Source organism: Nelumbo nucifera, chromosome 5 (assembly GCF_055504915.1).
Source record: "Nelumbo nucifera cultivar China Antique chromosome 5, China Antique-T2T, whole genome shotgun sequence".
In the NCBI taxonomy this organism is placed as follows: Eukaryota; Viridiplantae; Streptophyta; class Magnoliopsida; order Proteales; family Nelumbonaceae; genus Nelumbo; species Nelumbo nucifera.
Window position 1 is genome coordinate 60,753,821 of NC_142653.1, and position 141,917 is coordinate 60,895,737.

Sequence of the window (141,917 nt, forward strand, 5' to 3'; positions counted from 1 at the left end):
TGATCCCACACTCCGGGCCCCGAGCTGGCGATCATCATGTCGCGATCCGTTGTTCTCCAACCACGAAAGTTAATGCTAATTGTTCCTCTTGGGCTGGCTAGCTTCGAGCCTGTCCTTCTGGTTCCACCTTTGAGAAACTGGGGGAGTGTGCTGCCCGTCCGTCCTGCCCTGAGGTGGGGTTTGGCCCCCGGGAGTGACCGGTACCTACGAGGTTCCCTTACCTCGATGGGGAGATTGGCGGACACTCTGATGGGCCTTGTGCTTTTGATTTTGACCTTGATACTGACCTGTGTGTTGAGGTGGAATCTGCTATTGGCTTGGCTGCAGTGGTGGAAACTACTGTTGGTATTGTTGGTAGAAATAATATTGTTGAAACTGTTGGAATTGGTGGTTCTACTACATTTGGATCTGCATTGTCCTGATACTCTGAACAAGGTCATCGAACTAAGAATTCCTGACCCCAGGAGGACACATAGAAGGCTCTGAGAATGAGGTGTTCACCTGGGGAAATGGGACGTTCACCTGTTGGGTTGTCTGAGGCACTGGCGGAGGGGGTATCCCTGAAGCAGTCAGGGGAATGGTGAATTGCCTGATAGTCACTGAGGGGTCTTGAGGGAGTGACATTTGGTAATCTTGCCCCCTAGTGGCATTCATAACAATGCCCTTACCATTGTTGCTAGATGATGCCATTGAGAAAGAATACGATGGATGGTGAGAAATAGTGCTGACCTTTCAATCGTTTCCCACAGATGACACCAATTGATGGTGCGCGATCTGGAAGCTCCTCGCTAGAAGATGACCTAGAAGCTGGTTGTGTAATGAGCTGGTTCGAACCACAAGAAAACATATTAGAGAACCCGGGGTGAATAACTTGGCAAGGTCACTCCGATACTTAAGTCAGTATTGTGCTATCTTGGTTGCAAGCAAAAAGCTTGAGTGTAGAGAGAGCTAGTAAGCAAATAATCGCGCGTACCTGGGTCCTGGGGGTTGATGCCTTTATATAGATGGGCTGCCGTAGGCTTCACAAGACATTCCCGAGACCTTTGCCCCATGACATTCAGATCCGTTCCGCTTTAGTAAGAGAGTAACGCACCAATCAATGAGGTTTATCTTTTCCCTCCGATCCGGGCAGGATGAGGATAAGGCTTACCGTTATATGGCGTGATCCCCAGATGTTTGGAGATGTCTATTGAGATTCTTAGTTTGGTTACTTGACACCTCAGCACAAGTGGGTACTGAGGTGCATTGGGCTCCGAAGTGACCGAGCACCTGAGGTCCCCCGTTCTGCTGCGTGTCTTCACATGTCGATCTGGCACCTGGCTGGCAGGTCGCTTCCACGTGTCCCTTATACTAGGTCAGGCCAAATCACCCCTCATCAAACCTTACACCCATCTCTGAGGAACACATCACTATTTCAAAAGACGTTAACCCAAAAACTGGAAACCAGTATGAGACAGAGATGACTAACCAGGATGATATCGAAATCCTTTTGAACAAGGTGTACGAGTTTGAAGCCTGTTTTAAGGCTCGGTATGAAAAAAATCGAGTGAATGCAAGATGAAACAAGGATTGCCTTGCAAATCCTCCTCTAGCGGCTAGCTCAGGCCAAACAGTCACCCTTCACTCTAGTCGCTGCTCCCGCTGACATCCTTACCAGCTACCATGCCTCCAACTCGGTCAGCACCACACCCAGAATGACCCCACAAGGTCAACCCTCACCTGTGTAAACAGGGCAACACCCCACCAGTCAACCTAGAACATTCCCTTAAGTAGACCTAGTAACAGAGGCTCCACTCAGCTGGGATGAGCTGAGGGAATATGTTCAAGAGTTGGTAGTGGAAAGTCACAACCGAGCCAAAGACTCGGCCGTCCTATAGAAACCCTACTCTAATAGGATTCTATACAAACCCTACCCTACCCTACAGGAACACATCAGTAAGTTTGAGGATGCTCTGGGGTCCTTCACCCTCGACGACAACCTAAAAGTTTGTGAGTTCTCAAAGTCTTTGATGAGGCCAACATACACGTGGTTTGTCAATCTTACTGTCGGAAGCATAGATTCATGGGCCAAACTAGCCAAAAGGTTTTTGTCTAAATGGTTCACCCTGGAGGGGACGCTGATGATAGCCGACCTAAGGAACATAGAGTAATGTTTGGGAGAAGACCTCTTGGCTTATATCGTGAGGTTTTAGAAGTTGACCAAATCAGTCTTCGATGAACACGCCACAGAAAAGGGGTTTGTCGAATAGTGTATCCAAGGAATGCAAGCTGCCTATAGGATAGGCATTGAGAATATCGAAAAGGATACATTCATCCAGTTGTGGCGATGCGCGAAGAGAACAGTGCGGACAATCAAGAGCATCATAGCCCAGTCCGCACTGATACTGGGACAATTTGGTAGGAATGAGGCCTATGCAATTGACCGCAGGCCCCGCAACAACTCAAGGCCCAGACTAGGGCCTTATTACCGAAACAATAATCAAGGTAGAAGGAATTATTTGCCAATCCCTCCTCCTTTTCCCTGCACTAAGGAGGAAGTAATAATAATAATGAACAAGCTGGTCGAAGATCGAGTGATCAGCTTACCGCCGCCACCGGCAGTAGTAGACCTAGAGAAGGATAGACGCAGGGGGAGGTGGTGCAATTACCCCCAGTCCCTACACCATGACCTAATGGACTGCTTCTACTTGAGAAGGTTATTCGTGCAGAAAGTAAAGTTGGATGAGTTCGTGAAGTGTGACCCTACACGAATAGAGACCGACCCCCTCCCAGCTCACGCCCAAGGAGGGAGTATTAACGTAGTAGGGTCACCGAGCCAATACCAACTAGACATGCTAGTAGCAAAACTAGAGCAAAGCCTAGAGCTCCAGCACTTCTTCAGCAAGCAAGGAGCACGCACGTCAATGAGGAAGCTAGCCATCAGGGCACTAGCGGAAGTCTTTAGAAGTCCCTTGGAACCCTACCAGCCTAATCATACCAGCATAGAATTCACGCCAGAGGACATGTTGGCCATGGACCCCCACCATAATCGACCCTTATACGTTACGGCAAGGGTGGGAGGTTTTGAGATGAGAAGGTCCACGGTGGACCCCAAGAGTTTTGTCAACTTGATCTCCATCCATACGCTAAAGTTGATGAATATACTGTAGGAGACAATCAAAGGCTTACCTATGGAGGTGACCGACTTTAACAGGAATGCATCTATCACGGAGGGATCCATTGAGTTACAAGTAGCAATCAGACCATTTTTCATTGTGCAAGAGTTCCAGGTCATCTCGGGAAGGATTGTGTATCATACTCTACTAGGGCGGTCACTAATACATGGCCTAGCCCTCATCCCATTGACATACCACCAGTGCATCAAGGCCAAACAAAAGGGACGCATGATTAGGATTCTGGTGACTAGAGTTCCCTTCGATAAGTTAGAAGCTCACCTGCAAGACATGATTTACTAAATTGAGCTGGTTAACGAAGGTAAGACAAGGATAGCCAAGGTGGAGGGAGTACAATTGTCGAACCCTACAAGCGATCCCCTGGCTATGTTGGAGAAGAAGAAAAGGACGAGATGCATACGGGTGACTAGCGATGATGGAAAAATCTACTACACCATTATCGCAGACTATGGTGAGTCACCGACAGCCAAAAAGGCCATCCCAAAGGTATGACCTTATGTATAATCGCAAGATATGATATGGCTTCTATAAGTGTGATGTGTTATTCTAAATCAATAGAAATAGTGTTTGTTATCATCAAAAGGCTTTGCTGTCAAAACATTTGTGTAATTATGCATCTGAAATCATGCTCAAGTTGTGTATGTTGTGCCCACACTAATTTGAAATCATGCACCCTAAATGGGATAATTATGGCATTTTTCTTTTAATAAAAATGTGCCTATGAACAATGTTTCAACCAGAACTATTTCACTAAGACATCTCTACGAAAGGACATTGCGATGATTTCATTGCAAGAGGACACCTTACAAGCTGAACAGACATTGCCAACACCAAAGGTACAACATTAAAAAAATGGGGTGTTAATACATAGTCATCAACGAAATTAAAAGATACTAAAATTCACTTACGATAATAGGAACAAAAAGAAGAGATTGTAGAATATTGTGATGAGATTCAAACACCTCCTAAACATATGAGAGATTCCATGGACACAGTGAAGGAACCCTTAGAAGAAGTCAACATGGCTGCAGAGGGAGCAGAGAAAAGGCCATTGTACATATCGACCAAACTAGGAGCCGAGGATAGAGAAAAGTTTATCACACTATTGAAAGATAAGAACATTTCTTTATTGCAAAACGCTAAAGACTATTTAAAAGAGACTAATCTGTGTGCACTCTCACAGAATTCCAAGATGTTTTCACTTGGTCATATGACCAGATGCCAGGACTGGACTTGGCCCTCGCCAAACACACCTTGTGTATAGACCCTAAGGTTAAGCCTGTAAAGCAACCCCAAAGGGTTTTTAAGCTAGAGGTAGCCTTGAAGATCAAAGATGAAATTGAGCGGCTTCTAAAAGTACGGTTCATCAAACCCATAGCGCACCCTCGGTGGCTAGCCAATATAGTGCTAGTAAAGAAGAAGATTGGGCAACTCATGTTAGTACCTCAAGCTTAGTTAACTGACCTTAGCACACCACTGAAAGCTAACCCCTCCCAACCTTATCGTAGGTGTTGTGTTGATTTTAGGGACTTAAATAAAGCCTGCCCCAAGGATGAATTTCCCCTACCAAATATAGAGGTTCTGATGGATTTGATGGTGGGGAACCAACTCTTCTCCTTCCTAGATTCCTATAGTGGGTACAACCAGATCTTCATCGACCCTACAGATGCACCTCACACAGCCTTTAGAACACCTATTGGGAACTTCTATTACAAGATGATGCCCTTCGGCCTGAAGAATGCTGAGGCCACATACTAGAGGGCAATGATGAGTGTCTTCCACAATATGCTACACAAAGAGATTGAGTGTTATGTCGACGACATAGTGGTTAAGGCAAGGAAATAGGAAGATCATCCTGGTGTGTTAAGAAAGGTGTTTAGCCAGTAAAAAACTTTCAACAGAGTGGACCAGGCCAGGATTTGGAGTACAGTCTTGAAGTGTGCATCTGGAGTATAGTCTGGAAAGTTTTTGGGATACAGAGTGGACCAGGCCAGGATTCACCCAGACAAGAGCAAAGTAAAAGCAGTCCTAGATCTCCCACCACCAACCAATGATCCCAGCTAAAGACCTTTCTAGGAAAAGCTTCTTGCCGTAGAAGGTTCATCCCTGGCCTTGCACACACGACCACACCGCTGATGAAATTGGTGAAAAGTATGTGGAGTTCAAATGGATGGAAGAGCATCAGAAGACTTTCAACTAGTTGAAAAGTACCTTAGCTAAAGCCCCAACCCTGTCACCACCCAAAAATGGTCGTGAGTTTAAGGTATACATCGCATCGAACCCGGAAGCAATACGGTGCCTACTGACGCAAGAAGATGATGAAGGAGTCGAGTGCCCAATATATTATGCCAGTAGGACTCTAAAATTGGCTGAAAAGAATTATTCCAGAAAGAATGGTAGGATCCATCTAATGGACGCCAAAAGGTTAAGGAATGGGTGGGCGAATTTCAAAAAATTTTCCTACCTTCTCCCAACTGGGAATCATATTCCCTAAATTTAGAATACTATATTCAATGATCCTAATTGAACCATAATCGAACCAGATCTGAACCAAAAGGAAAAATGGAGGATTATACCTGATCCGGAGAAACAGTATCTCCCAAAGTTGGTGTTCACGCCCAAAGAAGAAACCAAGATCCACTCCTGCTGAAGATGACACAGCTGTGGATGGAACGGAACCAGCAGGGTGCATCCTACATACTGGATCCTTCGCAAGAATCATCTGGAAACTCTGAACACTTAATCTTTCTCAGTCTTTTTCGCAAGACTAATGTCAAGAACTGATTTCTTGACTCCCTATTGCTGCAAAGATCAAATCTTGCAAGAGGGAATGGCGGCGGCTAGAGGAGAACTCCTGGGACGAAGATGGCTGAATTGCCTCTCTTCTCTCTGGAGTCTGTATGAGATCTAATCTCTGTTTGTAGGATAATTTCTTGCACCACAAACCCTTGGTTCGAAATCTGATATATTTCTCTTGGGTTTCTCTTCCTTTCTTGTTGATTAAGAAACCTTCTAATTAGGAGTTATCCCAATCCAAATATGTACTTGGATAGGGGATTATCTTAATCCTATCTGCAGATTAAGTTAGCTTACTCCTGATCTTATCAGGAGGTTACCAGATTCAAATTTAATTTGAATTTGATCTCCTAGAGTGGATAAAGTTAAAGGCCCAATCCTTTTACTAACATTAATCTCGGATTCGCCCCATAGATGGGTGATCATATCAGCCCAGCTCGAAATGGGCTTTTGGCCCATTAAGTGTTCAGTGTTTAACTAGTTTCCAATCTGCTGCCCAGTTGGGCTTCTTTGTATGGCGTGGGACCCAATCTTTAATCTACACACCAGCCACATGGGTTCGGCCCAGCCTTTAATACAAGGCTCAGCCGAATTCCCTGAAAAACTCAGTGAACCCCTGAGTCCATCACATGGACCCTATGGGCCCAACACTTACATTAAGTGGTCCTTGGGCCAAGCCATCTTATAAAAACCCAGGGACTGTGGACAGGTGCAAGATTAGCCCAACAGGTATTATCCTAAATGGTCTTACACTTAACCTCTCAGCCCTTAATGATCAAGCATTGCCCGACAAGAGAGGACCTCTCCCTCGGCTGCAAGGAACAGTGCCGCACTCTCCACTCACATGGATCCCGGGAATTAAAACCATTTGCAAACATTTCGAAACCGTACATATATATATAAATATATTAATTTTGCAAAACAAAATTCCAACGATTGAAATCAACTGCCGGTAGTTTGGTTTCCATCAGAGATAGTGCATTCCCGATCATTACCTTTGTCCGACAAAGGGGCTGATCCTGTCACTATGATCACCCACTCAGATGAATTCTCCGACTGTCCCAACATATACCCAGGTTTTGATCCCCATCTAAGGATCTCACTGATTGGCATATCAAAGACAGCCTGATCCGACACCTAGTGAAGTATCATAATTGAGTCTAGGGGTCAGGTGTAACTTTCCAGTTTTGCCCATCTGTCTCCAAGGTCCAGGGCAATACTGGAAATCTGGTCCGGTTCAAGGATTCGAGTAATCCCATACTGCATATGCCTTGGGTCTTACCTTGGTGTCCGGGACGGGCCATCCCAACACTTGGTGGCACACTAGTATCAGCCTTGGCAGGATAAATCTCCCCAGACTTATCCAATGGTTGTAAACATTTAAAACTAACACGAGTCTCTATAAGTGTCCAGTTTTAGGGTCTTACACAGAATTAAACCAAACAACATGAATCAAACATGCACTTTATTTATTTACACTAAATGTCAAAAGTACATCAAATCAGATTGAAGCAAAGGGCATACAAGACTGTCTAACAACTCCCACTTGCACTTAGGTCCAACCTGGTACAAGCCAGAGTCCCATACTTTCCACGTGTTTCTCAAACACCTTCTGTGTCAGTGGCTTAGTCAATGGGTCTGCCACATTATCTGCTAATGCTACCTTCTGAATTAGGACGTCCCCTCTACCAACGATCTCTCGTAGTACATGGTACTTCCTCTTGATGTGCTTTGACCTCGAGTGGGCCCGAGGCTCTTTAGCCTGTGCGATCGCTTCATTGTCGTCGCACAACAACGGGATGGGTGATGTGCTGGACGAAATCGCTCCCAATTTGTGTATGAATTTCTTCATCCACACGGCTTCCTTGGCAGCTTCACTTGCGGCAATGTACTCGGCCTCGGTTGTGGAATCTGTAGTGGACCCCTGTTTGCTGCTTTTCCAGCAAACAGCACACGATTCTATCATGAAAACATACCTAGATGTAGACTTTCTATCATCTGGATCCGACTGGAAATTGGCATCGGTATACCCTAGAACTTGCAGTGAACTACCATCAAATACCAGACAAAACTCTTTTGTCCTTCGAAGGTATTTGAGTATGTTCTTCACAGCAGTCCAATGCTCCTGCCCTGGGTTGGAGAGATTGACTCCGTGCGAGTGAACAGCATGGCATACATGATGCTCCCTACGGCTGAGGCATAGGGAACGTCTCTCATGCCCTCAATCTCCTCATAAGTCTTGGGAGACATCTTCTTGGAGAGATTGACTCCGTGCCTGAAAGGAACGTTTCCTTTCTTGGAGTTCTCCATGCTGTATCTTTTGACAATTTTGTCAATGTAAGCAGCCTGGGATAATCCAATTATCCGCTTCGATCTATCTCTATAGAGTCAAAGACCCAATATATATGAAGCTTCTCCAAGATCTTTCATGGAGAACTGCTGTGACAGCCATACCTTGACCGAAGTCAACATTCCTACATCATTCCCAATGAGTAGGATATCGTCCACGTACAACACCAAAAATGTGATCTTATCCCCACTGGACTTCTTGTAAACACAGAGCTCATCCGGATTCTGCTCAAAGTCAAACGTTTTGACAGCTGAATCAAAACGGATGTTCCAACTCCTAGAAGCCTGCTTAAGTCCATATATGGATCTATTGAGTTTACATACCATGTGTTCCTAACCAGCAGCAACGAAGCCTTGCGGCTTCTGCATGTAGATATCTTCACTAAGATCTCCATTCAGGAATGCGGTTTTGACATCCATCTGCCAAATCTCGTAGTCATGGTACGCTGCTACAGCTAGCAGGATCCTAATGGATTTAAGCATGGCCACGGGCGAAAAGGTTTCCTCATAATCGATGCCTTCTTTCTGAGTATACCCTTTCGCCACCAAACGGGCTTTGTAGGTCTCAATCCTGCCATCGGGGCCCTTCTTCCTCTTGTAGATCCATTTGCAACCAATTGCTTTTAACCCGGAGGGCGGATCTACTAGAGTCCAGACTCCATTGGTCTCCATCGAGTCCATCTCAACTCTCATGGCCTCCACCCACTTATGGGAATCTATGTCTAACATAGCCTCCGCGTAAGTTACGGGATCCTCCTCACTAGTCAAGGCTTCCACCAGGTAACTATCCTGGTCATAACCATATCGGACTGGTGGTCTTGATACCCGAGTGGACCTTCTAGGTTGGTCACTAACTGAAACTTGTGGGACATCTCCCACTACTCCTGAGCTCTCCTCATCAAGAACTATTTCCTGACGATGGGTGTCCAGGATGTATTCAGTTTCTAAGAATTGGGCATTTCGACTGCAAAACACTTTCTGCTCACTTGGGTCATAGAATAGATAACCCACCGAATCTTTTGGGTAGCCTATAAATAGGCAACGACTGGTTTTGGATTCCAACTTGTCCGCACTTGTTCTTTTAACGTGTGCAGGACAACCCCAAATCTTCAAGTGTCTTACACTTGGCTTCCTTCCGGTCCAAAGTTCATATGAAGTTTTTCGGAACTGATTTGGTTGGAACCCGATTCTGCACGTAGATAGCAGTCTCTAATGCGTATCCCCAAAAGGATGTGGGTAATTCTGAGCGTACGAGAAGTGACCGGACCATGTCCAACAAGGTCCTATTCCTCCTCTCTGAAACACCGTTGAGTTGAGGTGTAGCAGGAGGAGCTAGTTGTGACACTATCCCGTTGACCTTTAAGTAGTCCCTGAATTCGTTAGAGAGATACTCTCCACCTCAATCTGATTGAAGGGCCTTAATTTCTCTCACTAACTGTTTCTCGACTTCCTGTCTGAACTCTTTGAACTTTTCAAAGGATTCAGACTTATGTCTCATTAGGTACACTAACCATATCGTGAAAAATCATCTGTAAAGGTGATGAAATACACGTGTTGATTCCGTGTCCTAACACTCAGGGGACCACATACATCATTATGGATTAGGTCAAGTGTGCCTGCAGATCTTTCAGGCTTACCGTCAAATGGCCGCTTAGTCATCTTACCTTGAAGGCAAGGCTCACAAGTGGGAAGATTTTCTACGGTTAGAAAATCCAAAAGACCATCATTTACCAGCCTTGTGATTCGGTCAACACCGATATGGCCAAGTCGGTAATGCTAGAGGCACGTGGGATTTACTGTATCACGATTCCTTTTCTTGGGATTTTTGACCGACGTAGTTTCGATTAAGTTAATTTCCGGAGAAGGATGTAGAACATAGAGACCGTTCTCCAGTTCCCCGCATGCGATGAATTTGTAATTCCGTTTAACAGAAATCATATTACTAAAATAAACAGTATATCCATCAGCACACAGCTTAGAAACTGAAATTAAATTTCTTTTCAAGTTCTGTACATAAAGACAATCTTTAAGTACAAGCACTCCTTCTCTAAATACTAATTCTATGGTTCCTATTGCCGTAGCTGCAACACTTGCAGTCGTTCCCAAGAATAGTGTCACTTCGCCTTCACTCAATCTTCTGCTAACTTTGAACCATTGTAGTGAGTTACACGCATGAGTTGAAGCCCCAGAGTCAACACACCAGGACACAGAAGTGACTAACATATTAGTTTCTATGACACAAGTTTTGATGTTACCTTTCTTAGATTCCAGGTAGGCAGGACAATTCCTCTTCTAGTGGTCGGTCTGCTTGCAGAAGTGACAAACATCAAATGCCTTGTTCTTCTTCTGCTTCTTGGGTTTGGTAGCTTTCTTCTAAGGCTTCTTTGCCTTTATCTTTTTCTTGCCCGATTTGTTAGCTTCTGCAAGCATAACCACAGGCTCATCCTTCTTGAGTAGATCCTCGGCCCTCTACAACATATTGCTGAGTTCCTGGACACTGACATTCAGCTTATTCATGTTGTAGTTCATTGTGAACGCATTGAAGGAAGAGGGCAAAGAATTTAGGATGGCATCCACTTGCGTGCCAAGATCTAGCCCGGATCCAAGAGCTTCTAGTTCGTTAATGTATCCCATCATCTGAAGACAATGGTCATGAACTTTCTACCCCTTGGACATCTGCGCGGTCATGAACAATTTCAGGACCTTCTGTCGAATAGAACGGTTCTGCTCTTCATACATTGTCTTTAGACTATCCAATATGTCCTTGGATAGTTTGATATGATCGAACTGCCTCTAGATTGAGTTGTCTAGTGAGGCAATGACAAAGTAGCGGGCTAGGGAATTCTTATCTTCCCAATCTTGGTAGTCCCTCCAACGGGCCTCAGAAGCCCTATCACCCGGACGCTCCGAGGCAGGATTTTTCACTACCTTATCTAACTTTTCGGAAGTTAGGACCAGCATAAGATTTCTGCACCAGTCGGCATAGTTTGGGCCCTTAAGTTTGTTATCATCTAGAAGCTTTGCGAATTGACCGTTTGCCATTTTCTGATAAAATAGCAAAGATGTTAGTTCACAACCTTAGATTAATTCATGTTACCTACATAGATATGGTTTTTAATCAATGTTCCATTCCCATTTGTTCATCTCTGAGATTTCCCTCCTTTCTCAGTGATGGAGACGACGAAATATCTCTGGAAATGTGGGAAATCACATGGGGTGCGTGAATCCAACTGTTTCAGCTGCATAACCCCACCACTTTTCTATGACGGATCATATCCACTCATCGAATGAGTTTCCCTTTGGCCTCTATCAGACAAGGTTCAGAGCCGTTTTCAGGTAAACCTTTCTGTCCAGTGAGTGCTCACACATCATATTCAGGTTATGCCAAGGTACCGTGAGAGAGTTCCCATTTTCTGGTGAAGCCCCTCGCACATCGGACTATGACGCCCCTATTATCTTATGAAACACTCTAACAGATCCATCAGCAAATTGATAGCCCAATTTTATGGTGCGTTTCCTCATTACTGAAGGACCCATCATTGTGCTAATGACGGAAGGCCTTTAGAGAGTCCATCATATGGATCTCCCTATCGCATGCACTCATATTTTCTAGAGGGAACGAGATTACGCCCTAGTTCTAATTTAGGTCAAACCAAAGTGGCTCCCACTGACTTTCATAAAGTCAGATTTCTGGTGGGCCTTAATCAGCTAGGGGTTCCGTACGCATCCCTTTTCAGGGTTGTGGGGCCCACCAAGCAAGGAGGGGTCATCCAATAACCTTAAGGGACACCATGGCAATGATGTGCATTCAGCCATGGTGTGCGCAAGAGCCACTAACGAGTCTTCATGGGCCAAGTGCTTATGGCCCATGGTTGCAGCACATCAAACATCCAATCATCACATGTAAAGGAGGAATTGATCCAATCAATCAACTGCTGTAAAGCCCATTTTAATAGCCCATTTAAAAACCTAACATTAACAATTAATGTCGACTAGGTGTATGGGCTGAATCGCAGTTAGCAGTTCGGCCCATACAGCTTTTCTCGCAATAGTGGGCTTTTGCAGTTTTAACCCTTTAAAACTGGGCTTTACAGGTGGGCCGAATTAATCCCTGTAATTGAACATCAAATTTGGAACAACAAGTGTGAGGAAGATGGACTGAAAAACAGTCCCCTTCAAACCCTAGATTTGGTCCAAACAGTTTTGGTCCAATCTGGTCTGAAATGGTCCGAAACTGATTTTCAATTCAAGAATTAATTCATGAAAGATCTGAAATTAATAATCTTGATTTTAAACAATCACAAATCAACTATGGACTGTTCGCACCACCTGCAAAACAGAGGTCAATCATTAGGGTTGCAGTTTCACAAACTGCAAATCGCAGAAATCGATTTCTCCATCTGCAAATCTCCAACGCCACCATCTTCTTCCTTCTTCTTTAATCAAGAAAATAAAATAACAGAAATCCTATTTCTATTAATTAATTACATTCTTGATCAAATCCTATACATTCAGTCTAGAAAATAAAAAAAAATTATTTACAGACCGAATTGAATGAAATAAATGAAAAAGGGTACGCAGACCATCTGCGCGAAATCTGCACTGCGATCTCTAGGTTCGAACAGTACATTAAACCAAAATAAATAAAGAACAGTTCTAAATAAATTTTGGATTTAACATAAATTAATTTCAGATCAATCGCCCATAACAAGAAACAGTTTCTTGAAATAAAAAAGAAAGCAATCTGCGCAAATCTTGGCAGAACATCTTCTATCCATCTGTGCAGGGTCAGATCTGATTTTCTTTTGGTTCAAGATTCGAACCTGTGGCTCTAATACCACTGAAAGAATGGTAGGATCCATCTAATGGATGCCAAAAGGTTGCGGAATGGGTGGGCGAATTTCAAAAAATTTTCCTACCTTCTCCCAACTGGGAATCATATTCCCTAAATTTAGAATACTATATTCAAGGATCCTAATTGAACCATAATCGAACCAGATCTGAACCAAAAAGAAAAATGGAGGGTTATACCTGATCCGGAGAAACAGTATCTCCCAAAGTTGGTGTTCACACCCAAAGAAGAAACCAAGATCCGCTCCTGCTGAAGATGACACAGCTGTGGATGGAACGGAACCAGCAGGGTGCGTCCTACACACTAGATCCTTCGCAAGAATCCTCTGGAAACTCTGAACACTGAATCTTTCTCAGTCTTTTTCGCAAGACTAATGTCAAGAACTGATTTCTTGACTCCCTATTGCTGCAAAGATCAAATCTTGCAAGAGGGAATGGCGGCGGCTGGAGGAGAACTCCTGGGACGAAGATGGCTGAACTGCTTCTCTTCTCTCTGGAGTCTGTATGAGATCTAATCTCTGTTTGCAGGATAATTTCTTGCACCACAAACCCTTGGTTCGAAATCTGATATATTTTTCTTGGGTTTTTCCTCCTTTCTTCTTGATTAAGAAACCTCCTAATTAGGAGTTATCCTAATCCAAATCTGTATTTGGATAGGGGATTATCTTAATCCAATCTGCAGATTAAGTTAGTTTACTGCTGATCTTATCTGGAGGTTACCAGATTCAAATCTAATTTGAATTTGGTCTCCTGGAGTGGATAAGGTTAAAGGCCTAATCCTTTTACTAACATTAATCTCAGATTCGCCCCATAGATGGGTGATCATATCAGCCCAGCTCGAAATGGGCTTTTGGCCCATTAAGTGTTCAGTGTTTAACTAGTTTCCAATCTGCTGCCCAGTTGGGCTTCTTTATATGGCATGGAACCCAAGCATTAATCTACACACCAGCCACATGGGTTCAGCCCAGCCTTTAATACAAGGCCCAGCCGAATTCATTGAAAAACTCAGTGAACCCCTGAGTCCATCACATGGACCCTATGGGCCCAACACTTACATTAAGTGGTCCCTAGGCCATGCCATCTTATAAAAACCCAGGGACTGTGGGCAGGTGCAAGATTAGCCCATCAGGTATTATCCTAAATGGTCTTACACTTAACCTCTCAGCCCTTAATGATCAAGCACTGCCCGACAAGAGAGGACCTCTCCCTCGGTTGCAAGGAACAGTGTCGGACTCTCCACTCACATGGATCTCGGGAATTAAAACCATTTGCAAACATTTCGAAACCGTACATATATATATATATATATATATATAAATATATTAATTTTACAAAACAAAATTCCAACGATTGAAATCAATTGCTGGCAGTTTGGTTTCCATCAGAGAGAGTGCATTCCCGGTCATTACCTTTGTTCGACAAAGGGGCTGATCCTGTCACTATGATCACCTACTCAGATGAATTCTCAGACTGTCCGACACCTAGTGAAGTATCATAATCGAGTCTAGGGGTCAGGTGTAACTTTCCAGTTTTGCCCATCTGTCTCCAAGGTCTAGGGCAATACTGGAAATCTGGTCCGATTCAAGTATTCGAGTAATCCCATACTGCATATGCCTTGGGTCTTACCCTGGTGGCCGAGACAGGCCATCCCAACACTTGGTGGCACACCAGTATCAGCCTTGGCAGGATAAATCTCCCCAGACTTATTCCATGGCTGTGAACATTTAAAACTAACACGAGTCTCGATAAGTGTCCAGTTTTAGGGTCTTACACAGAATTAAACCAAACAACATGAATCGAACATGCACTTTATTTAAAACTAAGGGCACACAAGACTGTCTAACAATTCCCACATGGAACAACAGTGCTTGGCACTAGTGTTTGCCGTGCAGAAGTTCAGGCATTATATCATGGGTCAGAAGGTCAAGTTAACCGCATGCAACGACCCAATAAGGTTCTTCATGGATAGACCCCCTCTTTCTAGGAGATTAGTCAAGTGAATGAAGCAGCTCAACAAATATACAACCGAGTACACACAACCATGGGCCATTAAGTGTCAAGCGGAAGCAGACCTCTCAGCCGCCTTCCCCACCAACGACAACTTCCCTCTATCAAAAGAAGTTCTGAGGGAACTCTCCAGAACTGCAGTAGTTGAAGAAGGTGAATGGATCCTAATTTCTAATAGAAGCAGCACTAGCACTTCAGTCAATGCCGGAGTAATACTGACATCACCTACATGTAACACCTCTGCCTACTCATTCAAACTACAGTTCCCCTGCTCCCATATCATAACCAAATACGAAGCCCTGGTCCTAAGGCTAACTGTAGCGAGAGATTCCGGAGCTAAGAAAGTCAAAGTGACAAACTCTAAATTGGTGATAGGTCAGCTGGATGGAAGCACCACTGTTAAAGAACTGATGATCCTATCATACAGAACCTTGATACTGAGACTAACCCGTGACCTAGAAGTGACCTTTGAACACCAAAACAGAGCCAAAAATAGATTCGCCGATGCGGTAGCGACCTTGGTATAAAAAATTCAACCCATCCCAAACCCAATCGACATCACCATTCAAACCCTTTGTGAACCATCCACCGATAGATTGGGGCACTGGGTACAAAAAGAGGACGAGATCGCAACAGACGATTGGAGGTATAATATAATGCAAAAGTTGAATAACCCAAGGATGGCAACACAGGACAGCGAGGTGATTTTGAAATTTCAATTGGTGAATGGGGTACTATACCATCGGCTGGCAGATGGGGTCAGAACGAGGTGTTTGAGGTTGAAGGAGGTAGAGATAGTCTTGAGCGAGACCCATGTGGCACACTGTGGGGACATAACCAACACGTTATACAGAAGATTACAAAGGCTGGGATACTACTGGCCTGTGATGAAGACAAACGCGGCCAATGTACAGAATGATTGTGAGAGATGCACCTCAGAAGTAGATGGGAGAGAATGCCTTGCAGTGGGAGAGGTAGACTAGAGGAGCATGTACGTTAATTACCTAGAGGACAACACATTGCCACTTGACCTAGTGATGAGGAGAAAACTTTTATCAAAAGTTAAGAGGTTCTACCTTCAAGAAGGGGTACTAGATAGGAAGGCTCACATTGGGAAGCCCTTGCAGTGTCTGGCTAGTGAAGAAATTGATGAAGCACTAGAAGATGCCCATAGCTCCAAACCAACCTCACACCAAGGACAGATAGCCTTATATAATCACATCTAGCATTTGGATTTTTACTGGCCCACTATGGTAGAGGACACTTAGAAACGTGTGTAGATGTCACAAGTGCCAGATCCACGTTGAAAGAATACACCGACCTACTAATGACCTTCATCCCATCATCACCCCTTGGCCTTTTCACACATGAGGAATAGACCTGATAGGAAAAATCCACCCACCTTCCCAGGGATACTGTTTCATCATAGTGACCACGGACTATTTCACCAAGTGGGAAAAAGTTGTACCCTTACGAAGGATCTGCGCAAAAAACATAGCAAACTTCCTCAGACAGCATATAGTTCACCAGTTTGGAGTTCCAATGAGGATCTTGATGGACAATGGCATGTCCATCAAGAATCAAGAAGTCCAAGACCTTTTAGGCAGCACGGGGCGAGACTAGTTACATCAACAACGTACCACCCACAAGGGAACAAGAAAGCAGAAGCCACAAAAAAAACTTTACTAAGGATGTTGAGCAAGACAGTGGCTGACAATCAAAAGGATTGGTCAAAAAAGTTATCGGAAACCCTTTGGGCTTATCGCACCACAATCAGGAAAAGTACGTTGGCAACACCCTATTCTCTAGTATATATGGTCAAGAAGTAGTGCTACTGACAGAGATACAAACAGTCTCCGCTTATGTAGCCTTTGCAATGGGAAAGAAAATTCAAAACAGAGGACATGGGCCAGCTACTTAGCGAAAAGCTAGTGTATCGATGAGGAAAGGGAAAAGGTGTTACAAAAGCAAATCAAGTATAAACAAGGCCTAGCTGCGAACTTTAATAGACTAATAAAGCCTAGAAAATTCAAAGAAGGGGACAAAGTCCTCAAAACGTCACTCCATGTCAGACAAGGCAAATCTACTAGAAAGTTTGCTCCTACCTGGGACGGACCGTACATGATCAAAGAAGCCCATCCATTTGGCTACTATGTGTTAAAAACTGCAGACACTGGGAAGAGGATGAAAGGGTGAATGGAAACTGGTTGAAGCCTTACTTTGAGTGAAAAGAAATTGTACAAAATATGTTATCATTGTTCTATGTATTTGCTCTAAAGATGAATGTATCGAATGTATTACCTACTTCTTCTTGAACGTTTTGCAAGTTCTTATGTATCTATCATACTCTTCCTAAAAATAAAGAGTGATGGAATTCTGATACATGTGCCAATAGTTCATATTGTGTAATGAAGTATCTTTTACAATAAAGTTCTGAGTTTTTGTGATAAAGTCTTAATTTATCCATGTATTCTGAAAATACAATAAAGTTATAACTCTTTGTCAATGCATGCTTTGTTCAATACAATCTGTGCACTAACCCTTGGGTATATCTCTTGTATACGTATACAAGAAGGCCCCAGGTACACTCTTATCTCATGGCAACCCTAGGATTGCACTCATATTCCTTGGCAACCCCAAGAAGGCCCTAGTAACCTCAAGCGCGCTCTCATATTCCTTGGCAACCCAAGGAAGAACCTGGAAACCCCAGGCGCGCTCTCATATTCCATGGCAACCCCATGTGCGCTCACATATTCCCTGACAACCCCATGCACACTCTCATATTCTCTGGCAACCCTAGGAAGGCCTTCGCAACCCCAGGCGTGCTCCCATATTCCCTAGCAACCCCAGGAAGGCCTTGGCAACCGTAGGCACTCTCTCATATTCCCTAGAAACCCTAGGAAGGCCCTGACAACCTTATGCGCGCTCACATATTCCCTAGCATCCCCAGGCGAGCTCACATATTCCCTAGCAACCGCAAGCAGACTCATATCACCTGGCAACCCCAAACTTGCATTCAAATCCCCTGGCAACCCAAGGAAGGCCCTGGCAACCCCAGGCACACTCATATCACTTGGCAGCCCTATGCTTGCACTCAAGTTCCCTAGCAACCCTAGGCGCACTCATGTTCCATGGAAACCCCAGGCATAGTCACACCCCTAGGCAACCATTGGGGGGCTCCGGCAACATCAGGTATGTTTCTTGTCTAACTTACAAACACGGATGCCATGTTGAGCCTATGCATGCGATAGCCATAAACAGAACGAACTCAGCACTCACTCCAACCACAGATAGACTACTTTCGCAAGGGGTTTCAGGAAGTCCCCTCATGTGGCAACCATAAGTCATCACAAAGGAAGCAAAGGCATAAAGTCCAAAAATTGAACCCTTGAGGCAATCTGCTCGCCCTAGTATGGTTGCATTGAAACTCTAACTTATGCAGCTATTTACACTATGACTAAACCTTAATAGTATTGCCCGAGGAGGGCCTTGACTCCTCGGGGCATGGCAACCCTTGGTCCTTGCATAGCTAACAACACTTGGCCGAGAGCGACACTCCCCACGACTTATCGCAAAAGAAACAAGGGGATAAAGTCCGAAACCGACTCTTGTAGCTAACCGCCTTCCTTGGTATGGTTGCAATGTTGTTCTAAATTATGCTACTCGCCTATGCTTTGACTGCACCCCAATCACATCACACACAGGAGGTCTCGCCTTCTCGAGGCGTGGCAGCCCTTCGAGTGAGTAACAAAACCACATTTCCCTGCAAAGTAATTCAACTTCCCTTTCTATGAACACGTTAATTATCTACTTATTTACAAAATAACCCCTTCAAACCTGATGGTATCTCAGATATTGGATTAACACTGTTCATTTTTCTTTAACAATCTACGATAAAGTTTGCTATGCCTATGCCAATGCTTGATTGTGATAAAGTCCAAACAGGTGCCCGACGCTAAAATACTTGAATTCTATCTTTTCCGGTGCTACCTAAACAACGTTCAACACTTGCACAGATGTTAGTTATCTAATCATTGACATAATGTTGTTCGAGGCAACTTCTTCACTTAACGACATTGTAAAGATTGGAAACAACAATCTGTGATAAGGTCATCCTAGCACTTATTGGCGATATAGTTTATGAAGCACCCGATGATTCGCATTTCAATATCATTTCGATGCATCAGCCAACAAAAGTCAAGATGGTTCTCAGTGATTAAAAACTTTCCTCTTCAAACAAGCGATTAAGAGTTATACATGGCATGACTGTGTCTCAAAACGCCTTCCGGTATGGAGTACGACTCTGGACACGAAACTGCCTAGCATACGACGAAGTTATATTAAACAATTACTAGAAGTATTTTGTACAAACGGGAAACGCTTAAAACACAAAGAAAAGTTTTCAAAATGGTTGGCTCCGATATACGCTAGAGATTGATAATACTGGACAGAGGCCAACGGCCAGCGGACGTTGTGATAAAGGCATCTTAGCATAAAATAATCAAAGTAATGAAAACAACAACATAAGGCAAAAATTCACATTCTATTCAGTTCTTGTTCAAAAATTAATCTACAAGAATCAATAGCTATAAGTATTTGTACATTGGCCCAATCTTTCCTTATAGCAACAATATTTTCTAAGGCCTTGCCGCACTCTTCGAAGTTGTCCAGATCTTCCAGCTCCGCTTCGTACTCGGCTATGATCTTTCATTGCCTTCCACACTCGTCCATAAGAGCCTCCAACTTCTCAGTGGCCTTTGCAAGATTAGCCTTGACTACCTTTCGGCGGAGGCGCACGTCTTTCAATGAACGACCAAAGATGGATTACGACACCTTAAGGCCAGCCTTCCAAAATGCATGGGCCAACATAACAACCCGTTTCTCAATCTGACCCATCCAGAAGCCAATAGCAGAAAAAGACCTACAAGCCTCTAGCCATCGAGCAAAGTCCGACCACGAAAGCTCATCAATTGAACGATTCATTATGTGGTCCATCATGGTCACAATTGTATTTAGAGTCGGCCCTACGACCACTGGATGGAAATTTGTAGAGGGTAACCATCCAGCCCGAATAACAATTCAAGCAAACTCCGCCACCGAGCGGGAGACAGAGTACTTGTCATTCATGTGATGACCTTGGATTTGGACAGGGTCTACGGCTTCATAGCCCAAGGGGGTGATATCATTTTTGTCGCAGTACTCCCCGAGCTCCTGCCGGATCAGCGCAAGCTCCTCCTCATACAATAACCCTTCAGTCGGCGACACTACCCTTGATCCTACGCCTTCATCTTCAGGCTGGACCTCTGGGTCTGTGGGAGTCCTGACTCCTTCGATGGGGATCTCTAACTTCCTCCTCGGCCTGGATTTCTGGGTCGACGGGGGCCTTGGTCTCAACAGTGGCAGAAGGAGCGGAGGCCTCTTCGTGATGAACCGCTGGCTCTGGCTCTACTCTCATAGGGCCCTCCTTTTCCTGCGCCACAGCGTCTGGAGCGAAACCACCAACGCTAGCAGTTTCAGCAACCTCATGGACCTGAGTGGGGGCTACGACGGTTGTACCGCTTGTGGCAGTTGCCCAGTGACTAGCAGAACTGGATCAGATGGGTCCACTTCACAAGGCCATAGTCAAGGAGTTCCAAGAACAAGAAACGGGAGGTGACGTACAGAATGAAAGCAGCAAGGTGGCACTGGGTATCTACACCATGCACCATTATGTCCCTTCTACCATGAGACTCGAACCAATATTCCAACCATTACTCCAATGGAATCTTCCCCCGAGCAGTGGACTGGTCTACCTGAGCCTTGTAAGTAGCAATCTCCGCAAGGAACTCATCGTAGAGCTTCGTCAAGTCTGTCGGAATGGATTGATGTGCTGGAGATGTTGAGTAGACAAGGAGCCCCCAACGGGCAATGCCAATAATGCAGCCACATCCTTGGTGGTGACTGTGAATTCACCAAATGCACCCATGAAGGTGTGGGTATGGAAACACCAGTGCTCCAGAAGATGCCTAACATACTTAACCCCTTCCCTACCCGGGAGGTTAATATAGCAGTCCACAAACCTGAGAAGCCCCAAATCTTGCAATATCTGGCAATATATAGGGCTTCGAGGATATACTTCGTCCACCCAGTATAGCTGTTAGAGGATTTTGAGTTATCGGTCCGAGGTTCCTAACACTTGTACGACGTTGACGAATTTGGCTGGTCGCAGAGGCACATCAACTCCATGCCAGCAATGACATCGAAGATCCCTCCTTTGCCCCTAGACACTCGCATTGGGGGCCAAAAACCCCTTCTGCCATCGGCCGCCATGGCCGTTTCCCTCTTCGATAGCAGTTCAGTTGTATCTACTTGCCTGATGAAGTCGACAAAAGGACACTTTTCTTTCTTTTGGTGATGAGCCATGATAAGCATATAACGGGTATGACAGAAAACAAAAAGGGAAACAGAGAGAAGGTTGTAGGGCAAGCGAAAGGCCATAGATAGTAAAACAAAGATGATAGTAAGAAGATAAAGTGGAGGTCCGAAAGAGATACTTGTCCTTTTAAAGATAGCCCTCACATACCTGGAATGACAAACTGCGTCGAAGAAGACAAACAAGTGCGAGTATGAAACCCTAGCCCACGCTTGACGATTAAGCAATCCAAAGAATTAAACAAATATGCCCTTCAAAAAGCAGGACAAAATGACGCATTAATTTAAAAAAAGGGCCACATCATCAACCACCACTTTAAAGTTCGGATATCGCGATCATGCCACACACGCGAATAGAGTGCAATTATAACAGTGAGACAGTTAAGAAAACGCTAATGATTTCTGCCACATCACCATCACTTAATGTCCTCTTCAACTTCCATCCGTCATTGAATATGATACGCCATTGAACCCTGCACCATCAACTGACATCATCCACCCAGCACAGGCTTCACCCTAACACACAGGGAGGGCTTCACGCCCACACTAGTACAACGTTAGTGTCTTTTACTAATTCCCTTCCTGTCAATGATCAAGGGAGCTGAAACTCACAAAGCTGATGCAAAATTGCCCACCGACAGGAAGGAAATCACCAAAAGATAGGGGGGCTAGACCACAGAAGAGTTAAAACTCAATCGAAGCAACAATTTACTCTTGCTCAAAGCCACTAACGCACGAGGACACATGATCACTTGGCCCAGCCTATCAATGGGCAAGGGGCTAACAAAAGCCCAAATCAACTCTCCTCCAATCACACAAAAGCACAAAATATAGCAGATTCCCAGACCCAATACACAATCATTTACTGACCCATCGCAAAACTTCAAAGAAAATGAGAAGGAAAAACAATTATCGATAAGCAGGGGACTAATGTAGGTACATAGTGCTCGCTCAGTCCTTCAGAGCACAAAAAATACTAAACAGATACCATATAGATGCTTGCGATTGGCCTGTAGTTCATCGATCACCTATGATGAACTTATAATGTATCGCACACTCACAATGAATATACGGATCACCGCACGATTGCAACGAATTTGTGCTTGGTACGATCTTAAAACAGGTTTTAGTTAAACTTGTGATGAATGTTATACACGTGCAGTCATGCGATGAACCTTTGTTGCGTGCGACCCTGCGATAAACCTCAGATACATGCAGTTCTGCGACAAACCCAAGAGAAACACGGTCTTACGATAAACCCTGAATAGTTGCAGAATCGCGGTTCACCAAAACCAGGCCCGAATACCAATTGCACGTGTAATTTCAAGTTATATTTGTGATCGGGTGCCACGTAGGTTTAGTAAAAGGCTACCCACTAAGTAATGACGTCACTAATGCCACGTCAGTTAAATGAGATGCGAAAGGTGATAGTACACGTGGATTATTAGGATCCTCGGGTGAAAGAAAAGTCAACCTTCGAGAGATCTCATAAGAACATGTGGCGGAACCCTAGCAATGCTCCTTAATGGCCGACAAAAAATCTAATATTCTCTTTCCTAGTAGAAAACAAACACTTTTGGCTCCTTCCTTTCAAGATCTTGGGATCCTTCCCTATAAATAGGAATCCCCTCATAACAAAATTCATTCATTCAACCATTGATTAACCCCATCATTGGATTCCTTGCTCAAGCCACCTCATCATTCCCTCTACCCTAACCCTTCGGTTGATTCCCTCCTGGTCTTCCTCTGTCCTTCAAGGAGACCATCCCCTAGCCTAACCACCTCCTACTTACAGCAACCAAACTACTTTACCCTATGCCCAAGGAAGAAATAGTAAGGAATTTTATCAAGACTTTGAAAGATCCATACCATACTTTGCTAATTGCACAACCACTTAAAGACTTCAATGAAATAGCGTCACAATTGAAGAATTTATTAGACATGATCGGATTAACTTGTTGATGATTGGAGTAGAAGCATCTACCCTTGGACTAAAGAAGTTTGTGCTTAAATACTAAGGAAAAGTGAAGTGCAATCCATTTCCAATCACCTAGCTAGTTTTATAGCCACAACTTCATCTAACACATTTCCTAGGATACCTACTTCTATGCAACAATAGTCGTACCAATAGTAGTAGACCTCTAATGTACAACAAATTTCCCAAAGGTAAAGAAAGAAATTTACCCCGCTACCTAGTTCATACTCCCTGTTGTTGCTTGTCTTGGTTAAAAATGGATATCTATATTTACCTAACATAAAAACCCTGTCGGAGTATAAACTAAAACATTATGATGAGAATGCCTATGCCTATTGTGGTTATCATCGGAACCTAGGACAAACCACTGACAATAGCCATCAACTCAAGATTGTTGTTTAGAAGTTGATTGATTAGGACCTTATTACATTCCAAGAGCCTCAAGAACCATCTTTTAAATAGGACAACAATTACAAGTGTTAAGGAAACCCTTAGAGTGTGACATTAAGGAGTCATTAGATGGTCATGCATGGGGAACCAATGCAGTTGTCTCCTCAACAGCTATGAATGCCTATTTATCAATTTTTTATGCCAACTTCAATATCGAACCACCTACATGGATTTGAATGTAGTCCTTGAGTTAGGGATTAATGCTCTCTAATCTAACTCTTACCATTGAGAGTGCCTTTTTTGTAGTTTGCTATCCACTTTTTCATGTCATTCCAAGACATTTCAAACAACATATAAGCTTGATCCCTTTCAATTTGGTACATAGAGTAGTCTATCTCATGCATGGGTCTAGCTCCTTCCATCAATAAAATATTATTTTTCTCTATTCCTTTACCTCTTGCTGAAGATGCTTACTTATAAAATAGCAATTAGCTTAGTCAAGTCCAGCTACCCTTAAAGAAAGCTGAATTTGTTCCCTCTTAAAATAGCCACATTCAACTAAGGACTCGTGAAAGTCCTAAGGGGATGCCTTTATAAAATGTTAGTTGTTGATCAAGGACTCTATAGTCAAAAATCCTTTTCAAGAAGAGATGTTTCTTTTAAACCTAAATAACCACCCTTGACCCCTAACCCCTTGTGGTGTGGATGAAAACACACCACACCCCAACAGGGTAGTTGTTCTGCAATGTGGACAAAAATATGTGGACCAATCCAAACCACACCTCTATGAGCGTTCTACAAGGTGTGGTGCATTTCAGTCCACACATCGTGTTTGATTCCATGCATCTCAACTACAACATTTAAGATAACCTATGCCATTAATCATTGAAAAACAATATATTATTTTTTAGTAATATACACAATATAATAATAATAGTAAATTGCTAAGAATTTTAATAATTAATAAAATTAATATTAATAATAATCAATAATATTAAATAACACATAATAATATTAATATTAATAATAAATGAGTAGTAGCATTAATGATATTTGATAATATTAACAACAATGTTAATAACATTTAACAATAAGTAATAATATCAATAACAATTAATATTAATAAAAGTAATATCAAAACTTAATAATTATAAATCAATATTAACATTAATTAATAATATTTTTAATAACAATTAAAAACAATTATTAATATTAACAAAAATAATATTCGAAACTTAATAATTAATAAAATAATAACAATAATAATTAATAATATTTGAAACTTAATTATTAATAAAAATAAGGTGATTGGAGAAGCAACGACAACTGGAGAAGCAATTTGGCGGTGCTCTGTGAGATATTGCAACGGTAAAGAATAGGGTTAGATAGGATAAATATCATATGCAAAACACATGATCAATGCTAAAAAAATAATCAAGGGTTGTGTGGTTTAATCCATGAGAAAAACCCATGAACGAGATTTTGGCCCTTGGTGTGGACCAATCCACGAGATAGCATGGATCGATCCACACCACAGGCGAACCAAACATCTACTTAGATGTTGTGTGTTCCCAAATGGAATATCTCATAGACATTCCATGATGTCGAACACCACCTTAGTGTCCCAAACTAGGGCAACATTGAAACCATCAAAGCATTGCAAATTCCTTGTGAATGTAATTCTTGAGTCAGCAAAAAACAAATGCACCATTTTAATGCTATGAATTTTTGTTTGCTAAAAAATGCTATGAATTTCAAAAAATCACTAATTATCTAGTTGATCGAATGCACTAGAAAATTTTCCTTTGGCAAGCCAGCCACATCCATGGGATGCACCTTAAGGGCTATTAAAGGGTTAAAAAAGAGAATGAGAGAGAAAAGATACGAAAAAAATGAGAAAAAGAGAAAGAGAGGGAGATAGAGAATAATAAGAGTGACAAGGGAATTTACTTTTATCAAAAGGAACCCTAACTATAGTAAGAATGAGAAAATTTTCAACTAACCACATATTGTACTCAACATGTACTTATTCACTATGCACAATGCATTTGATAATGAAATGAAGGGGGGATATTCTTAGCCATTTGTTTTGAGTGTCAAAAAGTAGTTCACTTGGGCAGATTTGGAGTTGCTACACATCAATTAAGTGAAATGAAGGTGATGGTCCCTTCAAGAATTACATCGAAAATAATTTTTTGGTTTATTAGTGACTCCAAGACCCAAAGCACATGCTGAACCAATCTGGCTAAGACTCAGATGGGAGAGGAAAGGGATTAGGCACCCCTCTCTTGAGTCCAATAAGTGGGTCCGACATGGAATATCAAAGAAATACTAGTGTTAAGCAATGCCCCTCTCCCGAGTTCATTGTTTTTTATTGTTTTTATTTATTTATTTTTTGCACATTTTTCTTCTTTTATTTTATTATATATCTTCATCTATTTGTACATTTCTTTATTTTTGTTATTTTCATTATTGTTTTTTATTGCCATTTTCTTATTTTCAATTTTTATTTTTATTTTTATTTTTATTTTCATTTTTATTTTTTTTATGTTTTTACTATTTATCTATTTTTCTACTTTTCCACATATTCTACCACATCATTGCCATTTTAATACCATTTTTGTCAATTCATTCATTTTTGTTTTTCTCTTTGAATGCACATATTATTGTCCACTTTATTCTCTTACTTGTAAATACATGTCATCTTATACTACTTTTATCATTATTATCATTTGTTTTTATTATCACTACTATTAAATAAATGTATTGTGGTTCTGCTTTTATCCATTTATTTCAAGAGAGATGAGGATTGAGATTAAGCCTCTACATGAAATAGGAACAACTACACATCGAATTAAACTTATTAACAATGAACTTGATTTCGTTAACCATGTTTTACTAAAATTTTTCTTCCTAACAAATTTTTCTCACATATATTTATACACATATGAATCCTTTCTATTCTCTCAAAACACAAATGGATCAGTTTCATTTGAACCAACAACACTATCATAAGAAAAATACACCATATAACAAAAAAAACTGATAAAAACAAAAAAGAGAAACTAAAACAAAACCAGGTCTCGCCTGACTAGAGATTTATGTCATCCATTTTATATTGTTATTATCATTTAGATTATCCAGATCATAACTGGAAAGCTAAAACAAACTGAAAGAAAAACCAAGGAATTATAAAATATGAAGATCGGCTCATCGTGAATCAATATGCAAATACCAAACTCGAAAATCACTAGAAAGATACCAGCTGATACCAACAGTTGTATAAAATAGATCTCTAAACCAGTAAATCGGCTTTGAAAAACCTCAATCAATTGAAAAATGATTCTCGAACTAAAATCTCTTGATACTAATATTGCTCATTGGTGTAGCCTATTCAATCTATGGTGAGAAATGTAGTCTAATGTTACTATTTTTGCTCTTTATTCCAAACTAGATGATAGTCAATAGAGGGTTAGGAGAAATTAAATTAGAAGTAGTGGCTGGGGTGGTATTCAATTCTAATTAGAATCAGATGAAGACAAGTCTAGTTAATAGATGTTTGTTGATAGTCCTATGCTATGGCAGACAAGGGAGTCGGGAGGTGAAGGAAGGAAATAAAGAAAGAGAAAAAGATAGAGCTAGGTGAGGGAGAATAAGAAGACAAAAATAGGAGGAAGAATGCCACCATCGCTCTCGGTGGTGTCTAGAAACAAGGGAAGCATTAAGAAGAAAAGAAAGAGATGGGGAAAGGAAAGGAAGGAGAGAGAGAGAGAGAGAGAGAGAGAGAAAGATAGTGTGTTTGTAAGAAAGAGAGAAAGAGAAAAAAAAAAAAAGAAAGAGATTGAGTAAGAGATGGAAAGAATAAGATTGAGTATTCAGAGAAGGGGAGATTTCAGTTCAGTCGTTGTAATGTCGAGAGAAAGAAGGTGTTGAATAGTAAGTTTAGGCCATTAGTTCGAATGGAAAGAAAGGTTAAAATTTATATTAGGGTATAAGGGTGGTTAAGTAAATTTTTATCTTTTGGGGGTCAAACTAAAATTCTGATCTAATGGAGAGGATTTTGTGTAAAAAAATGGAGGGTGGACATGGGTTTGAGTATACATACTGGTTTTATATGTACAGGCCAATGAGATTGCCTGAAATGGAATCTTTTTAGTCAAAGGGGTAAAATAGGGTATTTTTTGTTGAAATTTTGTAGGGTGGATTTTTTGAGCACTCTAGATCAGTTGATGGGGTCAGATTGGCCCAACTAGGCGTGTATCAAGCAAATCTGGAGGGAGTGATTCAGTCAATCTAGAGCTTTGAAATAGAATCTTAGTATGATGGAAGGGCAAACAATGGTATTTTTGGTTAAAATTTGGCAGGTAGGGTTTTTTGGCATTCTGGATCGATTGGTAGGGTCAATTTGGTTTAACTAGTCTTGGGTCAAGCAAATCTGGAAGGGTAATGATTCAGTCAATGAGATGCTTTAAAACCAAATCTTTATGCGATAAAAGGGTAAATGGAGGGATTTTGGATTAGAACTTTATGGGTAGATGTTTTGGTATGCCTAGGGTTCAGTCCAATTAAGTTTAATTGGGTGTTTGGGTTGAATTAGGGGGTTTAGGCAATAGACCGAGCAATAATCAAGTTCTAACACTTGCTCAAAACTAGATATAATGTAGTTAAAACAATCGAGCAAAAGTTATGAAAGATAAAGAATACAAGCAAGGGAGAAAAAAGGAGATAAAGGTAGAAACCTAGTCAAAAAAGAAAAAGAAAAGGAAAACAGAGAACACACGATAGCTTCATTGAAGTGGGAATAACCAAGGAAAGTTGGGTAGTTGTCAAAGAAGGTTGGAGCAATAGTGAATTGACCAAAGGACAAACAAGAATTAGTCAAGAAAAACTAAGGCAGCCAAGATGATTCAATCATTGTGAAGCCTTTCACAATGACATTTACCTACAAATTTCAATCTTCCCCACCTATCTAAATTTTTTCATAAGGTAAAGTCCTCCACAATCAATAAGAAGCCATGACTTATCTTAATGAAATATGAAGATCAATTCCCATCCCTATGGCTATGAAAGGGGCTTGAATTTAAAAAAAAAAAGTATAAATAAAAACAATAGAAGGTAGAAATGTGATGGTAAGAGTGAACCCTAAAATAAGTTTCCTAAATGGTGATTGAAGCATCAAACACCTATATTAAATAATTACTTGGGATTTTTTACCCATCATTTGTAACCTCTATCCTATGTCACGTTTCATTCTAATGAATAAAACCTCCTTGATATTTTAAAAATCAAATCAGCAATGGACAAACTCAATTGGCTAACAATGAACGATTACATTTTGAATTTTCTCCAATGAAACATTTGTTAGAAGGATTAGAAATCAGATTAAACATAGCTTAACCAAGTTAAGTGGCTGGCCGAATTTTTAAAAATTTTCTAACCCCACTTGGGAACCGATTTTCTAGTAATTTTGAAATCTAAAATTTCGAGATCGATCTTACACTGAACTGAATCAAATTTGAATCCAAATTAAAAACTGATTATCCCTAATACGGAGTCTACATTATGCAGCTCCTGGAGTGGTAGTTCACGCCCAATATAAATCCTAAAATTGGCATCCAATTGAAGGTGGCATAGTGTGTATGTGAAGATGATTCAACAACACCATTTTAACAAAAACTGGTCTCCAACTTGCTTATGTCGAAGTGGGTAGGTGAACCTGATATCAATTTGATGTTTTTTCTTGCAAAAACATGGTAAAGGACTAATGGAAATTATCCAATTTTCTTTAATGGTTCATGTCCTAAGTTATTGCATGCCCACTTTGGACCTGAACATTGTATGGCGTAGAACCCACAAAGGTCTCTCACAAGTCCATAGGGGCTTAGCCCCACCTCTGGTAGAAGTTAAGCCAAATTCATTGCTTAGGGTAGTGAACCCTTGACCCAAACAACTTGGGCTCAATTTGGATCCAACATTTACATATAAATGATGCTTAGATTCAGCCATCTTATGAAGACCCAAGGATAATGGATTTATGCAAAAGAAAGCTCATTAGGTAATCAACCCTATAATGGTCTCTTGCACCTAACCTCTCGAACCACAATCATCAAAACATTGCCCATAGGGAAGGACCTCTTCCCTAACTATGAAATACAATGTCATAGTCTCTAATTAGATGGATCCCAGGATTAAGTTTTTTGCAAACTTATTTTCATAAAATAGTAATATAATATATAAATATACTTTGCAAATTAGATTTCAAATATAGTTGAAATCCACTACTAATATTTTAGTTTTCCATCAAAGAGAATGTAAACCCTGATATTCACTTTTTCTGACAAAGGGGTTGGTCCTATCACTATGATCACCCACTCTGGTGATTTCCCAAACTACCCCAACATGCCTAGGTATTTGATCTTTGATGGATCTCATTGGTTGGCATATCAAAACAGTCCAGTCCAAAACTTAGTGTAATATCATAATCAAGTTTTGGGTTAAGGGAAACTTTCTAAACACTTATTGGTTGTGCTTGGGGTCTAACCCTAACAGTTGAGACAAACTACTTCACTACTTCAGCAACTCACTAGTGTCAGCCTTGTTAGGATAAACTCCCCAAGTTTATTCAATGACTAAGAATATTCTAAACTAGCACAAATCTTATTAGTGTCAAATTTATGAAGTAATTCATAGAAAAACACTAATATGAACATGAAACAATAATGTACTTTATTCACTTACCGATAAATGTTTATATACATCAATCTGATTGGAACTAAGGGCATACACTATTTAATAGCTCCCACTAATACTTAGGTCCAATTGGGTATTAGCCTCAATTGCATACTATCCACGTGTCCTTTAAACGCTTTCTATGTTAATGGCTTAGTTAATGGGTCGGCCATATTTTTTGTTGATTAGGCTCTTGTTTCTTTAGCTTGAGCAATGGCTCCAATGTTGTCACACAACAATGGAATGGGTGATATGCTAAATGGTATGACTTCTAATTCCTAGATGAATTTTTTCATCCATATTGCTTCCTTAGCATCCTCACTTGCCACAATGTACTCAACCTTAGTTATAGAGTTTATTAAGGACCCCTGTTTGTCACTTCTCCAACTAACTATACAAGATCCCAACATAAAGATGTATCTAGGTGTAAACTTTATGTCATTTAGGTCAAACTAAAAGTCGGCATCTATATAATTGATCATCTATAGTGAACTACCATTGTTCTTCATTAGTATTTTAGAATGTTCTTCGCAATTGTCCAGTGTTCTTGTCCTGTGTTGGATTGATATCTATTCACAACACTAACGGCCTGAACAATGTCAGGTCAAGTGAACAACATATCATGTTTGATTCTCCCTAAGTAAAGGTAAAGGGAACATTTCTCATGTCCTCTATTTCCTCGGGGATCTTAGGTGGCATACCTTTGGAGAGAGTGACTCAATGTTTGAAAGGAATAAATCATTTCTTGGAATCTTACATGTTGAATCATTTAACAATATTGTCAATGCAAAATCCAATTAACCTCTTTGATCAATCTATATAGAGTCAAAGTTCCCAAATATAAGAAGCTTTGCTAAGATATTTCAAGGAGAATTATTGCAAAAGCCATATCTTCACCATTGTTAACATTGATACATTATTCCCAATGAACAATATGTCATCTACATATAGAATTAAGAGTTCAAACCTTGTCTATCACTATCTTTCTGTAAACACAGGGTTCATATAGATTTTCTCAAAATCAAACTGTTTGACTATTGATCCAAAATGGATTTTCCAACAACTAGAAGTTTGCTTTGATCCATATATGAATCTATTGAACTTACAAACCATGTGTTTTTTACCCTTGGCAACAAAGTCTTCCAGTTGTTGCATATATCTTCGGTAAGATCTCCATTCAATGATATAATTTTAACATCAATTTGCCAGATATCATAGTTGTAGTGTGTTGCTATAGCCAATAGTATCCTCATAGACTTAAGCATGGCCAAGAGCAAAAAGGTTTCCTCACAATCAACTCCTTTCTAAGTGTAACCTTTCATCACAAATCAAGTTTTGTAGATCCCAACATTTCCATCAGGGCTCTTCTTCCTCTTATAAATCCACTTGCAATTAATCACTTTCACCCCATGGGATGGTTCTACCAATGTCATAACTTTGTTCTTATTCGTTGAGTCCACCTGGGCTTCCATGTTATCTACCCACTTTAAGGAGTTTGTGTCTAACATAGCTTTTGTATAAGTCAAGAGTTGTTTCTCATCATCCATGATTTTCATCAAGTAACTTTCTTGATCATTATCGAAATGCACAGGAGATTTAGACACCCGAGGAGAGTTTCTTGTTTAGGTAATGATATTTAGAACATGCGGGTTATCTCTAATAACCCCTGAACCTTCCTCATCAAGAAGTTATTCTTGATGATGATTGCTTAAGATGTAGTCCCCTTCTACAAAGTAGGCATTTCAACTAACAAAAACCTTTTATTCTCTTGGGTATAGAAGATATACATAATGGAGTCCTTATGGGTAGCCTACAAATAAGAAATGACTAGTTTTGGATTACATTTTGTCTATACTTGTCTTTTTGACATATGCTAGAAAATTCCATGCTTTAAATTGTTTGATACTTGGTTTCTTGTCAGCCCATAACTCTTATGGAGTCTTAGGAACTAATTTGGTTAGAACCCAGCTCAACACGTAAATCATATTCTCTAATGTGTGCCCCCAAGGATATGGGTAGTTTTGAGTGGACAAGGAGTAACCAAACCATATCCATTAATGTCTAATTTCTTCTCTCTGACACACCATTTAATTGTAGTGTAGAAGGAGGAAACAGTTATGATATAATCATGTTGTCCCTTAAGTAGTCCCCAAATTCATCAAAGAGATATTCACCTCTTTGATCTGATCGAAAGGCTTTAATTTATCTCCCCAACTATTTCTCAACTCCATGTTTAAATTCTTTGAACATCTCAAAGGAATTAGACTTATATATTATTATGTACACGTAGCTACATCGAAAATAGTCATTGATAAATGTTATAAAATATGAATGTTGGTTACGTGTCCTAACAATCAAGGGACCACATACATCTATATGTATAAGATCAAGTGTGTTTGTACTTATTTCAAGCTTACCTATAAACGTCATCTTTGTCATCTTTCCTTGAAGGCAAAGTTCACAAGTTGGTAAAACTTTTATTGTGAGAAAATCTAGAGGATCATCCTTCACTAGTCTTGTGATTCATTCTATGTTTATGTGGCCAAGTCAGTAATGCCACAACCATATAGGATTAACAATTTCTCATGTTCTTTTCATGAGGATGTATTTCGATGTTATTTTGATCACATTTGTTTCTAGAGAATGGTGGAATACATAGACACCATTCTTAAGTTCTTCAAAAGTAAGGAATTTGTTATTCAACTTAATTGTAATCTTATTACTAAATAAAATAGAATAACCATCCTTAAATAACTTAGAAACTAAAATCAAATTTCTCCTATGTTGCAAAAAAAAAAAGACAATCTTTTAGGGTAAGGTAATATTCCCTTCTCCAAAAACTAAATCTACTAATCCTATAGTAGCAATTGCAACAATTACAGATGTACCCATGTAGAATACGATCACATCATCACTCAACCTTCTACTTTCCTTGAACCCTTGCAAAGTGTTACATGCATGAGTAAAAGCCTCGAACTCAATACACTAGGAAGCAGAAATGGCCAACATATTGATCTCTATGACATGAGTTTCAAAAATACCTTCTTTCTTCTTCTTAAAGGATTCTAGTATTGAGGATAGTTCATCTTCCAGTGATCGGTCTGTTTGTAGAAGTGACACTCATCCATTGACTTATCTCTTTTTTGCTTTTTTTGTTTGTCATCCTTCTTCAAAGACTTCTTCTTTCCCTTACGTTTCTTTCTACCAAATTTTCCTCCTTAAACAAGCATGGCTACTGGCTTGTCCTTTAGGATTAGTTCCTCGGTCCTTTGCAACATATTGTCGAGCTCTTGCAAAAATGTTTTTAGCTTGTTCATATTATAGTGTTGTCCAATGAGGTGATAATGTAACAACAGACAAAAAAGTTCTTCTCTTCCCATTCCTGATATTCCTTTTTTCTAGCCTTAGAAGCTCTTTCACCAGGATGTTTTGGTGCCTTCTCCTTGGGAAGTTTGTCTACTTTCTTAGACGTGAGCACTCGGTTAAAGTTGCAAATCCAATCTACATAGTTAGGTCCTTTAAGTTTGTTATCATCCAACAACTTAGAGAATGGTTTGTGTGCCATTTCTAACAAATTACATGAATAATTAGTTCACGACCTAGTTATTGTTTCATGTTATATACCGTAGAATGGATTTTTATTTACATTCCATTTCTATGTGTTCATCTCTGAGATTTTCCTCTATCTCAATGATGAAGACACTATTCATGTTTTCAATCGATAAGTACCAACTCGTTATATCGGGAGCCCCAATTTAGTCCATTTTCATGGTGTATCTCTGTTCACCAATTCAGTCCATTTTCATGCTAATGACAAAAGGTCTTTAGAGATGTCATCTTATTATATTCCCTATCATCTAGCACTTATATCATTGGTGAGGGAACAATTATATTAGTCCCTAAGTTGGTTTTAGATCCTATACAGTAGTGGTTTCCATTAACTTTCATAAAGTTATATTTAAGTGGGCCCTGAAAGAAAACAAGAGAAGGGCCCATTAGGTGAGAAATCATTCAATGATCCATGGATATCATGGAAATGATGTGCATTCAGCCATGAGGGATGCAAAGAGCCACATAAAGTCTTTGCATGGGACAAGCACTTATGGCCCATGTATGAATCACATTTACATAACACATTACACATAATTGATCAATAATCAACTTAAAGATTGTAAAAACCCAGATCCATTTCGACTAATATACTATCAACCCATTATTGGGCCCATTTATCCAATAAAATTTTACTTTGTATATGAGCCCATTTACAAAAAGCAATTCGACCCATATAGCAGTCCATGCTAAAGTAAGCTTATCTTGCTTTAATCTATACCTAACTAGTTTTCACAAGTGTGGACTAAATTGGTCCATGAAATGGCCCTTCAAACCCCTAATCTAGGCCCAAAATTGATCACTTAATAAGTGATCTAAGGGGTTGTTAACAGTCCCCAAAGAACCTAGGTTCGGACCATGTAAGGTGAACCAAAACTAGGTTAAATCAACCTAGGGTTTAGTGCCCAAAGCAAGCATCAACTCATAAAGATTATGATCTAAACATTCTCAGGTATGATTTACAATCAAAATAGAAAACAATCAGAAAAATAATAGAATGAAATAACAATGGTTGATGGTATAATGTTTTGAATCTTATCTAGACAATCTACAAGAATCCATCGATCTGCTATCTCTACATCAATCCCATTCTCCATCATTCTCCATCTCTAGTGTGTTCTCCAATGTAAACAAACATAGAAAACCCTAATTTATAATTCTTACATCAGGAAAATCCCTAATACATCTTGTCTGAAAAATAAAAATATTAATTAATTACACACCAATAATATCAATATGCATAGTGTGCATTAAACTTGCCACCAATAAAAAAATCGATCTCCATCACACTTTCTGCCCAAGAATTCAAGAATTCACCATAGAACTATTCCAAATAATATCAAAAAATATAAATATTAAATTTCAAATCATTGGCCCCAATGTATTGACGATGTCAAATCAGCTAGACTAGTTCATGTCGATTTGATGTTTGTTTCAAATCTGATTTAGTTTAGTCCAAGAATTGAACCTAGTGCTCTTACACCATTGTTCAATGGATTAGAAATTAGATTAAACATGGCCAAACCAAATTTACTTGCTGGCCAAATTTTTAAAACTTTTCTAACTCCACTCATGAACCGATTTCTTGATAATTTTGAAATCTAAATTTTCATTATCGATCATACACTAAACCGGACCATATTTGAAAACAAATTAAAAAATGATTATATCTAATATGGAGTCCACAATATGCATCTCCCAGAGTGGAGTTCATGCCCAATATCAATACCAAAATCAGCCTCCAACTGAAGATGGCATAGTATGTACATGAAGTTGATTTAGCAACACTATTTCAGAAAAACTAGTCTCCAACTTGTTTGGATCAAAGTGGGTATGGGAACCTGATATCCTCTGATATTTTTCTTGCAAAAACGTAATAGAGGACTTTTGGAAATCAACCCCTATCATAAGTGGGTCGAATTAGGGATTTTGGAGGCAAAGGGAGAAGAAGAAAGAGCAAGATAGTAGAGAGAATTGGTAAATTTCCCCTTCCCCTCTTAGTCCTTTATATAGAGCACTCTCCTAACCTAACTAAGCTTATCCAAATCAAATTTGGATTAGAACTTTGTCTTTAATTGATAAGCATTATCTTCTTAAGAGAATGGGTGCTCAATACCTAAACCCATGCCCATTTTCAACCCAAATCACATAACTTAAGTTGTCATGTGATCTCTTAACTAATCATATTAGTAATGAGCCTTAGGCCCATTTTCCTTAATAGTTCTTATCCCAAGGTGTTGCATGGCCACTTTGGGAAATGTGGTGAAAGGCTTACCTCTCATATGTTGCCTTGTTACTGAGATCCCTACAGCTGAACTGAACGAAGAGAAGGTTTGAATGAGCTTGGAAGAGCTTTTAGATAGTTGGAAGTTTGGATATATTGTGCAAGTTTTAGATCTAAAACATGGTAAGTGGATTCAAAATTTCAGGTTCAAATGCTTGGAGATTTTCTTGCGAATGGGTTACCTGTAGGAGTTGGGCATGCTTCTTTGGCTCTTTCTTTTGTCTTTCCTCTCTCTAGATCCCCCCCCCCCTCCCAAGTCCTCTCTAAATCCCCCTTCAACTCCTCTTGAGCTCGAGTTGGGTTAGTATTTATAGAGAAAGGAAGGGGGAGAGTTCTGAAATTCGTTCAATTGAAGGGCTTGGGCTTCAAGAGAGCTTTCGCAAGAAAAAGGGCAAGGATTTTTTAAAGAAAAAGGTGTTTAGTTAAGCTTTCCTCCTTTATGAAAGATTTTCTTTGATTTTGGATGGTTTTTATATGTTTTGTGCATCTAGTGGGAGATTGGGGCATGCCTATCATGGAAGTCTCATATTTGAGGCTACCAGTGATAGAAAATGTAAATTTGGCCCATTTACAAAAGTTATTTTGTTTTTTCTTAGTTTTAAATGGGGGTATCTTTGGGTCTATTAGGCTCAGTTTCATTGGTCCAGGTGTTTGATCATGTCAAGAATGGGTTTGATATCAGCCATGACCCTTTTGAGGTTTATTTTGAAACAAATAAGATGGGGATTCGATCTGGCACATCAAAATGGCATCTTCCTAGTTTAATGGTCAAAGGGGATATTAGGTCGTGAAATTTGATGTGCTAGGGTTTTTTGGGTCTCTGAACACAGTGGTGAGGTCCGATTGGTCTAACATGGCCAGGATGATGGAGATCTATGGCTAACAAGTTTAGATCAACGAGATCTACTGAAATAGAACCTTTGCTTAATGAAATTTGGTGGGTAGCCACTTTTGAACATCCTGAATTTGATAAAGGTGATGGATCTTTAATCAGAGGTGTAGATTGATAGATTTAGTTTGAGTCTAGGTTTTAGCCAATAGTTTATCAATTAATGAGAAGGTTTAAAATGGAATCACTTTCTTAACGATCTAATGGAAGAGTTTAGTCATGAAATTTTACATGCTGAGGTTTTTAGGGTTTCCAAATACAATGGTGAGTTTTGATTGGACAAATGAAGCTAGGGTAATAGATGATAAGATCTAATCAATGAAATTTGTTGAAATAGGATCTAGGCTTGATGGTGAGTCAAATGAGGGAATTTTGGGATAAAATTTGGTGGATAGGAACGAATTAAGGTGAAGAGTCAAGTGGATGGTTCTGATCTAAAAAGGAAATGGTTAATCTAGGTTTTCTAATTCTAGTTGTACAGGGCCGTCAAAATGGGACCTTGGTGTTTTTATGGTTAATTGTCATAGATTCACGGTGAGATTTGTTAGTTGATTGTATCCTAGTGATCTTAAGGCAATGGATGCATTGGATCAGATTGTTAGAAAAAAAGGAGTTGGCATGATGAATGTTGGATGTGTAACTAATTTATAGTTTTCCAAACTGTGGGCCATACCCGATTGGATGTCAATGTTGATGATCTCAAGGTTTTCATTTTCCCGTGGATTGTGTCAAAAGAGGGAATTTTAGCTTTGGAAAGTCTTAATTTGATCCGGTTTTGTTTCATAGTTTCAGGGTCTAAAAGGAAGGTATGGAGAGTTAAGGTGAAGGGACCAAGCAAAAATTAGGTGTTGATGGTCTTATAGCTTAGTCTCAACACCCGATTTTTGCTCAATATGCCTCTTGAACCCCAAATTCCTAATCAGACCCTTTCAATCCTTCTAAAACACTAAAAAACCCAAGAAACCCAGATTTTACCCAAATAGCCCTCAAATCCACCGTCAAAACTACCTAATACCAATCCGATGGCCCCGATCAATCCCATCTACACTTTTTATCAGACACCACCATCGAACTTGAGACCTCTCAAAATACCTACCCATAAAATTTCATCTCAAGATTCCTTCGTTACCCCTTTATTAAGCAAAGGTTCCTTTCTGATGTCTGCTCAAATTCCCTTGATCTTAACACATTTGAAATGATCAAACCACACCATTAAACTCTGGATACATCAAAATACCTGCCCATAATGTTTTAACCCCAAATTCCCCTATTTTCCCTTCCATCAAACCAAGATTTCATTCTAGAACATCCTATTGACCCAAATTCCTATAATCTTGATCCTCCAAGACTAATCAGACATCACCATTTGATCCCGAACACTTCCAAATACCCACCTGTAAAATTTTAACCCAAAACACCTTTGTTTACCCCTTCGCTGCACCTAAATTACGTTTCGAAACTTCAATTTGACCAAATTCCAAATCCTTCTGATCCGGGCCTAGCTGGCCCAATCTGACCTTACTAATCACCTCAAACTATCCAAAAACCCTACCCTATGAAATTTTACCCAAAACTACCTTTATTTACCTCTTCATCACACCAAGATTTCGTCTTAATGTTCTACATTGACCGAATCATGCCCTTTCCAGATTTGTCCGATCTAAGCCCATTTGGCTCAATCTGAACCCCACCGGTCAACCTTGAACGTCCAAAAACCCCACCCTACCAAATGTCAGCCAAAAATACCCTAATTTACCTCTTCATCCGAAAAGATTCCATTTCGGTTAATGTCGTGGATCCACGTATACAAAACCATTCTCTTCTTCTTTCTTCTTCTTCGTCTTGGCTGCTCTATCACCACTGAACCAAAGATGAAGAGAGTGCCGGCGACGAACCTGTAGTAATCTCCTCCACTTCCGGCCAATCCATCTCTCTCCCTCTCTTCTTTCCTTTCTTCCATTTCTCTCCTGATTCTCACCCCTTCATCCTCTCTTTCTCTCTCCTTTAGATTTAACACCACCACTGCAACGAGTTACAGTGGAAGATCTGAACCAAGCGGCGGCAACCTCCACGAAACCTTTCTTTCTCTCTGTTTCTCCACTTGTTTTAACCTCTCTCTAGGTTATCCCCGATTGCCACCGAAGGCCATTTTTATCTGAGACGGAGGGCTAGAATCCCTTGTTTTCATTTTCTCTGTCAATTAAATAGGAACGATGACTGATCTGTCCTCGTCAGTTTCAATCAAAACCCGCGCCTAGGTTGTCGAATCTCTTCTTCTAGTTTTCGGTTGAAGCCCCCAACTGCCATTGTCGATCGAAGAAAGGAACTCAGGGGGACATCTCGGACTCAGCCAATTCCCAATCCTTTGTTATTTCCGTTGTTAAATGAAAAGTTTACAACAGCTGCTACTGTGACCGTGTTCATTCAAGCTTCCATCACCAACCAAATGCTAAAGCTCGCGGTCTACTAAGATCTCCCTTCATTCGAATGCTCATTCTCAAATATCAATGGACTCAACTTCCCTATTTAGATCGTCCCTAGATCGAGCGTTTCTTCTCATCACCCTCCCGTTCACAGCATTCAATCTTGATATCAGGCCACATTCCAACTAGCTTCCATACTGCTTTCTCTGCATCTGATTTTATTTCTTTTCTTGTTTTGTTCGGCTTTCTCTATATCTATAGTTGGAAGGAGAGAGACATAGCTGATTCAGCTCTTATAAACTCTCGATACCAACCCAGATTAGCTAGTCCTTTTTTTGTAGGATTTAGATGGTTATGTAAATTTTTTAGAAACTAAACCGGTTCTATTTTTTGAATATTGCAGTTTTCTTTCCAGCTAAATGAGATGATGTTATTAATAATGTTAATTCTCCTCTTGATTTTCTCTAGGGATTGAAGCTTAGATTTCTCTGCGATAGGGTGTTCATTGAAAGCTTGAAATCATGATATATCGGTTTATTCTTCTCTCTCGTTCTAATAATTGGATTTGATTTGATTCTGAAATTGAGATTGTTTTATTGTGATACATGTTCATGCCTTCTATTGGATGTCTATATGATTCTGATGTCGTTTATGACCATGAGATAGAATAGTAGATGATTGAGTAGTGTGAGATTTTCAATTTCTGTAGTTTTGAGAAAACTAAAATAATAAATAATAAACATAAATAATGATTAGTTAGGGAGGATTTATTTTTATGCTGATTTATTCTCGTATTTTGTTCTCATTTATGCTTGTTTGTTTGAGACACTATGTGGGCCCCACCTCTCCCATCCGAGTCTTACCTGGACCGGTGTAGTCAATGCCTCGTGCTTTGGAGTCATTATAAGTGAAACGATTTTTGATGTCATTCTTGAAGGTCCTATCATTTCCATTTCCTTAACTGATGGATGGCGATTCCAAATCCAGCCCAAGTGAACCGTTTCCCGATGCTCACACTTAGACAGTAGGAGGTTTAGCTCGATAGATGAAAGTAATGTTGGATGAAAAAAAAAAAAAAAGAAAAAAGGTTAAGTCTTAAGTTGTGTTTCAATTCTGTGAAACTATAACTATCTTCATCCATGGCATATGGGTTGTACGTACTCTTCCAGGGGTCATATTTACTAGCCACAAAGTACATGAGGAATGCATCCTGACCGTGAATTGATGCCAAATTCACGGGCAGGATGTGGTTTATAGGGAGGGAGAGAGCTACTCGTAGGGGGTGGCTGGAATTCAGAATTCTGCATCGTGTGTATTCGTACTTTTCCCTAAAGGCATCTATGAGAGAAACCCCAAGATCAAGAGATGCATGACAGCTGTCAAATCGGAGTGAGATCTAGGTCGTTGGTGATAAGCTACTCTAAATCATTAAGGATCCCAAGGGACCAGGACTTTATCGGTTTCTTTTGGAGATTGGGGAGATAAAAGCAAAGCTAGGTCATGTGGGAGTTCAACCCAATGTTCGATGTCATTCTCTGCTCGGTAAGTTCCTTTTGCTCTTTTGTAATGTCCTTGTCTAGTAGTTCTACTTCAAACTCTAGTTATTCTAGTAGTCGGCTGAGCTTTCCAGTTTGGCAATCACCTTACATCAGTTGAGGAGAGCATTATGGTCTAGGTTAAGGAGACTAAGGCCTATGGACTTTGGTCAAGGATGAGTCTATTCTTGAAATCGAGGTCGAAGAGGTGGAGGGAAGGTATGAGCTTCCCAAGGATAGTATTGGCAAGACATAAGGGTGATACCAAGATGACCATGGCCCCAATACTGAGGAGGCATAATATGTTTCTTTCCTTTCCTATGTGTATATGTTCTGGGCCTTTGTTCCTTCTCTTTTTTATTCCTTTTTCTCATTTATTTGTATTGTAAACTTTGTGCGACTCAGGAAGCCAAGGCCTTTAAATGACATGTAATGAAATTTGGTTTTAAGAACAGAACTATTATTCCTTCAATTTTCTTTTTAAGTTTGTTTGCTAGTCAATACTCAAGTTAGCTTATCCAAGGCCTTTGTAAGAATTAGGGCAGGTCGATAAATGTTGTGGTGTGACCGAAGCTTATGTCAAGTTAGGGCAAATCAGTAGTCATGGTGGAATGACCAAGGTTTGCATGGAGTTGGTGTGGGTATGTTTTTGTAATGAATTGACCAAGGCCTAGGTGTAGAATTTAGTGGTGGCCTAAGTTGTGGGAAGTTAGTGCAACAACTGGGTCGGCACAACAAAGGGAGAAAACCCAATTGTTTGGTTGTATGGCTTAAGTCTTTCAACCATTTAATTCCTCATGTGAACCTTCTAGCCTTCTATACGAGCTAGACTTATACTAGTGATCAGGTTTCGGCCAATCAGCATGACCAGTGAATCGAAAAAAGTCCAGCTCAGTAACTTAACTACTCGGTCATCGTTCCTTGTTGAGCCTATTTAAGCAGGCCACGCTTGATGCTACCTCGATCGATCGATGTGATAGCTCAGTTGGCACGACCAAGAATGATATCCCTATTATTCCATCAAGTGGATTGTATGAGCCTTTTTATTCATTCAATTCCTCAACTAAACCTTCTATCTGGCTGAGTTGGGTTTGTACTAGTGACCGGGCCTTGGTTCATCGGTGCGACCAGTGTATCAGCATAGTTCAGCTCGGTGGATCAACTACTTGGCCTGTTGGCCACCATTCCCTACTGAGCCTATCTTGGTTATGTCCTTAAGTCAGCCACGCTTGGTGGTGGTTCAATTGGTGTAACAACTTGGTTGGCACAACTAGGGGCAATAACCCCATTGTTCCATCAAGTGTCCGTATAAGGTTTTCAGTCATTTAATTCCATGGCTAAACCTCTCAGCCCTTTTGAATAAGTTGGGTTCATACTAGTGATTAGGCCTTGACTTGTCAATATAGCTAGTGTGTCAGCAAAGTTCAACTCAATAATTCAATTGTTGGGTCATCATTCCCTACTAAGCCCAACTCAATTAGGTCTTTAGGGATTGGGGCCCCATTGCCTTTCTTTTCTGTAGAAGTAGATATGATATTTGGAACAAAAACCAAATTCTATTAGAACTCAAATTGTAAGGTACAAAAGGTTTTCTAGAACTGGTCAACATTTTGTTATAAGTACTATTGAGCCAAGGCTTCTTCAAGTTTTCGAGATGTAAACTCCAATGCTCATTGTTGGTCGGTCGTCTTGTTCATATTCTCATTTTCTAGACCTACCTTTCTTGTGTCGTTTACGGGAGATGCAACTTCTGAAGTACCCTCGCCAAATGAGGTATTCAATTGTGTTCTTGAGTTTTAGTTTTCAGTAGTCATCAATGTGATGCCCACAACCTCAGTGGCAATATCTATTCTTATCTTCTCGATCGGATTTAAGCTTGTCACACCTGAGGAAGGGATTATCTCAAACTCGAAGAAAGATCTTCTTTCGCAAAATGTTCAAGGGAGTGTAATAGTTATGGTTTGGAACCTTCGAGATCTGGACAAGGTCATTGTCACGGGATCTTCTATGGCCACAGAATTTATTATTGATTGCGTTATGATTTTGAGTGATGGGCTCGGTTACTTGAGGCTTAAGGATTATGGTTATTCTAGGGAGATCGTCTTGGTTGGATTTTAAGGTAGTTAGTCTAAGAGGTCAAGTAGTTAGGGTCCCGACCCTATTGCTTGTTCTGGTAGTTCAGGCACCAGGACCAGTGAGGGTTATTCTTGGAAGGTTGCTCGGTTCGACTATCAATATGATTGCATTAAATTTGTTTGTTTATCAACCCAATGTTGGAGATTCTTAATTTGTTCTAGTGTCGCAAGTTGGACCTCTCGAGCTGGTTGTTGAGGATTTGATGGGAGAAATTGGTTTTCAAGTCAGTTCACTACGGCTATGGAGACCTATATTGAGGATTTGTTGGTGCTTGTTTTTAGAGGCATGGTTGTACAACTTCTTGGTCGGTTTCCATAAACGGCACCGATTTATTGTAGTCTAAATCCAATAACAAATATAGAGGAAAGAGGATGGACCTAGGTGAGCGAATGAACCAAGTTACTTTCTAAAACCTGCAAAAGAGTAGAGAGTCCTAATGTGTGTCTCCAAGGTGAACTCTCCAATGCTTGAGTCAGTAAGTGAGCAAGAGATCTCAGACCAAGCAAAAAAATGTTAGTTGGCAAAGAAAGCAAAAAAACAAAGAGGTTGGAGGGTGTTGCATTTTCTAAGCATGCCTTGTGCATTGTATGAAACTTAACCAATTTGGATCATCGGAGGGCTCTTTAATTCGTTCTAGGACACATGGCAGCACGGATCCGGGCCACGCATATTGGCCTCATCAAGTAGAACATAAATATAAACATAAAGTATATATAAGGAATTCTATTTTTTATTGACTTATAAATGAATTGAATTTCGACCACCAAAATTGAATTCAAATTTGGATAAACCAATACTATTTACAACCCTATAAGCAAAGCCTTTTGCAAGGACCATTAGGTGCTCATATAGGGAGGGTATGGGGAAAAACTTCAGCTATTTGGAAGAAAACAATCTCGTCGATTTTTCAGCTTGTAGCATGACATAAGACTTTTTGCTGAAGCTCATGATAATGTATTAGGCTCCCAAAATAGTCTGGCTGTTTTCTCTGGACAGCAAAAGGTTTCCCGGGTATGAGTGTGGGGCTAAAAGGGCCTTTTGTCCATGTGTCCCGGGCACATGGTGTGAAGTTTCTTTCTTATACATGGAATGGCATCTTTCAGGCTCTAGCTGTAGGGCAACATAGGTCAAAGTGGAGACACATGCACATGACTTGGATTACATTTCTGCCCTTTTGTACTTTGAGGCTATGTTTGGTTTCTATGAAACCAAGAAACAAATTTCACAAAAATTCTTAAGGCTGCATTTGAAAACAATGCAAATATGTAGAGTGTAAAACGGTTCATATAATTGTAAAGTTGGGTTAGTTTTGTACTAACAAATTTACTTTCATATCAAGCAGACTTTTAGTTGTAATGGATGTAAATATAGATTTCAATAAAGCATATGATTTTTTTATCAAATGTCCACTTGAATGCAAATTTACTTCTTTTTTATTGATGTACTTTTACATCTTATTATCAATGTAAATATGCATTGGTCTATCATTTGTCAATGCATAAATGTAACGTTGCCAAATACAGGCAAAAGTGAATCAGATTGCAAATTTACCCTGAACCGGTTTACACTCCATTTGCATTGTTTCCAAATGCAACATAAAGAACTTTATTTCAATTTCCTTTTTTTTTTTTTTTTGAGTGGGTCATAGGTAGGTTGGGACCTCTTTGTTATTCATGGTTGCGTGAGAAATGCTAGGACAAATAGCTTACATCGTGCCCATTCCGATGGACGTCTGGTAGTTAAAGTTGGTAGGATTTTGGTTCCCATTAACCAAGAATCCCGTGTTCTTTTTTCAGCTTTATGTAGGGACCAAGGAAAGTTTATTTTCTTGGATATCATTTACTCAGGAAAGTGATACCCATCTTCTAGGTGGGTAAGTAGCCTCCCCACATAAGGGGAAAATTACTAACACTTGAATGGGACAAAAATGCCCATTTTAATAATGAATTTCTTTGGCTAAAATGGTTATTGCCTTATTTACTTGGGAAATAAAAGAACATGGGCAAATGCACTTACTCGGGTAAGTGTTTCCCGGGAAAAACTTACCCAGATAATTTCATTTACCTGGTAAGTAATTTACCAAAAAGCGAACGGGGCCTTTACGCTACTTTATGCTTAGACTTTTGGCCTAGGTTCATTCAAATTTTAATAAAATCTCAAATCTAACCTGCCCAAGTTGCACCCTTACTTGTGAGGCCTTCAATTGAGTTGTAACCTGCAACATCATTCTTTCTCAATTTAGTATCGCATGATCCAAGTAAAAATATTTGTGGCACATCTTGGGTTAGCATTGATTTCGATACAAGCTAGGTGATGTCTTTTAAGTGTCCGGCTTCTATATGTAGCTTTGGAATTCAGATTAGCTGAACGCGATGGCTATTCAATGGGTTGTGGAACAAATGATTATTGGAAGGGATTGGTTTGGGTTAGGGGTGTTAATGGACCTGTTTTTTGTAGGACCCCACCCAAATCAAAATCAATTTGGACAGATTGGATGGACCAATAAAACATATTGAATTGGACCAGTCCAAACTTTATGGTCCAAAGTATTTATTGGATTGGAATGGACCTGGTGCATCCATAATGGATTTATAATGGATTGGGTCAGATTGAACCAATATCTGATCCATTGATAGAAGATAATAATACAGGTATACAAATGGACCAGGTTTGGGTTGGAAACTTGGAACCAATCTAAATTAAAACCAATTTGAATAGACTGGACAGTCCAGAAAATTGACCCAAAGTATACATTGGATTAGAGGACCTGGTCCATTGAATTCATATTACACTGGATTGGATTGGACCAAATCTGGTCCAACTAAAACCCCTAGTTTGGACCATTCTGAACCAAACCAACCGGTTCTGTACATTTGCTCATTGGGTTGGGACTGGGTCTACCCTGACCTGGACTAGACCCAACCAATCGATAACTACTGGACCCAGTTGCCGCCTGTATAGATTCAATAGGATACAGTAATTCTTAACACCTATTTGCAAACATGTACCATCCCCTAGGATGGGGATAACTTTGATTGTTAGGGGCTAACAGCCTATACTGTTGAGAGTGTTTCTTGGCTAGACATGTTAAACCCATTCATGTCCATCCTTTTTGTCATAAGAAGAGCAATTTCTATTTTACCCCATTCTCGTGGTAACGTGGCATTACCAAAACTGCTCTCAACAGCATAGGCCGCTGGCCCCCAACAACCAAAGTTATCCCCATGCGCGAAAACTTTGGCTGTTATAGGCCAATAACCTATGCTGTTGAGAACATTAATGGAAATGTCATGTTACCATGAGAGTAGGGTAAACTAGTAATTGCCCCTATTTTCTTTTGACCAGAAGATAAACATGGGCATGAATGGGTTAACCAAAAAACGGTGTTGGCCCCCAACAGCCAAAGTTTTTGGGCATGGACACCAGAATCAGAATCTGGCTTATGTTTGACTGGTAAGATGATAAAAGTGGATTTGTGGACATGGATATGGAAAAGTACATGTTTATAAATACATTGGATACATGTACTTGATAAATCCATCCTTGTTATCTCAAGCCAAACTTTGTTTTAATTCATCTAATCAGTCATGCTGGATTAGGTGCAGCTGTTCTTCCATTTAGTATTATGGTAATATTTGTATTAATTATTAAAAGGGTAAATTGGCGAAACCTCTCCTAAAGTTTCTGACCATTGTATTAATTATAATCACCTCTCATAAACTTTCTGATACAGTTGCAACTTGCAAGTAGACCCCCTGTTAGAATCCTATAACAAGAGGCAATGAAATCCAAAATACCTATGTAGTTATTGACTATTGAGGCTAGTTTCTACCAAAAACCAAAAAAAAAAAAAAAAAAAAAAACAATTCAAACTTTATAGACAAAAGAATAAATGTTTAAAGTTGCAGCTTTACCTTTGAGTGATGAAATATGAAGGACAAATTTGGAATAAGCACTTCAAAGGAGATTGGAAAGGTTGAGATAGCGATTGATATGAAGAAAAAATTTAAAAAATAAACATTTTGATCAAAAGTAACTGCACGAGTATTTTGAACATTTTTCATGCTTATTAAAAGTTTCTAACAAAGAGAATCCACTTGACTCCACTTGCAACTGTGTCAAAAAGTTCGGAAGATGATTACAATTATTAAACTTTTGGGAAGGTTTCAGCAACCATTAAAAACTTTAGGACATTTCAGCAATTTACCCTTATTACAAAACAAGTAATGGTCATCTCGTCGCCAACTTAACCAAGTATTCTTTTACCGGCTCCAGTTCTTTCAGAACTTTTTCATTGAACCAATTTTTATCACTTTTGGAATTCAATTATTTACCAATCCAGTAATCAATCACAGGATAAAAAAGGTTTCCCAGTGACTGGCTGAGGACTGACGGGCTTTTTAGGAGTTAGGTTCCTACCTCCACGGCTCCACCTGCAATTACAAGCGAAGGATTATAAATGGAATTTATAGACTGGAAGACTTTACACTAGTATCCTGAGGGCCCACATTCATCAGTATATATGGTGCCCCCGTATCTTGACCAATACAAATTCAAATTCCAATTTTGAGTCCCAAAATTATACCCAAGGAAAAGCCTCAGTAGATGGACGGCCAGTAGAAGAAGAGGATTAGATTTAACATTATTCATCAACAATATCATTGCACCTTAAAGACACATAGGACATGGGTTAGTGAGGTGTATGATTTGCAATTAAAGAAAAAAAAAGAACTATCCACCACTAGGTCCACGCTGTGTTCAGTGGACTACTCCTTTTGGAATGAAAACATATGAAGATTCTGGATATAAATACTGCTTTGCTGCACCATTACTCCATTAGTAGTTTGAGGCTATCTGGAGAACCCCATGTGACACCAACCTTTTAAATGGATAATCTAATTATCTATGCCGTGGCCAAATCAGCCTTCTCTTCCAGTACAGTGAAAATTCCATCTCAGCTGATGTGCATCTGAATTGAGAGGACTGAACCTCTAATTCTACTCTTTGTGCTCACACTGGACTACTTTTGCTCCATTTGAAACTAAATGATCCTCCAAGGAAATTCTAACATCAGAATTTCCTTGCTCATTTTGGCACAAATTCAGATCCACTGTCTGACCCTCTTGAGAATTGCCAGTTGTATCTGCAACCACCATTTCTTTTTCTCCAGCCTGGACTTCAGCTTCACCTTGCACAACAGAAATATCTTGCTCATTTTGATTAGAATACAAGTTCTTGCTCACTTCAGTATCTGCAACCGGCATTTTTGTTTCTCCAACTTGGACTTCACATTCACTTTGCACTACAGAAGCTTCTTGCTCATTGTGGTTAGAACAAATGTCCCCATGCACTGCATCTCGGAGATTTTTATTCACTTCAATTTTCAACATTTCAGGGTCTTCAACTTGAAACCCAGGTGCATCATTTTGGTTGAATACTAATCCCAAATGTTGCATATTTTGATCATCATTGTTCACATCCAACTTTATCATGCCTACTTGGACTTCAGGCACATGCTCTTCATTTTGGTGAAAATACAAGTCCTCTTTCACCTCCGTATCAACTGCAACCGGAACCTTTATTTCCCCAACTTGGACTTCAGATTCACATTGCAGTACAGACACTTGCTCATCTTGGTTAGAATGCAAGTCCCCATGCCCTGCATCTTGAAGAAAATACAAGTCTTCTTTCATCTCTGTATCAACTGCAAACGGCACTTTTATTTCTCCAACTTGGGCTTCAGATACACATTGCATTACAGACACTTGCTCATCTTGGTTAGAATGCAAGTCCCCATGCCCTGCATCTTGATGAAAATACAAGTCCTCTTTCATCTCTGTATCAACTGCAACCGGCACTTTTATTTCTCCAACTTGGACTCCAGATACACATTGCAGTACAGACACTTGCTCATCTTGGTTAGAATGCAAGTCCCCATGCCCTGTATCTTGGTTAGGTGCATCAATTTTGTTGACTGTTAATCCAGAATGTTGCAAATCTTGATCATCATTATTCACATCTGACATTATGCTACCTACTTTAACTTCAGGAACATACTCTTCATTTTGGTTAGAATACAAGTCCTCAGCCAACTTTTCATGGTCTTCAACTAGAACCATAGGTGCATCATTTTGGTTTAGTGTTCCTCCCAAATGTTTCACATCATGACAATCTTTGTTCACATCTGACATTACAATATCTACTTGGACTTCAGTTATACCATCTACCTTGAGCTCATTTTTTTGATCTATCCCGTTTTGTAGCTTCTCATTGACTTTCACTGCCAATATTTTGAGATCTTCAACTTGAAGCCTGAATGCATTGTTTTGGTTTAGTGTTGATCCCGAATGTTGTAGATCTTGGCCATCCTTGTTGATATCTGACATTATGGTAGTTACTTGGACTTCAGCTGCATTCTCAACTGCCTGTTCAGTTTTCTGATCACTCTTGTTTCTCGGGAATCTCTTTTTCGGCCATTTCTTTTTGAAACGAACCTTCTTTGGTTTTAGAGCCTTTGCAGCTTCATCTTTTGCAGCATCCAACTCAGTCCCTTTCTTTTTGCATGGGACAACTGTGTACTGAGAGTTGCCATTGGATTGGACATCAGTTCCACCTGCAGCCTGGATTGCAAGAAGAGCGGTTCTTGCAGCTTTGATTTCTGCTTCCTTTTTGGTTTTAGCTGCTGCTCCAATGTATTGAATCCCTCCGATCTCAACAGTACAAGAGAATGGCATTTTGCCTGGTGTGTCATCCTTGTGACAGATATATGATGGGATTGCATAGTTCATCTTTTGCGCATATTCCTGGAGTAAATTTTTGCACAAACCTGTCTCATGCTAGAAAATGCACACACCCAAAAAAATAAAAATATAAGCATTTAAGGTAACAAATGATGACAATCTATTAAACCTATTTTGTAAAACAATTCCAGTATGGCAGGTAACACTAGAAGAATGTGAAATATATTGGAATTCTGTATAACATTAGAAGATCAGTACCACAAAATCATAACAGAGTTTGGTTCTATGTTATGTATTATGAAATTCATGAACAAGCAAGCAAGTTACACTAAATGATGGTAACAGAAAATCATAGAAAGAAAGCTTTAAGAAAAACAGATTCAAGACAAATCAGCCTTAGTTCGTGTTAGATGACTAGTCCCTAAAGAATCATGGAACAACAGTAACTTAACTAGTAGAAGGCTCAAGACAATAAACTGAAAAGAGGCAATGTAGAGCAACTCATACTAGAGAGCTCAGATTCCCTCCCCACTAAACTCTGCATGCTTTCTGAAAGCACTGGCATCCACCCGCACATTGGGAATATCTCCCGAACATGTGCATTAAATTCATGGGGAGATTTCCCAAGGTGCAGGTGGATGCGAGTGCTTTAAGGGTGCATGCAGATATTTTGTTGGGAGGAGATCCCATGCAGATAAGTACAAGACACATGATGGAAATATGAAACAATCACGATAGAACATATCATGAACACACAAGTGGCTGTCAATTTTTCTTTGGCTGTTGACACTTAACAGAACTGAAAGAATTTTATTAAAGATAGAAAGGAGAAAGATACAATGGAAAAGAAAAGGAGAACACAAAATAGCAAAAAACACAACACAGAAGTGCAATAAGACAAGTCACATCCACCCATAGGCCATGGTACAGTTGATCCAATGTACTTCTACTAGTATTATTATTTGCTTCTTACAAGGGGCATGCATTTTTTTTATTAGTAAATAGAGTCTTAGGCAAATCTTATGCATGCAATTCTTGGTCCTCTTTAACCAAGTAATTGGAGTTTGTTTGAAGGAACAATAAAGAAAAACAGCTTTTTTTAAATCCAAAACTTCTGGTCTGCAATTTCTTGGTAGGTACCTTTTTACTCTTGCTAGAGCAATGAGAATAGAAACTACTGTCTTGCTTTTCTTGAACAGATAACCATAATTTCAATTACTTGATGCAAAAAAAGGAAAAGTATAAGGCTCCTAAATCAAGCCAAGCCCCATTAAGAGATTAGGTTAGCCCAAAACAACTGTTCCATATGCACTCCTTGCTTTGCCAATGTACCTGCTATTGTATTTGCTTACCTGTTGATCACTTGATCCATTTAAATTTAGTGTCAGCCTCACCTGGTAGCCTTCTTACTTCCTTTATTTGTTCTGTAGAGCCAAGGTCCATCACTGTTGTTAGCCATCCAACCTATCACCAGTGAGGAGTCACCTTCTACTTATAAAAGTCTCGAGCTCAAAAGCTTTGCTATCTTTAATCTTTGCAGAAGGGCAGAGAGTTCTGCTAGTAGTGAATCTGAAACCCCAATTGGGCCAGAACAAAGTGCCACAACCATGCCCCTACAATCTCTGAGGATTCCTATAGCTGAAGGACCTGGGTTTCCAAAGAAGCTGCCATGAAAATTAAGTTTGATTCTGTTTCCTAGGTGGAATAAACTCCTCTTGTACTGTTGCTTTCTAAATCAAATGCCACAACCTACCAGTGTATTTTTTTGTCCACCTTCAAGCTTCCTATCAATGTTGCAAATCAAATTGAGATTTGAGAAGCTTATGAGAGATTTTCTTTGGGAACTGGGAGATTCAAAAGAAGGGCCATCTAGTGAAGTGGGAAGTTGGCAGCGAATGGATGGGATGTGTATTGACCCCAGGGCTTCTCACTATTCCCCTTGGAAAGCCATTGTTGGAGTCATACCTGCTTTTCAACCTTTCATCAGGTATGATGCTTGCTCAAGTAACAAAATTTTGTTTTGGGAGGATATTTGGGTTGGAAACACTCCCCTTAAGGATAGGTTCCCGTTTATGTACTCTCTTTCTTTAAATAAATTCAAGGTTATTTCCTCCTTTCGAGTGTCTGAGGGTTCATGGGATTTGGGCCTAAGGAGAGGGTTGAGGGACTCACAAGTGGCTTTTGCAGATGAGTTGTTCTCAAGTCCTAAATCAGTCTAACCCGGATAATAGAATTTGGTTAGAGTCCTCTTCAAGTTTCTTCTCTTGCTTTTCATTTTTCAATGCTTTATTTCATTCTGCTATTGTGCCTATTTCTTTCCCTGCCAAAGAAGTGCAGTTTACTCCTATTCCACCAAAGGTTAGGGCATTCTGTTAGGAAGTGGTTCTCCAAAAGAACAATACTATGGACGTGCTTCAAAGTAAAAAGGCCACATTGGTTCTTTCCCAACATGTCTATAGCCTTTGCTTGAGTGGTGACACAGTGACTCATCTATTAACCCCATGTCCTTTTGTTTCTTATATTTGGGATTGGTTCTCCTCTCTCTTTGGTTGCAGGTGGATTCCTCCCTCATGTGTAGATAACCTTTTTGACTCTAGCTTCTTCCAACAACCAAAGAAGAGAGGTAGGGTGATGTGGAAAACAACAAGAGCAGTTGTCTTTTGATCAATTTGGGAGGAGAGCAATAATAGGATTATCCAAGGGCAAGAAAGATTTAAGGAAGCACTTGTTGAGGGCATTACCATCAGGGTTATACATTTGCTGAAAGCTTTCGAATTTTACAAGGACTATTCTTATGCTGACTTAATTAGAGGCTGGAGTGCTATAGTTGGTTCCTCTTCCTCTTCTCCTATAGTTTCAGGAAAGTTGGCCCCACTAGACCTGTTCATGAGCCGAGTAGCCCGACGGGCTTGGACAGGATTTCAGGCCTACGAGCTCGGGCTCAAGCCTAAAACACCAGGCCCGACCTTTTTTCAAGCCAATCTCAGGCTTTCTCAAAAAAGCCCGAGCCCAACTTGATAATGTATTATACAATAAAAGTATATTTTATATAATAAAGAATATATATAATATATTTTCTTCTTTATTATTCATCTCTTTTTTAAGTAATAGTGAGATGTTTCATTATTTTTTAGGTTTTGAGGTCTTTTAGTATAAATAAAACAGTTTTTATTGAATAAAAAAAGAAAAAAATCTTTTTCCAATTTTCTAAATGGGCTTGGGCTCGGGTCCGGGCTTCGGGCTTTATATAAGGGTTAGGCTCAGGCTCAAGACCTAGGCCCGATGGTTGGGTCGGGCTTAGTCTCGGAACTGATATATTCTGTTAACACAGAGACAGCCCAGCCCGAACCCAACCCAGACCATGAACAGGTCTAGTCCCCACTGCCACTTTTTAGAGTGAAATTGAACTTTGATGGCAGCTCTCTAGGTAACCCAGACCCCGCAAAAACTAAGAGTCTTTCAAAATGAGGAGAGGAGAGCTGGCCCTTCACTCAGGCCCAATAGGGGTGAGAGATTCTTTAATGGCAAAAGTAAATGCCTTACTCCAAGGTCTCAAACCAGCAAAACAATGAGAAATGCAACAATTAGAAGTGGAAGGAGATTCCATGGTGCTAATACGTTGAATGCAAACAATAAGTTTGGGAATGTGGTTTTTCAGACAACCGCTAAGAAATTTTGAGCTTAGCAAGGGAGCTTGAGGTGCAGTTTAGATGGGCAAGAAGATCAACAAATGGAATGGCTGACGCTCTAGCTAAGCAAGGAGTCAATAAGGAGGCATTGCTTTGGGCTTGTTTGTAAGAATGACTTTGTTTGTGGGCTCCCCATCCAGTTTTTAGGTGGTGACAGTTGTACTCTAACTATTATTATCAATGAAAGTTATTTGTTTCCTATCCAAAAAAAAAAGTGCCACAGCCTGATATGAAACTACACTTCATATCAGATTGCATTTTCTTCAAAACCTCATCTTCTACACCTCCCATATTCAGGCTTCATCAGTCATGACTTGCAAAAGTCGTGCGAATCAGGGCATTTCCAATTCCATCAACTATTTGCTACTATTAGGTTTAGAATTAGATTAAAAAGCTTGGCCAACACTAATTGTGCTGTACAAAACTGCTATGAAGCAGCACCCAATCGAGCAGATAAAATGGAAAAATTGTTATCAAAGATATATTACAAATATGACGACCTATCAGGTTGCTTCAAATGTTTTAAAAGCATAAGAGCCAATTTGCGCCTGAGGCGCAAGGCGAGGTGCACGCCTTTTTAAGCAAGGCAAATTTAAAAAAAAAAAAAAACTAAAAATAAAAAAAAAGTCTGAAAATTAAAAAAAATGCCAAACAAATTTAAAAAATGCAAAATTCAAAAAATATTAAACATAATTTAATAAAAATATAAACTTAAATTTTAAAATAAATGTTTAAAAAAAACTATTATCTAAATTTAAAATACATAAACATAACATGTAAAGCGTATTCAAATGAAAATTTAAAAATAAAAGCATATGAAGCATTTTCAAGCATGTAAAACCCACAATCTCTTTTTTTCCATAATTGCATTGCTTCAAGTAGCAGCTAATGTGATGGAAAACATATTGCATTCTTGATTCTATGAGTCACCTTTGTACTACGCCCCTCAAGGCAAGCCCAAACAAGTAGCTATGTTAGGGTCTGAAATTCGTATTTCTCACATAAAAAATAATGATTTTATAAATTTCATTGCCTTTTAAGAAGATATTTTATTGCAATGAATGAATGAACATTATCAAAAAGCGCAAAATTTTAAGAAGGTGAATGCTTGGGATAAGGCACAAGGCACATCAGGCGTGCGCCTTTTGCGTAGGACCTGGGAAAGGTGCATACCCCAAAATGCACCTCGCCTATGTGCCTAGGCGCGCCTTTTAAAACACTGGTTGCTTCTAGAATTTGGTTGTGCAATCCTTGCAATGAGTTTTCTTCCCAGCCTTTTTCAAGAAAACTACAACCACATGTACGAGGAGAGTTTCCAACCACAGAGATACAGGATCCCCCATGCATCCAAGATATTTTTTAGTCTTGACAATCATGGATGTTTTCCTATGTTGAGAAATAGAGGAAAATGCAAATAACGTTTACATTCAGGCAGGCTTAGGTTGGGCAACTCAAGGCCTCAACTCAAACCCAACCTGTTCAAAAGTTCAGATCGGGCTTGGAATGGGTTCACCAAAGTTTATTAGAATTTTAACATAATAGAAACCAGAAAAGGAAAAATGTAAAGACAGTGACAGTTAATAACAAAACCATAACAATAAATATGAAATAACAATAACAGTATCATTCTCTGTACATAAAATAGTCATTCAAACAGTTTCATCATGACGGGATATCCATGCATTATTTGGCAATGTCCAACAATAGCTAAAATGGCATACCACTGGATGTGCGATGCATTCTTTCATGTGTCCTGACTTTGCCAACTCCATAAGAGCAATTTCAGCAGCTGACTGCTCAGCTGCCTTCCGATTGAAAAATCCAGGTAAAGAATCATATCTGACATTGTCTACAATCACTGTAGACCTAAAACTGGGCTCATGGGAAGGACCTTCCTTTGTAGTCTCATATACAGGAGTAGGAATTCCTGCCTTCTGTGCATATTCTTGTAACCGGCTCTTAAATACATAGCAATTTGATACCCCTGTTAAAACCAATACAAAGAACAAAATACTTTATACAGAAAAACAAAAGGTAATACAAATAAAATTCTTTTAATTTACTTATAATACAAATTTAATTAAATGAGTTAATTATGTGTCAAGTGAGTCCTTTAATGAAAACCTCTAGAAATTAATCTCCATAAAACATGTTTCTAGCTGCTAATTGTGGTAGATGAATGAATTAAAGTGAACTGCAGTCAAAATTAATTGCCTAATTGTTGAAGGCATTTTTTTATAATCCAAATAATATTTAAATAAATTAGAACTCAAATAAGTGGGTTGGCTAGTCTGCTAGCCAAATCATTAAAACTATAAAAAAGTATCCCGTATGGGAGTTCCCTCTCTTTAAGTGGGAGGAACAGGTGTCCTTCACCTAGGAGGAGGAGGTAGTTACATAACTACCCCACTCCCTATTTAAGCTCCTTAAGGAGAAGCTAGAAGCACAGACAGACAGAGAGACTCTTCGGAGAAAATTTTCACAAGAGATTCTTAAGAAAAGCAAAGATAAGTAGAGAAGAAAAGAAGTGCTCAAGGGAAGGCAAGGAAGGAAAAGTCTCACTAATACAGGTAGAAAAAAGAAAGTCCTCTCTGTGAGTACTTCCTATATATGTCTTCTGCTATGTATCCTTCTTCCTCTCTCTTTTATTTTCACTTTTGAGAAAGGAAATAGAGGGAAATTGGTGAGATACCCCTCACCTCGGAAGCCCCTTCGAGGGTGGCTTAACCTCCTGAAACAGAAAATGGGGAGGAAGAAGAGAAGGGAAGGTAGGAAAAGAGGGATGCAGTGAAAGAGAAAAACAGGGGATATTCATTCATTCCTTCTTTAAAAGAGTAGGGCCTTATATATCTGGCCTACAGGTGTAATCATAGAGGGAATATCCTCTGATTGGCAGAATAACTAACTGATAACAAACCCTGGGAAATATCATGGAGGGAATATCTTCTGTCGACAGAATCACCCTCTCTGTGTGTAACTAATTCTGAGGCTCTGTTGCCTGTCCCTGAGGCTCTGTCGCCTGTCCTTTCTGCTTCCTTGAGTACTGCTGATGGGTAGTGGCCTGCTCCACTCCCTGTGTTGGGTTAGGGGAAGGTATTTGGGTCCCAACAATTCCTCCCTCCTTAGCATTGACCTTGTCCTAAAGGTCTAGGTTCGGGAACCTCTCATTCAGCCTGAGATAAGGTTCCCAAGTGGCGTCTTCTGGGGGCAACCCGGCCCATTCTACCTTGGCTTCTGGTACAACCTGCCCACCTCGTCGGACCCATCGAAAATCCACAATTTTGATGGGCTCTGTGTAAATGTCCCCTTCTTCAGTGAATTGGGGTAAGCTAGATGAGGTAGGAGTATAATTTCCCACAGCCTTCTTGAGAAGAGAGATGTGAAACACTGGATGAAGCTTCGAGGTAGTAGGGAGGTCCAATCTATAAGCAACAAGGCCCACTCTTTCGAGCACCTTGTAGGGCCCATAATACTTGGGAGCTAGCTTGTGCCAAGCTCGTCTTACCACTGAGACCTGGCGGTAAGGTTGGAGCTTAAGGTAGACAAAATCACCCACCTGAAACTCTAATGGGCGGTGGTGAGAGTCATAGCTGATCTTCATTCGTTGCTGGGCCTTTGTCAAATTGGCCTTGAGCAGTCTAAGAATCTCGTCTCTTTCCAGTAGGCGAGTCTCTACTTCTGCTACCTTGGACGACCCATATTCATAGGGTAATATGGGAGGGGGTTCTCTGCCATATAGGGCCTTGAAATGTGTCATCCCTGCAGCTGACTGATAAGTTGAGTTGTACCAGTATTCTGCCCACGGAAGCCAGTGAGCCCATTGTCTAGGCTTCTCCCCTATGAAGCATCTAAGGTAGGCTTCTAAGCATCGATTAATGACTTCAGTCTGTCCATCAGTTTGCGGGTGATAGCTGGTGGATGGGTGTAGTCGGGTTCCTTGCAATCTGAAGTACTCCTTCCAAAATGAACTTAGGAAGGCAGGGTCACGGTCCGAGACAATGGATCTTGGTGTTCCATGTAGTTTCACCACGTCCCGTATGAAAATGTCGGCCACCATCGCTGCAGTGTAAGGGTGAGGCAAAGCAGAGAAATGGCTATACTTGGTGAGGCGGTCAACCACTACCATGATGACTTCTTTTCCTATAGAACGAGGGAGTCCTGTGATGAAATCCATGGAGAGGTCTTCCCACACTTGCTCTGGAATCTTGAGGGGTTGTAGAAGGCCCGCGGGTGACTGTGAGGAGTATTTCTGCTGTTGGCAAGTTGGGCATTCTGATACATAGTGCAACACATCCTTGTGCATTCCTACCCAATGGTAGTGGCTGCTGAGTCTTTTTAGGGTCCGTAGCAACCCTGAATGTCCACCCAATGTGGAATCATGAAACAACCTTAGCAGTTCAGTTTTGTGGGTGGAATTTGGAGCAACCACAAACCTACCCTTGAAGAAAAGATCAAGCCCCACAATTTGGTAACCCAGAACCTGAGAAGGGTCACTTTTCCACCTTTCCCTGATGTCTTGCAGCTGTGGATCAGATCTGGCTTCTTGCCGTATAGCTTCAAATAAGGGAAAACTGGGCTGAGAGCAGGTTAGTTGGGTCAGCTCTTCTACCCGTGATAAGGCATCAGCTACTTTGTTGGCAGGCCCAGGTTTATACTCGATGTGGTAGTCAAATCCCATTAGTTTACTAAGCCATTTTTTCTGCTCCGGGGTGTGCACCCTTTGTTCTGCTATGTACTTCAAACTTCTTTGGTCTGTCCTGATGATAAATTGGCATCCCAATAGGTATGCACGCCATTTCTGTACTGCCATTACCACGGCCATCATTTCCTTGACATAGGTGGACTGATTTTGGTGGGCTGCTGAGAGAGCTTTGCTGAAATAAACAATGGGTTGCCCCTTCTGCATCATAACGGCCCCCACTCCGACACCCGATGCATCACACTCTATCTCAAAGGGTTGAGAGAAATCCGGAAGAGTGAGGACTGGAGGGCTAGAGACTGCTGTCTTTAAGTCTTCAAAGGCCCGTTGGGCATCATCAGCCCACCCAAACGAATCCTTCTTTAACAGGCGTGTTAGAGGGGCGGCCATAAGCCCATACCCCTTAATGAAGCGCCTATAATAACCGGTAAGCCCAAGAAAACCCCTGAGAGCCTTTACAGTGGTGGGCTTGGGCCAATTTTGGATGGCACCTATCTTTTCTGGGTCTGCCATGACCCTGGCCTGCAGCAACCACATGGCCTAAGTACCGAATCTGTCTTTGTCCAAAGGAGCACTTTGCCAATTTGGCATGCAACTAGTGCTCTCTCAAAATTGTGAGGGTAAGTTTGAGATGTTTCATATGGGTGCCCCAATCCTAGCTGTAAACCAAGATGTCATCGAAAAATAGCAGAATAAATTGCCTTAAGAAAGGCCTGAAGATGTCATTCATGAGGGCCTGAAAGGTGGAGGGGGCGTTGGTAAGACCAAACGGCATAACCAGAAACTCATAGTGGCCATTGTGGGTCCTAAAGGCTGTCTTGTGGATATCAGCCTAGTGAACCCGGATCTGATGATACCCGGACCGCAGGTCCAGTTTGGAGAACACTTGTGCTTCCCCTAACTCGTCCAGCAGTTCGTCAATGAGAGGTATTGGGAACTTGTCCTTCACTGTAATCTGGTTCAGGGCCCGGTAATCTACGCAAAACCATCAACTACCATCTTTCTTCTTCACTAGGAGTACGGGGGATGAAAACGGGCTGGTGCTGGTCTGTATATGCCCCTTGTCTAGTAGCTCTTTTACTGCCTTCTCAATTTCCAGCTTTTGGAAATAAGGGTATCTATATGGCCTCACATTGGCTGGTTTGGATTCGGGTAAGAGAGGTATCTGATGGTCATGAGCCCGGGGTGGAGGTAACTAGTTCGGTTCCTTGAATATGTCACCAAACTGATCGAGGATCGATCTTAGGCTCTGGTGTTGGGCTTCAGTAGGTTGGTCACAGTCCTGATTGTTTAAAATCGGAACTGTGGGCCAAATGCCCAAATGCATAAAACAAGGGCTGTCCAGTATCCTTGGAGGCCCATATTATAGAGGCTAAGGTATCACCTCGGGGACTAGGGGGCCGCACCCCTTGCAAATGGCAGGTCTGTCCATTTTGGCAAAAATCCATTGTCATTCTGGCCCAATCACACAGTGCAGGACCTAGGCCACGTAACCAATGGATTCCCAAAATGATATCAGCCCCCAAGAATTCCAATGGGTGAAGATCTACCACGAAATTATGGCCCTGTACGAGGACCCTTTCCTTCTTACATACACCATCACATAACATTTGATTCCCATTAGCCGCATGGATTGAAAAGAGAGGAGTGGGGTGTATAGTCATACCTAGTTGCTTTGCCAAACGGCAAGTGATGAAATTCAAAGTAGAGCCATTGTCAATCAAAACCATCACAGATCGGCCACCCAAACTTCCTTCTACTCGCATGGACTGAAGAGGGTTGAGGCCCATGAGAGCGTGTAGAGAGATCTCGACTCCAACCGATTCTGGTTCGCCTGATATCAGCTCACAGTCTTCGAGGTGCTCTGGTTCTGTCCCCTCCGGTTCTCCCTCTGTTTGAAGGAGAAATACTCGCTAGACCCGGCACTTATGGCCCGGCCCAAACTTATCATCACAGTTGTAACAGAGGCCCTTCTCGCGTCGGGCCTGCATCTCAGCCCACGAGAGGCGCTTGAAAGGCACAGTGGGCTTGGGCAAAATGGGCTTCTGTGGATCCCCAACTTGTTTTTGGGGTTGCTGTTCGGCCCGTTGGAGAGCCCTCACATTTGGATAGGATGGCTTGCTAGTCCTGCGCATGCTATCAATCTTCTCTTCTTGAAAGCGAGCCATGCCCACCGCCGCCATGATTGTCGCTGGTCGAAGAGCTCTCACTTCCAGGCGGATGTCTTCTCTAAGACCTCCCACAAAACACCCAACCAAGGCCTTCTCCGGCCATCCGTGTACTCTGGTCGCCATTCTTTCAAACTCGAGCTGGTAGTCTGCTACTGTCCCTGTCTGTTTTAATCGAGTGAGAAGTTCGTCATAATCCACGAACGCCGTCGGCCCAAAACCGATGCACAGAGCTTCTGTGAACTCTGCCCAAGCTACCTGAGGATGGGTTTGTCGATACCACTGAAGCCAGAGAATAGCGTCTCCTTCAAGGTGAATGGAGGCGATGGCGACGCGCTGGTGTGCAGGGGTTTCATGGTACTCGAAGAATCTCTCTGCTCTGAAGATCCAAGGAATGGGATCTCCACCGGAATAGTTGGGAAAATTGATTTTAGTAACCTTTCCGGTGGGGTAACACCCAGTTCCCTGGCTTCCGGAAACAGAGGCGTCGGCCCCTGTTGGCTGACTGGTCTCGCCGGAATGTTGTTGGGAGGCGAGGTTAGAGATGACCACCTTGAGATCCCTAAGTTCGTTCAGTACTTGGTGGAACCCAATCTCAAGTTGGTCGACTCTGTCTTCCATGGTAGAGGATCTTGTCTGCGGCATAGCTGGTCTACAACCTTGCTCTGATACCAACTTGGTGAGATACCGCTCACCTTGGAAGCCCCTTCGAGGGTGGCTTAACCTCCTGAAATAGAAAATGGGGAGGAAGAAGAGAAGGGAAGGTAGGAAAAGAGGGATACAGTGAAGGAGAAAAACAGGGGATATTCATTCATTCCTTCTTTAAAAGTGTAGGGCCTTATATATCTGGCCTACAGGTGTAATCATAGAGGGAATATCCTCTGATTGGCAGAATAACTAACTGATAACAAACTCTGGGAAATATCATGGAGGGAATATCTTCTGTCGACAGAATCACCCTCTCTGTGTGTAACAAATTCTAAGGCTCTGTTGCCTGTCCCTGAGGCTTTGTCGCCTATCCTTTCTGCTTCCTTGAGTACTGCTGATGGGTAGTGGCCTGCTCCACTCCCTATGTTGGGTTAGGGGAAGGTATTTGGGTCCCAACAGAAATAAACCATCTACAACCATGTGCCTCTACTTGGTAGATTATGGTCCCTCTTTCAAGACAAAGTTAGGGAATAAACCATCTAAAGTCTAATTCTCGAAGACTGATTATGGTTCCCTTGAAATGAAAATGAAAAGTAGAGGGGAATAAACCATCTACAACCAGGTGCCTCTACTTGGTTGATTATGGTCCCTCTTTCAAGACAAAGTTAGGGATTAAACCATCTGCAGTCTAATTCTCGAAGGCTGATTATGGTTCCCTTCAAATGAAAATGAACAGAAGAGGGATGAAAATCGTCTACAATCAAATATTCAGTTTGATTGACTACAGTTCCCTTTTTGTATGCAAAATTCCAAGGATTAAGGCTGTCTGCAATCAGAATTTCATCTGATTGACTACAGATTATTGTGAAGAAAGGAGTGAGAAGGAAATTTTCTTTGTATTAAAAAGAAAAGAGAAATGTATTGTTGTATAGTTTCTCAATTGTATTTTCTTTTTGTTTCTTCTCATTCGTGTACACTTGATGTAAAAGAAAAGCAAATGAAAAGTTCTTTTTAAATACCCTATTGTTCTTTTCTTTTGTTCTATGCGTTCATTTCTCCAAGTCAGAATCAAAAGGTGTTCTCTACTTTCTTGTGGAGATGTAATTAAGGGGAACAATCTGTATGATTCCCTGAATGGGCCTTACCCAAAATAATAAAAACTCAATCACTTGATTGAGTGAATTATATTGCATGAGAATTTATTAAAATTTTCACACCAACACTAATGCAGAATGAATGTGCAATTGAGGGCATTGTTCTCTTCTATCTTTAGTTGCAGGTGGACACCTCACACCTCCCCTGGATGTGATAAGCCTTTTTGACCCAAGCTTTTTCAGGAAACTGAAGAGGCATGGAAGAATAATGTGTTGGGCCACAAGAGTAGCTATCATATGGTCGGTCTGGGAAGAAAGAAACAATAGTATGAGCAAAGGAGTGGAGAAAACCAAGGAGGAAAATGTAGAAAGAATAACCATTATGACTATTCAATGGTTGAAAACTTTGGATTTATTTAAAGACTTCTCAACTGAAGACATTTACAAGAATTGGGGAGTGGTGGCAACTACAACCTCCATAAAACCTATTATGCAGGAGTTGTGGTCCCCACCAACACAACAAAGAATGAAACTAAACTTTGATGAGAGCTCTAGAGGTAACCCTGGTCCTTCAGGTATAGGGGGAGTATTCAGAGATGAAAATGGCAGAATTGTAGCTATGTTTTCAGGGCCAATAGGAGTGGGGGACTCAATGAGAACGGAGGTGATGGCCTTGCTTCAAGATGTTAGATATGCCAAACAATTGGGATTACACCAAGTTGAGATAGAGGGAAACTTTAAATTGTTAATTGATTGGCTGCAATCAGGTAAGTTGGGAGCCTGGATTTATAGACAGACCATAAGGGAAATCATTAATATAAGAAGGGAGGTTGGTGTGTGCTTCAAATGGACAAGGAGATCAGCTAATGGCTAAACAAGGGACTGTGAGGGAGAGTATGTTCAGGGCAGTTTTGTAATAAAGATCACTAGGAACTTGATACCTGTTTAGAGGTTGATAGTTGTACTTAATATTGTATTAATGAAGTTAACCGTTTCCAATAAAAATAAATAAATAAATAAAAGTGCAATTGAGAACTTAGGAGTTCCAAGATTGAGTATAACCTAGAACCAAGAGCGACTCCAGAACACCAAAATGTGCATTTTGAATTAGAAAAACAACCAATTGCATTAAACACAAAGACATAGTTCTAATAGAAGTTTAATAGTTACAAAAACAGTTCAAACTGTTTACACTCAAAAGTGACTTCAATCAAGGCATTAATTGTGGATATATAAGTTGATAGAATCCAATCAAGGCATTAATTGTGGGTATCTAAGTCCTTGGGTCTATCTTGCAAGTCCTATTACAATCCAAAAACAATTTTTTTCCTCCTACCATTTTATCTTTCAATATCCTTCATGTAATTTCAAGTTTCAAGCACAAGACCATAGGGAAAGCAAGAGTAGGTGGACTGGCTGGCTTTATGGATACAGTTGATGCACACCATTTTATCATTGAGGGGATACTTTAGTCCTTTACTAAGATGCGAAAGAGAGGCAGCATAGTCCTTTACATTTTTTTTAAGTGTTAAACATACAAATGTGGGGACAAGTGGGAGAAAGAAACTTTTTCTACTCTCAAATGCTCTCCCTTTCTCCCCTTTTCTATTCTTTCCTCTTTTTTCCCTCCCTCACCCTAATGTAGGATCTGCTCAATTCTAGTCCTTAGAGAATGTTGAATGGTCTTCTTTGATCAGAAGCTTATGTTGATGGCTGTAATGGCTTCTTGAAAGAATAAGAAAGAAAATAGGGAGAGAAAGAATAGAGAAAATACCCAGAATCACTCACAAGGTGCCTAGAATCATTCTAAGGTATGGGAAATTGGGAATCACTCACCATAATGAGCATAAGCTGAAGAAAACTAAATAAACTTAGTTGCTCTTTGTGAAAAATGCCCATACATATTTATAGACTCTAAATTCAAAATAATCCTAGGATTAAAACTGTTAGACTCATAATAGTCCTAGGAATCAAATTGTTAGACTCAATAGTCCTAGTAAGATTCAAATTAAGATGTCATATCATATACCTATTTCAATTCAAAGAAGACTCAATAACTCTAACCCTACTTATGCAATGACTATGAACTGATGTAGGACCAGTTCAATACTTCAATTCTAGTCCTTAGAGAATGTTGGTTGGCTTCTTTGATCAGAAATTTATGGCTGTCGATGGCAGTAATGGCTTCTTGAAAGAATAAGAAAGAAAATAAGGAGGAAAAAGAGAAAAAATACCCAGAATCACTCACAGGGTGCCTAGAATCACTCTAGGGTATGGGAATCCTCAACATAATTAGCATAAGCTAAAGAAAACTCAATAAATTTCACTGCTCTCTTATGTAAAACGTTCACACATAATTATAGACTCTAAACTCATAATAATCATAGGAGTCAAACTGTTAGATTCATAATAGTCCTAGGAGTCAAACTGTTAGACTCAATAATCCTAGTAGGACTCAAAATAAGCTGTCATATCCTATTTCAATTCAAAGAAGACTCAATAACTCTAATCCTACTTATGTAATGACACTGAAATTTTACAACACAAGAAAACTATGAACACACAATCAAACCCTATTATTAGACCCTACAAAAGAATTGCAAAAATGGAAAAATTATTTCCAGTGTCCAAAAATACAGAAATACATAAAATTTCACAAAATTCCAATTTTGACACTTCAGCTCCTGCAACACTCCCTCTCTCTATCGGGTTTGACACATCAGATTCTAGGCTAAACGAAGTCTGAGATTCCTTTATTTTCTCCCTTTTTTATGATTGTTGTGTGTTCAGTCTCATAGAATAGAAACTATACATATTTGTATTTGTACTCTTTCCAAACTGAGCCTTAGTGGCAAATCTGGCCCCAGCAATAGAAACAAACAGATAGGGAGGCAGTGGTAGTTACCAGTTCACAAATAGTCAACATGTTGATGGAGGTGCAGGGAAATTGGGACAAAAGATATGTAATTACAGCCAAAGGAAAGGTGAAGAAATGACAGTCTGTACATGACTAGGTGTCTAAATAGATCTAGATCAGAAGCATTACTGCCCTTTTATGAGAACAGAGCTGTTGTAGATACTGGAGAGGAAGAGGTAGGAGTGTTAACGGTGAAAACGGAGGAAGGCCAGGTGATGGTTGAGAGGTGGAACATGTCTTGCAATGAATTAGAGATAGAGAAAGCTGAGTACAGTTGTGAAGGTGATGGGTTTGCCGTTCAATCTCTGGAAGTTATCTTAGAAAAATTGTAGCAGCGCTGGGGGAATTATAGAAGATTATAGCTTCAAAGATTTGTCCACTGTGAAGATTAAGATGTGTGGGATGAAACTAGAGTTGATACCTTGTTCCTGTGATCTGCTGATAGATGGACAGTGGTGGTAACTCTGGCTTGCAATGGGAGTCAAAGCGTCATTGTGCCAGGGCTTTTGAAAGCTTGAAGATGATGGTGAGCTGGAGTTTTGGTTCCCACATGGCAGTAGGAGATTGGGGGAAGAGGAGAGGAAAGAAAATTTAATATTGGAAGGGGAACAGTAGTCTTTTTCAGTTGACCGATAGGAGAAAGATTTGGGACCTAATTGAACAATCTCTGGAAGAGTTGAAGAGGAACGAAATGGAGAGAGATAACGTGACTGATAATGAGGATAGTAAGGAAGATTCAGATCTAGGCTTGAAAGATAGTAGTATGAGCAAAGGGGTAGAAAGAGAGTGCAAAAGAAAAGGAAGAGAACTCGGTGGCAGGTTTTGTGGAGAAACTTGGATGTAAGCTAAAGGATCCAAAAACTGAAAACATCCATAAGGATTAAGAAATCTGAAGGGAAGGTTAGGAAAATAGGAAGCTGAGTGAGGCTGAGAGATTCAAACTGGATGTGGAGGGTGACAGGGAATTCAATGAGATGAAGGGTAGAATAAGAGGGGGCAAAATAATTTGGGTTGATTGAGTGAAGGGGATATAGAAAATGCAGTTCAAAAATGAAGTTGATCAGTTGGAATGTTCAAGGGTTAGGGAGTGCAAAGAAGGGAGTTTTAATAAAGGGTTTACTTAGGAAAGAGAATCCAGATGTTCTTTTTCAAGAATCTAAGAAGTCAATTGATGACAGATGGGCTAAAAGTATTTGGAAGGTTAGGGGTATAAGTTGGGCAATGTCTCCATCATGGGGTTGAGGGATTCCTTGGGAGGATTAGTGGTCATGTGGAAGAAGGATGTGGTGCAAGGAATGGAGGAATTGGTAGAGAAATTCACAATGTTAGTCAAATTTCGACAAGTAGATGATGGCTTTGAATGGGTTTTAACAATCATCTATGGGCCTAATGAAATAGAGTGAGAAATGAGTTTGGGAAGAATTAGAAGATATGTGGGGCTTGTGGGAAGGGTCATGGTGTCGGAGGAGACTTTAATGTAATAAGATTTGTTGAGGAATCCAATAAGGTGAGAAAAAGGATTACCACCAGCATGAGGAATTTTAATGGTTTTATAAATTCTTGTGAGCTGAAGGAGTTGCCCCTATTAAACAACTTTACATGGTCCATTTTGTAGGCAAACCCAATTTGCTTTAAACTTGATAGATTTTTATTTACAATGAATTGGGAGGAACATTGGGGAGTATTAGTCTCGAGGGCTTTACCAAGAATAGCTTATGATCATTGGCCAATCTCTTTATCCAAGGATGATTTAAGGGGAAGGGATCCGACTCTTTTCCAGTTTGAGAATATGTGGCTCTATCACCCAAAATTCAAAGAAAAAATTACGGAGTGGTGGACAGAGAGTAATCCAAAGGTTGATTGGGATGGTATGAAGTTTCATCAGAAGTTAAAAGAGTTGAGAATAAGAATTAAGGATTGGAACATTCAACAATTTGAGAGACTAGAGGGGAAAAAAGCAAGAGGTAATTGATCAAATTGAGTTCATGGACAGTAAAGAAGTTGATGGAACCTTTCGAGAAAGGGATAAATAGGAAAGGACTTTGAGGAAGTTACTAAAAGACATCTTGTTCAAGGAAGAAATAAGTTGGAGACAGAAATCCAGACAGAATTTAGATAAAGGAAGGGGATAGAAATACAAACATCCACGCACTAGCAAACGATAGAAGAAGGAAAGCTTCATTTCTAAATTAGAGATTGAAGGTGAAAAATGGATCAAGAAAGTAAAATTGCTAAAGCTTTTGTGAACCATTTTAAATCGATATTTAAAAAGCCCCTTACTGAGAGGTTTAAATCTGGAAGGGTTGGATTGGCCATAGTTGTCAAGAGATCACAAGACTAGGTTAGAAAGGATGTCTGATCTGGAGGAAATAAAGTGGCTTTCTCAATGGATAGAGCTAAAGCACCAGACGGCACCTTTTCTAATATCATTTATATTGCTTTACCATATTAATGTATGAGTTAATACATTTCATTTATGCAATATATATCAATTATACTTTGTGTTAATGTTTTACCATTGGAATTTAAAAGATCAAAGGGTTTTTAGGAGATAGAAAGAAAGAAAGAAAGAAAGAAAGAAAGAAAGAAAGAGGAAAGAAACAATAGAATTATAAAGAGGTTTTTTTGCTATTATCTCTCTCTAATTAAATAAAATAGAAACTCCATCCTTGATTTTCTATTTTACATTCCATCTTGAATACTTATCATATAAAGTTAATAACCTTCTTTAGCAACTAATTAATATGAAATTGCTCTATTAAATACTTATTATAGTAGTATTATTTTTGAAAATAATGAAATGAATATATGTAAAAGATTTTTATGTTTTAGATGTGATGATTTGCCACATTTTTAGAGGAAAGTTAATGTTCCTAATAAAGAGAATTGCTATTTTTCACTTAATATACATCTTGAATGGTATATGAAACTAGGGAACTAACCAAAAGTTAGCTTTTTATACTATAAAAAGCTATGGATGGGTTTACAATGGCTTTTTACCAAGACTATTGTAGCATCTTAAAAGAGGATATTCTAAGAGTTTTCAATAAGTCTTTTGTAGAGGGTAATAAATCCAAGGCTGAACTCCACATTCATTGCATTGATTTTGAAAAAAGTTGGTCCAAGTCATCCTAAGGATTTTAGACCCATATCAGCTTGGTTAATAACCTGTATAAAATCATTGCTAAGGTGTTGTCACAAAGAATTAAATCAGTACTCCCTTCTATCATCTACCCAAATCAAGTAGATTTTGTTGTGGGTAAGTCAGATCATTAATCATATTCTAATTGCGAATGAAAGTGTGGAGGAAGTGAAAAGAAATGGAACAAACGGTTTAGTTTGTAAGCTTGATTTGGAGAAAGCTTATGAATTGGTGGATTAGGACTTGCTATTGGAGGTAATGAGAAACTACGGGTTTGGAGATAAGTGTGTAAGTATTTATCAAAAAAAAAAAAAGATAAGTGGTGTAAGTGGGTTCAAGGTTGCATAAGTACTTGTCACTATTCAATTTTGGTAAATGGCACAATTGCGGACCACTTTCCAACTATCAGACAAAAAGGGGATCCCCTATCCCCCTTCTTATTCACCTTGGTAGCTGATGAACTTGGTAGCCTAATCCAAAGAGTAGATATCATGGGTCTGGTGAGAGGTTGGAGAGTGGGAAGGGAAAAAGTGCCTATCACTCACCTATAATTTGTTGATGACACCATATTATTTTGTGAGGGAGATAATAGGAGATGGGTGAGAAATTTGAAAGAAATGATCCAAGTGTTTGAGAAGATGTCAAATCTGAAAATTAATTTCAGTAAGAGTTGTGTGGTAGGGATCAATATGAATGAAAGAGAAGCGTCAAAGTTTGCAACTACTTTTCGGTTGTGAAGACTGTGAAGTGTCTCAATGATCATTGAATTACTTGGGATTACCCTTGGGAGGAAACCTGAGAAATGCAAGTTTCTGGTACCCACATTGAATTACTTGGGATTACCCTAGGCACACAAGCAAGGCACATTTTGGGGTATACGCCTCACCCAGGTCCTAGGTGCACCCCTTTCAGAAGGCATGCGCCTGATACACCATATTATTTTCCGAGAACCCCCTATTTGCTGATGTTGTTCATTCATTCATTGCAATAAAATATATTCTTAAAAGGCAATGAAAGTTGTAAAATCATTATTTTTTATGTGAGAAATAAGAATTTCAGAACCTAACATAGACTTGTTCGGGCTTGCCTTGAGGGGCGTGGTACAAAGGCGACTCATAGAATCAAGAATGCAATATGTTTCACATCAATTAGCTACTTAAAGCAATACAATTAAGGGAAAAAAAAAGAGATTGTGGGTTTTACATGCTTGAGAATGCTTTATATGTTTGCTTTTATTTTTAAATTTTCATTTGAATACACTTTACATGTTATGTTTATGTATTTTAATTTTAGATAATAGGTTTTTTAAATCATTTATTTTAAAATTTAAGTTCATATTTTTTATTAACATTATGTATAATATTTTTATTTTTTGCATTTAAAAAAAATGGCATTTTTTGAATTTTTTGACTTTTTTTTATCTTTTAGCTTTTTTTTTGTAATTTTGCACCTTTCTTAAAAAGGCGCACGCCTCACCTTGCGCCTTGCGCCTCAGGCGCAAATTGGCCCTTGCACTTTTTTTGCACCTTGCGCTTTTAAAACACTAGATACCCAATGGTGGACAGATTTATCCAGAGAGCTAAGGAGATAAATATAAGAAAACTCATAATTGAAGGGGACTCGGAGGTGGTGGTAGGGTAGTTGAATAAAGACAACAGTGGGTTATGGAATTACAACAATGAGAGGAGGAAATTTAGGTGGTTGGTTCAAGATATGGAAGTCAAGACCAGTTGGGTGAAAAGATCAGCTAAGTCTTTTGCTGATGGGTTAGCTAAACAAGGGGTGGAGAGGGAGGCAATGTTTTGGGTCCAAGTGTAACTCTTTTTTCTTTTTTTCCTTTCTTGGGGGCTCAAGCTTCAGTTGGAAGATAAGAAAGTTTATCTTCCCCTTTGTAATTATTTTTGTGATTAATTAATGAAATGTGTTATTGATCAAAAGAAAATGGTGGACAGGTTTACAAAACGATTAGCCTCTTGGAAGAGGAATTATCTTTCTTTGGATGGAAGAATTACATTGATCATATCAACTTTGGCCAATTTTCCTATCTACTTCCTTTCTGTGTTCAAGATTCCTGTTGGGATTAGTAGCCAGCTGCCTTGAGAAGTTAATAAAAGATTTCCTGTGGGAACATAGGAAAGAAAGGAAAGATCATAGAGTTAGATGGGAAGTGATAAGCAAAAGGTGGGAGTTTGGTGGCTTAGGGATTGGGAACATCCAAATTAGTAGCATTTGGGTTCCATCCCCCTCAGGTGTCTTTTCTTGTTCTTCCTTTTTCAAAGAGTTAGCCCAGTCCCAACCAGCTTTGGGACATCCTTTCCCAATCTTGAAAATTTGGGGTAGACCAATTCCTCTCAAAGTGGGTGCTTTCTACTGGGAAGCATTCCTAGAAAAGTGTAACACTTGCGACTTACTTCAAAGGAAAAGGCCAAATTGGTGTTTGTCCCCGCATTGGTGCATCCTATGTAAGGAGAATGATGAGAGCTGCTATCACTCATTGGTTTCCTATCCTTTTGTATCAGAAATCTGGTTCTGGTTTTTTTCTCTCTTTGGTTGCAGGCAGTCCTCCCCTCCAAATGTGTAGAGCTTGTCAACATTACATTAGTGAAAGGGTTAAAAAGGAGAGATAAATTTCTATGTTGGACAGTGTGGAAGGAAAGAAATCAAAGAATCTTCCATGAAAAAGAAAGAAACAAGGAAGCCATCACTGAAGAAATTTCTCTTAGGTTGGCTCATTGAAGATTACACAGCAGGAAATATCATTAAGAATTGGAAAGAAGTGGTTTGGTTAGCTCCCTTGAAAACTACCCCTTCTCCAGTTTGGGCTCCTCCAGCCATGGGTTACACTAAATTGAACTTTGATGGAAGAAGTGAAGGAAACCCAGGTCCTTCAGGTATAGGTGGAGCATTCAGGGATGAAGAAGGTCAAATTATTGCCATGTATCCAGGGCCTATTGGATGGGGGGATTCTCTAAAGGCTGAAATACTGGCAGTCTTGGAAGGGATTAAAAGAGCACCGCAGCTGAGTATCAGAAAACTAGTGGTGGAAGGTGACTCTAGGCTGGTTATTAGTTGGCTGCAGAAGGAAGATTTCAGTTTGTGGAAATACTTAAATGAGAAAAAGAAAATTAAGCATCTGCCTCAAAACATGAAAGTTCAGTTTCAATGGACTAAAAGGTGTGCCAATTCTTTGGCAGCCTCTTTGGCCAAGCAAGGGGTGGGAATAGCTATTTTTCTAGGCAGCTTTGTAATATGAAGTAAACTTTCAAGGAGGGTTAAGAGATTTTACCCCTCCCTCCTGTTGTATCCTCCTTTTTAATCTCTTTATTAATAAAAGTTTCCATTATTTATCAAAAAAAAAAATCCAAAAGAGGAATACGGCTTTGCTAGGAAAATGGTTGAGGAAGCTGCCGATGGACAAGGATAAACTGTGGATAAAGGTGATAAATAAGCATCCATGGGCTGGTGGCTGATGGCTAGGATGCGGGAGTTTGGACACAAGAAACTAGTGTGGCGCCTTAGAAAGCATTTCATGCCATCCTTCTGTATTCCCTACCCTTTGTGACGTACAACCTTTGTGTTGGGAATTTAGTAAGATTTTGGGAACATGTGTGGATGGGGGATTCTCTGCTTAAAGATCATTTCCATCTTTATTCTCCCTTTCCAGATACAAAAATGAACATGTTTCCACTTTTCTAGCCTACCCTAGTTTGGGGCCGAAGCTTGATTGGGACTTGGGGTTTAGACAGGGATTAAGAGAATCAAACATGGATACTATCCTGGCCTTGATTCGAATTCTTGAAAAGGTTTTCTTGGACCCCTCTAAATTGGACTCTCAAATTAGGACCCTTTCCTCCTCTAGTTCATTTACTTGTGCATCATTTTTCAAAGCCCTATCTCAACCTTCTTCTAGTCCTAGGCACTCCTTCCCTGTTAAAGAAGTGGGGGAAAGCGGTCCCACCAAGGGTTGGGGCTTTTTGCTAGGAATTATTTTTTGGTACTGGACTCCAAACTGATGTACTCTTTGTAAAGCCAATGGTGAGTCTTGTTACCACTTACTAAATACTAATCTCCTGCCCTTTTGTTTCTTCTATTTAGGATTGGTTTTCTTTCTCTATTTGGTTGCAGGTGGTCCCCTCCAAATCTACAAAGCCTGTTTGACTCTTCTACTGGTAGCTAGACAAAGAAGAGGAGAAGAATATTGTGGAGATGTACCAGAGCAACGGTTTGCTAGACAATTTGGGAGGAAAAATTATGGCATTGATGGAGGGTGTAAAGAGGGCTAAGGAGCTAAATGTCAATAGATTGATAATTGAAGGAGACTCTAAAGTGGTAATAGGCTGGTTAGGAAAGGTAGATGATGGCATCTGGACTTACATGAATGAACAAAGACTTTTAAAGTGGCTGACTCAGGGTTTGGAGGGGAGACTACAGTGGATAAAAAGAAGTGCCAATTCATTTGCAGAGGCACTTGTCAAACAAGGGATGGGAAGGAATCAGTTGCTTTGGGCTACATTGTAATATTATATCTTTCTGGGTGAGAGTTAAGACATTTTACCTCTCCCCTCCCTTGTACTTGATTCATATTTTTAAGGAAAATTTATGTTATTGCAAAAAAAAATGGTTAAAGTACTTGAGATTCGAGAAGAAGAAGAAGAGTTTGTCGAAGAAATCAGATGTGTTACTGTTCACACCTGAAGAGCCTTTCTTAACATTTTAAGAAAGTTACAAATGGGCCCTTGAATAGGCACCCAAATACAAAAAAGGACGAAAGGACATAAATGCTCTTACATTCTCAACGTCATGCCCAGCTTGTTCAAATTGTTGTCAAGCTTTGATTTGGAAACACCTTTAGTTGGACAATCGGCCAATTTATCTTCAGACCTCACAAAAGGTAAACAAATCACTCCACTGGAAACTCTTTCTCTAATGAAATGTCGATCAACCTCTATATGCTTTGTACGGTCATGTTGAACAGGCTTGTGGGCTATGTTTATGGCTGCTTGATTATCACAATATAATATCATTGGAGTATCAATCTACACTCCCATTTCTGTCAACAAGTTCTTTAGCCATAACAATTCGAAAACTCCATGAGCCATAGCTTTGTACTACCTCTACACTAGATCGAGCCACAACTGATTGTTTCTTACTTCTCCAAGATACAACATTACCACCCACCAAGGTACAATAGCCAGAAGTAGACCGCCTATCATCAATAGAACCTACCTAGTCAGCATCAGAATAAGCCTCTACCTTGAGATGCCCATGATTAGAATACAATATCCCTTTTCCTGGACATCCTTTTAAATAGGCTAGTATTCTATTCACTGCTTGCATATGAGATAATTCAGGCTTGTGCATATATTGGCTAACCACACTCACAACAAATGATATATATGGTCTAATCGAACACAAGTAGAGAAGGTGACCGACTTTGTCAGGAAGGACATCTCCATCATCAACTCCCAACTTATGATTGGGATCAGTTGGAGTTTCAACTGGTTTACAATCCAATTTCCCTACTTCCTGAAGCAAATCAAGGACATATTTCCTCTGAGAAATATAAATGCCCCTCTTTGACCTTGCGACCTCAATCCCTAGGAAATACCGAAAATATCTAGGATGTTTAATTTCAAATTCATTAGCAAGAAAAGACTTTAGTTCAGCAATTCTAGAAATATCATTCCTTGTGATAACAATGTCATCAACATATACTATCAACATAGTCACTTTTCCATTCGCTCTCATGATAAACAAGGTATGGTCGACTTGAGATTAAGAAAAGCCAATTTTTAAGATAGCTTTTCTGAATCTATCAAATCAAGCTCTAGGGGACTGCTTAAGGCCATAAAGGGATTTCTTCAAACGACAAACCTTTCCTTCACTTCCAGGGATGTTCACTCCAAGAGGAAGTTCCATGTAAACTTCTTCCTGAAGGTCTCCATTAAGGAATGCATTCTTAACATCCATTTGATACAAGGGAATTCCTTATGTCAAATTTGATGCTTGTGCAAGAAATAAGGTCTTATTTTGGGAAGATGCCTGGGTTCGAGACACTCCCCTTAATGAAAGGTTCCTTTTTATTTATTCACTCTCTAAAAATAAAATAAAAGTGATCTCTTCGGTCTTTACTGATAACTCTTGGAACTTGGGTTTGAGGAGAGGCCTAAGAGAGTCGAAAATGACAATGGTGGATGAATTAATTAAACTTCTAGGGTCAACTTACCTGGATCAATCTTGTGTGGACAATAGAATTTGGAAACCTTCCCTTTCTGGTGTGTTCACTTGCTCTTCATTTTTTGATATCCTCTTTCAATAATCAAACCCTGTAAGGAGCTTTCCTTCAAAGGAGATTTGGTATCAGCCTATACCCCCAAAAGTTCAGGCTTTTTGTTGGGAAGTGGTTATCCAAAAAATCAATACTCTAGATTTGTTGCAAAGAAAAAGGCCAAATGTTTGCCTATCACCCCATGTTTGTAACCTCTACTTGGGATCTGGTGAGATGATCACACACCTATTGATTTCTTGTCCATTTGTATGCTTTATTTGGACTTGGCTCTCTTCTATCTTTGGTTGTAGATGGACACCTCCCCCAGATGTGGCAAGCCTCTTTGACCCAAGCTTTTTCAGGCAACTGAAGAGGCGTGGAAGATTAATGTGGAGAGCCACAAGAGCAGCTATCTTATGGTTAGTTTGTGAAGAAAGGAATAATAGAATCTTTAAAGGCGTGGAGAAGTCCAAGGAGGCAATTGTAGAAAGGATAATTATTATGACTATTCATTGGTTGAAAACTTTGGACTTGTTTAAAGACTTCTCAGCTGAAGACATTTACAGGAATTGGGAAGTGGTGGCTTCTACAACTTCCATGAAACCTATTGTGCAGGAATTGTGGTCCCCACCAACACAACAAAGAGTGAAATTGAATTTTGATGGGAGTTCAAGAGGTAGCCCGGGCCCTTTAGGTATAGGAGGAGTTTTCAGAGATGAAAATGGCAGAATTGTGGCTTTGTTTTCAGGACTAATAGGAGTGGGGGACTCATTGAGAGCGGAGGTGATGGCCTTGCTTCAAGGTGTAAGAGATGCAAAACAATTGGGGTTACTCCAAATTGAGATTGAGGGAGACTCTAAATTGTTGATCAAGTGGCTGCAATCCGGTAAGTTGGGAGCCTAGATTTATAGACAGCCCATAAGGGAAATCCACAATACAACAAGGGAGATCGGTGCATGCTTCAAATGTACAAGGAGATCAGATAATGGTTTAGCTGACACGTTGGCTAAACAAGGGACTATGAGGGAGAGTATGTTTTGGGCAGTTTTGTAAGAAAGATAACTGGGGCTCAACACCTACTTAGGGGTTGACAGTTGTACTTAAATCTGGAAAGTTATTTTAAAGTTATTTAATGAAGTTACCTTTTCCAATCAAAAAAAAGGGCCAAGAATAATGAGCAGCAAGAGATATGACAACTCGAATTGAATTCATCTTGGCTACTGGAGCAAAGGTTTCCTAATAATCAATGTCGTAAGATTGAGTGTACCCTTTTGCCACAAGTCAAGCTTTATACCTTTCAATTGAGCCATCAGCTTTATGCTTCACTATGTAAACCCACTTACATCCAACAGGAACCTTGCCCACTGGAAGAGAAACAATTTCCCATGTCTGATTTTTCTCAAGCGCCTCCATTTCCTAGTTCATAGCATCCATCCAATGAGGGAACTGCACTGCCTCAGTAACATTGTGAGGGATAAAAACATAAGCAATGGAAGAGAAATAGGCACAATAAGAGGGAGATATGGTATTATAAGAGACATAATTTGAGATAGGATATTTAGCACATGTCCTTTTTGCTTTGCGAACCGCAATAGGAAGGTTAAGGTCAGAAACTACACTAGGAGGCTTAGTAACAGGTTCACCGCAAGTATCAGAAACAAGAAGAGGTTCAAAATCCAGATTACCTAAGTCTGGGAAGTCAGATTGTAATGGAGATTCGATCTATGGAGTCCTCTTTTTTCGTCTAACGAACCACTGGTGCCAAGACCAAGGAATAAGAGGAGGCACAGGAGGAGTATTACTACCACCACAAGGAGGAAGAGAAGAAGGAGAAGGATGGACAATACCAGTTACAGCTAGAGCAGGAATCGGCATACAAAAAGGAGTCCAATCTTCACTAGCATTCTCCCCCTAAAGAGAAGGACGAGAAGAGAAAAAGAAGGGAGTAGATTCAAAGAATGTAACATCTTTGGGCACATACCTTTTTCCAGAGCAAGGGTCATCACAACGGTACCCTTTTTGGACTGAAGAATATCCCAAGAAGACACACTTAATAGACTTTGGATCAAATTTCAACCTAGAAGGACTCATATCACGGACAAAACAGACGCACCCAAAGACCTTAGGAGGAAGATGGAAGGTATCCTCATAAGGAAAAAGAGGTTGATGAGGAGACTGGAGGTGAAGGGTCCGCAAAGGAAGTCTATTAATAAGATATATAGCTATTTGTACAGCATCCCCCTAAAACCGAGTTGGGACATGTGTCTGAAATAACAATCCCCTTGCAACTTCAACCACATGTTTGTTTTTCCTCTCTGATACCCCATTTTGTTGGGGGGTATGAGGACATAAACTTTGGTGTATTGCTCCTTTCTCTTTAAGGAAAGTTTGTAGGTGCTTCTCAAAGTATTCCTTGGCATTGTCAAATCTAATAAATTTAATCATCTTTTCAAATTGTGTCTCCACCATATTAAAAAAGCCTTTTATAATTGAAGGAACATCTCGGCTCTTCATCAAATACAGCCAGGTATATTGCGAGTAATCATCAACAAAGAGAATAAAATATTTATAACCACCCATACATAGAATAGAATAAGGTCCCCAAACATCAATATGTATTAAATGGAAAGAAATACTACTTCTCTTGTTACTTGCAAAATACGTGGTTCTACATTGCTTTGATAATTGACAGACTTCACATTGTAGACCAGAACTAGACAATGACTCAAATAGACTAGGAAACAAAAACTTCAATGAACCAAAAGACACATGCCCAAGACGGCGATGCCACAATTTCAATTGACTTAGTTTTTCATCATGACAGGACTCAGACTGACACATTAACCCAAACTTTGGAGACTGATCAAGAAGATAAACTCCATCGGCTTCATGTCCACTGCCAATCATCGTTCCCGTACTCAAATCCTGAGAGACACAATAAAATGGAAAGAATGTTACAGAACAATGTCCTTAGAGAATAGAAGCCAATCATCGGCTTCTAGTCGTGTTCTTCGCTTGAGAATAAGTTGAAGTTAGCCTATCCCAAATGTCCTTAGCTGTTGGAAGGAACATACAGTTGCGGGCAATGTGAGGCTGCATAGAGCATACCAGCCATGACATAACCAGCAAATTATCCTGCTCCCATTTGGAATAATTTGGATCTTCAGGCTTCGGCTTAGCTTCCTTACTGGTAATAAACCCAAGCTTACCTCTTCCTCCAATTGTGAGCTTAGCTAATTGAGACCATTCAAGAAAATTTGTTCTATTAAGTTATACAGTAGTAATTTGCCATCCAACACTGTCATTACTTCCCGGGAGGACATAGGTAGGTACGTACACATCCTTGTGTGAATCCATTGACCACTACCCCTCTAAAAACACTTTTCTCACCAACACCACAATCTCCCAATGCTAGTTGAACACCCAAACACCTTTCCTTGAAGGTTAAACACGAGCTACAACAATAAACAAAAGAAAAGGTGTTGGCAGCAAAATAGAGGAAGAAAAAAAAATCCCAAAAAAAAATTTAAGGCTCCAAAAAATCTGACTGCTTCCTGTAATCTCAGAAAATTACCACACTTCAAACGCAAGTGGGTTTAACAACAACCAGACCACCATACAAGCATGCAAGCCCTAAAGTCCAAATCTATAATTTTCGTCAATTTTCATCTAAAAAATCCAAGAAAAATGTAAAAGAGCTTCAAACCTCCATGAAATGTATATCAAAATTCCTCTAAAAATGAGGCACATCAAGGGGTGTCAAAACCGCAAATGAACGCCACCAATTGTACGAACTTCTGACGTCAACCGGCAGCATGCTAAAGTCAACAGGTTCGTCTATGAGTCATGACCAGCGGCAGATGCTATCCTTGATCTTCCGATGTTCTGATACCAAGTTAAAGTACTTGAGATTCGAGAAGAAGAAGAAGAAGAGTTTGTCGAAGAAATTAGATGTGTTACTGTTCACACCTGAAGAGCCTTTCTTAACATTTTAAGGAAATTACAAATGGGCCCTTGAATAGGCACCCAAATACAAAAAAGGACAAAAGGACATAAATGCCCTTACATTCTCAACGGTTAACGTTAATTGGGTCATTCACTTTGGTGATTTAATTATTTACTTTGTGCTTAATTGAGTAGTACCTTAAGAATCTTCTATGCATTTTGGATTTTTGTCTAGGTCATTTGGATATGAAGGAAGTCAGTCTTTAGCTTGATAGAATTTATGTTATATCTAATTTTTTATTTCATCTGGTTGTATGGAATTAGATTATAAGTAGGTAACAAAAAGAGAAACGAACATTATGTCATTTCTTGTAGCAAGTAGGTGACAACATGATATGCTAACAAACAGATGACAAACAAGTCGAGTAGGTGATACACGCAAGGTATAACTGAAAGACAAAACAAGCAACTGATGGAAGCTATTTGCTTATGCAGGATTTTCTCAGTCAAAGGGATGACTAAAAGACAAAATCCATGGTTTTTACCCAATTAGCCATTTTGATCTTAATGCCTTCTACAATGTCCTCTAAACGCCTGGACTTTTCTTTGAACAATCTTTCATTTCTTTCTTCCCATAGTGTCCAAATAGTTGCTGCCCCGGCTGTCTTCCATAGTAATCTTCCTCTCTTTACGCTTGTCTAAAGAAACTTGGGCTAAACAACATAGTGAAATCTTGTGGTGGGGGGTAGGGGTGATCATTTCAGCCCGGCCCGCACAAGCCCGGCCCGGAAATTTTGGGCTTGGGCCAGGGTTTTGTGCTCAGGCCCAGCCCGGACCTGGGCCCACATCAGACCCGCAAATTTTAGGGCCAGGCTTGGGCTTAATACTTCAAGCCCGGCCCGGCCCGTATATATTTAAACTTACACATTTTGTGTATAATGTATACATATGCATACATGTTATTTTACATTATATTATATATTTTATATATAAATATTATAACATGACATGTATGCTTTATATTATATGTAATATTTTATATTAGATAATGTATAAAATAAGTTTATATGGATGTTACGACATTTAATATATATATATGTAATGTTTTATATATGAGTGACATTGGCCCGGAACCAGGCCCGGCCCGGCCCAGGCCCGTATAGACCTGGGCTAGGGCTTATGTTTCAGGCCCGGAACCCCGAACCCGGGCCTAAGCTATAGCCCTTATCATAAGTGCAAAGCCCGGCCCATGATCACCCTACTAGCGGGGGGGGGGGGGGGGGGGGGGGGGGGGGGGGGGGGGGGGATGAAGGTGATCAGGCAAGCATTCATTTCCAAATAATTTACAAGTCTCATGTATAAACACTTTGAATCCCACTATAAGTAGATCACCAGTGAAATTGATTTTGTAGTATGAGAAAGTATTTTGTAGAAAGGGATATATTTTGTATATAAGCTGATAGTGCCAATCAATATACTAAAACATCCTATATCAGGTAGTTACACACTTGAGGGAAACTCTCCCTTTTATTATATAATCATCACTTCATCTATCAAAACATCGTCTGACATTACAGAGGACCCCCACTTGTCCAATTGCTTCTCCTATTGTCTTTTGTCTTGGGTTCTAGTGCACTTTCGAAATCTGCTGTTGACCTTTTCCCCTCTTTTTTCAATAAATTCTTTACTTACAAAAAAACCCATTGCATTATAAGAATAGTATATCAAATAGTTGGCTGAAAATATGTCGTTTCTATATGACTAACAGACTTAGTATTCTGGCTTCTAGGCTGCATAAGGCCTCACCAGAAGGGGGGCCAAGGCACTTGGATCACCTTGACAACCCAATATGTAACAACCTGTACTGGCATATAGTTTAACAAATCAACACCATTATCACAATCACTAACTAATAAAAACATTGTTGAAAACAGAATGCTACCTGAAAGAGATGATGGCATCCTGGCCATGGGAGAGCCACTACTAACAAAAGGTCAGAGATAATTTGGTGGTGCCTGCCTAACGTTGCCCCACTTTTTTGTAACCAGAAAAAGGCTGAAATAGGACTTGTGTCAAAATCAAACTGCATCAGAAAAAGAAAAGAAAAAACAACATAAGTTAAATGGACAACATGTTAATGCAGTTATATACATCCCCGTATATGTCAATCAAAAAAAAAAAAAAAAAACACTTTGATACCCCCAACATTATTATTTCCTTTCTAGCTCATCACATGCCCATCATTGTTTCAAAACAAAAAGAAACTTACATCCTTGATTCTGTTTCATAACATATTCTTGCATATAACTGAAGCTTTTTAACACAACAAATCTATTCTTTTATCTTCTTTTATTTCTTTATTTCCTCAGCATGTGTTCATACATTTAATAATCAAAAACCTTTTCCCAGGAAAGCATGAAAAGGTAAGTCTGCTTCTGTCTCAGACTGTGGAGATGTAAAGTAAACAAGATTCCTCCATGTCATTAATGATGGATGTAGTACCTTGTCTGCCAGTGTTGGCAAGGGTGACTTTGTTTTTAGGTAGCAAATACCTAATCATTCAAAAAGCCTCAAGGCAAAGATAAGCCACTAGCTTTATTGAAACAAGACAAGAAATTATTAAAAGAAAAAGGAAATTTACAAAAATACATGACAAGTGTGTGGAATTTCATTTAAATGCCCAAAACCGCTCAACTAAAATGAGCTAATATGATGAACATCAATCATGAGAAAAAGAGATGCTACATAATTTAAACATCATTTTATAACCAAGTACCATTTTGGTAGAGATTCAACATAACCGTTAGGCTCAGTTTGGAACGAGTACAAATACAAATATGTACAGATTATGAACTGAGCCTTTAAGAATGAACAACTGAAAGCATTTTCCAACCTGAAATAGCTAATAATTAACATTAGCATTATCAACAAGTACCAAAATCCAAATAACCACAACAAGTAAAACTCTAGAAACATCTAACAACAATGTCAAGTCCACATTCTACACAAATCTATACTATATATAAAAGTGTGGATGCATAGTGAAAGTTTATTTTTTTTTGAATTAAAATTACCCTCTATTTCTTTGTCTAAGAAAGGGTATAAAAGTCATTTTATTATAATTTTAATGCCAACTTTTATGGATACTAAAGTGCCCATATTTGTGTATTTAATCCATCTCTAATTGGAAGGGTTGAAAATGTAACTTCAGTCATTACTTTCTACCTCATTTAATCCCCTCTCATTAACTCTTATTTTTTGCTAATAAATGCTACTAATTAGATCTATGTCAATATTTTTAACAATATAAACCTATATATTTTAAACTAACTCAAAAACAAAACCATTCTTGGCGTTAAAAAAAAAAACATTCTTTATCCAAGTGGTGGCTAAGCAATTCAACCATCCAAATCAAATTTGATCAACCTATGAAGTCATAGTTAGGTAATAAAATATTTAAAATAGAAATAAATAAAATTAAAATTAAAAAATGTCAAAAAAAAATAGACATGTTTAAGATATTTTTATTCATCCAATTAAAAAAAATAAGTGTAATAAACAAGAATTATTTTTATTTATGATGAAAATGATATATATAATTTATAACTGACCAAAAATTAAATTATTTTACCATTTGGCAAAGATCACTAATTCAACTTTTGGGTCAAATGTGTTAAACTTTATTGTCATAAATAAATAATAAAATGTAAAAATACAAAAATGAAAAAATACATAAATTTTGTAGAAAAAAAAAACATTAGGCACATGTATAATATCAAATATTTATCATATTAAACAAAAAGAAAGTGTGGCATATCAGAATTATATCTACACAAAAATACAAAAAAAAAAGAGATTGAATTAAATTGTGGAACTTTCTTTTAACTAAAATACTCATTTTTGAATTTAGTCTCTATTTAATTGTGACGTTTAAATTGTAAATTGAACAACTACTTTTCACCTCATTCAATTCCCTCTATTTAAATCTTACATTTTCTTGATAAATTAACAAAGAAAGATGCACTAAAAAAATAAAACATTACAAAAAGAAGAGTCTAGCCAAACAGGCAGGCCTTTCAATGATACTTGAAGCTTCACAACTCAATCCGATTATCACATATTTGGATAAGGTGTTTATGTAATCAGATTTGGATTGGCAATCTTCATTCAATTAATAATTAAAAACAAAAAATAAAAAATACATTAAATTTATAGACAATTTTGGATACATTATTACATTATTATCATCATCTAGAATTGCCACGTGCAAAGCATGTGCACACTTACTAGTATATAACAAGAGAGACAAACCATCGATTATATAATATTACAAATAAACTAGGAGGTGGGGTTACAAGTCCCTTTATTTTTTAGTGAATCATTGAATATTCTCTATTCTAGCAACAATAAACAGAGGTTACTCAGCAGACAAATGAATTCCCCATCGAAAAAAGGAAAGATCCAAGTTTCCCATTTTACTACTATATACACTTTATATCAATAAGGACAAAAAGAAAGAAAAAATAGGGACAAGGTCCTTGTTTCATTTAAGAATAAGGAGAAAACCGGAGTACCTTACCCTAGAGACATCATCAAATTGCAGAAGGACAACTTCACAACATTTACTTCTCGCAACCAGCAGTTGGCTAGGGTTTGTCTTGAAGCAAAGTAGGAATGGCAACGGGGCAGGTACGGGGGCGGAGCACCCCCTCCCTGTGGCTAAAATCCCCTAACCCATCCCCGGTATCGAGGTAAAGATTCAACCCCCATCCCCGACCCCACCGGGTATAGGGAATCCCCGACATATCCCCACCTCGCAACCATTGAACTTTGGGACGAGTAATCTCCGACTGCCCTGTTGACTAGAACTTGTAATTCAGGATGGAAATTGGAATTAACTGGAATAGGATTTCATTCCCAAATCAGGGAGAGTGAATAGCACCTCAAATGAGGAAATGCCATTCCATAATTCTAATTCTAGACCTCTATTAATTACCACAAACTAAATGGGAAGTGAACTATTTTTTTATTCTTTGATGAAATTAATAACTTTATCTTAGAATCGATAATAAAGCCAGGATTTAAAAATTCTAATCATTGTTCCTTTGTGTCAATTACTAGTCATATTCTCATATGTAGAAGCAAAATAGAACCATCTTTTCTCATTCCTTTTAAGAAAACGGAGAGTGGAAACTCTGATGTTTAATCTTTGGGTCTACTCAGTAATCTCTAACCTCTCAAATGAGAAACACAATTACAGAGAATCAAATGAGAAACACAATTACAGAGAATACATACCACAAAGAACGATTGAAGAGTAAAAGGAGAAACACAGTTACAGAGAATCAAATGAGAGGGAAAAACAAAGAACACCAGAATGGAGTCACCGGTCTCACTACTGCTACAGCGTCCAGCAATCAGGGGGTGAACTGAGAGAGGGAGAACGGAGCCAAAAGTGCAAACTACAAAACCGTCCCCAGCGGTATGTGGGCGAATTGTGATCTGCAAAGACCGAAGAAGAAGAGGCAAAGACGAACCAAAAATCTGAAACTGCCGAACTAGAAGTGTCGAAGTGAGAAGAGAAACCAAAAGTTCCAAACGCCAAAACCTAACTCATATTATATGAGAAAGGAATTATTGTAATTTACAACCGGGTTCAGGGCAGATGCAGGGATTTATATGCAGACCCTATCCCCGCCCTGTCCGGTCTGGGGCAAAAGAAAAATCACCAAACCCAACCTATTCCCATTTATGATTAGGAAAATTCGCCCCGTTCGGAGCGGGTCGGATCAAGGACCATGTTTTGTGGGGAAAATACACCCCTAAAGAAAAGATGGGTGGAGTTGATTGTTTGTTCACTTTTCACTCTCACTTGATCCCTCTCACTTACTCTCGGAATCTACATCTATGTATACGAGAAGAAGTGCACAGAAACAAGGGGCCTCCCACCATAGCATTCACAAGGAGCATGCTCCCTCTCACTTCCTTACACGTGAGCCTAGAAAGGCAATTATGCCTATAATCGAATTGGACTCGGATCGAATATACATGAATCCAAGTTCGAATTGAAAATATAAACTTTATCCAAATTTGATCTGAACCCCAATCAGATGCATGAGAGATTAATCTGACTTCAAGTTCTATCGGATATAGTAGAGTAGTGGCTCATCCAAAACTGACATGCAAACAAATAAAAGAATGAGAAGAAAAACGAAAGTACCAAAACCAAGCCCATGAAATGCAAAGTATCTAACAAAACCAAATCCGGTAAATCCTTCTCAGATTTGGATGTTAAATTTTCATCCTAATAAATAGATTAGATGTGGGTTTAACACTATCCGATCCGATTAATATGTAATTATATAAAGTTTATAGTAGATTAATTTAATATTTATATGCACATATATTTATTATATATAACTTAAAAGTAATTAAGTTTTTAAATTTTTGTGAATAATTCGATTAACCCTAGTTCAGTTCTAGGTATGAAATAAGTAAGAAGAAGAAGAAGAAGACGAAGAAGAGAGAGAGAGAGGAGAAAAGAAGGAAAAAGGGTTAGGCCTATGAAGAAGAAAAGTCACCTCTCTCAGTCGACCCACTTTGTATTTATACTCTTTGTATTAGATTACAAAAGACAGAGTTGTCCCTCATAAATATGGGACACACAACTTAAACCCAGACAAAATAAACAACTTAACCTTAATTAGAAAAACAAAAGACTTAACTACCCTTGTACTGTCAATTCTAACACTCCCCCTCAAGCTAGAGAGTATATATCATATAGTCCCAACTTGTCACATATGTAATCCACTCTTCCCCGACTCAACCCTTTTGTAAACAAATCTGCCCACTTGTTTCCCGAACTCACATGAGCTGTATTTTTCACTCCATTGATCACCTTTTCTCTTACAAAGTGGCAATCAACTTCAATATGCTTTGTTTTGTCATGAAAGACTAGATTAGAAGAAATGTGGACAGCAACTTGATTATTGCAATACAACCCCATGGGTCTGTCAATTGAGAACCCCATTTCCTACAAAAGATTTTTCAGCCACACTAGTTCACATGTCTATGAACCATAGCCCTGTACTCAGCTTCTGCACTTCTTCTTGCCACCACTGTTTGTTTCTTGCTCTTCTAAGTTACCAGATTGCCACCAAGGAAGGTACAATACCCTATAGTGGATCTCTAGTCAGACACAGATCCAGCCCAATCAGCATCTGTATACCCCTCTATTTCAAGAGTTCCTCCACTCTTGTATACCAACCCACAACCTAGAACTCCCTTTAAGCACCTAACTATTCTTAGAACTGCTTCCCAATGCAGAACTCGAGGATGTTGCATAAACTGACTCACCATGCTTACAGCAAATGATATATCTGACCAATTAATAGTCTAAGTAGTTCAATTTACCCACCAACCTGTTGTACCTTCCAGGATCATCAATACTCAACATTCGGTTCCATGGGTGTTTCAGCTGATTTGGCACCCAACAACCCTGTTTCTTCAAGTAAATTAAGGACATACTTCCTTTGGCACAAGTTAATTCCATGGCTTGACCTTGCAACTTCTATTCCCAGGAAATATTTCAGCTTACCCAAATCTTTTGTGCAGAAGTGATCCTATAGAAAGTTTTCCAAGTTGTCAATCCCATTGTTGTCACTACCAATTATGACAATATCATCCACATACACCATTAACAAGATTTTCTCACCTTCTGATTCACGACTAAACACAGAATGATCTACTTGACATTGTTTCATGCCAAAGTTCTTCACTACTTCACTGAATCTGCCAAACAACGCACTTGGAGATTGTTTCAATCCATAAATCGCCTTCTTAAGTCTGCAAACTTTACCATCCTCCCCTTAAGCAACAAACTCTGGTGATTGCTCCATCCCTCCTCAACTAGATCACCATGTAACAAAGCATTTTTTATGTCAAGCTGAAAGAGGGGCCAATCATACATTGTTGCTAAAGAAATCAACACCCAAACTTAACTAATCTTAGCCACAGGAGAAAATGTCTTCGTATAGTCAACACCATATAACTAAGAATAGCATTTGACCACTAACCTAACTTTCAACCGTTCCACACTACCATCTAGAAGATATTTCACTATGTAGACCCACTTACATCCAACGACATGCTTACCGAAGGAATAGTGGTAAGTTCCCATGTGTGATTGTGTGTCAATGCAAACAATTCCTCTTCCATTGCTTGGCCCCGCCCTAGAGAAGTGATGGCTTCTTGGACAGTCATAGGAATGGAAACAAATGATAACAAGATTATAAAATGCCGATGGGAAGTGGAAAGGTGAGCAATAGAAACATAATGAGAAATAGGATGAGATGTACATCTACGTTTAGCTTTCCGCAATGCAATAAGAAGATCAAGGTCAAAAGGAGGAGGTGCAACTACAAGATCCGTCAACGAGGGCTGAACTAAAGGAGGGGTCAATGCTCTTCTGTAAGTATACACTTGTGTGATTGGTGGCCTCTCAGTATTTAACCTGCACTGGAAAAGACAACGACTGAGATAGAACAAGAACCATAGGAAGAGGGTCATCAACTAGAACTAGAAGTGGAAACATAGGAATAAGAGAGACGTCAACATTCGAGAAGAATGGAACCGACTCAAAGAAAGTGACATTAGAACACACAAAGGACCAAAGAGAACTAGGGATATAAAACTTATACCCTTTCTGGGTTCTAAAGTAGCCAAGGAAGATGCATTTTGTAGCACGTGCATCTAACTTGTCCAATCCAGGCCCTAAATTCTGAACAAAACAAACACAACCAAAGACTCTAGCAGTAAGAGAAAATGGAGAAAGAGTAGGGAACAAGATTGAGAAAGGAGATTGACTTCCATGGATGGACACGGGCATTCGATTGATGAGAAAACATGATGTAAGGACAGCATCACTCCAAAAACACTTTGGAACATTCATATCAAGCATAATAGACCGAGCAGTTTCAAGTAAGTGTCGGTTTTTCCATTCATCCACGCCATTCTCTTGTGGGGTATAAGAACAAGAAGTTTGGTGAATTACCCCATGGTGCTCTAAGTATTGTTGAAATAGTGTTGAGGTGTACTCTTTTGCATTATCCGAGCAAAGAATTTTAATATGAATTCCAAATTGGGTACAAATTTCAGCATAAAACTTATGAAATATAGAGAACAATTCACTTTTATCTTTCATAAGATAGAGTCATGTCATCCTTGAAATGTCATCAACAAAAATTACAAAACACTTATAACCATTGTATGACACTACTTTGTTTGGACCCCAAACATCTAAATGGACTAAAGAGAAATGACTCAAAACACAACTAACAACTCTAGGACTAAAAGAGACTCAATGGTGTTTCCCAACCTGACAGACTCAATTCAACGATGGAAAACGATTTAAAGACGGGATCAATAACTTCAAGGCCTTGAGAGATGGATGACCAAGTTTGTAATGCCGCTGGAGAGTAAGAGAGGACTAAAGAGCTACTTTCGGACCACCACCATCAAGATAATACAACCCACCTACCTCATGCCCTCCACCAATCTTCATCCCCGTCTTGAGATCCTAAAACATACAAAAAGAGGGATAAAAGGTTATAGAACAATTAAGTGGCTTGGTTAATCTACTAACAAACATAAGATTAAAAGGGAACTTTGGTACATATAAGACAGAAGATAAAGATAAGGAGATAAGATCATCACCAACACCACAAATGGGAGAGGTAGAACCATTAGCAAGGGTAACTGTTTAGGATGTAGAAGACTGAGAAAGTGAAGAAACACATCTGGAGTCCCAGTCATATGATTAGAGGCTCCAGAGTCAATAATCCAGTGTGAGGGTTTGGAAGCCAAGCAAGCCATACTTGAATGTGCAAGAGTAGTTGTGTTATGCTGAGAGGATATCTGAAAAAACTTCTCATACACCTCATGTGGGACACTCACCATTTCCTTCCCAGAAGCACCAGTAGATGTGGAGGGGGTTTGACCAGCCTGCTGGTTCTCACTAACTGTACCACCACCACTAGTCATAGTGTGATTAGCCCAAATGTTGGGTGGACCATGTAAATTATAACTTAAGTTAACAGTATGTGCATCTCCTAGTACCAGTACTTCTTCCTCTACCACAACCCCCCTGAATCTCAACCTCCACTGCGGCCACCAGTACGATTAAACATAGGACCACCTCGGGTCCCTAGAAATCCACCACCACCTCTATTTCCACAACCTCCCCCTCTTGTCACCACAAAACCATACCTGCCCAAGAGAGAGGAAGACTCCGTAGGGTTAATAGAAATCCTCCAAAGTCGGGCAAGCACTTCCACAAGAGAGGGGAGAGCAGATCTACCCAATATTGGTGCTCAAACAGGTTCATATTTAGGTTTTAAACCCACTAAAAACCTTGTCAGATCAAGTTGCTCTTGTTGTTGCTGCTGAATTTGAACATCTGGAGTCGGAGGGTGATACACATTAAGCTCATTATGAAGGTTTCTCATGCTTGCATAGTATTCTTCTAATCTTTGATTACCCTACTTCAAGTTAAAGTACTCCTGGTAAAGTTTGTACACTCTAGTGGTATCATCTTGGCCAGAATAGAGTTTCTTAGCATGGTCCCAGATTTTCTTAGTTATATCCAAGAACATAAAGTTCACACTAATTTTAGGTTCCATGCTATTCCACAACTAGATCATCATCTGTGCATCCTCCTGTTCCCACTCACTAAACCCTAGAGAATCAAAAAAGGGTTTCTCCTCGCTCACATGTTTCACCTTTTTCTTGGTTCTTGAGAACACTTCCACTGATTTAGCTCACGGCACATAGTTCTCACCATTTAATTTGAAAGAGGTCATTTGAACATTCAGGTAATCGAGAGAAATCATAACACCTGTCTTATTATCACTACCCTCTCCAGTTGTTGCCATCATAACAAAATCACCTCATACCACAAAAAAAAAAAAAAAAAATCAACTATGATAAGCAAAAAATCACCCTTTACTATTCAGCACTACACCACACACCACACAATAAAGTACTGTTATGACCACACTGCTGCTGTCATGGGTTCAACACCCGAAAACCCTACTATCACCACACATATCCAGGCATAAACAGAGAAAAAAAAAGGTTCATATGCATACCTACCAATCAACACTACTACATGAATGAAATCCAGCCCAAAAGAAAGAGAATACACTCCACTATTAGTCGATTAGAGAATTCTGTTCACACCTGTCCACAACCAGCCCCCTTCGTGTCATCGATTAGAGGGTTTCTAGCAAACCACCACAACGACCACCACAACAGCAACTGGAGGCATATTTACCTCTAAGAAGGAAAAACGACCACTTCTTTTTGGTCCCTTATCGATCCTCCAATTCATTTAAAAGTTACTTCAAAGAAAAGTTCTGATATGGCAATCTCAGGAGGATGAAGGGAGAGAGAGAAAAAAAAAAGAAGTGAGTTCTAAACTGATTTCCTAGGGCTATGATACCATGTGAATAATTTGATTAACCCTAGTTCAATTCTAGGTCTGAAGTAAGAAGAGAAGAAGAGAGAGAGAGAAGAGAAAAGGAGAAAGGATTAGGTCTGAGAAGAAGAAAAGTCACCTCTCTCAACCGACCCACTTTGTTTTTATACTCTTTGTATTAGAATACAAAAAACAGAGTTGTCCCTCATTAAGTATGGGACACAAAACTTAAACCCGAACAAAATAAATAACTTAACATTAGTTAGACAAAAGACTTAACTACCCTTGTATTGTCGATTCTAACAATTTTTTTATGTTTTGATTATTTTAAACACAATAAGATGGTTGCAGATTCAACCCAAATCTGATCCAAAATTGGACACGATAATTGGACACAGATGCAGATCTAAAGGTTTTTTTTTTTTGATCAATAACACTTTCATTAACTCATCAAAAGAAGATTTACAATAGGAAGACAAACACGCTTATCTTCCAAGAGCAACAAAGAACCTCAAGAAAAGAAAAAAAAGAAAGAAAACTCACTATAGTTACAGCTTAGCCCAAAAAAGTGAATCCCTTTCTGCCCCTTGTTTAGCTAAACCGTCAGCTAGGGAATTAGTCGATCTTTTAACCTAAAGTATCTTAACTTCCATCTCCCGCACCAGCCACTTGAATTTCCTCCTCTCATTATTGTACTCCCATAAGCCATTGTGGTCTTTAATCAGCCACCCTATCACCACCTCTGAATCCCCTTCAATTAAGAGTTTCCTAATGTTCAACTCCTTAGCTATCTACACTCCTTCCATAACTGCAAAGATCTCAGCTCTAAGGGAGTCACCCACTCCAATTGGGCCTGAGAACATAGCAGAAATGACCTCATTTTCATCCCTGAAAACACCCCCAATCCCCGATTGTCCCGGATTTCCCTGCTACACCCATCAAAGTTTAGTTTCACGAATCCACTAGGTGGAGGGGTCCAAACCACACTCATTACTGACTTAGTCTGTGTGCAATTTACAATTTCACCCCACTTCCTCAACATGTCATCCACAGTGTAATCTGTGAAAAGCTCCAAAGATTTCAGCCACTGCACCGCCCTAATATGAAGGATAGCCCTCAGATCTGTTGCTCCTCTCTGATCATCTAAGAATATCTTGGAATTTCTTTCTTCCCAAAGTGTCCAACATACTGCAGCCCTTAGTCCTCTCCACATTGTCCTTCCCCTTTTTATCCGCCACCTGAAAAAAGAAGGGGAAAAAAGGCCTTGCAAATCTGATGGGGGGTTCCAGCAACAACCAAATAGGGACAAAGCCCACTCCTAAATTGACCTCGCAAAATGGCAAGGCACCAGTAGGTGAAAACCAGTCTCCCCATCCGCTTTACAGAGAACACACCACTGAGGTGACAAACAAGTATTGGGTCTCTTCTTTTGGAGTAAATCACCAGTGTTGATTCTTTCCAGATAGGCTTCCCAACAAAAACTACCAACCCTAGGAGGTATTGCTCTGCACCAAACCTCATCGACAGAAAAAAGAGGGAAAGTAGGACTGGTGGACTGACTTAAGACTTTGAAGATAAAAGCACAAGTAAAAATGCCATTGGGAGAAGGTGTCCAAATTCTAGAGTCCGCCCTAGTGGGGTCTAAGACAACGTTATCAAGAATTGCAATAAGGCTCAAAATAATGTCAAAGTCTGAGTCCCTCAAATCCCTTCTTAGACCCAAGTTCCACCCAATCTCAGAAATGGAAGAGGACGGGGTGGTAAAAGACCAGATTGGCTCATTTTTCAAATCAGAAAGAGCAAACAAAGAAGGAAACTGATCCTTTAGAGGGGCACTCCCCACCCAGGTTTGTTCCCAGAATTTTATGAAGTTACCGGAATTCAAATCATACCTGATATTAGGGGAGAAAACTGGTAACAAGTCATGAATGGCTTTCCAAGGAGAATTGCTTGTGGTCCTAGCTCTGATTCCAGCGTCCCGTCCATTATGCTCCAGCCCCTGAATACTTGCCACTATTCTAGCCCATAGCTTCTCCTTCTCCACTGGGAATCTCCACAACCACTTTCCCAACAGAGTCATATTCCTTCTCCTAATATTCCCAAGCCCCAAACTACCACATGTCTTACTCCTACAAACTATCTCCCAGCTAACTCTATGATCCCTCTTTTCCTCTCCCGGTTCCCACAAGAAATCTCTCATTAACTTCTCCAATCTATTAGCAACCTTCACTGGGATTTTAAACACCAACAGGAAAAAGATAGGTAAATTAGCAAGCGTGGCCTTAATAAGAGTAATTCTCCCACCAAGAGAGAGGTAATTCTTTTTCCATGACACCAGTCTTTTTTCAAACCTTTCCACCACCGGGTTCCAAAAGCTCTCTCTCATAGGATTATCACCTAAAGGCAACCCTAAGTAGTTCAAAGGCCACCTTGAGACTTCACACCCCAGCACTTCAACACTCTCCCTGATCTCTCCCTCCTCCAAATTCACCCCCACAACACAGTTTTTCCCAAGGTTAACCTTCAAGTTGGATATTTGCTCAAACAGCTGTATAACCGACTTCAAATTCCTGATAAAGCTCACATTACCGCCTTCACAAAACAGAATCGTGTCGTCAACAAACTGCAAGTGAGTAAGGGGGGTTTTCCACCCTCCCAACTCTCCAGCCTCTAATAAGCCCCCTAGAATCTGCTCTGTGAATCTGTTTCCCCAAAACCTCCGCAATTAGAATGAACAAGAAAGGAGAAAGGGGGTCTCCTTGTCTTATACCCCTACTGGCTGGAAAGAAATCAACAATTTTCCCATTCACTAGCACTGAGTAATGACAATTTCGGACACAACCCATAATGCACTTACACCACCTATCCCCGAACCCAAATTTAGTCAAAACTTTCCTCAAAAATTCCCAGTCCACCAAGTCATAAGCCTTTTCCAAGTCCAACTTACAGACCACTCCCTTCTTCTTATCCCTCTTAAAGTTCTCCACTCTCATTAGCAATTAAAATCTGATCAGCAATTTGTCTTCCATTGACAAAAGCTCCTTGGTAGTGTGCAATGATATCTGACAAAACCTTCTTCAGCCTCAAAGACAACACTTTTGCAATGATCTTATACAAGCTATTAACCAAGCTAAATTGGCCTAAAATCCTTCGGGTGGGAAGCATCTTTCCTTTTTGGAATTAAGGCTATAAATGTAGAGTTCACACCCGGATTGACAATTCCTCTCTTGAAAACTCCTCAAACACCCGCAAAAGATCATCTTTCAAAATATCCCAACAGTCCTGATAAAAAGCCATTGTGAACCCATCCGGACCTGGGGCTTTTGTTCTATCCATAGAGAATACAGCCTCCTTGATCTCTTCTAAACTAAAGCTTCTCTCCAACCTTCTCCTGTTCTCCACCCCTACATCTGGCCAATCCAATCCTTCTATCCACACCCTTCTACACACAAGCCCCAACAATCTCCTCTTGATGTACTAGCTCAAATCCATCTACTACCAGTTTGGAAATCAGGTTCTTCCTTCTCCTGCCATCCTTCTATCCACACCCCTCTTGCACCCTTTTACACCGAGATTTTTGCCTCTAGCTAATTTCCTCCTTGTGCAGGCAGTCCTCTAATTGTCTTCTTAAATCTCTCCTGAGCTCATTGTCTTCCTCTCCAAGTTCTCCCCTTTCTTCTTTAGAGTCGAGGCTTTCAATCTTATCCAACAGATCTCCCTTTCTTTTTTCTATCCTCCCAAACTCCACCAGATTCCACTCCTTGATTTTTGCTTTCAAAAAATTGAAGTTTCTTATGGAATTTCATCCCCTCCCATTCCACCAATGGGTTACACTCATACCACCACTCCCTCACTTTGTTAGTAAACCCTGGGTGGAGTAACCACATATTTTCAAATCTAAAAAGGGTAGGACCTCCACGCCTTCTTTCCTCCTTACATAACACTATGGGCCAATGATCGGAGGTCACCCTTGGAATAGCTCTAGAAGCCAAAGTTCCCCAATGATCTTCCCAATCCAGAGAGAACAGGAATCTATCCAGTTTAGAGCAAATGGGTCTAGATTAGAGATTTGACCAAGTAAATATCTTATGGGCTAGGGGGATCTCTTTAAGCTCAAAGTCATCAACAAAGCTGTTAAACTTCCTCACGCTTTTTGTCACCCTCTGGTTAACCTTATTGAATTCCTCCGAGAATCTAATCACATTGAAGTCCCCACCCATGCACCAGAGCCCATCCCACAGCCCTCTAACATCCGCCAATTCCTCCCACAACTCCTTTCTCTTTCTATAGTCATTCGGTCCGTAAACATTTGTGAGAACCCACGTAAAATCACCCTCATGCTGCTTAAACTTCACGGAAACCGAGTACTTTCCGATCAACTCCTCCAGGCCTTCAACCACATCCCTCTTCCACATTGTTACAATCCCCCCGGATGCACCCCAAGAGGGGGCAGCCACCCAACTAATCCCCCTGGCTTTCCAAACACTCCGTGCCCAATTGTTATTAAACTCTATTCTCTTAGACTCTTGCAACAGCACAATGTCTGGGTCAAACCGTTTTATTACCTCTTTTATTGTCGCTCTCTTCCTTGCACTCCCAATTCCCCTCACATTCCAACTAAAAACTTTCATTCCACTTCTTATTTAAACCCCTTGTCACCTTCCACTACTTTCCCCCTTTCCTCCTATCTCCTTTTACCCCGAGAATCTTGTCTCCTACATCTCTCTTCAATCTCTCTACTTCACTCAATCTCCTCTTCTTTGTTCTGATCTCCTTCTTCCTCTTCTGTAATCTTTCTTTCAACACATTCAAATCTTCCAACCTACAGCCCAACTTCTCTACAAATTCTGCTAACATGTCTTCTCTCACCGAGTCCTCCACCCCTACCCTTCCTACAGAAACCCCTCCAACTCTGCCCATCTGCCCGTTCTTCCTCTCCCCTGGTCCCACCTCTGTTCTTTCCTTTCCATCCAACCTCCCTCTCCTATTACCTCCCTCTCCTATTACCTCCCTCCTTCCATGTTCCTTTCCTTCCATCTCTACCCTCAATCCTTTCCCTCCTCTCCACTAACTCCTCCCCTCTTCCTTCCTCCCCTTCCCTCCTCCAAATCAACTTTCCTTCCACTTCCTTAAACACTTTTTCAATGATTTCCCGCACTTTTTCACTCCTATAACTTCCTTCCCTCACCTTCCCACTTTCCTTCATCCCCCTCTCCCCCTCCTCGGAGAGCCCGCCTTCTAGCATGGCTGCATATTCATGGGCTACAGGACATGGAACAGAAACGGAATCTGGAACCAAAGACACAAGAGACACATTAGTAGCACAAACCGAAATCACTTGGTTACCTGGGATTGATGGACAAACTAGAAAAGGACTGCTCCTGGCCTCCCTCTCTTGTTCCAGAGGTTGGTAAACATCTGTCTCCCTTAGTTGGTTGGGAAGTACTTCTGTCCTTTGGTCAACCTGGTGATCTTTCTCCTCTACCCCTGGTTCACCCCTAGATGGTGTGTTCCTGCTCAGCTTCCTGTTCTCCCGATTTACCCCTTCTGATAATCCTTGCACACTCTGTAATCTTAGAAATGAGTTGACCCAATTGCAATCTACACCCTGAAATAAGCTTGCAATATTCCACCCATCCAAGTCACCACCAGCACAACTCCCTTCGTCGTTTACACTGCCCACGCTAGTACCATCAGCAGAACGGACCTCCGCTTCTTCATCTCCTTCACTGCACTGTGCCCAGCCTTCATCCTTTTCTTCCCTCTCTTCAGTTCATTCCCTAGCGAATCTTGGATTCGGCCTTTCTGAGGAGCGACGTAGTTGGCTATGCTCCTCCAAACTTCGCCGGAAAACCCACTGCAACACCGATTTCTTCTCCAACTTTCACCGCTGCACACAAGCTCACCCCCCTTTCTCACGACTTGGAACGATGATAGACCATTACCATTGTCTATCAGCGCCCCAAGAGAAACCCCTTTGCCCCGACCCACGTGACAGTTTAAATTATCACGTGGGTCCTTCAAATGGATCCCCCTTTCGGAGTTACGCCCACCAACCCGCCCGCGTGACCTTTTAAGTTGTCATGTGGGCCCTTCCAAAACTGTCCCGGCTCAACCTTCACCCCGCCCGACCCACCCACCACCTTCAACGGCTCAGACCAGACCTTTCAGCTCCCCAACCCATCCTGCCTTTTCGCCATGTCAGCAAAGGAAGAGAATCCCGCCATTAAGTTGTTTAATTAAAACCTATTTGAAATATTTTCCTTAAAAAGATTTCTTGTCATTTGGTTTTCCCCAACCGGCTCAGTAACCCCAAAAAAACCTTTCATCTGCTCCACCTTTTCAACTCCCAACCTAAGCCCTCCACGTGTCCACCACCCCGCCAGCTCATCATCTTCTACCTTAGGAACACCTCCCCACCACAACCATTCAACTTCAGAGGCCACCCACACCTTGTACCAGGCTTCATCCGAGCATATTTCAATGACCCTCGGCAGGTTCTCATGCCTAACACCAGCAACCTGTAACTCCACGGCACCCAGAAAACGTTTATCAACTTTCATCAAGATGCCTCCCAGACAATGCACGATGTGTTCAAGAACAGAGTTCCGCCAGAGGTGAAATGGAAGGCCTACAAGCTTCAGTCGGACACAACCATCTTGGACTTCGACTTCATTGCATAATGGACTCCATTTCTGAACCTGTATCAGAGCTCCATCCACCACTACTGCTTTAAAACTTAGCTCCTGGTCGCCTACATCAAGCATGGCTTTCGTCTCTGCAAAAGGGAACAACATAGCTTCACTCCCAGATCCTAACTCCCCTGCCACTGTACACAGAACCCTTCTCCAATCTGTCACTCCTCTATCGGCTACTAACACCCTTCTTTTCTTCCACTCATCCTTCCCTGCTCCTACCGATAATCTTCGAAGACTAGAAGTGCAAGAAACCACCACTTCAGTCGGAATGCCTTGCACTTCTACGCTCCCAGAGGAACTACTCGAAACTGCCCCCTCCTGAACATTTTTACCCTGATCTTTGGATTTTTGACCATTTCTCTTCACCCCCTCTTCTCTCTTCATTTCCAAGGCTACAAGAAAAGACTGTAGCAACTTCACAAAGTCCATCCACCCTTTCCGTAGCCTCCCTTCTGGCACACACAGCAAATGCTTTCCACTTGTTCCAAAAAACTCCACCACAGAGATAAACCATCCCTTTCTGTTTCTTTTCAATTCTGTTACATATTTCTTACCAGGGACAGCCATTGAATTTGTCCATCCAATCACCTTACCAGAGTTGATAACCCCATCTATGAAACCTTTCAACCAGACGATGACCTCCTTTGACACCAACACAGTCGCCCTGTTATTCTCTCTGATTTTCAATACGTCCTCACCTTTGATCCTTTCCTCTTCGAACTTGAAAGTCTTGGCTTCGATCAACACCTCAGACCTCCACCTTCCTACTACTCTGAACCTTCCCTCGTCCTCCATTCTCTTCACTCTGCTCTAGGGACTATGGCAGAGGAATATCTTTAGCTTACAACATACACATTCTGACCCATGGATAAACATTTCTCAAATAACAAATTTGCAAGAATTTTCTGACTAAGAGGTATTTTCCCCTAATCAGCCTAGTCATCCAATTTCTAACTCTTGCCTATGCAGAAGTTGACAAAAAACTTTTATACACATCATAGTGTGTTCCCATTCCTAGTTGAATATCCACACCCCCACTTGCATGATATGATCATTTCCCATGTTACACTCATGGTTCTGAAAGACAGTGAGACATATAAATCGAGGTGAGGCAAAGCCAAAACACCCTGTAGATGAAGCAAGAGGATTACACCTCAGATTTTGAGGAGTATGTGTCACAACCTCATGCCTCAAATTGGTCCAGATCTAAAGGTTTATAATTGGATACGAATGGAGATGCAGCTAGATCCGATCCATTTACAACCCTAATAGGGAGGGAGAGGGGCATATCTTCATAGTCAAAAGAAAATGGAAAAAAAAAAGAAATAACAATATAGAAGAGGGCAATGCAAACAAAATAAGCTTGACATGGAGGGATTGTTAAGAAATCAGAAATCAAAAAAAAACAAAAACAAATAACCATTGTCAAATAAAAAGAAAGCTAAGAGTTGCAAAAGAAGTTTATGTCAAAGGAGAGAATGAGATTGTGGAGACATCTATTAGATGAAATTCTCCGTATGTGAACCCAAGTAAAGAAATGTTTGCCTTTGAATTTTAGAACATTGAGAGATTGCAAGTGATGGCCTCTAGATTAAGTTGAGACCTGAGAGATTGTGAAGTAGCAATCTATGGTCTCTTAGACCCTAGAGTTAGGTTGTTTACTTGTCTGGTTGAATGAAGGGAATGGAGCAAGATATCATGAAATTACCCCCATTTACCCTTAGTTATAAGTAATTATCGTATATTAAATACAAATGGCATAGGACATTAATAATAATTGTTATAAAAAATTGACAATATATATGCACAGAATTTTTTTTATCAGTAATATATATGCACAGAATTGGGATCGGACTTTTACCAAATTGGATTGAGCAACATCTGAGTTTGATCTGAATTTTAATTGGATTATACTTTGCACATCTGACTTCAATCCAATTACATTACTACATCCAAGTCCAATATTTTTGGATCGAATGTCAAATCAGGTATTGAATTTTCAAAGCCTGTTGACTGCCCTAAAGACAATTTGTTGATATACAAGCACTTATTTTTTTGATAAATTTTCTCTTTTAAACATTTAATATTTATCAACATTACCTATTTAACCTTATTTAGGAATAAACGAGTGATTCTATATTATTTTTGAGGAGGGGCATTATTGGTAGGGGTGGCAAATGTGTGGGTTGGGTTGGGTAAGAGTTGAATGCCAATCCTTGTTGATGGATAAAAACCACTCTGGCCCAGCCATATTGACCCACTTGCCCATCCATACTAACCCTTGCCCACCCTCACCCATACTGACCCACTAAACCTCACCTATAAATGCAGAAACGGGTCAAGTCAACCTGCATGCCCAAAAAAAAAAACATTTTTAAGAAAATCATCTCTCAAGAGTGTCATGTGACAGATACAGGTCGGGCCAGGCATTTTAAGAAAATCATCTCTTGAGACTATAATGTGATCAATATGGGTCGGCTCGACCCATATATCCGGGGAAAAAAACAATTTCAAGAGAATCGGCTCAACCCTTATACCTAAAAGTCAATTTAAAGAGAACCATCTTGCTCTCATGACTGTCATGTGACAGATATGGGCCGGGACAACCTGTATGCCCAAAAATTGTAAAGAAGCATAACATTTATAGAAAACTAAAAAAGAGTAGAAATTTTGCAAGAAAGATTGTAGAAAATGAAAGAATGTTGTAAAAAGCTACAAAATTTTGCAAAAAAAATGCAGAAATTTTGCAGCAAAAATAACAAAAATTGCAGAAAAATACCAGAAATTTTGTAGAAAATGAAGCAATTTTACAAAAAAAAATTGCAGATATCGCAAAATTTACAGAAAATGCATGAAAAGCAGAAATTTGCAAAAAGTGCATGAAAATACCAGAAAATTTGTAGAAATTACAGAAAAATACCAGAAATTTGCAGAAAATGCAAAAATTTTGGAAAATTTTGCAGAAATTACAGAAGAAAAGCAAATGCAAAAATTACAAAAGTTTTGCAGAAAATTTTAAAAAATGCGGTTAAATACCAGAAAATGCAGAAAGTACAGAAAATGCATGAAAATACCAGAAAATTTGCAGAACTTTGGAAGAAAAATGCCAAAAATGCATGAAAATGCAGAAATTTTGTAGAAGATTCAGAAAAAGTTGTAGAGAAGTACCAGAAAAATGCAGCAAATGCACGAAAATACCAGAAAATTTGTAGAAAATGCAGAAAAATGTAGAAATTACAGTAGTTTTGCAGAAAATGCAGAAATATTGCAGAAATGAAGAAAAAAATCAGATATTTGCAGAAAATACATGAAAATACCAAAAAAAATGCAGAAATTGCAGAAAATACCATAAACTTTGCAGAAAATGCAGAAATCCTGCAAAAAATTGCAGAAAGGTACTAGAAAAATACAGAAAATGCATGACAATACCAGGAAAATTGCAGAAAATGAAGAAATTTTGTAGAAAATGCAGATATTTTGCAGAAAAAAAAAAAGCAGAAATTAAAGAAATGTTGCAGAAAATGCATGAAAATACCAGAAAATGCAAACAAAATGCAGAAATTTTGTAGAAAAATGACAGAAATTGCAGAAATTTTATAGAAAATTCAGAAAAAAATGCAGAAAATACCAGAAAATGCAGAAATTTGCAGAATATAATGTTTTAAGACAACTCTCAATAGTGTCATTTTAGCATGGTAAAGATGGCTACATCATAGTTGATAAACTAATTAAGCAAGGAGATAAGTAATGTTTCAAGAAAAACCAGTTTTGGGTGAACAATAGTGTCATTTATTGTATATCTTTGGCAAAAGGTATTTGTTTCAGTCCTTAAATCCTTATCCTATCAATACAGTTCAGCTTTTGTCCATATCAATGCCTTTGAATAATAAGAAAGTAGGTTTTGCAGGTCTTTTGAATAAAAAGCATGTCAATCCAGTTTTTAGATTATGATTGATTAGAATCACATATTGATGCTCAAGAAGGGCTAGAGTAAACTTCAAAGTGATGCAATGGCAATCTTTTCACATGCATCACTACCAGCACATTACGTGGTGTAGGAATATGAAAAGAGGCTGAAACTAGAGATTAGTCTGAATGCAATTACGTGATGTAGGAAAAGAGAGGGGAATGGAAGTCATAGAAAAGCAACAATTTAACTCCTATAAGATCCTTAGAACTACATATAAAACAGGTTAGAAAAAATAAGTCATTCATTTTCTATCTCTTGATCAGTAACAGTAAAAATTACATATTAATTTTCTATCTCTTGATCAGTAACTGTAAAAATTACGTATTAATAACACCATAAAGAGCGCCAAAAGAACTAAAACAAACATGAAGGTCCTAGATCATTGGCCTCCAAAATGAAAACCTGATTCAAATACATTAGAGGATAAGGCTCTTCATGAGTAGCTAGGTTCTTCAGACTTCAGAGAATACTCAGGTAATGTACTTCAGCTTTTCAAGTCGAGCAGTGGAAGGAAACTCTCTGGGAACTAAATCTCTTGCACTTTTTCAAGTCCAGCAGTTGAAGGTAATAGTAGTTCAATACTTTCAAGTGGAAAATATCTGGATATCTTCTAAAGAAGATAGCCTTAACCTTAGGACCCTTAGCCACTAGTCAATGAAGAAGCTAAGGCTTTGTCGAGTGGCCTGAATAGCCCATTCAGAATGACTCCCAAATTGGCACAGGGATGGTAAGATCAAAGTTAAAGATGGGGCCATGGGGGTCCTTGCATCCTGACACAGGGTGTGTGGTCTTGGTAATCGAGGCCCTTCAGAGGTGAGTGGTCACACTAAAGATTAATTGAGCACTATATGTTTGAGTTACTCAGGCCCAATTGGACAAGGAAGCTCTCTAAGAGGTAAGATATTATCACTGTATCCAGGATTGAAGATTACCTCCACACAAAGAAGCTCTCTAAGAGGTAAGATATTATCATCTCTAAGAGGAAGGAAGCTCTCTAAGAGGCAAGGTATTATTAGTCAAAAGTGTTTGCTACAATTTGATTTCGTGGTTCTTGACTAATCAGAAGGCCCATGCTCCCTAGGCATCATATTAGGAGGTCACAGCCTTGCTTTCTCGACTAAAGTAGCTCTTTCTAATGGGCACCCAGATCTGTGGCTGAAAGCTTTCAGATGGGGGACCAAATCTGTCAATGCATCCCCAAACACTTGCAAGGGAGTGTGATAGGACGAAGTGGTTTTAAACAAGGGGCCCAACTGCTCATGCCCAGGATAAAAGGAAAATAAACCTTGAAGAAAGAAAGTAAAGTTATCCCAAATCCTCTAATGACAAGTGTTTTTGTCAATTTCTTTTTGTTATTGTTTTCTAGCTTATGTAACTTTTTGGGGAGTCGATTTCCAATTCTTGATTACTCAAGGTTAGTAGCATTGAACTGCTAAAAGTGTTTCCAGAATTTAGAGAAGTAGGTTCATCACTTTAGAACAGGTTTTGGGGGTCATCTGATGGTGTTTCCCAATTATCTCAAACTCCCATTAACCACTGCAAGGAGATAATGCCATGAGAAGATTAATTAAATTTGTCCATTAATCATCTCTGCATGAAAATGTTCCTCATTGTCCTTCAACTCTTCAAGAGTATTATTATTTTTTTTTTTAATCAATAACACTTTCATTAATTCATTAATAGAAGATTTACAAAAAGAAGACAAACACGCTTATCTTCCAAGAGCAACAAAGAACCTCAAGAAAAGGAAAAAAGAAAGAGAAAAGAAAGAAAACACACTAAAGTTACAGCTTGGCCCAAAAAAGTGAATCCCTTTCTGCCCCTTGTTTAGCTAAACCGTCAACTAGGGAATTAGCCGATCTTTTAACCAAACGTATCTTAACTTCCATCTCCTGCACCAGCCACTTGAATTTCCTCCTCTCGTTATTGTACTTCCATAAGCCATTGTGATCTTTAAACAGCCACCCTATCACCACCTCTGAATCCCCTTCAATTAAGAGTTTTCTGATGTTCAACTCCTTAGCTATCTACACTCCTTCCATAACTGCAAAGATCTCAGCTCTAAGGGAGCCACCCACTCCAATTGGGCCTGAGAACATGGCAGAAATGACCCCATTTCCATCCCTAAAAACACCCTCAATCCCCGATTGTCCCGGATTTCCCCTGCTACACCCATCAAAGTTTAGTTTCACGAATCCACTAGGTGGAGGGGTCCAAGCCATACTCATTACTGACTTAGTTTGTGTGCAACTTGCAATTTCACCCCACTTCCACAACATGTCATCCACAGTGTAATCTGTGAAAAGCTCCAAAGATTTCAGCCACTGTACCGCCCTAATATGAATGATAGCCCTCAGATCTGTTGCTCCTCTCTGAGCTTCTAAGAATATCCTAGAGTTTCTTTTTTCCCAAAGTGTCCAACATACTGCAGCCCTTAGTCCTCTCCACATTGTCCTTCCCCTTTTTATCCGCCACCTGAAAAAAGAAGGGGAAAAAAGGCCTTGCAAGTCTGATGGGGGGTTCCAGCAACAACCAAATAGGGACAAAGCACATTCCTAAATTGACCTCGCAAAATGGCAAGACACCAGTAGGTGAAAACCAGTCTCCCCATCCGCTTTACAGAGAACACACCACTGAGGTGACACACAAGTATTGGGTCTCTTCTTTTGGAGTAAATCACCAGTGTTGATTCTTTCCAGATAGGCTTCCCAACAAAAACTACCAACCCTATGAGGTATTGCTCTGCACCAAACCTCATCAACAGGAAAAGGAGGGAAGGTAGGACTGGTGGACTGACTTAAGACTTTGAAGATAGAAGCACAAGTAAAAATGTCATTGGGAGAAGGTGCCCAAATTCTAGAGTCCGCCCTAGTGGGGTCTAAGACAGTGTTATCAAGAATTGCAATAAGGCTCAAAATAATGTCAAAGTCTGAGTCCCTCAAATCCCTTCTTAGACCCAAGTTCCACCCAATCCCAAAAATGGAAGAGGACGGGGTGGTAAAAGACGAGATTGGCTAATTTTTCAAATCAGAAAGAGCAAACAAAGAAGGAAACTGATCTTTTAGAGGGGCACTCCCCACCCAGGGTTTGTTCCCAAAATTTTATGGAGTTACCAAAATTCAAATCATACCTGATATTAGGGGAGAAAACTGGAAGTAGGTCATGAATGGCTTTCCAAGGAGAATTGCTTGTGGTCCTAGCTCTGATTCCAGCGTCCCATCCATTATGCTCTAGCCCATGAATACTTGCCACTATTCTAGCCCATAGCTTCTCCTTATCCACTGGGAATCTCCACAACCACTTTCCCAACAGAGTCATATTCCTTCTCCTAATATTCCCAAGCCCCAAACCACCACATGTCTTACTCCTACAAACTATCTCCCAGCTAACTCTATGATCCCTCTTTTCCTCTCCCGGTTCCCACAAGAAATCTCTCATTAACTTCTCCAATCTATTAGCAACCTTCATTGAGATTTTAAACACCAACAGGAAAAAGATAGGTAAATTAGCAAGCGTGGCCTTAATAAGAGTAATTCTCCCACCAAGAGAGAGGTAATTCTTTTTCCATGACACCAGTCTTTTTTCAAACCTTTCCACCACCGGGTTCCAAAAGCTCTCTCTCATAGGATTATCACCTAAAGGCAACCCTAAGTAGTTCAAAGGACACCCTGAGACTTCACACCCCAGCACTTCAACACTCTCCCTGATCTCTCCCTCCTCCAAATTCACCCCCACAACACAGTTTTTCCCAAGGTTAACCTTCAAGTTGGATATTTGCTCAAACAGTTGTATCACCGACTTCAAATTCCTGATAAAGCTCACATTACCGCCTTCACAAAACAGAATCGTGTCATCAGCAAACTGCAAGTGAATAAGAGGGGTTTCCGCCCTCCCAACTCTCCAGCCTCTAATGAGCCCCCTAAAATCTGCTCTGTGAATCAATTTCCCCAAAGTATTATTATTTTCTTGATTAACATTTATTCAGTTAGTAAATTTTTGAAGTCAAGTCAACAAAGCAAGACTCTAAGTGTTCATGTTCCCAATGTAATGTTTATCACTGAAAATTTTCAATCTAATTTTTCTTTTTTGAAGAATCAAGAAAAAAATATTAAAATAAAAAGGAAGGAGGTACAACAGTAAGGTGATAAGATAACACCAGTAAAGAACACCCTCTGAGAGACCATAAAATCGAAAAACCCCACAGCTTACAAGGAAAGATATACCCAATTAAATCCGAGGAAAGGACAAAGGAAAAGACCCAATGATGAACTTCCGTGAATACACAGACCACCCGCCCGACAATTAAACCAAAAGAAAAGCCCCTCTCTGCAAACCACCAGAACTTCAATCTTCATCCGTGAAAATATCCTCCTGGTGAGAGTCATCTTCATCCCATTCCTTTCTTCCTTCCCTAAGGATTTCATTTTTCAATTTCTCTACTTTTTTTCTTCTTTCAAACTCCTCAAATACCCTTCTAGCAAACTCCTCACCACCCCAGAAACACAGACCCAGGCTTTTCCCAACCAAGACCTCTCTATCCACTAATTTCTAGAGAGACACCCCACCTGAACCTCCATCAGCACCCTCATTATTTTGTTGCAACCCGGTTGGACCAAAGCCAGATTCCATCCCACTCACATAATTTTCCTATTGTCCCCTTATTGGAAGGGGAACAGATGACTAATCTTGCATCGTTGCCCCCGTGTTCTGTACTCGTTGCCTCATTGCCTCATGTTTTTTTCCTCCTGTACACCCATTTGAATCTTTTTGTAGGTCCAGCCCCTGCCGGGCCGAGTTTTACTTTTGAAAAGACCTTTGCCACATGCACTACATCATGATTTCACAAGTTACACGATTTCTTGCTACTTATCCCATTCTTCTGTTCCTTCTCCTCCTCTTCACGTTTGCTCTTTCAACCCAAGTCCACACCCAACCTCCCTGCCTTTACTTCCTCAAAATGCAAACCATCCTCAAAACAACCTTCAGCCTAACCTTCAATGGACATATCATCATCTAACACTTTCTTTCCTTCAGTCTTATCTTCATATTCCAACTCAATTCCTGTGCTATTACTTCCTTTCCCATCTCCCTTCTCCCCCCCTTTCCAGCCTCTCTGAATCAACAAAGGCACTCTCTTCCGAGGAAGTGCAGATCTCATCGAGACAACTACTATCCTGGGAATAGTGTCCAGAAACACCAGATGCAAAAGAACAAGGATTCTCGTCTAGGTACACACCTGATTCACCAACGATCCTCTTCTTGTTGTCTTTGTCAAACCTTGCAACACCCAGATCCACCTTTCTCCCTTTCTTTCTATAGCCTCATTCGAAACACTACTTGCTTTTCCTCTTCTTTTGAAGTTTGGTCTATTAAGCCCTAAGACCTTTCTCTAATCGACTTTCTTTTTCCTGATCTGAAAATCTTTCAAGCCTTTCTGCACAGTGAAGTTGAAACTGTTAACTTCATTCGAGGTTCCTATTGAGCTCAGCGGAAGCTTCATCTGACTATTCTGATCTGAGTTAGACAATGGCCATCGTGCTCCACACTCCTTATTGACTTTCTTGAGCTCTCGAAGCGGTTCCCATAGACCCACTTGCTCTGAAACGACAGGGAACTTCTCTTGTAATGGATGAATAGATAAGTCTCCACTTGTTGAGTCAATCGAAAGCCTCACCACTTGAGTCACGTGATTGTCTAAGATATCACCTGGCTAGCTTCTGCTAACCCAACCAAATCCTAAGAACGGCTCAGCCTCTCGATCTGGTCCAGTCCATCTCTGACTTATCTTAAAAGCATCTTGTGGGCCCATTCTTTTAGGTGACATGGCACCACCCTTAATAGCCTCCGCATAAGTTTTTTCGCCTGAACCTCACTCACCAATTTGAAGTAATTTTGAATTAAATTCTTTATTATCCAACGCCTTTCTGTCTGACCCACGTGAGCCTATTTGGTATCCTTCTGAGATTGTCCACCAGCTTTCGACCCTTGGTTTCCACGTGTGATCCATCCTTCAAAGCAATCGCCCATTCTTTTAGGTGACATGGCACCACCCTTAATAGCCTCCGCATAAGTTTTTTCGCCTGAACCTCACTCACCAATTTGAAGTAATTTTGAATTAAATTCTTTATTATCCAACGCCTTTCTGTCTGACCCACGTGAGCCTATTTGGTATCCTTCTGAGATTGTCCACCAGCTTTCGACCCTTGGTTTCCACGTGTGATCCATCCTTCAAAGCAATCGTCATCTTCAACCTTAGAAAATTTCAACTAAAGAGACGTTTCAACTTCCAATAGAACCCAGACCTTCAGCCAAAGGCCATCAGTGAAAAGGTTCAAGCATCTAGGAATTTCTTCAGGTTTTAGGCCCTTGATTCTAGCTCTCGCAGCATGAAGGTCTTGCAGATTATAAGTAACCAGAACACCACCTATAGTTTGAACCAATTTTTCAAGGAACTCCTCCCTCCAGAGATTAAACGGAAGTCCCACAAATTGAAGCTCAATATTTTCTTCAGAGGTAAGAATCTGATTACAAGACAAATACTAGTTCTCCACCTTTACCCTACTGTCAGGAGATTCCACTGATTCAGTAATGTTAAATACAACTTCTTTTCTAATTCCACCTAAAACAGCCTTCAAATCGTCAAAGGGTTTAATGTTCACAGAATCTTTTAAAATTAAATCTCTCTGCAACCATCTCCGCTATTCTTCCCCAGTCTGTGATTTTTTGCCTAAAGTTAAGATCACATTCTTCTCCCAGGCTCCTTTATCTGTACCAAAAGACAACCTTCGACTTCTGGTATCACTGCATGCTATGGCTTGTGGAACTCCTTTTTCTGTTTTCCCTTCCTTCATGTTCTACTTGTGATTATGCTTATCACCATCCTCTGTGCCAATGCATTGCTTTGGTCTTTGTCTTTCTTCCATATTCAATAATAAGCCTGAAAACAATCTCCACCCTATCCTCTTTCTACCCTCTGGCACACACAACATCTGTTTTCTATTATCACTGAATCTTTCCATGATCACTACAAACCAACCTTTCATGTTTCTTCTCATCTCTGCTTCAAAACTTCTCCCATCTATGCTCATTGCATTCTTCCAGCCCAGTTTTTTCAGGGCGAAAGCCGTCCGCAACTACAAAAATTGTGGCCCTTTTTTCTTCTCTGATCTTTAAAGTCCACTTACCTTTGTTTTTGCCTTCTTCAAAGTAGAACTCCTTAGCTCCGATGTCAACTTCTCTTCTCCATCTCCCAGCTATAGCTTCGATTCAATCACTATCTTTGAGTCACCAAGGCTCTTTTCCTCTGGTTGAAGCTTCTACAACCCATAATTCTCTTCTTCTATCATACCAACGAAGAGCATAATCATTCATTCAGAAATTTTTGCAACATTAAGGAGATTCAAAGGAGTTTGATCTTCACTCAAATGTCTATATTTCAATTGTTAGTAACAATTGAAGTTGCAAAATCAAATAAAAGGCATGTCTCAGATACATCCGTAACAACACCATTTTGTTTATGAGATTGCTTCATCATATTGGTGTGATGCTATGTGCAGCAAATAAAACTGTGGTCCAACAAGGAGGACTTCTGAGCCATCCTTGACAGTTCCATAGTCAAGTGCTATCTGAATGTCCAGGCCAACATTCCCATTGAGCAACAAAACTTGACAAAGAATTCCCACCTTGCTTAAGAGATTTCTTGATTAAACCAGAATTAGGAGAGTGCAATATGAAGGCATTATATGATGTAACCATAGGGGCAACACAAATGTATTTTATTACTTATCAAAAGAAAAACATAAATGTATTTTAGCTACCATATTCTCTAGCACACCCATCCAAATAATAAAGACAAATTGTTGTAGAGTGTCATTACTAGCACAACTGTTGATGACAGGCTGAGTCTGAGAAATGTTCTGGACTCTAGGAAAGGAATCTTTGAAAAGGGGAAATGGGGTGGTACTGGTACTCACAACTATCACCAATCTTCACATTCAGTTCTAACAATCTTTGTAGCTCTTACAATGATTACATACTTTTTTCATAGTAGCATTCTAAAATTTGTCAGTGTTACCATTCATCAAAAAAAATTTGTCAGTGTTACATAATCTTTGAACACCATGATATTTTTTCCTTCCTCTTTATAAACAAAAGCAACAGATTTGAGTTGATATGTAACAGAACAGGATGATTACAAATCATTGACAGAACAGGATGATTACAGATCAATACTCAGTCACAATGTCTAAGTTAAGTGAATATAAATAGAAATTTTATGTTCTTCAATCTGAAATCAAATGCTAGGTAGAAACTAGAAACCGTACACTAAGAAACAGCGGTTTGAGATTAAAGAAGATTACTCCATTTTGACTTTCTACTTCAGTATGCCGATCACTATATAACAACTATGAGATTAAAGAAGACGAACAATGTCAAAAGAATTACCTATCCAAAGCTCCGATCTATACCCGACTTGAGAACTCTGAGAAACAGCGGCGATGAAAACAGTGGCACGGCGAGAAACAGATGCATTAAAGTTAAGAGAATAAACTTGCTTCAATGGCGGAACAGAGAGAACTAAGAAAAAACTTCGAGCCTAACAACTTCAATGGCGAAACAGCGGCGTTGAAACCCTAAGAGCCTTCAACCCTGCCCTCGATATAGTGACCGGTGGAACAGAGAACTGAGAGAAGAGATTTATGACTTAATCTTCAATGGTGGAACAGATTCCAAGCCCTAATAGCTTTCGACCCTAACAGCTTCAATGGTAGAACAGAGAACTGAGAAAAAAAAGAGAGATCTCTGTTCTCTGTTCTGGCTTGCGGTGTTCTCTCTCGAGTCTGGACCGACCCTCTAGGCTCTGGCCTCTCGTCCACCCTCACACAATCCACCCTGACCCTAATGGATCATTTGACCCATATGAGCCACTGGAAGATTCCGGATCTCCTGCCCACGCCTACCTGTGTGGCTGCGATAAACATGGGCAAAGTTCTGGTGGACAGGAGATCCGAACTCCTATTAGAATGGGTGAGTATTAGGGGTGTACAATCATTTGGTTCGGTTTGGTTCAGTTCCAATCGAGGACCTAACTGATTATTCAGTTTTACCATTTCCCTTAATCAAATCAAATCAAATTATATTTTAGAACCGAACTGACCCTAATTGAATTCAATTTGGTTTTTGGTTTGGTTGGACCTAGGTTCCACATAAAAGGCAAGCATTTAATAAGTGTTATTAATGAAAAGTTAAAATGGCCCCAAAACCCAATAATTTTAATTTAACTAATTATTAACTATTATTAATAAAAAGCTAAAATAGGCTGAAATTAATGAATTGGCTATTTTCAAAAGTAATTAATGATTAATGAAAAATTAATGACTAATAAACAATTAATAATGAGTCTAGGTTTTAATTAATTATTATTAATTGTTCATTGGAAAATATAATAATTAATTAGCATAAAGTATTAAATAAAAACATTAATGTTTAATATACTTAACTAAATAACAATATTAATTTGGTTTTCAGTTCGCTCGATTGAAAATTCCAATCAAAACGAACTGAAACCGAAACCAATTTAAAAAAAAAATACTAAACCGAACCAAACCGATAGTCGAATTAATTGAACTGAATTAGCTTATTCGGTTTAGTACAGTTCGGTTTTCGGTTTATCAACCAAATTTGAACACCCCTAATGAGTATAGGTGGGTTAGTTTCAAGTTAAAATTGCCAGCCCTAGATATTGGTTTTTCATGTGTCAATAGAGTCATGTTAAATTAGCTTTTCATAAGCAAAATTGAAAGGGGGTGAGCTTAGAGTTAAGGGAAAGAGAGTGCTTGAGTTTTGGAACTTAAGACTTTTCCTGGTGTCTAACGGTAGGCCTTTCTGAAAGGCAAAAGCTATGGAAATGAGAGGGGAGGAGAACACATGGGAAACAATGAAGATTTTAACGTGAAGCTCTAATGGAAAAGCTGGCCTCTAAGCAAAGGTTTTATCTTATAAGCCTCTAAATGTCACTAGAGTGATGGACCAAATCAAAAATATGTGGTGGTGGATAAAGGGTAATATGAAGATCGAAAGATCGAACGATGACCTGCTTTGGATATCTTTTTCGAGGGAGAAGGACGAAGGAATGTTATAAGGGAGGAGCCCTGAACGATTAAAGATTAGCCCCTTCTTCTCAAAGCACATACTGACGAGGCACTGATTTCGGAGGTTCAAATGAACACAATGGATATTTGGTTTAGAATACTAAATGTTCTGATAGCTTATATAACCAAGGAGTCCAGTGTTCTACTAGGTCGGGGGACTGTTTTAGTCCATATAGAGCTTTGTTCAACCGACAAACATTTCCTGTCTTCGTACCATAAAATCCTGGAGGCAAGTGCATGTAAACTTCTTCCTGCAAGTCTCCATTGAAAAAGGCATTTTTAACATCCATCTGATACAACGGCCAAGAGTAACTAGCTGCAATAGATAATAATACTCTGATAGTGGTCATCTTTGCTACTGGTGCAAAAGTTTCTAAGTAGTCAATACCATATGTCTGAGTAAATCATTTTGCAACTAATCGGGCCTTATACCTTTCAACAGAACCATCAACATTATGTTTCACAGTGAATACCCATCTATATCCAACTGGTTTCTTTCCTTTAGGTTGATTAACTATCTCCCAGGTATTGTTTCTGATGAGGGCATTCATTTCTACTTTTATTACATCTTTCCATTCTAGTACTTCCAATGTTTCTTGTATTGTTCTGGAAATGGGAATATCAACAATGGATGCAAGAAAATACTTGTAGGAGGGAGACAAATGATCATAGGATAGGAATTGAGAAATGCAGTGAGTTGTGGTGCAACGGCGTTTGCCTTTACGGACTGCTATGGGGAGATCAAGATCACTGAATGAAGGTTAAGGCTCCATGGTTGAATGTCTCCCATCTGTAGTATCTATGGTACCTGGATCTAGATCTGTAGAAGGAACATGGGGCTACTGTGGCACTGGGATCTAGATCTGTAAAAGGAACTGGGGCTACTGTGGTACTGGGATCTAGATCTGTAGTGGGGATTGGGACTGGCCTGCATTGTTGATGTCCAAAATTGACCTGTCTCCATTGTTTGTGATAGACTTTCACATCCTTGCACCTTTGACATCCTTCCCCATTACATCCTTCTTCACTTAATGGGATTAGAAAAGGAACTTCCGATGAGCTACTCCCGGCTTCACTATTCTCCCCCTAAAGAGAAACCCTGGATAATAGGGTTTATCCCCAAAGAAGGTGACATCTATTGAGACAAATCTTTTTCCAGAAATCGGTTCATAACAACAATATCCCTTTTGAGTTTGGGCATAACCAAGGAAAATACAATTGGAGGCCTTGGGATCAAATTTGGAACGATGAGGGCCTAGGATTTGAACGAAACAAGTGCACCCAAAGGTTTTGAGGGGAATGGTAAATAATTCTTTATCAGGGTATAAAAGGGTAAATGGAGTTTTCATGTCAAGAACCCGTAAGGGAATTCGATTGATGAGATAAACAACTGTAAGAAACAGCATCCCCCTAGAAACGTATAGGCACATTTGAGGTAAACATAATGCCTCTGGCTACCTCCAATATGTGTCTATTCTTTCTTTCAGCAACCTCATTCTGCTGTGATGTATAAGGGTAGGTACTCTGATGGATAATCGCATGATCAAGCATGTAGGAGGCTAATGGGTTTGCAAAATATTCTTTTGCATTATCTGATCTAAAAATTTTAATTTTGACCCCATATTGGGTTAAAATCATTTAATGAAAGATCTGAGTTAATGTTGGAACCTCATCTCGAGAACGCATAAGGTAAACCCAAGAAAATCAAGTGTAATCATCAACAAATAATAAGAAATACCTGTACCCCCCATGGCAGCGGTATGATAGGGTCCCCAAACATCAGTATGCACAATTTCAAAAGGAATATTGCTTCTGTTATTATTTAATGAATTGGTAGTCCTGCAATGTTTTGCAAGTTCACAACTTTCACATTTCAAACTAGTCATCTGGACAGATTCAAATATACTAAGAAACAAACTTTTCAAAGCCTAAAAGGATAAATGGCCCAATCTATTATACCAAAGCATCACCTAATCAACAAACTAAGAAACAAAGGATTTCTTAGTTTCACTATCTTCCTGATGAGCAATTCCTCTAAGTAGGTAGATTCCATTTGTCTCACGGCCAGTCCCAATCACCTTCATTGTTTCCAGATCCTGAAAAACACATCAATCAGGAAAAAAAAGGTTATTGAACAATTCTGCCCTTTTGTAATGCTACTAATTGAGAGCAAGTTAGTATTAAGCTTGGGAACATGTAGGACAGAGGATAGGGAAATTGCATCAGACAACTTGATGTCTCCTTTGCCAAAAACAGGAACAAGAGATCCATCAGCAATGGACACTTTGTCTTTAACAAAAGATAAATGATAGGTAGAGAATAGTAAAGGCAAGTTAGTCATATGATCAGATGCTCCTGAATCTATTATCCAAGAATGTTCTGTATTACTTGGAGCTGAAGCATGATAAGCTGAGGCCCGATTACCTGATTGAGCAAAAGATGAGGTTGAAGGAACTGATAATGGCTGAGGAGATGATACTGAATTACTGACTTCACTTTCTAATTGTGTCAGAGTAGTTCGGACTGCAGCTAGGGTATCAAGAGTGGTACCTCTTGAAGCCATTGAAGCTGCACTATCAGTGTTGACAGCCATATTGGCATTACCCATTTTGTTTCCAAGTTTTGCTAGAACTAGATGTGGATGCAACTTCCAACAGGTGTCTTTGGTGTGTTTAGGTTTCTTGCAATGTTCACAAACTAGGTTCTTTTTAGCCTCTTTCTTTATATTCCTTTCCTTATCTCCCCCTAGCTTGGGTTTAACTGCTGCCAAGGCAAATTCAAAAGGCTGCTGCTGTAACATGACCTTTCTCCTAGTCTCTTCACTATGCACTAGGGAATAGCCTTGAGATAGAGTCGCACTTTCTCTTGTCAATAGTTGTTGTCTTACAATATCATATTTAGAATTTAGACCAACCAAGAACTCAAATACTCTGTTAGTTTCAATCTGTTTTCTGTAAGTTTGTGCAACCTTTTGACTCTCCCATTCAATTGTCTCAAGGTAGTCAATCTCATGCCACAGGGATTTTAGGGTTGAGAAATAAACAAAGACATGTTTCTCTCCTTGTTTGAGATTTTTGACTTCACATTTCAGCTCATAAGCCCTATCAACATTAAGGGGCTAAGAGTAGGTTTCTTAAACTGCATCTCAAATTTCTTTAGTTGTTTTTGCCCATAAGTAATTTTGGCTGATGTGTGGCTGCATAGAGTTGCACTACCATATCATCACCAAATAATTTTCCTGAATCCACTTAGCATAAGTGAGATCCTCCTTGGTTGGTTCCTTCACATCGCCCAACAAATAGTTCAGCTTTCCTCTTTCTCCAATGGCCATAATGGCTGATTGGGCCCACTCTAAGTAGTTTGAACCATCAAACTTTAGAGTAGTAATCTGGAAGGTGTTTTCAACCATGCTGCCTGAACCAGCCCTAAAAACACCCTCCCCTTGGCTTTCAAACTTCATTAGAATGCTTCCTAATTACTGTACCATTCGGCCTACTGGGTCTGTAGCAGATAACAGGAGGGTTCTGATTCAAAAACCCTAATTTTGTGACAGTTGGCCTATTGAGACTGAACCGTATCAGTCCTGTTAAAAGGAACTACTGAATCTTCCAAAGAGCAAAGAAAAATAAAGGGAGAGGAGACAAATCTAATTACCTCCCTGAAGCAATAACAACCCTAAAACTTGAAGGTTTTTTCTTAAACCCTAAAAAATGCAGAAAGGAAGGGTTTTTTTCTTAACTGTACCTTTTATATCAAGAGACCCTTGTTGCCGATTTCTGGTAAGGCTTGAAAACTTACCAAAAAATCTAAGAAACTCTGATCTTGATAATCAACTTCAGTCTTGAATAGTGGAAATGATCTTGAACCAGAATTCTTTTGAAACTTTGATCACCACCTCTAGTCTTGATCAAGAAATGACTTGATCCTCTTCTCTTGCTATAGATAACCTCCAAGAATCAGCTGAAGGGAGCTTTCTCTATTCTTCCATCTCTAGGTGGTTCTCATGTGGTCGGCTGGATCAAACTTACCTGAGAAGCCCTAAATTTGGCTCTGATACCAAGTAGTCGTACAAGACTACAGAGACTCTTTAGTTTTGAACAAAAAATAAAAGAGAAGGAGAAAAGGAGAAGAAGAGAAGAAGAGAGATAGAAAAGAAGCACTCATGGGAGAAGCTTTGAAAGAAGAGAATGGTTGGAGTGCTTAAAACAGCCGCCCCACTCCTTAATTTATATACATGGTTTTCTAATTGTAAAGAAGTTTAATGCTTACATGGCAATAAAAAGATACGATTAAAATAAAACTAATCCTAGATAAGATTTTATAACTAATCCTAAATAAGATAGAATAACTAGTCCTAGATAAGATAGAATAAAACTTATTCTTATCCTACTAGGAAAGTTGATCCTAATCAATTAAATCTAAGTACATCTCAGGGTGTCACACAAATACTCTCAATGTGGGATCCATAGTTTCCTGCATGAAGAAATGTGGTTGATCCATGAAAAATGTAAGAAAGTTATAAAGGAGGCATGGATAGATAAATAGCTAAACCAAGTCAATAGCTCAATTACTAAGAAGTGTGCTAAACTATGTAAAACCCTGAAGAAATGAGACAAACATGATTCTAGGAATGTTTAGCAGGGGATTGAAAAAAACAAGAGGGCAACTAACTACAAAACAAGCAAAAAGGGGTTCAAATTATAACAATCAGAAGGTGCTGAATTTGGAAAAGAAGATGGATATGTGGCTTAAGTTAGAGGAAATTCTCTAGGCCCAAATATTTAGGGTGAATTGGTTGAAGTATGGGGATAGAAATACAATATTTTTTCATAAGGAAATCAAAGAACAGATCCTAAAGCTTAAGGGTGGAATGGAAGGAAGGTCTGGTTCTAGAAGATTTTTGTTTCTTCCCTACCCTCAGATATTGATTTTGAGTTTACAAGGACTTAAGCTACTTATTAATGAGGAAAAAAAATGAAGAGTTGTAAAAATGTATCACTGAAGAAGAGATAAAGGAAGCCCTCTTCCAAATGGCTCCCAAGTAAGCCCCAGGTCCAAATGGCTTTCCTAATTTCTTTTTCCAAACTTTCTGGGATGTGAATAAGGAGGATTTGTCAAAGAGGAAATGAATATTTCTTTAATACATGTAATCTCAATAAAAACTTAAATTCTACCTTTATAGTCCTAATGCCAAAAATGCTTCCCATTTGAGACCTATTAGCTTGTGTAATACAACTTAAAAAGTAATGGCAAAAATTTTAGCCAATGTGTTGAATGAAGTCATTTTAGAAAATAAAAGTGCTTTTATTCCAGGAAGGGTCATATCAGATAATATCCTCATAGCCCATGAAGGCATGCATTACATGACTCACACTAAGGCAAGAAGTGGTTTCATGGTTGTCAAGTTGAACATGAGTAAGGCTTATGATATAATAGAGTGGGATTTTCTAAAATTAACAATGGAAAATATGGGGTTTGGAAGAATTTGGGTTTCTTGGGTAATGGAATGTGTCTCCACAATCTCTTACCAAATTTTGATTTGTGGGAACCTGACAAAGAAATTCCATCTCCAGTGAGGCCTTGCACAAGAAGATCCCCTTTCTCCCTATATGTCCTTATTGTGCTTTGAAGTTTTCTCCTCTATCCTCAAAAATAAAGTTAACGATAATGAGGTATCCAGAATTAAAGTTTGTAAGTTGGCCTAAAAAATTTCTCATATGTTTTTTTGTAGATGACAACTATATTTTTCTCTAGGTCAAACCTCAAAGAAGCAAGTGCCTTGTTGGAGGCCATCTCTCTCTTTGAAAGAGCCTCAAGCCAACAGGTGAACTATCAACAATATAAAGTCTTTTTCAGTCAAAATTTACACCCAAAATTGAAAAAATTAGTCTCAAACTGTTTGAATATCAAAAAAGTTGACAATCCCTTTATTTATCTGGGAGCCCATCCTCTTGTTGGTAGCAAAAAACTGTAGACCTTTAATTACCTAGATGACAGGGTGGATAATAGATCCCATTGATGGAGGGGTTTCCTTCTGTCACAGGATGGACAGGAGGTTATGCTAAAGTTAGTCATCACAACAATGCTAGCTTATTATATGTCTTGTTTTCTCTTACCAAAGAAAATTTATAAGTCCATTGAAAGCAATCAAAAGAAGTTTTGATGAGGTGATAGTGAGGACAAGAGGAGGGTTAGGTTGGTTAATTGGAGCCAAGTGTGTAAGAATAAATTTGATGGGGGTTTGGGGTTTTGAGACCCTAGCTCCTTCAATTGGGCCTTGCTAGCAAAAATAGCATGGAGATTTTGCTTTGATTCTAAGAGTTTCTAGACAAGAGTCCTAAAGGCTAAATACTATCCAAACACTGCTTTTCTCCATGAAAATCTTAGAAGTAGACCTTCTTGGGGGTGGAGAAGTATCTTGGAAGGCATAAAGGTTTTGGAGAAGGGCATTTGCTAGAAGATTGGCATTGGGGCTGAGGTTAGAATATAGGATGACCCATAGATCCCAGGATTGGAAGGATTCAAATTAATGAGACCTAGGCAAGAGGAGTCTACAAATTTGGTGTTGGCTTATTTAATTAATCATGAGAGTAGGAGTTGGAATAGTGAGAACATTTTCTCCTTTTTTCCCTAGTTGTTGCCAAAATATTGGAGGTTGACCTCCCAACCAATTTGTGGGAGGACAAATTAGTGTGGGTTGGAAATAAGAATGGAATCTTCTCTATAAAACCTGCCTACTTCATTGCCAAGAATCTGTAGGATGAAAGGTCTACTCCTCTTGATGAATTGGGCTCCTCCAAAGCCTACTGGAAATAGATTTGGAAACTACTAATTGAACCAAAATTAAGACACTTCTTGTGGAGCTGTAGTATCAATGGGTTAACTATGAAAAGTAACATGCGTTAAAGAGGTTTGACTGACTTAGACCTCTATAACAATTGGTTGGGGTCAGGGTGTGGCATTAACCCTGAATCTATAACCCATTTCCATCATTTAAGGACTGGTTTATGAATCTTAGTTGTCTGTTAAAAGGTTCACGAATGGACTTGTTAACAAATATTTCCATTGTTCTTCGGGGTATCTGAAAAGATAGAAGCTGCTTTTGTTTTGATAATTAAAAATTAAACCCCATGGTTATTATTTCTTCTATTTACATGTCAATAGTGGAGAGATTTCATCTTTGGTAGCAGAAATCGAAAAACTCTTCTAAAGCTAATCCAGATTTTGAAAATATTTTCTGGGTCCCTCCGATCCATGGGGAGTTAAAAATGAATGTGGATGCTGGTTTTCTTCCTATAGGTCAAGCCTCCTTTGGCTTTATTTTGAGAGATCATAGGGGTATATGCAAGGGTGTTGGTTTCGGTCCTTATAAAGCCTCTAGCCCGTTAGTAGCCGAAGCAAAAGCTCTTTTTGAAGTGGTTAAATTTGTAGATCAGTTGGTAAAGTTTAATATTTTGTTTGAATTTGATTGTGTGAATCTTGTTAAATCTTTAACCGGTCAAGAGGACTGCATAGATCCAAAGATTTTATTTTGTTGCAGGGGCATCGAAGCCTTAGCCATTTCAAAAAACTTTAGGTTCCAGTTCTATCCAAGAAATTCAAATGGTGTAGCTCATGCTGCAGCAAAGCTTAGTCTCTATCAATCTTTCAAGTCCAGCTCTTTATGTCCTCTAAATCTTTTTGACGCCGCTTCATTGGAGATAGTTTCTGGTTTTAATTTTGTTTAGTTTAGTTTGGTTGTTTGTTGTTTTTGCTTCTGTTGTTTGTTGTTTCTATGTTAAGTGGTGTCCATCTAAGTTCAATCTAAGTATAAATTTTTAGGGTTATGTCTAGTTTTTCCAATCACAATGTTTTAGTAAGAGCGACAAATTTCCTATTCTAGATAAATTTGTATTATTTTTTGTCTCTTTATGCTAATTTTTATTAATTTTTAAAAGAAATTATTAAATTTTATTAACTTATTATTATTTTTGTATTATTTCTAGGTAAAATTATAAAAAAATCCTCTTAAAATAATTCTATATACCACCTTTTGTATTTTGACCCTAACAAAGGTTTCCCCTATAGTTTTGAGAAAAAAAAAGTGCAAATACCTCATTACTCTTGACTTTTAGTAATAAAGACAATGAAGTCTTATCAGCATTAATGCATTATCATACATAAGTTAAAGTTTCAACCTTACCCTTTACTAATTTATTTTTCTAGATGTCAACACCTGATTTTTGCTCGGTCTGCCGCTTAAACCTCCAATTCACCCCAACTCCCGATCTGACACTTTTGATGTCTCTGAAACACCCAAAAACCCAAAAAACCCAAATTTCACTCCAAGAGCCCTCAGATCCACCGTTAAACCTGCCCGGTACCTATCCGATGGCCCCGTTACCCTCACTTACACCTCAACCATTAAATCAGAAACAAACATTAGACCCGGGCCATCTTAAAACACCTATCCATGAAATTTGAACTCAAGATTCCTTCGTTCACCCGCCCATCAAACAAAGATTTTGTTTCGACCATTCTCACACCCACAACCCATATTCACTTGATCTAAACACATCTAAGCCAATCAAACTTTTTCAATCACCCCAGAATACCAAGAAACCCCTACATATGAAATTCCAACCCAAAACACATTCATTTACCCTCGATCACACAAAGATTTCATTTTGAGGCTCCAGGTTGACCGGATTCCATGTCTGCCCGATCCGGGCCCAGTTGGCTCCATCTGATTTTACCAATCATCTTAGACTACACAAAATCCCTGCCCTGAGAAATTCCATCCCAAAATACCTTCATTTACCCTCGATCATACAAAGATTCTATTTTGAGGCTCTAGATTGACTGGATTCCAAATCTAATCGGCCCCGGCCCAATTGGCTCAATCTGATTTTACCAGTCATCTCAGACTACCCAAAAACCCCACCTGGAGAAATTTCACCCAAAACTGCCTTTATTTTCCCCTTCATCATACAAAGATTTCATTTCGAGCCCCTAAATTAACCGAATCAAATCCTTTCTAGATCTGCCCAATACGGGCCCAGTCGGGTTAAAGTGACCCCGCCAATCAACCCAGAATGTCCGAAAACCCTACCTTACAAAATTTCAGCGAAAATTTCCCTCGTTAACCTTTCCATCCAAAAAGATTCCATTTTGGTCAATCTCATTGACCTTCACACATAGAACCCCATCTATAGTCAGACCCATCTCAACCTTCAAATTTTGACCCAAAATCTTAGCCATTCAATTAGAACCCCGGTTTAACTCCTTAAGCCCAGTTTGACCCTTTTTTCAAAATTATAAAAATACCCCCAAAGCCTCTAAAATTACTAAAATACCTCGATCTCCTCATAAAAACAAACCTTAAACTGAATTTACCCTAAACGAAGGAAAACAGAGAAGGAGGTATATTCGGCTACTATTCACTCTCTCTCACCCTTTGAGAGACAGTGGCGGATCGACGGAAGTTTCTCTCCACCGATCTCTCTTTCTTATTTTCTTCTCCTTCTCCTCCCCCTTCTTCTTTCTTTCCTTTCTCTCACCCCACCTTCTTTCGGTTCACATCTTGTCATCACCGTTGCAGGTTGTAGTAGCGGTAGATTTGGGCTCTTTTCCGTCCGAACCAGAGCAGTGGCGGCGAAACTGAGCGGCAACATTCTTCTTCTTCCAATCCCCTGAAGCTTACTGTTCATCATCCCCATCTCTGAGACGGTGACCAGAGTTCGACTTCTCTCAGATTTCTTCCACTCTTGGGTTCTCCCGTTTCTCTCCGTGCCAGCTTCCCTCATTAACCCCTCTCCTCATTCTGTGAAATCCAAAGAGAGTTTCATCATCTTCAACACAGTCAGTTCTCTCTCCTCTGTTTTTGGGAGGGATATCGCATATTCATCTGTAGTGAACCGCGACCTCACTTGTTTCGCAAACCTCATCCAGAGTCCGGCGAACCCCAAAAGTTGGGAGGATTTGTGCAACTGTCATAATCTATGATTACTAATAAGTCTATATTTGTACCTATTTTCATACCTCTAACTTGATAATTTTTGGTAATAATGTTTTTCGAATTAGCATGGTATTGCACTAATTATGACGAAATTGTCTTGCAAGATGATTTGGAGCTTAATTGTGCAATTTTAAGGAGGAGTTCGATTTAATTGATCAACATAATCATAGAGGAAGGACCATGCAGCAATGATGCTCCATGATGTAGCCATGAAGGAGAGAATCCATTGAAATCGGATTTGATATGTATGCACAAAAATCGGGAAATTTCCTGTTTTGTTATAGTTCCCGTATTTTGGGCATAACTTTCTGTCTACAACTCGGATTGAGGTGATTCAAACGGATAATTAAAGATAAGAGATAGGGCTGAAACTCTTATGTTTGTCACTTAACCTAATTTCGCCGTCAACCTAGTGCTATTCGAGCTACAAGTTTCGGGTATGGCAGTTGACAGTGCAGAAGAGATAGGAATTCAACTGAGATAAAGACTAAGAGACCTAATTTGTGTTAAATTAGTAGTCTATATTGAGAAGCAATTGAGGGGAGGCTGCAGTATAAAAAGGACCATAGAATCAAGGCAAAGAGGCACATCCTTAGAGAGAATTCAGCAGAGAAGAGAAGAGGAAGTAGTCTCAGCACATCATAAGAGAAGATGAAACAATTTCAGTACGCCAGAGAATGAGATGAAGAATCCGAATTCAAGAGGGAGAAAGGCTTAGTTGCTGCACTTGTCTTCTACCTTCAAAGGCTAAAGTTTTCTTGTTATTCTATTCATTCTTTGATGTGTTCTTGTTGTGTTTCCCCTTTAATTTTCTTGAGTATGCTGAATTTAATGATGTCTAGCTAAATTCTCTTAGCTAGGGTTTAGATGGATTTTGATCTTTAGATTATATAGGTATTTGTTTAATTCAATTCAAAACCTCTATTATTTGCATGAGAAATTTTTATTGCTATGCTTAATGCTTTAAAAGAATTGACCAATCTTTTAATGATTTGATGATTCATGCATGACTGACCAAAGGATTGTTATGAATTAAGACCCCTAGGCAATAAAAATCGCATGATAGACTATGATATCGAAAGATGATTAGCTCATGTGTGGGAATCAAGGAAGCTCAGTGAGTCAAATCCCCTTCTACGATTAAAGGTTTCCAAAGAAATTAATGCTTATTTTTCCTTTTGACAGCCACTTAGAAATTTGATAGTAGAATTGGATTAATAAAGGATTAATATGACTTGAGAAAGCTTATTAATTAATTTAGGGAAATCCACCATCAAATGCAAATACCTTTAATATACCTTGGGGTAATTTCGGTCTTGAGTTGGATTAAATAGGTAATTATGTAACCTTGATTTAATGAAATCTAAACCCTAGCTGCATTCATCCATCAATTCAGTTTTTATTAAGTTCTTGGTTTGCATTAATTCTTTTAGTTTTTATTCATTTAATTGATTCACGAGTTCAACTTAGGTTAGTTTAAAATTGATTTGGTACTGTGATCTAGTCTCTGTAGGATTGACACTTTTCTCATCATTATACGCACATTTGACTAAGATACACTTGCCTGAATTAACTATGCATAAATCACACAACAATTACCTCATGCAGAACACACCAAACACCATGATCAGGAAGCACCAAACACCATGTTTGTTTGAAGCTAGAAGATAAACCACAACATCCCTGTTCTAGTGATTGAATTCAGGCCAGAATACGTACTCCCTCATTTTCATTGTGTCATTTGAAGAGAAACCTCGGGGCCGAAATCTTCCCTTGCAGCATTCTAAATTCAGGCTACATTTCAGTCAGGTAACGCTCAATGCTCATTTCTATTCATTTGTTTGGTTTAATTCGTGCTCTCATGTGCCTATTGGTTTTACTATATCTGCAGCTAGGCGGAGAGAGACCTGGCTGATTCAGCCCCAGAAACACTCAGTACCAGTCTAGATTTGCTTCATTTGTTACAAAAGATTTCTGTAAAATCAGTTTGTTTCTTCTTATTCTTAATCGTCAGTTTCTTAGGTTTTAGCCATGTTTGTTTTAATTGAATAGGCTGTTTTCAGTTTTTCCCTTACTGGTTATCATTAATTTCTTTTTTTTTTGGTTCTATAATGTTCATCCTATGCTTTTCTCTTGTATTGTTTTCTTTATAGCTTTATTATCTCTTAATGAGTTCTTCTTGCAATGAATTTTTTTATGATGTTTTGTTCCTTGTTCTTTTTTTTTTATTCCTTTAGTCCATATAATAGTTATTCCTATTTGTTTTTGAGCTACCATGTGGGCCCCATCTATCGACTCGGGAGAGGGGTGCCTAACCCCCTCCCTCTCCCATCCGAGTCTTACCCGGATTGGTTAGACCAGTGCCTTGGATTTTGGAGTCATTATTTAGTAAAATGATTTTGATGCCATTCTCAGAGGTCCCATCACCCCCATTTCTTAACTAATGGGTGACGACTCCATTCCCAGCCCAAGTGGCAAGTGAGCTGGTTTTTCGACGCCCATGGACTGGCGACTCCACTAGGGAGTTTCTCAAACCATAGGTGGGGCCCACATGGGTCCATTTGGCTTGATGGCCTTTTCTTGTATATATGCATATTTCTAGGCTATTTTACTTTTACTAGAATAATAATTGCTTATTCTTTATTGTTCATTAGATAGCTATTATTGCTTTATTTATGATATTCACTTACACTCTGCACGCACCATTGTGCATTAGTTTTAGCTTCCCATGTCCTGTTAGGAGAGGGGTTAGTAAATGGTCAAGACGCGATAGACTCTACTCCCTGCAGTCGCACCCAAAGCCCCCAAACCAGCCACCAACCTGAGAAGCCCATTTATCCGATGGGTGGAGGTTTGAAGGCTAGCAGCCTTGTTGGAGCCTTGAGTCTAGGTGTCAAACCCTCCCCTCATGCATCACATCCCACATAGCACACATGTGTCAGCCTAGTCATTTAGGATAGCCACCTAGCCTGTTTTGCTTGCATACCCCATGTGGGGCCCACATCAAATAAAAAACTATAAAAATAAAACAAAAAATAGATGAAATGTCAAGGTCCACTGAAACTAAAATAGAAATTGAACAATAGGATAATATATAGATAAAAAAATTAAAAATGATAAAATTAAAAAGAAAGGGCATAAAAGAAGAAAAAGAAAAATAAAAAAAAAATATTAAAAAGGATGGGAAGTTTTGGCATAAATACACTTAGAAGAATATCAAAGAAAATAAAAAAATTTAAAAACTAAAAATAATCAAAATCCAAAAAAAAATTAAAAATCAAATAAAAATTAAAAAAAAATATATAATCATGAATCATAAAAAATAAAATAAAAAAGGGAGAAAAAATAAAAGTCAAAGCAAAAAAATATATTAATCAAAATTCCAAAAAAAATAAAAGTGAAAAAAGGAAAAGGAGAAATTATAAAGACCTTTGTTAAAAAAAAGAAAAGAAAAAATAAGAAAGTAGAAAAATATAATAATCAAAATTAAGAATAATTAAAAAATCATTAAAAAGTAAAAAATTATATAACTAAAAAAACTAAAAAAATAAAAAATACAAAGAAGGTGGACTTGATTCAATACAAGAAAAGAAAAAGAAAAAGAAAGAAAAAAGAAAAACTTAAATTATTTAAAACAATCAAAATCTCAATAATAATAATAATAATCAATAAAAAGTCAATATATATATATATATATATATATATATATATATATATATATAATTACAAATAAAAAGAACAAAAGAGAATAAATAACAAAAAAATAAAGCACAAACGGAAAGTTAAAAAAGGAAAAAGTTTGAAAAAAGAGAGAGGAGAAAAGGGTAAAACAAAGAAAGTTAAAATAATGAAATTAAAATCGGTTGTAAGGTTTAGGTAAGCACAAATACACATAAAAGAAAACTAAAAAAACAAACAAACAAAAATGAACAAAAAAATTCAAAATCTTCAAAACAAAATTGAAATAAAAAAGAAAAAAAGTGGGGTAATAAAAAATAAAAATTTAAAAATTTAAAAAACTAAAAAAAATTAAAAAAATTCATTCAAAATTCCCATTAGAAAAATAAAATCAAATAAAGATTCAAAAAATATAAAATGATAAATAACAACAAAATAATTTAAGTAAGAAAAATTCTGTATATTTGTTTTCAATAATTAAGAAATATTAATAATGTCACAAATATATTAAAAAACTAAAAAATGATGAAAAATCAAATGTTAAAAAAACTATAGTGAAAATTCATAACAAACAAAGAAATATGAAATAGAATAGTAAGAATCTAAAGAATAAGTAAAAAAAGAAAAAAGAAAAAAGAAAAAAAAAGAAAACAAATGAATCAACTATATTTTTTTTTGTAAAAAGTGAAAAATCGATCAAAATTAATCGGAAAAAAAATTAAATAAAAAGAATAAAAAAATAATAAGAAAAAAAACACATAAATAAAAAAGTAAAAAAAACAAGAAATGAAAAGAAGAGAAAAGAAATCAGTTCAAGTTAATCAAGAATTAAAAATCCAAAAACAAAGAATGGATAAATAATGTTTAATAATTAAATAGTAAGAAAGTCATAAATGAAATATGTCCAAAAGTAATAGAAATAATAAAAATGATGAAAAATGAATAAGGAAAAGGAAGAGAAACAAGAACAAGACACCTTAGAGTGGGAATTGAAAAGGGGATAAAAAGGAAAGGAAAGAGAAAAAAATTAAAAAAAGAAGGGAAACATAAGGGAATAAAAATTAAAATTAAAAAAAAAATCAAAATTTTCAAAAAAAATAATAAAAAAATTCAAAGAGAGAGAGAGAGAGAGAGAGTAAATGAGAACAAAATAAAGAAAGGAGTTGCTAACTAAGTTATGTTGATAGGAGGACAACATTGGGAATCTTAAATCTCTGATCCTTTATGTAGTAACTTGATCGGCTTCTCGAGTCATGGCAAAAGACTTAGTCAAGAATGATCCTACAACTGCCTCCTCATCTATAGGTTTTTCTGTTTCGGCTGACCCAAACATACCAGCCTCGGTTCCATATACCGATTACCTCAAACTCCGGGAGCAATTAGAAGATGCAATAACCCAGTTTGTGGCCTTTCGCAAAGAGCATACCCAATTAGTACCGCTTCCTCCTTCTTCATCAAATCAATGCACTCGCTCGTCAGTGTTGGGAACCTTTCCCGCCTTCACACCTTCGAGCACATCAACAACTTTCCCACCTTTCACATCATCTTCATTCCCAACATCCACCACACCCAATATTACCTACACGTCCCCCTTTTGTGTTCACTACTTCATCACACCAACCTCTACCCCAAGCAGCTTTCAGCTTCACAGAGCACCCCTAGTGTCAGCCTTCATCCCAACCAACTCATAGCTTTACTAAACAATCTTACTATCAACCCCCACGTCAACCAACCTTCAGTTTCCCGGGCAATCCTGTGCTTAGCCCTCTCCAACACTTTTTGGTGAGGACAATCCCAAGTTTACTACACCACCTCCCCTATTCCAAACCCCCCTCAAGGATGATGTAGAAAAGTTGAAGGAAGAGATGAGGCAAGTAAAAGGAGTCCATAATCTGGGAATCACGAATTTTAAGGAGTTATGCTTGTACTTGGATGCCAAATTGCCCAAGAAATTCAAGATGCCCGATTTTGAGAAATATGATGGAAAAGGTTGTCCGCAAACTCACTTAAAAATCTTTTGCGGGGATATGTTTCAATATGGCTCTAATGAGAAGTTTTTGATCCAAATGTTCCAGAAAAGCTTGATTGGGAATGCTAGAATGTGGTTAGCCAATCTTGAGAAAGAGAAAAAGAAGTCGTCAAACACATCATAATTGCCAATTACAGTAATGTTGTAACATACCCGCCGCAGAACTAGGACACATGTCCCACGACACTTTAGATAGAGAGAGAAAGGAAGAATATCGACGCAAGGCACAAACTTGAGGATGTCAGAGTTGTCGGATAAAAAAAAGACAAACGTGTTTTAAAAGTAGGTTGAAGTTAACTGAAAATCCCCTGAGAATTGTTAAATTTCCAAGCTGTGACACCCCATGCCCAAGGAAGAAATGGTTAGGCTTTTTGTTAAGACTTTGAAAGATCCCTACCATACTCTGTTGGTTGTACAACCACTCAAGGACTTCAGTGAAGTGGTGAAAGGAACTGTCAGAATTGAAGAATCTCTTAGGCATGGATGGATTAACCCGTTGATAGTTGGAGTAGGGGCAACTACCTCTAAGCCCAAGAAGTTTGGAACCAAGCATCAAGGAGGGAGTGAAGTACAGTCCATATCTGGCCACCCAACTAGCTTTGTAGCCACAACTCCATCCAATCCTTCTTTTGGGGTGCCTATTTCAATGTGTCCACAATCACATCAATAGAAGCGCACCCCAAGGGTGCAACAAACTCCCTAAATAGAAAAAGGAGTTGTCCCCACTTCCTTGTTCATACTCTCAGTTGTTACTTGCCTTGCTGAATGATGGATATCTAGAGTTGCATGAAGAGAGACCTCCCTTGGTGCGTAAACCAAAGCATTACAATGAGAATGCCTATTGTGACTATCATAGAAGCCCAGGGCATGACACTAACAATTTCCATAAGCTCAACATGGTAATTCAGAAGATAATTGATCAAGGTCTCATTGCATTTTCTGAGCCTCAAGAGTCATCTTTAAATTAAGCCCTCCATTTTGTCAGCATATTTTGGATGTCCTCTTGGTTAGTTTTGAGTATCATTTGTAATATCAAGCCAACTACATGAATGTGAATGTAATATCTGAGATAAGGGGTCAATGCTCTCTACGCTGCCTCTAGTCATTGAGAGACTCCTTTTGTTATTGCATCTAATTTGTTATTCTTTCTTCTTTGCCATTCTAAGGCATTTTGAACTACGTCCGGCCTGATCCCTTTCAAAGGGGTACATAGAGCAGCCCATCTCATGGGTCCGACCACTTTCATAAATAAAATATTTTCCCCCTATTTCTCTCTCCCTCACCTGAGATGCTTACTTATAGGGCAGTGACTAGTCCATTTAGGTCTACTCGCAAAAGAAGGCATGGTTTTCCTTCTCTCAGAATCCCAAAAGCATGCTTGAGAAAAGTTAGTTGTTGATCAAGAGCTCTATAGTTGAACTTCTTGTTGACCTCCCAATCCATAATAAAGCTATCCTCCTTGTCCAAAGTAGGGCATAAATTGCAATTGCCAAAGCATAGAACATTCCCTTTGAATATTGCCTAAGTTGGCATAGAATAAAGGCACCTCCTAACTTAGTGCTCTATCGATTAATAAAAAAAAAAGAACGGAGGCCATCCTCAACCATTCCTCTTTCCTCATTGACTCCTTGAATCCACAAAAGTCTCTAGTTAACCAGTTGAGCTTATACATTTAGACATTTTTTTTGGCAAACTAGCCAAACCCACAGAATGTACCTCAGGGATTATCAAAGGGCTAAAAAGAACAAAAAAAAAAAAACAAAAGAAAGAGAGAAAAAGGAAGTAGTTAACACATGCTTCTTCAATATGCAACGTGCAGTCAATAATGAAATGAAGGGAGGCCATCCTTGGCCGCCTACTTGACCTTGTGTATTCAATCCTAATAATATGTAGTAAAATCCCCTAGTTGGCCCTTTGAGTCTTCCTATTAGCATTTTCTTTGCAATAAACACTTTCTAGTGAATGGGTGTCAAAATAAGCAAAATGCGATTAGAGCAAACGTGCAAGAGCAAAAAACAAAAAAAAAGAACTTTCGGTAGCTTTGTTGATAATAAAATACTCAAGTAAAGCATGGCAGGTATCAAGGAAGATCAATGCAAAAGGTGAATTGACAAACGAAAAATCAAGAAGTAGTCAGGAGAAACTGGGGCAGTTAATGTGATTTTATCATTACGGGAACTTTTATGATGACACCCACATGTAGTTTTGATTTTCCCTACCCATTTGCATTTTGTCCCAAAATAAATTCCTCCCTGATCAGAAAGAAGGCACGATTCATGTTGATGAAGAATATGAAGAGCAATCTCCATCCATATGGCTAGGAAGAAAAGCCTTGATAAAAAAAAGGAAAAAAATAATGATGATGAGAGCAGACCCTGAATCAAATTTCCCAAGAGGTGATCCATGCATTTGACGCCTCTGAGTAATTGTTTTTGGGATTTTTAACCCGTCATTTCTAACCTGCAACCTAGACCGCGTTTCGTCCTAATAAGCAAGACTTCCTCGATCTTTGAAAAATTGGCAAATTAGCACTAGATAGACCTATTTGGCCGGCGATGAAGGATCATAGTCGTCACTTGCTCCATTGAAATATCAGCTTCATAGTCGTCACTTCCGTTAGTCATGTCAGCCTCTATGCTTTGACCCGCATAAGAAATTCCGTTAGTCATGTCAGCCTCTATGCTTTGACCTGTATCAGAAATCTTGTTGGTCATGTCAACCTCTATGCTTTGACCCACATTAGAAATTCCATTGGTCATGTCAGCCTTATGCTTTGACCCGCATCAGAAATTCCGTTGGTCATTTCAGCCTCTATGATTTGACCCGCGTCAAAAATTTTGTTGGTCATGGCAGCCTCTATGATTTGACCTGCGTTAGAAATTCCATTGTTCATGTCAGCCTCTATGATTTGACCTGCATCAGAAATTCTGTTGATCATGTCAACCTTTATGCTTTGACCCGCATCAGAAATTCCATTGGTCATTTCAGCCTCTATGCTTTTACCCGCGTTAGAAAATTTCGTTGGTCATGTCAACCTCTATGCTTTGACCCACGTCAGAAATTCCATTGGTTATGTCAGCCTCTATGCTTTAACCTGCGTCAGAAATTCCGTTGGTCATGTTAGCCTCTATTCTTTGACCTACATTAGAAATTCCATTGGTCATGTCAGCCTCTATGCTTTGACCCATGTCAGAAATTTCGTTGGTCATGTCAGCGTCTATGCTTTGACCCACGTCAGTCTCTATGCTTCAACCCGCGTTTGTCTTCCGTTGGTCATGTCGGCCTCTATGCTTTGACCTGCGTCAGAAAATTCCGTTGGTCATGTCAGCCTCTATGCTTTGACTCGCATTAAAAATTCCATTTGTTATGCCAGCCTCTATGCTTTGACCCACGTCAGCCTCTATGCTTTAACCCACGTCAGAAATTCCGTTGGTTATGTTAGCCTCTATTCTTTGACCAGCATTAGAAATTCCATTGGTCATGTCAGCCTCTATGCTTTGACCCATGTCAGAAATTTCGTTGGTCATGTCAGCGTCTATGCTTCGACCCATGTCAGTCTCTATGCTTCGACCCGTGTTTATCTTCCGTTGGTCATGTCGGCCTCTATGCTTTGACCTACGTCAGAAAATTCCGTTGGTCATGTTAGCCTCTATGCTTTGACTCGCATTAGAAATTCCATTTGTTATGCCAGCCTCTATGCTTTGACCCGCGTCTGTCTCCCGTTGGTTATGTTAGCCTCTATGTTTGTCCCACGTCAAAAAATCCCATTGGTCATGTCAACCTCTATGGCTTGACCCGCATTAGAAATTCCGTTTGTAAATCTCCTTTCTTTGACCAACACTAGTTTCAATTGAATAAATAGAGATGGTATAAATGATAATAAAAAATTAGAGAAAAGAAAAAAACAAAAAAAAAGAAAAAAAAGAGAGAAAAGAAAGAATGAAATGAATGATGAATAATACCTAAAACACTTATTTTACATTAAGCCATGTCAAAAAAAAGTTATTAAAATCTTTCAAAATGTTCTAAAAAAAGAAACTAAAGAATGCTTGCTGGTGTTTTATGATGGTGCTTTGCAAGAATTTTGAACTTTTATCTTAATGAATGATTTGTTTGACATGTTTTTCTTAGTGATAGATTTACTTTGTTCCAGTTTTTCGCAGTTTTATCCTAGATTTAGTTTTAGTAGTTTTATTCCAGATTCAGCTTTAACAATTTCTTAAGCGTAAGAAATTTTCGTAGTTTTATCACAGATCTTGTTTTCGCAGATTTACCCTGATTCCTTAAGGTTTTTGATACCTAGGAGGGGTCCTTTTTCAAAATAAATAATTTTCACATTATTAGTTGTTTTTATTGTTTTTCTTTTACGATAAATGTACCATAGTTCCAAAGGTTTTTGATACCTAGGGAGGGTTATTTTGCCAAGAATAAAATGGCCTGAACATAATGAAACGATGGAGCACAGAAATTCCTCTTCTTCTTTGCCTTCCCTCACCGTAATCCTCTCTCATCGTCTCACCCTTCTTTCAAGCTTGCCCTTCACAAAAATCCCTGCGTGCTTCTTTTTAGTCTTTGTTGTTTTGTAGTCTCCTACCTTACAACAAAGAGGACCAACTGTTAGCACCCGATTTTTGCTCGGTCTACCGCCTGAACCTCCAATTCACCCCAAACTCCCAATCAGACACCTCTGATCTCTCTAAAACACCCACATACCTAGAAAACCTAAATTTCACTCAAAAAGTCCTCAAATCCTGCCCGGTACCTATCTGATGGCCCCGATCGATCCTCACTTACACCTCAACCATTAGATCAGACACAAACATCAGACCCCGGACATCCCAAAACACCTATCCATGAAATTTGAACTCAAGATTCCTTCGTTTACCCACCCATCAATCAAATATTCTGTTTCGACCATTCTTACACCCATAACCCATATCCACTTGATCCAAACACGTCTAAGCCAATCAAACTTTTCTAGTCACCCCAAAATACCAAAAAACCCCCTACATATGAAATTCCAACCCAAAACACCTTCATTTACCCTTGATTACACAAAGATTCCATTTCAAGGCTCTAGGTTGACCGGATTCCATGTTTGCCCGATCTAGGTTCTGTTGGCTTAATCTGATTTTGCCAATCATCTTAAACTACCCAAAAACCCTACCCTGAGAAGTTCCATCCCAAAATATCTTCATTTATCCTCGATCATACAAAGATTATATTTTGAGGCTTTAGATTGACTGGATTCCAAATCTGATCGATCCGGGCCCAATTGGCTTAATCTGATTTTACCAATCATCTCAGACTACCCAAAAAACCCCACCTAGAGAAATTTCACCCAAAACTGCCTTTATTTTCCCCTTCGTCACACAAAGATTCCATTTCAAACCTCTAGATTAACCGAATCGAATCCTTTCCAGATTTGCCTAATACGGGCCCAGTCGGGCCAAACTGACCCTGCCAATCAACCTAGAATGTCCAAAAACCGAACCCTACAAAATGTCAACCAAAATTTCCCTCGTTAACCCTTACATCCAAAAAGATTCTGTTTCGGCCAATCTCACTGTCCCTCACACACTGAACCTCATTTACAGTTAGGCCCATCTCAACCTTCCAATTTTAACCCAAAATATTAGCCATTTAATCAGAACCCCGGTTTAACCCCTTAAACCTGGTTTGAACTTTTTTTTTCAAAATTATAAAAATACCCCCAAAGCCTATAAAATTACCAAAATACCCTTAGTTTCCTTATAAAAACAAACCTTTAACTGAATTTACCTTAAGCGAAGGAAAATAGAGAGGGAGGGGATATTCGACTACTATTCACTCTCCCTCACCCTTCGACATATAGCGGCGGATCGACTGAAGTCTCTCTCCACCAATCCCTCTCTCTTATTTTTCTTTTCCTCCTTCTTTTTCTCCTTTCTCTCACCCCACCCTCTCTCGGTTCACCTCTTGTCTTCTTCACTGCAGGTTGTAGCAGTGGTTTCATTCGTGTCATCCGAAGAGAATACACACTCCTCATTTTCATCGTGTCATCCGAAGAGAATCCTCGAGGCCGAAATCTTCCCTTGCAACATTCTAAATTCAGGCTACATTTCAGTTAGGTAATGCTTAATGCTCATTTCTGCTCATTAGTTTGGTTTCATTCGTGCTCTCATGTGCCTGTTGGTTTTACAATATCTGCAGTTGGGAGGAGAGTGACTTGGCTGATTCAGCCCCAGTCCAAATTTTCTTCGTTTGTTACAAAAGATTTTTGTAAAATTAGTTTGTTTCTTCTTGTTCTTAATCGTCAGTTTCTTTGGTTTTAGCCATGCTTGTTTTAAATAGGTTATTTTTAGTTTTTCCCTTACTGGTTATCATTAATTTCTTTTCTTTGGTTCTATAATGTTCATCCTATGCTTTTCTCTTGTATTGTTTTCTTTATAGCTTTGTTATCTCTTAATGGGTTCTTCCTGCAATGAATTTTTTTATGATGTTTTGTTCCTTGTTCTTTTTTTATTCCTTTAGTCCATAGAATAGGTATCCCTATTTGTTTTTGAGCTACCATGTGGGTCTCACCTATCAAACTCCGGAGAGGGGTGCCTAACTCCTCCCTTTCCCATCCATGTCTTACCCGAACTGGTTAGACCAGTGCCTTGGACTTTGGAGTCACTATTTAGCAAAATGATTTTGATGCCACTCTTGGAGGTCCCATCACCTCCATTTCTTAACTGATGGGTGGCGACTTCATTCCCAGCCCAAGTGGCAAGTGAGCCAATTGAATAGGGAAGGGCGAAGGCATGGATCCTAGATTGCTATTCCATTCTCTACCAAAACATGGCCTCCTATTGACTGGAGAGGGAGAGAGCATCTTGACAGAGATACCTAGATTCCTTTCGTTGCAACTTCAATAGTATTATCCTATATGCTTGCAGTTATGTTTGTAGTTAAATGATTCAACTTTTTTTTGTAGTTAAATGCCCAAATCGTTTTCCCTTAAAATTTATTGCATCGAACTCTAATCTTGGCAAGCATTCAGACAAAAAGATGGAGAAATATTTTAATTCATCTTTTTTATTTGGCCTTTGTAACTGATGGAGAAATGGAGCATGCTAAATTAACACTTACGTGTAGGGGTGAGCATTCGGTTTATTGGGTTAAAAACCGAACAAAAAAAACCAAAACTAAAAATGAAAATCAAACCGAAAACTGAATTACAATAAAATTGAAATAACTAAACTGAAATTTTCGGTTTGGTTTTTGTTTAAAAACTTAATTTAATTGATATATATATATATATTTATATAATATTATATATTATAACTTATAATATATATTATGAAATTTAATTTCATTAGAATACATTATATATAATATATTAGAACATAAATATATAACATATTATATATTATATATTATATAATAAATTTTAGTTAATTCGGTTTTTTCGGTTAATCGAATTTCTAAATCTGAAAACCAAAACTAAAAACCGAAACCAAAATTTTTAGTTCGGTAATTTGATTTTAACTGAATAATGCTCACCCCTACTTACGTGGTCTTCAAGAATTAAGACTGTCTATTATTTTGGTTTGAAGAGAAGTCCATAAACTCACTCTATACATTTCTAAACTGGAGGTTTCTAGCCAATTAATATTTTGAATGGGAAGACCACTTCTTTCAGAGATAGAGTAGGACAGGACTTAAATCCCCATGATTTACTCGATCAATTTCCACTATAGTGAAGTTGGAATTATTTTCAAGGAGGCCTACCTTCATAAGCACCATTTGTTGATGATCCTCGGTAGTCAGAAATGGGAGGATCGATGCCTCACCCCACCCCAAATTCAATTCCGCCCTGATGGTCACATTCTTTACTTTGTCTAGCCTGGATTAAGTAATTTTGAATGGCATAATCAGGGGGACGTTCCAAAGCCTCCCTTCTGTTTTGTTCTCTAGACATTGATCGAATCCATCTCATTAAAGTTTTGAAGCCAAAGTTCGCCCTTGATTTGGTGTGCACCGACGAAGTTGTCATGGATTTTACCAATACTGGAGATGGAAACTATGTCAATCTTTGAACGAGGTCAAGACTGTCTTATGGTCAAGAAAGTTGGCAAGAGATGGTGAGGGATCTTTGCTAGTGATTCCTCTCTCTTAACGCCATGAGGCATCTTGCAACCTCTAGCGATTCCTCTCGTAACGCTGTATTCGAAGAAGGGATCTTTGCTTGTGAGGGAGATGATGCTCGATACCAACCCCAAGATGAAGTTGTTCTGTGATCTTCGCCAATGAGGGATACGAACACATAGATGGAGATGGAGTGGACTTAGACAAAAAAGGTATTTTAGGACTTTTTGGAAAATATATCAATGACATGATGCACATGTGATGGAATGTGATGTAAAATTGTAAGGGATGTTTTAGACAATTGTCAAAAAATTTAGAGATATTATAAGATAATATGTAAACAATAAGGGTAGAGTTAATCAATTAGCTAAACCATAAGGATAGTTTAAGAAATTTGCCCTTAAATAATAAATTAATGTTTGTGACCCCTGTCCTACATGTGTTCGTTGTTTAGTGGGTTCCAAATATCCAATTATTCATGTCTGTGACCCCCTGTCTTCCTCACGTCATGGCTCCCCCTTTGGGTCATGCAGCTGAGCAGGGGCAGGCTCCGGCTCCTCCTCAACCGAGCCCTCTACCCGCAATTGCGGAAGAGCGTGAGTTTCTGGGCGTTGTTCGGAAGGGTAAGTGTCATGCTCTGGAGATAGGTGCAGACAGCTTTCTCCTGCTACCAAAAGAACCAGGTCAATGAGGGTGCCTCGGTATTTTGACCCGTCTATATCGGTGGAGCGATAAGAAATTGAGTCCGATGTTGTGTCGTCTCGGGCTGAGGACCCATGTAGAAATTCGCCACTAGAAAGCCCTAAAAAAGTCATATAGGACCCTCCAACTCCTACTCCTGAGGTAAGTGAGGTGGCTGATACGGAATCGATATAGTCTGTAGTATTGGTTCCTTCTTCCAAAGTTGTCTCTGTTCTAGTCGCTGGAGGGCGACTGAAGAAGATGGCTCCCCGTCCATGTAGGAGGGAGCCTAAGAAAGTTGATTCGGTGAGATTCTTCAACCGTGTAATGTATTTAGATTTACTGTGTTTATTGTTATTCTGCTACTGACTTGTGTTGTATTTACAATCATTTATATTGTAGCGGGTAGAGGTTGGTGATGCTCAACCCGAAGCTACACCTCCACAAGTCCCATCTGAGGGTCTTGTGGGCAAAGAGGTAAGTAGAGTGTGGATATTTATTCGATTCTTCAAATTGTTTTACTTCCGTATACTAATTGCATTGTTGTTGGTTTCATTGTAGGGAGTTTGCGATGTCAACCTCTCTGATGTTCCAGTCTCGCCTATTATCAGGCGATTGGTGAAAGATTTACAGTCCTTACAGCCCCCTGCTGAGGGTCAAGGAGCACCTAAGGAGTGTCCCAGTGACTTAGGGGATGCGAGGGTGATTGAGAGGGTTGGTGTCAGCGACTCTACGCCTTTCTCTACTGCACGAGAAGAAGAAGAAACCCTTGTGGATTTGCAGGAGCAGCCCCACAGTAAGCCAGTGGATCAATCCGAGGTTGCCCAAGAAGATTAGTTAGTGGTTGAGTTGCCTGAAGAGCCGGTCCCTGGGTCAGGGTAGTTTGCTGAGGGAGAACAAGAATAGAGACCAGCTATCATGTTGCCTGAGCCAGTGCATGAGACTACGGCAGCAGACATGCGTCATGAAACTACGGCAGCAGACATGGTTCTGAGGTAGCATCACCGCCTGAGGCTTTATCACATGACGAGGAACTTGCATTGTTGTGAAAAGATCTTAAAGAGTATTATGAGAAGCATGAAGTTGTTCCTCTCAGCTTTGTCATTGTGGATTTGGTCTCTATCCAAGGTCTTCGCAGAAACAAGAAGGATTTTGTATCAAGTTCTGTGGCAAATACCGTGGCTCTTATTATACAGAAAGGCCGGTTGCCGTCAAGTGATATCCCTCCAATAATTATAGGGACATCATTGAATACAATCACAACGATGATAAATTGTTTTATGGACCAATCCACAAATGAGCTTACGTGTTTTGGGTTTGCGCATTGCTTGAGGACTTGTGAGTCCTTATCGGCTTTGGGTTTCCAGATGGGTCTTATTGAGGAGCGGGTTGTTCTTCTGGCCCATGTGCTTTGGAAAGTTGGTTTCAATGGCTCTCAGTCTTTGTCTGCTCAATCTCTGAGAGGTGTTTTCCGGCACCTCAAAGTGGTTGAGTCAAATCTTTTGAAGGCGATGGAAAAGTTAAACACCCTCCTTGATGAGTGTGGCCGTCAACGGAAGATAGTGTCACAATATGAGGTGGAGCAGAAGAAGCTATTCGATTTAGAAGTGCGGAAGCAGAGTTTGGCAAAGATAGTCCGTATGAGGAAAAATGGTATGCAATGTGAAATGTATATGAACTTTATACCATGTAACATACTCAGATTTTGTAATGAAAGATTATATTTGTTTTTTACTTTTGTGTAATGTATCCTAAATTTCTGTTGATTGTAGCCTTCTATAATTTTAGCAACATAGCAGTGCTGATAGGTTTGTTTGATTGAGCGCAGCGCTAGTAAGCCTTAGTAGGATGAATGTGATGCCAATAATCCCTTAAGCCCTTGTCTGTCTTGCAAATGCAGGTTCTGTAATATTTTCTACTTTGGCCTCCGTGTACCAAGGCCCCTTAGTGTGGTTGTGGTTGCAGTGCAATTGGTGCAATAGGGTTTCAACATATTTAAAAAAAGGTAGATATATGCGGAAAGGTTAAATTTCATTGCCTATGAAAAAGTTGAAGACTATCCCATTTAAGGAATTGAATTTCACCGCGAAGATTAAAGTATATCGCATTTGAGGAAATTCAATATTGTTGAAAGTGAAATTGTGTTGCACATGCAAAGGTTAAATCTTATTAAATGTCCTCACGTATGAAGAGTTTAATTGCATCACAAATGCCGAAGCTGAGTATTATTTGAAGGAAGGGGAACATATGGATGGCCGAACCATGCTAAATGGTTGGGCGAAATTTCAAAAAATTTCTTTTACCCTTCCGAGAATCGTATTACCAGTTTTAGAAAAGCTGTTTTTTCTAGGATTGTTCTTGCACTGAAACTGGACCGGATTTGAAACCAATAGAAATGGAGAAATATACTTGATACATAATCGACAAGTGTAGCTTCCAAAGTGGTAGTTCACGCCCAAAGAGAGTACTAAAACCAGCTTCCACTGAAGATGGCGCAACTTGAATTGAAGCCGATTCAGCAACACAGTTTTCAGCAAAACTATGATCCAATACCTTGGATTGAAGAAGAGAGGTGAGCACAAATTGGTTCTAATATTTTCTTGCAAAAATCAGAAGTTAGAACTGATCAAAATCAATTCAAGAACTGGAGGTCAAATTAGAGTTTTTGGGGCGGCAAGAGTAGAGAGAGATCTGAGAGCAAAGTGATCTAAAGCAGATTTTGACCTCCTCTTTTCTTAGCCTTAAAGATCACCACTCCTAATGTCTGATCCATACCCTTATCCAAACCCATATTTTCCCAAGTCACATGACTGCTTAAGATATCATATGGCTACTTGATTAATCCTATTAATCCTGTGCTTTAGTCCCATAAATCAAGTGGCTTACATCCCTAGGAAGTTGCTAGCCCATTTGGTTCACTTTGTATGGTGTGGGACCCCAACAATGACCCTACATAAGCCCATATGGGTTCAGCCTAGCCTCTATGAAAAGGCTTGGTCGAATTCATTGTCAAGCACAGTGAACCCCTGAGTCCATCGGTTTGGGTTCTTAATGGGCCCAACATTTACATTAAATGACTATTGATTCCAGCCATGCTATGAAGGCCCAAGGATAATGGACTTAAGTAGGATATAAGCCATAAGGTAAATAGCCCTAAATGGTCTCTTACACTTAACCTCTCAGCCCGTAATGATCAAACACTGCTCGATAGGGAAGGACCTCTCCCTTGGCTGTAGGGTGCAGTGTTGCACTCTCTGCTCGAATGGGTCCCGGGAATTAAAAACTTTTGCAAACCTTTTTCTTAAAACATAATATATATATACCATATAAATATATTTTGAAAAACAAATCTCAAACACGGTTGAAATGGACTGCCGACAGTTTTGGTTTCCACCAGAGATAGTGTAGTCCTGGTCATTCACTTTGTCCGATAAAGGGGCTAATCCTGTCACTATGATACCCATTCAAGTGAATTCTCAAACTGCCCCAACATGCCCAGGTTTTGACCCCTAAAGGATCTCACTAGTTAGCATATCAAAGACAACCCAATCCAACACCTTGTGTAGTACCATAATTGAGTCTAGGGGTTTTGTGTAACTTTCTAGTTTTTCCCACTAGTCTCCAATGTTCAGGGCATAACTAGAAACTGGTATGGGTTCAATGTTTCAAATAAACACACACTGCATGTGCTTTGGGTCCAAACTTGGTAGATGAGACACGCTGCCCCAACCTTCTAGGCAGCAGCACATCAGTGTTAGCTTTGGCAGGATAAACTTCCCCAAGTCCATCCAACAACTGAGAACATTTTAAACTAATACGAGTCTCATAAGTGTCTAGTTTAAGGGTAAATACGCAAAAACAACCAATTATAACATGAAACAATTATGTACTTTTATTCATTTACAATAAATGGATATGAACATCAATCTAATTGGAGCTAAGGGCATATACTGCCAAACACTATTGTATGAAATGATAGATTTCATCGCATATGCCTAAGTTAAGTACTATTGTAAGAAAAAGATAGATTTCATCGCATAAGAAAAAGTGAAATTGTATTGCATTCGCGAAAGTTAGAACTTGCCACAATTGTCAAAAGAATTAAGTATCACTAAATGAAAAGGGTTAAGTGTCACCATGTGTGAAAGTATCATCGCGTTCTTTAGAAAAATGAATACCCCTATGTGCAAGCCGATTAAACTTCATCGCATATTGAGATTAGATTGAATTGCTCATGGTGTTGCCAGGATAGTTCGTTGCACATAAGAGGGTCTAAGTACCAAGATGCTTTATCGTGTACAATGCGATCAAAGTCTTCATGGGGGTGCAAGGGTAATTATACATGTTTAGAGAAATAAATTGTTGGGGCTTTGTCATTGTACCTTGTATTTGACATGCTCTCCCTAGGGTTGCCAGGGTAACTCATCGCAATTTGGAATGTTACTTTCTTTGCTTTGCCTTTGCTCCCGGGGTTGCCAGGGCCTTCTTGAGGTCGCCAGGGTATGTAAGAGCACAATTGGGGTTGTCAAGTCCTTCTTGGGGATGCCAGGGTATGTAAGATCGTGCCTAGGGTTGCCATGGGTTTCTTGGGGTTACCAGGGTATGTAATACTGATTTGGGGTTGCCAAACCTCCCTCGGGGTTGTTGGGTCTTTGCATGGAGCATGCAGCATCCTGGACGGACCAGGGAAGTCATCCGGTTTGGGGTTGCTAAACCTCCCCGGGGTTTCCGGTCTTTGCATGGAGCATGCGGAATCCTGGGTGGACCAAGGAATATATGTCATCCGGTTTGTGGGTATATATATATATATATATATATATATATATATATATATATATATATATATATATATATATATATAGATAGATAGATAGATAGATAGATAGATAGATAGATAGATACTGTTAGGAAAGAGTTATCACGCAATTTGGGGGCAATAATATGTTCAAAATGTAGCATGCTTTTATTCAAGACTAAGAATGTATACAAAGAATTCATGACATGCTCTATTTTGAGTACAACATACTTTTCATATACAAGGACATATGACAAACATTTCTTTCAAGATTGCACAATAAAAAATTCACAATGTGCTCTATTTTGAGTACACGTACATGACAAATATAACATGCTTTTCCTTCAGAGTTACAATTTACCTCACTAATCATGATACAGTTTCAACCAGTGACCATTCACAGTCTCATCTTGTCCATTTTTGTCTATAGTTTTGAGTACATAGTATCCAGTTGGGTGAGCTTCTTGGATTATGTATGGTCTGACCCAATTAGGTGCAAATTTACCAGCGGATTTACCTTGCCTGACGTGGAGTGCTGTTTTAAGTACCTTGTTGCCCTCTTTGAATTTTCTGGGCTTCACTAGCTTATTGAAGTTAGTAGCCATTATCTGTTTGTATTTGATCTATTTCTGCAATGACTTCTCTCTTTCTTCCTCTATGCATTTTAGTTTGTTACTAAGCAGGTGGTCCATATCCTCTATTCGAAATTGCTTTCCCATTATGTAGGCTACTTGGGCAAACATTGTCTGTATCTCTGCCGGTAACATAACTTCCTGTCCATATACTAACGAGTAGGGAGTTGCTTGTGTGCTCTTCCTAATTGTTGTATGATAAGCCCAGAGTGTTTCAAACAACTTTTTTGATCAATCTTTCTGGTTTTCTGTTACCATCTTACTCAGCATCTTTAACAAGGTTTTGTTGGTTTCCTCTGCTTGTCCATTCCTTTATGGGTAATAGGTTGTGGATCTGCCTAGTCATGCCCCATACTGTCCCAATAGGTCCCAGATTTCATGATTCTTTATGGATAACCCATTATCTGTTAAAATTCTCATTAGGACCCCGAACCGGTTGACTATATGTTGCCTAAGGAAGTTTGTGATGTTCTCTACACAAATTCTTGTTAAGGGTATGGCCTTTGCTCATTTGGTGATGTAGTTTGTGGCCACTATGATGAAATATTATCCTCGGGAAGGTGGGTGTATTTTTCCAATTAGATCCCCCAGGTTTGGTAAGGCCATGGTGTAATGATGCGTTGGAGGTCATTAGCTGGTCGATGTGTCCTTTTGGCATGTACTTGGCATTTGTGGCACCTTCACATATGCTTTTTGGTGTCTTCTAGCATGGTAGGCCAGTAGAAGCCTAAGTGCAAGATATAGTTGTGTTAGGCTAGCTATCCCTGGTGTTGGGCTGGTTCAGAGCTATGGGATGCATCTAGGACTTCTTCTATTTCCTTACCTGCTAGG

At 39.4% G+C, this 141,917-nt stretch overlaps 1 protein-coding gene and 1 long non-coding RNA gene across 2 annotated transcripts; one reads left to right on the forward strand and one right to left on the reverse strand.

The window, feature by feature from the left end:
- The first annotated feature begins 39,166 nt into the window (after positions 1 to 39,166).
- On the forward strand, positions 39,167 to 41,878 carry LOC148791669 (uncharacterized). The gene is made up of 2 exons (XR_016076503.1): positions 39,167 to 41,428; positions 41,539 to 41,878. It is a non-coding gene; the product is annotated as an uncharacterized LOC148791669 (long non-coding RNA).
- A 6,130-nt stretch (positions 41,879 to 48,008) lies between these two features.
- Positions 48,009 to 109,904, reverse strand: LOC104588562 (uncharacterized). Its single transcript, XM_010246543.3, has 4 exons — positions 109,457 to 109,904; positions 80,810 to 80,950; positions 55,708 to 55,970; positions 48,009 to 50,393 (listed from the first exon to the last, which is right to left on the reverse strand). The coding sequence occupies exons 2-4, from the start codon at positions 80,835 to 80,837 to the stop codon at positions 48,555 to 48,557; spliced, it is 2,130 nt and encodes a 709-aa protein (XP_010244845.1). The 5' UTR covers positions 80,838 to 80,950; positions 109,457 to 109,904; the 3' UTR covers positions 48,009 to 48,554.
- Positions 109,905 to 141,917: the final 32,013 nt, after the last annotated feature.

What these genes read in the sequence shown, in the direction of transcription:
- LOC104588562 (XM_010246543.3), bottom strand. Translation starts at nt 80,837, where the DNA reads ATGGCCAGGATGCCATCATCTCTTTCAG. An exon ending in GATGCCATCATCTCTTTCAG is followed by an intron (nt 55,971 to 80,809) that starts GTAGCATTCTGT and finishes TGGTTTTAACAG; the next exon opens with GGGTATCAAATTGCTATGTA. An exon ending in AATGCATCGCACATCCAGTG is followed by an intron (nt 50,394 to 55,707) that starts GTATGCCATTTT and finishes TGCATTTTCTAG; the next exon opens with CATGAGACAGGTTTGTGCAA.